Consider the following 143,654-nt stretch of genomic DNA (forward strand, 5'->3'; position numbering starts at 1 on the left):
AGACATTCGTTAAGATGTATTTAATGTATTTTATTTTTAATATTTAAACATTTTTATTGGTTAATAATAAATATATTATATTTTGAAATATTTATCAAGTAATAAAAATGTTTGGATGTTGAAAACTAAGGTGGTGTTCTCTTTGTGTTTCAATTTTGAGTTTTGATTTTTGAATTTATTTTGAGTTTTGTGTTTTGAGTGTCTGTTTTGAGATTTTTGAAAATGCGTTCTTTTTGTTATTCTGAAAAAATGTTTCTTAAAATAAAAAATTAGAAAACGCATTTACTTTGAAATTTTGAGAAAATTTATTTTAGAATATTTTATTTAATAAATTTGATTCCAAGTTATAAATATTTATTAATAAATTATAAATTTAATTCAAAAAATTTAAAATATAACATAATAATCTAACCATATATAATATATTAAAATTATAAATTATATTTAAAATTATGATCTAACCATAACTGATAGTCTGTTTTGAAATTATAAATTATTTTTTACCTTAATTTTGAGATTTAAATTACTCATAACATAAATATTAAAAATAATAATAAATCATAAAATAACAAAATGTTGATTTATTCAAAATTTTAAAAATATAATTAAAAAGAAAAATTTAAATAAAGAACTGAGAGTGGAGAAAGGGCGATGGCGGACGAAGAAATGGCTAAAGAAAGAAGGAAGAAATGGAAGGGCAGGAGGTGATGGCGGATCTAGGCATGGTGGGCGGCGGCAATGGCGGCGTGTAAGGCGGATCTGGAAGAGGAACAGTGCAGGCGAACGACGAGGCACAACAGATCTGGAAGGGATAATGGCGTAGGCGAACGACTTGCAACGGCGGCGTAGGCGGCGGTGGCAGGCGCTGCAATGGGCAATAAGGAAGAGATGGAGTCCGGAAGGGAAGAGGCGGTGACGGAGAAGATGGTTAGGGCAGCCGCAGTGTTTTGGCCGAGGCTTGAGAGAGAGAGTGTGAGAGAATGAGATGGGGTAATCGCAGTGCTGGGGGGTGGGGGCGACCGTTTTCCGTGTTTTTGTGTTTTTTGTGTGTTTTCACTGAATATACCCAAAACAACAAATGTTGTTTTGGGTTTCCTTTACAATTTTTTTCCTTGTTTTTGAAAATGCGTTTTTTAAAATAATAAAGAGAATACGTTTTCAATATTTTGAAAAACTAAAAACTCAAAATGGGTTGAAAACAGCAAAGAGAACAAGCCCTAAGTGTATTAAATACAACTCAAGGAATGTCTTGGAACAAAGGTTGAGTAATGGTTAAATATCAATAAATGCACATTATTTTTAGACAAAAGTGCATTTATTATATCTTATTTTTAATATCCTAACAATTCTATTAGTTGATGATAAATGTATTATGTTTTGAACTATTTAACCAACCAACAAATTATTTAAATATTTAAAAGATATTATAAATATATTTTAAATAAAATAAGGTATATTTAGAATAATAATTAGGTTATATTATATTAATATAGTTATATAATATATCAATGCAAAAGTGATAAAAGAAAAGGGCAAAATCTATATTTTTGTTTATGTACTTTCACATTTTTTTTTGTGGCAATCAAAATTTTTTGTTTTTTTTATTATACCCATGAACTTGATTTTTGAATCAATTCAATCTATTTACATTGACATTTTTTTATTGTGGTAATATGAATTTTTCATTATTTCGATTACACCCCTAAATTTAGAATTTCAAGTCAATTTAACTCTTGTACATTTATATATAAAAAAAGAAAATAAAATGAGATGACAAAATATACATCACATTTTGTTCATATCAAAATACACATGTTAAATTGTTTTAAAAATATAAATTTAAGAATATAATCAAAATAATAAACAATTCAAATTGTCATATGAAAAGAAATCAAAACAAAGATCTTAAATTAATTTAAAAATATAAATTTAAGAATATAATTAAAATAATAAAAAATTAAATACTTACGTTAAAAAAAGCCACATCTTTTGCTCTCCACAACCACCTTCTACAATTTCATAATTATTTTTCAAAAATATATTTGTATGCAACCATCCCATTTGCATCGCCTATCATCTTTGGCCATCATCGCACCCGACCATCATTATAGGCGATCGCGAGGAACATGACCGCCTATCATCGCACCTGTCAGCAGCCGCGATGAAGGAGGTCGCCCATCATCGCACTCACTGGCGATCGCCCCTCATCGCAAAGGTCCAACCGGTGACCGCATCCCCCATCACTGCAAAGCTCTCATCGACGATCGTATCACTTATCATCGTTGATGGCCATGAGAAATGTGACGACCATCATCACACTTGAACCCTAGGGTTCGGGGGCATTCAAACGCAACCAAACCGTGAGGAACGATGATAGGAGAGAGAGAGAGAGAAGTGGGTGCGATGATTGGTGGGATATGGGAGTTGATGGCGGCCGTAGACGATAATGAGTGGTTGTAAGTAAAGGTAAAAATGACTTTTTTCCTTTGGTGTTTTCCAATATAGGTGTAGAGAGCAAAAATGGTAGTTACATATAGAATTAAAAAAAAAAAAAGAAGTAAAAATACATGTGCAAAGATATAGGAGTCGCCTAGTCGATTCTAGAGAGAAAAATTTGCAAAAATAAGACTTTTGTCGACAGAATAATGAAATATATAACACTTTTTTGTTGTTGTTGCAAAACTAGGACTTTTGAAATAAACAAGGACAAAAATACCCTTGTCTCTTTCTTCCTCATCAATTCATCATTCTATTCAATTTTTAATCCTTATTCCTTCACCCCACCACCATTCATCACCGCATACGATGGAAGACGTCATTAGAGTCAATTTCTCTCAGAGACACAGAAAACTATGAGACCCAAATAGTTTCCATCGCTACTGGATCTTTGGTCCAAAACACGAACCTTTAATAAAGTGGGGATACTCGTTGTTCTTAATGTTGAGCCAATTTACTCATATTAATTAAGTTTTGATGATTAACAAAAATATTTTTATGATATAAATGTATTTTTTTCTTATATAAAAAAAATATTTTGAATTAAAAGTGAGTACAAAGAGTAAATTTATTTTGAATTAAAGGTTGTCTTTAGACATGTTTCCTACTTTTGATCATTTATGTCTCAAAAGTTTATGTTTGAATTTTCATTTATTGATAAATGTTTTTATTACTTATGCAAAAAGTATCTTTATTTTGAATTAAATGAAAATTACTTTTAGACACGTTTTCTCTTTCTCATACAAAAAGTAAATTTATTTTGAATTAAGGAGAATTGGTTTTAGACATGTTTTCTCTTACTCATGTAAAAAGTAAATTTATTTTAAATTAAAGTATATTACTTTTATACATGTTTTCTTATTTTAATCATTTATGTCTTAAAAGGTTATATTTGAATTTTCAAATCTTGATTTCTTATGCAAAAAGTAAATTTATTTTGAATTAAGGGTGAGACATGTTTTCTTATTATTTGATAAAGTCTAAACATTTTTTGAATTTTAAATTTCATATTAATCATTTATTTAGTAGCTAAAATGCTTATAAACACCCTTCAAACTTATTTTTTTAGTATCTATTGCACATATTGTACATTCAAAACTCTAAAAAACTCTCAAGTTGATTTTCAAGCATTCCAAGTCTCTCAAAGATTCATTGTTCATCCATCGAAGAGCCACAAGGCAAAAGGAGAAAAGTTATTCAAGTCTTCTACGACAAATCCAAACTTCTCCATTTGAGTTTACAAATTTATTTAAATATTATTGTCTTATATAATTTGTTCTTAATTACTTATTTATGTCCAAGTGTGGACAAATTATTTATAAACATTTAAATTATTATTGAGTATTGTATAGGTTTCCTAGATCCGTTAAAACTAGGTGAATCTAGTTTCCAATGTAAGTTAGGAAGAAAACCTTTGTGCAGTAGTTACCTAGAACTTATTGTAATTTATGTGTGTATCTAGTTTCCAATGTGAGCTAGTATGGAAATCTTGATGATTTTGATTTAGTGGAATGCCAAGGGTGGTTAGACCTTGGGAGAGTGGACTAGATGTATGTGAAGACACCGAACCACTATAAATTGTCTTGTACCTCATTGTATTTATTTTTGTTATATCTTGTGGCTTACATTTATTATTAATTTTAAATATAATTTTTTATATTTATCAAATATATTTTTTTTAATAAAATCATTATTCAAGAATATTTATTAAAATTAAGAAAAATTTTAATCACTCAATTCATCCCCTTCTTGAGTGGTCATACCCTAAGGGACCATCAGTTAATATATTTGGTCCATACATAACACTTAAAGTAGAGTGTCCCATAAAAGTGAAGAACAAATTATAGAAAATTAATGTTACTTGGTATATTTCATCCACTTTGTAATAGAAATCATTTCATGTTTCTGTGCAATTTTTGTTATTATTGATATTGTCGACGTTTAGAATTAGCCGATCGTGATTCATAGGTCCGCAATGAGTAAATAAGCCCAAATTTAAGGAGGATGAACGGAATAGAATGAACGCATGAGATTTTTATGTGGTTCGGCTAGAATGATGTCTACTCCACGATTGTTCTCTGGATATTCCGGCAGAGTAACAGTATGTTATTATGGTCATTTTCTCTCTACAATGGTGTTTCTGACCCTTATTTATAATGATGGGTGTTTACAATTACATATAATACAAAAGTGAAAGAATGACATCATGGGGACAAGATGTTTTTATCAATTCCATAAAATCAGGAGTGGGGCTTCGTGTTACCAGGGATCCGATTTGCATCAGATAAAGTAGATGGGTCACTGCCTCCGGTTATTCAACAGCAATGTTGTTATGCGAGCTGACTGGTGATTAGTGGTTAATTTTATAAAAATTTTGTTATAATTATATCCTTCTTTTGATCTTAAAAATAGTTTAAATTAGATATTAATATATATTTTATGGTTATATGCAAGTTTAAATTGAAAAATGAATGAAATGAAATTTTAAAGTAAAATTTAATAATAATAATAATAATATATAAAATTATATATAATACATATACATCATTATATGCATTCATGTAATATATATAATATAATATAATATATATATGTACCATGTGTAATACATATATATAATATATAATTTATTAATAATATTAAATTATTTTTATTTTTTTTTTTAGGCATGAAGAATTAAAGCCCATGAAGACTTAAAGTCCATGAAGAATTCAAGTCCATGAAGAAATCAAACCCATGGAGAAATCAAGCCCATGAAGAATTCAAGTCCATGAAGAAATCAAGCACATGAAAAATTAAAGTCCATGAAGAATTTAAGCCCATGAAGAATTAAGGCCCAATTTGAGCAACCCATGGAAAATATTATTTGGAGAAGGCCCAAGGATTATTTTTAATCCTAATGAAGATTAAAAATCAATTTATAGAAATCTATTTTTATTTTTTATGTGAGAGCTTTATTAGGTGTGTTTTTTAGCTAAAATCCACTTAACTATTAGGTGGATATTATAGCTAAAATCCATTTAACTTTATGAATGCTTTATTAGGTATGTATTTTAGCTAAAATCCATTTAATATTAGGTGTGTATTATAGCTAAAATCCATTTAACTTTAAGTGTGTGAGTGCCCATTAGATATAATTATGTCTAGTTGAATAATTGAAATTGTGTGGTTTGTATTGCATCTTGTGGCCTATAAATAGATCACTTGATTGCATTTGTAAGTGTGATTATTATTCTTGAATCAAAGTTTAGTTGTTTCCTTATAATTCTCTCTTTGAGAATTGTTCTTGTTCTTTCCCCTTTTCTTTAGTATTCTCTCTTGTGATCTTACTTCATTCCTTTCTTCTTTTAAATTCTTATGTCATTTATTATTACTTTATTATTCACCGCCTAAATGGCCGGTTAATTTGTGCCTTTAAATTTCTGCAATTTTCATTCTTGTCATTTAATTGTTCACCGCCTAAATGGACGGTTAGTTTCTTGCCTTTAAATTCTTGCAATTTTAATTCTTGTATTTTAATTATCTACCGCCTAAATGGCCGGTTAGTTTCTTCTATTTTAATTCCTGTCATTTAAATTCTGTTATTTAAATTATGTCATTTAAATTGTTGTCAATTAATTTAATAGAGATGAGTAGCTAAATCTAATCTTGGGTTAAGGCAAGGACAGTGTCTAACGTCAATGATTCCCAAAGAAAGCTACGCTTTAAATGAGTAACATTGGTTTAAACTTCAATGTGAGTGTGTTTTGATTATTGAAAAATCACTAGGTTTGGATTGGAGCGTAAGCCTAACTTAGAGCTTTCATGTCACGCATGAGAGTTACTAGAACTGGAAACGCTATCATACCCAAACCCGGATGATTAATTTAGTTGTTTTGTGTATTAATTGTAATTGAATTTATGGTAGTTTCTTAAATTAGAATCCCGCATATCATGTATGGGGATTGCTTAAACTAGAGCTATCATTATCTTTAATTGCATTTAATAACAAATCCTCATATCTGAAATTAAATTAATGTTGCTAATCTTTTATGCTAATATTTGGGAATCAACGGGTTGGCACTGAAATTGTCTTAACTCAAGTACTTTCCAATTTCATATTCTCACGTTTAGTATTTATTTCAACTTCTGTCTTGCTTTATTTTCTAGTATTTGTTATCTAAAAAAATCATGTTATCAATCCATCTAAATGCGTGTGCGTGTGTGTGACATTCTTTTTTTTCTTTTGCCATAAATAAATCTCTCAGTGGACGACCTGGACTTATCCAGAAAGTATAAATTTAAATTTGAACTACAACTGCACTCGTACACTGACGAGTATAAACCTCTCGCCTAAATAAATAAATAAAATATAAAATTTTTATTGTGTTTTGTTTTGTGTTTTAATTGCAGGGTGAGAGTGCAGTCAACTGGTTAGGCTAGCGAGCTTGAAGCATTACTGGGAGCTCGTTGAGTATATCGTTGAGAGTTCGTTGGAAGCGTTGTTGGGAGCTCGCTTAGTTTCGCGATCTGAGTTCGGATTTCAGCGATGTATGAGCTTGCCTGACGAGCTCAACTGAGCCTACTGGGTTCTAGGCGATTGGGCCGGCCTTTTGGACTAAGTCTAGCCTATAAGAAGTGGTGTGAAAAATATCTATAACACAGAAGCTGTGGCGGTGGTGCTGTAGCACCTGTTCTCAATCCAACATTGGTTGCCCAATGGGCAACCAGTGAGCTTATAAGTGGGGTAGGGCTCTTGTCATTTGGAGGGCCATCACTGATTTGTAGCTGTAGGCTGATGCTAATGCTTTGCATTAACATTTGGCGCCGTCTGTGGGAAACCCTAGGCCTTAAGCCTTGGCCGAACCACGCTTGTCACTCCTAAGATGGTCTTCGCCCAAGAACGCCACCACACTTAGGGGGAGGCTGTGGTGGTGGTGTTGTAGCACCGGTTCTTAATCCCACATCAATTACCCAATAGGCAACCACTGAGCTTATAAGTGCAGTGGGGTTCTTGTCATTTGGAGGACGAGCGCTGATCTGTGGCTGTAGGTTGATACTGATGCTTTGCATCAACAGATATATATTTAATCAATAGATATATTTGAATTGATATCTTTGCGCTAATATTTTTGAACATATATATTTGTATCGATATCTTTGAATTGATATCTATCAATAACTAATATCTACAACAAATATCTAGAATCAAAATCTAAAACTTATATATTTGGACAACATTTGTACTTGTTTGATGAAAAACTTGTAGAAAGTAAAAAAATAAAAAAATATAATAAAATAATAGTTTAGGTGGAGAAAGCAAGACGCACAGTCGTTATATATGACGGATTTTAGAAATATTCTCAGCAAGGAGAAAAAAATGCCATTGAAAAAAATAAAAGAGAGCTAATTAAAAAATAGGGGATTTTTTAAAAATTTAATACTAACAGTCATATTTTTTCAAATTTCCCTAGATGAAGAGAGAGAAAGAAATACTGAGTGAGAGAAATTGACCGCGAGTACGAATAAGACAAGTTACTATATCTAATATAATGGGGGCATTTTTGTTTAATAAAAATTTAAAAATCTTAATTTTGTAAAAATTTTCAAAGTCTTGTTTGTGCAAAGTTTAGTACCGAAAGTGTTATTTTTGCAAATTTCTCTTCTAGAGACAAGTCCATGTTCCGACACAATCCTGATAAGATAGCCATAACATGATTATGCTGTCGATCCTCGTGCAGCAATCACTTTCAAGATTCTCCCAAGAAATGTTAAAAAGTATCAAATGCGTGCCCGTTTGAGGTGGCATTTTCAGATTTTCCTTCTCATGAGGGGTTATGATTTGATGCCCGAACCCGAAGCTGAACTGTGTAATCAAGAAAAAGTTCTGCAAGAATGGAGTATTTGATTTCCATTGCCAGTCTGCCATTTGATTGTGCTTTACATAAAGTATGTGAAACGACAAAACTTGGAGTTACAGTAATGACGCATTCAAAATGGCGACAACAACAGTACGAAGCAGAGGCCAGAGGGGTTCCGCTGGCATCTTTATCTGTTTTCAACGTCAAGCACAAAAAACTCCCGCCATTACCGCGTTTTGTCGAGTCTTGAACCGGCAAATGTAGACCAGAGATGGACTGATGGACGAGCAAATCACAGAAGAGCTAGAGAGAGGAAGAACAGTTTAGTGGTTCTGAACTCTCTTTCTGTAACTGATATAAAAACCAAACAAAAACGAAAACTGATCGAGAGAATCAGGAAACTAAGCCCTTTTACATTGTTGATCAGGTCCGAATAGAACAATGAAATCCAGAGGGAAGCGTGTCTGGGGCCTCAAGTCCAAGCTAGGGTTTCCGGCCGTCCTCCTCCTCTGCTCCCTCTTCTTCCTCGCCGGGTTCTTTGTATCCCCTCTCTTCTTTCAGGTCTGCATGTGTATACGCGCGCGCGCGCGCGCACACATATGTATATTTCAATTTGTACGTGTTTAAATATTGCATGTGTGTTGAATTGTTCTTTTCAGGATGTGCCGATTGTTCGATCGGGCCCGAGATTGCTTGAATCAGTGGAGAACGAGGATTCGTTACCGCATGGAGAAACTGGGGAGTCTGGGGTTGCTGCTATTCCCTTCCAGGTGCTCTGCTTGGCGCTGTCTTCCTGTCCCGTTTCAATCCAGTTTGTGTTTACCTAATTCATATCTATTTTACTGTATGAGGTTTGGATATAGTGGCCATGCGGTTTATCGATTTTGATGATTTAGGAACTCGAATATTTTTGGTTCAAAATATAGTCAAATATGTGGTTACTTTGGATTGAATGCTTGCTTGAGGCCTAAAATTTCAGTTCAGTTTTCTTGATTTTGATCAGCGAACACAGCGTTAAGAAACAGTGCACCACTCAAGAAGAGTACTGACTACTGATCTTGATTGAAAATAAATTTGTCAATATCTGCAGCTGTGTTATTGGCCATAATGAACTTCTTTGTTCTTGTTTTTGTTGTGTTGGAATTGGATGAGATCATACAGTCGAACCTTTGCACTATTGAGCGCAGGTGTTAAGCTGGAAACCACGAGCACTCTTTTTTCCCAATTTTGCAACAGTAGAGCAGTGCCAAAGCATAATAGAAATGGCAAAGTCAAGGCTTAAACCATCAACGCTGGCTTTGCGGAAGGGAGAGACTGACGAGAGCACAAAGGGAATAAGAACAAGGTATCTTTTATTTGCATTCTAAGATTCTTGCTCTTCTCATTCGTTTTAGGTTCTTAATTGAAAGTGTGCCACTATTTGAAGATTTTTGGTTGATTACCTGTTCAATAGGTTATGGTACCTGCAAGAAGCAATGCAGTTAATTGCATTTGGTCCTGGCTCTTAAAACTTGCATTGAGTCAGTCTTATGTCTTCTGTTCCACTCTGTAATGAATCCATATTGGAAAGCAAGTCTATTGACAGTTTTTGTCTTTACATTTAAGCATGAATGTTATATTTTTGTACGTTTCGGAGCATAGCAATTTAAAGTCCATGTGATTGTGTATATTTATTGTTATCATTATTGTTTTCAGCCCTCACTAATTTATCCCTGCCTAAGCTTCCTAGTTATGGGGATTGGCTATCTATGTGTGTTGGAACGTAATCTTGTTGACTTCTCACATGGAAAATGCAACTTTTATGCTTTCTTAACAAGTCCATGTTCTTCCAGATTGTATTGCCATCATTTTCATGTTTGCCATCACCTGCTTGTGTACTCATCTTAAATCACCTGTTATCAATGTTGACAGATTTTTACTGTGTTTTAATCAACATCAGGGTTTTCTGTTATCTTACGAAAAAGTTGCTAATTTTTTCTGTTTTCTGCAAAATAAATCATAAAATTTGCAAAGTCCATATCTGGGACCATGACATGTAGCCATTGCCTTAAAGCAAGGTTGCTGTAGGGTCAGTTATGTCTTCTCCTTAATGCAGGCAGGTAAGATACAACTACATAATATTGAAGAAACTTAAAATATTTTTATGGTTTAGTATTTAGGTGGTTATCACGTATGGCTTTAGAGGTTCATTACAATATCTTGCACCTTCTGAACTAGGTCAGATATATATTACTAATGAAATTGAAGCCACCATGCTACAAGATTCATTTCAAAACCTTCTTCTGTTGTGATTTTTGCATAAATTCAAGAAAGTTTCTGCTTCAAGTCTTCTGTAAAGATATTTCATTTCATGAAATGCAGCAAGTAATGTAATTTATGCTTCTTCTTATTAAATTATTCATCTTGAAATCTATGATGCCAAGTTCGCTATGGTTTGAGTTGCAAATTGATAGCATTTGATCGATCTATTTATCAGCTTATTGCACCCAATACGCTTTTAAGTTCAAAAATAGACTACAATTTGGCAAGGAAATCTTGAGTAGAAATTTTTGAGTCACAGAAGTAATATGGTGATACTATAATGGCATCAGAAGACTGGTTTCAGTTTTTAAAGATAATTTTGTGCCATCAGAAGAAAAATTAAAAAATCTGATTATTCTAATATTATGATGGAACACGCATTTTGTGCTACAAACATCCTGTGTGAATGAAAAATCAACAAATATATCAAGCATGCCTTGTTCTCTTTTCCATCTTCACCTTTGGAATGAACCACTTGCTTCTTTTCTTTTCGTTTTTTTGTTTATTTGTGGAAAGACATTGTAATCTAAGTCTCCCTTCGGCTCTGATCTCACCTGTTAGATGACATCCTTTTTGGAGTTGTATCAAGTTTATTGACAACTTTTAGCTGGCATTTAGATTGATGGTATCATTTGTTTACATTTTACAGATTCTATAATTAAATATCTGGAGGTTAGTTTTTGAGCAGTAATATGGTTTTCTTGCACGCATCTAGTAGTTTCTATATCCAGCAGAATGTGTCTTTTACTTGTGAGTACTTTTGAGAAATAACCATTGGTGACTGATGAGTTGATTATTCTTAGCTCATAATTTGCTTGGCAACAGTTCTGGCACATTTATTAGTGCATCAGAGGACAGGACTGGAATTTTGGAAGTTGTTGAGCAGAAACTTGCAAGAGCGACAATGTTCCCTCGTAGATATGGGGAAGTATGATTCTGGTTGGCAACTTATTGTTTAACTACTTTTCTAATTTCAATAGAATTCGTACTTTTTTGTTGTAATGTCTTGGCTTTACTTTTCTAATTTCAATAGAATTCGTACTTTTTTGTTGTAATGTCTTGGCTTCACCTCCTTCAGTTTGTATTAGCTTCTCCTTGTAGGTTTTTTTCTAAATGGTCTGGATCTAGGAAGTATGGACCCCAATTTGGAACTGGTAATAATTGGATTGTGACTATCTTATTCAAACCTGATATGAAACAATCAGGAATCCAACCCATATGCCAACCCAAAATGATAAACATGTATTTTTTTTTTTTTTTTTTGAATTTTGTTATTTTAACTCATTAAAATATTTCTATCTTTAATTAACATTTTTCCTCTCTAAGTTCATAAAATAGAACCTAAATAAGATTAAAGAATACATTATACCCTAAGCAGAGATAAATAACGCTAACCCATATAAATACTATTGTAAACCTATATGTTTGAGTTATTTTATTTTATTTTATTTTAACTCATTTAAAAATTTTCAATCTTCGATTCTTTTTCTCTTTGAGTTCAAATCGAAATTAAACAAAATGAAAAACCAAATTATTTGCTAAGCAGCAAAGTTATACATTTAAAGGGCACCCTTTACATTTCACTAGTTTTGTTTTGGGTTCTAATTGATCAATGCACTTTCCTAATATTATTCATTGAAAAACAAAAGAACAATGTTGATTTCTGTTTGAAAAATAAAAAAACAGAGAACAAAACAGCTTTTTTGTGCTTTGTTTGGGGAGCTTTTATTTGTCCATTCTCTTTTCTTGTTGCCTTTTCTTTTCTATTTATCTTTCTTCCTAACATTTGAACATAACAAACTAAAATATAAAGTAAAAGAAATAGGATTGTCACATTCGCTCAACAACAACAATTCCAAGCCTTAATCCCCCTTGGTGAAGTCAGCCACTTGAATTCTAGACCTCCACATGTCTTCATGCATTGCCATATCCTCAAAATTACAAAAAATCAAATTGAGCCTACTGATCAAATTTGTTGAACTTGGATTGGATTAACCAGATCTAAGGAACAACTTGATCTTTTGACTTCAGATGCATTGAATATGTGGATTGGGTCTGAACAATGGATCCAGATTGGATTCGTGTCAGACACGATCCGTTTACAAGTCTGGTAGCAGGTTGAGTATTGGGGCCTTAGAAAGGGAAATAAGTAAACTTGCATTGGAGAAAAAGCTGCAAAAAGAAGAAACTTCCATTTTTATGCATGTCTGCATGGATGAATAATTCCATCTGGTAAACTTGCAGTGGTGGCTAAGACACAATTTAGATTCAGAATCTTTTAGATATTTTCTTTACCAGTCCTTTCCTCTTTTTCATGTTCATGTTTAGCTTATCATATGTTTCAACTTCTAACTTGCTTGAATAAATTTTATGTATTTTCCTTTACTAGGACAAGACTATACTTAAACCAAATGCATGCCCAAGTTTTGTTTCCCTGCATTAGAAATTTGAAATAGTTAATTTTCCATTACAGGTCCATTCTGAGATAGTGTGAGTAATGACAGAATGTCACCATATTGCAGGCATTCAATATTTTACGCTATGAGATTGGACAGAGATATGTTTCTCATTTTGATGCATTTGACCCAGTTGAGTATGGCCCACAACAGAGCCAAAGGGTACAATACTATCTGACCATCTTCATTATTGGCCAAGTAGGAAGCTAAGATTAATTTCCTTTAAACTTCTTGTTATTAGAGTGATTGAATATGGAAATTCTGCGCCTATGGCTGTTCTCTTTAACCATGATGTCCTGCATTCTATGCAACAGCCACAGCTTCTGCTGCTATCAGAAGAAACATGAGATGTTTTAATGTAAATCGCTCCAATTGCTCATTAATAGCAGTCGTCTGGCACCCATGATAAATTGGATGTGAAGATTTAATCTCCAGATCTCATATACATAAGACTTTTTTGCAAAAGATGAGAAGAGTAATTATTCAGACATGGGCTCTTTTTGATATTTTTGCTAAAGTCATTTATAATCTGCATGGCTTACAGAAGATATGGTAATGATTGGTGAGAGAGAATCCATGAAGCTGACCCCACCTAGCGGGAAATAAGTCTTGCTGTTTTAGTTTTTGTTGTTCTCCTTATGATCTTCAACTCATGAGGACATACTATTAAAGGCCTGTCAGATGTTGGTCTGTATAAGATATCCCTTGTGCTAATTTTCTTGTGGGCAGTGGTCTGTATTAAACCTTTCACAGTCCCAGAGTCATTGGATGATGTGTGATGAAATACTTGTGAGTGCAGCTTGCTTGCTTGTTATTGTGCAGATTATGAAGTCCATATTATTAGTGTATTGTCAGATGTTGGTCTATATCAGATAGGTGTCTTGCTAAATTTGTTGTGGATGCTGGTTTATACTAAACGTATCACTGCCTACGTATTACCATATGATGTTTGATTAGCTGTCATGCAGGTTGCTTCCTTCTTGTTGTATTTATCTGATGTGGAAGAAGGTGGAGAGACCATGTTCCCTTTTGAGGTAAGATCAGAGGATTTTTCACTTTTTTTCATTATTGGTTTCACCTGCCGGATAGCACAACCATTGGACTCTTCCGATCTTCAGAATGGCTCGAACACGGGAAAGGAATATGACTATGAAAAGTGCACTGGTTTGAAAGTGAAACCACAACGAGGAGCCGGGCTTCTGTTTTATTCATTGTTTCCAAATGGTACAATTGACAAGGTAGGTATATGTTTGGTTTCTGATATATCTAATTGGAACTCTACACATTTGTTATTTTTCCCGTTCTAGTAACTGGGAAATTAAAGTTATAACCACCGTGCCTCCCAAAAAATGGAATTGGTCTTTTGATTCATAGCTTGTAGTTTACACATTTCTGAGCTTGATGCTTCCTCAAAAGAATGCCTTGAAAATAAATCTAGAGGCTTGATTTCCAAAACACTGAGCTACATTAAATTCCTTGCTATTCATGTGATATTGCCAAGTTGGTACCGCAATGGGGAATGACAAGGTGAGCAAGTGAACGGCCTTCAGTTTCCCCTCAATTTCCAAATATCTCATCCTCAAATCCTCTTTGCTAAATCACCCGATAAAAATGTTTGTGTTTAAGGTGTTATTTCATTGCCAATATTAGCTAAATAATTATTAAGAATTTCGAATCTCCGTGCTGATACTAGCAGCAAAGCTTGGAATTATGCTCTACCATTCATGCTTGGAACTGTTGCTTTCTATGGGAAACTTTATTTGTTTTCACCCCAGCTTTAGGAGCATCTCGCTGGTTTTCTTTGCATTGTTGAACATCCATGCCCTCATCTCCCAGATTGTTTACTGTTCTTGCAGGCGTCTCTGCATGGAAGCTGTCCAGTTATTAAAGGGGAGAAATGGGTGGCCACAAAATGGATTAGAGATCAGGAGCAAGATGACTAATTTCTCCATCCTTTCCACATAGATAAGAGGAACAAGAACAAGAACAAGCTCTGGTCCAAATGGCGTGTCTTTTGGTCCTTAGTTCTTGCTTGTTTGCAACTTAAGAGGCTCGAGATTCAGAGTTTTAATCCCATAATTAAGTCTGTCATTATTTATAGAAACTCTTTTGAAGAGAGTTCAAATGGGACCTTGCAGATGCCATGGTTTCCTAAATTAAAGAGTGATTCCATTGGGAAATTCATGTGACTTGTAAATTACAGGATTTTATGCATTTAATTTGCATTTTTAAGTTTTGTGCCATTTTTAAGGACCATAATAATTAGAATTTATATCCCTAATAAGAGTTCATGTGACATAGAGATGTTTATTATATAAATATAAAAAATGTGAAAGTATTAATATATTATTAATAAGATTTTTTTAAAAAAATAAATGAAATAGGTATATGTTTTTAATAAAATGATAACTTTAAGGTCTTTTAACATGAAAAAATTAAATCTTTTTGCATTTTTATGATTTTATTCAAAATTTTTAATTTTGACAATAAAAATCCGATTGATTTGAAAAATTAGGTATAATTTTATCTCGTGATTAAAATTGAAATTAATTAAAGAAGTTTGTGGCTTTACTTAGATGGCAGTGTCAATTTGAGTAGGCTTCACGTTCTTTGTTGTTAAAAAAATAAAAAATAAAAATTAAATTAATTGGGTTAAGATCCATCTTCTCCTCCTTCTTCGGTTTGCTTTGCCTTTCCCTTCTTTCTCCAGTGTTGGTTGCCCTCCTTTTTCTACATCCTTCATTATCATGGTCGTGACCTTGCATCTTTCTCATGGTTGATGGTCGGTCAGTATCACCATGGTGGCGACCTTGCATTTTTTCCATAGTTGATAATTGATTGATCAAAGTGCACAATGACCATCGACGACGGTGGTTAACTCCTCATGGGTCGTGGCTTGTCGTCATGAATGCACCATAGCTGTGATTGTGACGATAGGTTATCATGACTACCTCTATCTCGACAATTCACTGTGACTGTAACCAAAACTAATGTCTGCCATGGCAAATGATTCGCATCTAGCCTTCGGTGTTAGCTTGCCATGGTTGTCTTCTTGTCGCCATGGTTTCTAATCTTCTTCCAAATTCATGGCCCTTTGTCTTCTCAGTTAGCCATTTTGTTTTGATTTGATTTTTTTATTTTTTTTTGAACAACAGTTAATATGGGATTCACTTATTTTGCTAAATAGCGTGTCACCTGACCAAAGTCACATGTCTCTCTAATCAATTTTGACCGTGGGATAAAATTGGACTCAATTTTTTAAATTGAGTTCTAATTGTTAAAATTGAAAATTTTAAATAAAATCATAAAAACGTAAAAATGTTTAATTTTTTCATGCTAAAAGGCCTAACTTTAATAGAAAGCTTTTAAATGTATAATATGATTTGTAATTATAATTTACATAACTAATTTTTTGAAATAAAATTAAGATATAATATCATTTCATTGTATATAATTATACATTGTCAAAGTGGATGTACAATCTTTTAGGGTTTAAAGTTTAAAATTTTAATTTCATTTATTTTCTTTCTAAAATTACGAATAAAGTAAAAAATTCATCTTGAAGTTTATTATTTATATTGTTTTGCTTACGTGGCAGAAGTATTACTGAACCTGACACGTCACCGCTTAAAATTAAATATTAAATTCCCAAACTTTTTCCGAGGATTGAGGCCCCACCTCCAGTTCCTAGTCCCAAAGTAACGTCCAAACCACGGCGAAGACTACGGAAGTTGGGGGGGCCCACTTTACACGCCTTCGGATCAACCACGAGTAATTATTCTCTGCTCTTGCCGTACATAAAAGGCCCATGAGGCTTCTAATATTAAAAGTTTAAACTTTTGGTTAGTATTTTATAAATGACTATTAAGATTTAACTTCTCAATTATTAAAACTAACACCACCGGAAAAGATTATAGTTTTTGAGCCTAATCTTATAATTAATTATATTCTAATATTTTAATATATTATACATTTATATTAATATAACATAAAATATAATAACAATATATTAATATATAAATATGATATAATATATTATTGATTCACGACCATAGCGTGGCTGCTTCGTCCCGCTGACCAGTAAACACTGTACAGCGCCAATGAACCAAAACCCAAATTGTTGACTATACTTCGACCCACCTTTCCCCTTCTCTGCACCGCCATCTTCTTCTTCTTCTTCTTCTCTCTGTATCTCTCTCTCTCTCTCTCTTCAATGGCTTCCCCCTCCCTCTTCCCCTTCCTCCTCTCTCTGCTCCTCTCTCTCTCCCCGGCCTTTTCTACCAACTCCGAAGGTAATACCCCCCCCCCCCCCCCCACACACACACACAAATATGTTTGTATAAACTCAGTCGTCTCCTTTTGCTTTCACGGGTCTTTGATCCGGCTCCTTTCCCTTGTCTTCTTCAATTTTTCTTTCAGGAAACGCCTTGCATGCTCTAAGGAGCAGGCTCTCGGACCCGGCCAACGTGCTGCAGAGCTGGGACCCGACCCTCGTCAATCCCTGCACCTGGTTCCATGTAACCTGCGACTCCGACAACCACGTGATTCGCTTGTAAGAACCTCGCAATCTCCGATGTCTCTTTAATGTTTTGGTTTTGGTTTTTTGTTTTTTTTGTTTTTGCGCAGTTCGATTTCGATTGATTCACTGTTGTCTTGCTGTTTCAGGGACTTGGGCAATTCTAACATTTCTGGGTCTTTGGGCCCGGAGCTGGCTGAGCTCAAGCATCTCCAATACTTGTATTGTTCTCACAACCCTTCGATTAGTTTAAATTTTTAGATTAAGATTCCCAACATTTTGTTTTGATGGGAAAGTTGGTTTTTTATGCTTCAATTCTTTTGGTTTTGGGCCTCAAAAGGATTTTTAGGGGAAAAGTTAGAAAAAAAAAAAAAGGATTTAGAATTTTGAAGCTTTCCTTTCCTCCAGACAGAGATCTGTATAAAGAAATTTCTTGATGAATTGCAGGGAGCTTTACAGCAATAACATAGGAGGGAAGATCCCAAAGGAATTGGGTAAACTGAAAAGACTTATTAGCATGGATTTGTATGCCAACAAGTTCGAAGGAGAGATCCCCAAATCGTTTGCGAAATTGAAATCTCTCAGATTCCTGTATGCATGTGATTTCTTTTTGACGCATTATTTTCGGACTTTTGATTAGTTGAATGGGTTTTTTACATGATTGAATCTGTAATTTGATGGTACAGACGGCTAAACAACAACAAGCTAACAGGTTCAATTCCGAGGAAGCTCGCAACTCTGACTAACCTCAAAGTTTTGTAAGTATAAGAGAAGATTACTTCTCACTTGAGTGTTTTGGTACTGGAATTACGTGGTTTTGGTTGTTGTTTATGCAATGATTTTGGGGGTTGAATGTTGCAGCGATGTTTCTAACAATGATCTATGTGGAACAATTCCCGTTGATGGCCCTTTTGGAAGTTTTCCACCAGAAAGGTATCCTAGCTACAATCCTTCTTCGTTATAGTCGCTCTTTCTTAATGTTAATCTATACTCGATAAGCCCTTTGAGAACTGGGTTTTGTAATTTAATTACGCCCCCCCCCCCCCCCCCAAAAAAAAAAAAAAGAAACAAAGATGGTTTTCATATTCAACAGTGTTAAATGTGTAGATACCCATCAAACTGTGTGTGTGTGTGTGTGTGTTTTGGGGTGGGGTGGGGGGGGGGGGGGGGGGGGGGGGAATTCTCAAGTGGTTACAACAGTAATAACAATCCCAAGCCTAAATCCTACTAGAGCTAGATGTTGGTTATATGAATTCTAGACCTCTAGCCAATTCTATCCATAGTTGTATTCTCTGTAAGGGCATTATATCTTATGTCACGTCTAAGGGTGAAATGCTAAATGGTTACAACAGCAGTATGACAAGTTTTAATCCTGCTAGATGGGATTGTCAACATGAATTTTAGTTCACCGCTCCTTTCTATCTATGGTCACAACTTCTGTAAGGCCCTTATCACTCATATCATGGCTAACAACCTCTCACCGAGTTTTTCTTGGTCTTCCTCGACCCTTGTTCCATTAAATCCACTAAAAATTGTTATTTTCCCAAAATGATATATTGCTTAAATAACAAAGCTTGAACCCAAAATTATTATTTGACTGATACCAGTATGAGACCTGGTTAAAAAGTTCAAAATTGTCCCTTGAAAGTTAATTTAACAATTTTTCAATTATTCAGTTCTCGGACATTTGCTGTAAGTAGTCCATAGATAGAGAGACATGATAGCCTGCTGATAATATCTGTGTGAATTTATTGCTAAATTAAAATCGTGGGTAGATGTGATTTATTTTGGGTTTCCCATTATGATTATACTTTACTTGAATTTCTTGTAAGCAAGAATAGAAGCGGTGTTATGCATGTATTTCATATGGTGTTTTCCACAATTAGTAACATGCAGCAATGAGTGGTTCGAGTTTGACCCTAATTCACATTACCAATCAGGCATTGGTTCATTAATGGTTGAGTTTGACACTAATTCAGATTGCCAAATCTGGCCTGGTTCTTATTGAACTAATGCCAATAAAGAGATCAATCCTCTCTAGCTATCCACCACAACTCTTGGATTGAATGGTATACTGAAAACACATACGAACATCTAAGCAGTGTTCTGTGAGTTAGTTAAACAGTGCTGTATTTGGAACTCAATAACTTTTGCATCATATCGACAACTGAGTTATTTGGGCTAATTTTGCATATTTGACTACCCAAGTTTTGGCAGAATTTGTTGGCTCGGAAACTTGTAGCATTTTTCTCCCATCAAATTGCGACTTAACTGCCAGTTTATGTAAGCAATTTAATCATCTGATTGACCACTGGTTTTTGTTTCAGTTTTGTGAACAATAGACTCAATGGACCAGAGCTCAAAGGACTTGTCTCCTATGACTTTGGATGCTGAAGAAGATTGGAAGCATTGGATCCTCTCCTTCACTTTGACAGTATATGTAGCAGTTTGTGTATGTTCAAGTTGTCTAAGGTAACAATGGAGCAAAGTTAAGTTGCAAAATGTAATGTGATTTATGCAATAAAAATGAGATCATTAAGCAAACATTCTTAAGACTTAGAATTTGCTCTCTCTCTCTCTCTCTCTCTCCACACATACACACACCCCATGGAACAAGTTGAGCCATTCTCTCTTGCTTGGCCAAAGTGTTTGTGAACTAATGAATGGCTCATGGTGCCTTCACTTGGCAACTCTCTGGGTTGTTGGGTCAGTAAACTTCCAAGTGGTGGAAAAAGACATCTTCATCATTATCATCACATATTTTCATTGTCATTGTCATCTTCTTTAACTCTGGATTGTTAGGTTAGTAAACTTCCAAGTGGTGGAAAAAGACATCTTCATCATTATCATCACACATTTTCATTGTCATTGTCATCTTCTTTTGAGCGTATACCCGCACAATCACACTAGGTGGCTGGCAGCTACATGAATTCTAACTCTCCAATTATCTATATGCATGACCATGTCTTCTATAAAGGTACTATTATGTTTTATGTTATATTTAAAGGTTTTTTTTATTAAGTTTTTATATATCTTCTACTTCTTTTAACTAACCGTTTCTTTTTTATTGATTTCTTTTCATATCTTCAAATCATTTTCATTATGTCTGTCTTTAACAGATAAAATAAAAAGTAATCAATATTAGCCTACTTGCCATTCTTGACCTACATGTTCTATGTTTTATAGGAGGAGCAATTTGAACACGCTACTTTACTTTGTGATTATAAAGATATATAATTTTAAGTTGTGTTGAGACTCAATATTGTTTAATAGTCTCATGTGATATGGTTTTATAGGTTTAAGTGAAGGAGTAATAGGAGAAAGTTTTTTATCGTTATTTTCTTTGGTTGAATAAAAATGGGTGTTCATTTTATATCGATATTGTTATTTTTTTTTGGACTGAATCGATAAAAAAAATGAGAAAAAATATTTTCTATTCATGCATTAACACATTCCTACTGAAAAAGTGTTAATCTTTCGAAAGTATTTAGATGAGAATCTATTTCTGTTATTTACTTGTTGTTAATTAGATATTTGAATTTCTTTCTCTAAACTTATTTAAAAAAAACTAATACTCTAATTATGGAATTAAATTTTATAAATGCCCATCTTATAACGGAGTCCGGATCTGCTGTCCAAGAGGCCCTCTCCATGGCTGTCTCAGCCAATTAAATTTTAACAACTCATCCAATTTTACATATCATCAATTTTTTATATGTTCAGCCAAACACAACTTAACAAGTATACAGCTTCTCTCTCTTTAACGGTTTAACCCAAACCCAATACCCAGCAAAAAAAAAAAACAATCGCGGGTGACCACCCATCGCCGACGACCACCCCACTGCCACCGACCACTTTGTCATTTATTCACCCAAACAAAAAACAATCAAACACCAACCAAAGCTCACGACTATTCACCTTCCCCCCCCCCCCCCCCCCCCCCCCAAACAACAGTCCCCCTTGCTTGAACAAGAACCAAAGAGATGGAAATTATGAAGAAAACAACAAGATTCTTCAAGAGAAGCTGCATTTCAACTTATAGCATAAATCATAGCGACGAAATCTGTGAAGAAATGGGATGGAGGTCATGGAGGAAGAACGACTGGATTGCTGAACTATTTAGCCGTACAACAGCCAAGATTACCAGGAGGAAATGAAAAATTAGAGCTGGAGTTGTGGTGGTGGGGCTGCCCGGCGAGGAATGGGGTTGGGGTGGTCTGTGGCGGCGGGTGGTCACCGGCGATTGTTTTTTTGCTGGGTATTGGGTTTAGGTTTGGGATAAAGAGAGAGAAGGTGTACATTGTTAAGTTGTGTTTGGCTGAATATACACAAAAAAAGAAAAGAAAAAGTGGTGATGTGTAAAATTGGATGAGTTGTTAAAATTTAATTGGCTGAGACAGCCTGTTGGAACAGCATCGTAACGGGTTCAAATTGTCATTCTTAAGTTATATTCCGCGGTGTATTAAGAAGGGTTAAAATGGGTGAGGAGTGTGGTCTTGAACCCTTTTATGACCATTCCCAGAGAAACAAAAAAAAACAATTTTAGATCAAATTTCAAGTGGTAAGCTTCGCCCATGGCAGGGGCATAAGAGACCAATGACGGCCAAATGTGGGTCATGAATGAAAAACATACAAATTTTGAGGTAGAAAATGAAATAGCTTAAAATAGGACGACCGACTCCTCTCATAAAACGGACACGATAGGCGCCACGTGTTGGGAGGTGGCTGGCAAAACTTTACACGTGGCACGACACTGATGGCATGCCCGAACTGCTGGAGAAAACTCAAAAATCTCGTTTGGCGTCCGCGTCAGGCATTGCATGCCCGTCGGCATCCGAGACTTCTGGAAAGGATGGACTCTGGGTCGGATCGGATCTGCGAAATCAGGTCGGGTTGAAACTGCGCGCGTGCTCTGCAATTTGCCTCCACCAATTTTGAATTACCTTTCAGTTTAAATTTATTTTTCTAATAATTTATAAAAAAAAATGATAGCTAGCAGTTCGAATATAAAAATAATTAAATTTATATCACAAATTAAATCAAATCGATCAAATAAATACAAAAATAAAAAAAATAAAATCAATAGAAAAATAAAAAAAATGATGGTATTTTTTATATTTTGATCATTTTAATTATTTTAATTTTTTTAATATTAAACCCAAATTTTACCTAAATAATTGAAATTACCAAATTTAAAAATAAAACCAAACCAGACCCTTGCTTGCTTGAACATAATTGAATCGATAATTTTGATTAAACTAAAATTTTGTCCATCTTTATTTAGAATATATGTTAAATGTACTTAATATATTTTATTTTTAACATTAAATATTTTTATTGATTGATAAAATATTTTAAAATACAAGACATTTAGCAAAATGCTGGAAACAAAGTTCATTTAACATTATTCAAATATTAAAAATATAATACATTAAATATACCTTAATGAATACTCGTAAGCAAAACCCATTTTTAAAAAAAATAATGTTAACGAGTATGCATCTTATTCTTTTAATCTTATTTTATTCTCGAACTCAAAATAAATTTAGGATAATACTAATATATCGCTTTGTATCTTGGTTAAGCAATTATAAATAAATTTAGGGTAATAAGTACTTAATACATTTATTGTATCTTATTTTAAATTATTTACTCAACTAATAAAAATATTTGGATTTAAAAAATAAGATGTACAAAATTAACCTCTTCTAAAAATATAATGTATTTATATTGCCTGACCATTATTCTTTCAACAATAATTAACATTACTCATATTTTTATGAATCGATAAAATATTTTAAAAAGTAATTTATTTATCATCAATCAATACTATTGTCTTGAGTAAATACAAAAATAAATTTATTAATTGAGAACGTTATTGTCAATTAAACTACTTTAACTCAGTAAAAAAGAAAAGAATGATCAGAGAGTGTAGAAAAATCTTCGTGTAAACAATTTGATATTTATATCATACGCTGAAAACCTGAATGTTATATTAAAGTCAGTATTAGAAACACACTTCTTTTTAAATAAGAGTTCATCTATTTATATATGAGCAGGTATTTTTTTAAATTTTTTTATAATTATAATTATTTTAAATAATATTTATGTTAATATTTTAAAATCTACTAAGATTAAGATTCTTATGAATAATATTTATTCTGATATTTCAGAATCTATTAGAATTATGATCTTCATGATAATATTTATCTTTTTGTTTATGGTTTGTTCATGAATCTCTTATTTAGGAAAAATTACATCTTTTTAATTTAAAAAATTATTTTGGACTTTTATATTTTTTTGATATTTTTTCACTTATGTATTAATTTATTATAATACATGTCATATCAACACAAATATTTAATATATTTGTATAAAATATCATAAAGATATCAAAATTAAATGTTAAAATAATATTTTCAATAAAATATATTTATTACAATTAAATATGAGTTTAAATAACTCGTTAAACTTAACTCTAAAATTATATATGAAATTACTAATTTCTAATTTTGTACAGGAAAAATAGAGGATAGAGCGGCGAGTACGGAAGCATTTGGTACTCGAGGGAGTGGAATTAACAGCCACGTGCTCTCCCTCTCTCTCATAACCGTACGTCTCTTCGCCTTCAAAACTCTCCCCCTCCGGGTGGACCTTTCTGTCGTCTCGTCCCTTCTTTTCCATCTCTCTTCTTCGACTGTAACGCGGTCAAAAACCTAAAATCTCGGAGACCGGAGAGAGGCTATCGGAGCCGGAGAAGATGATCGCCGGCGTCTTGAGAAGCAGAAGCCACATGTGGCAAATGCATTCGGCCGCCGCCGGCTCAATCGGAGCTCCGATCCTCCGGCGAAGCCTTCCGAAGCCGCACCAACAACGCCAATGCTATAATCGGTTTCCCCATTCTATTCAAAGGAAAACCAGGGAGCTCGAGGAATTGAGGTCTAGTTCGAATGTCCTGTCGTCGAAGATTGGATTGGTGAGTTGGTATTTGGGGATGGTGAAATCTCACCCCATTCTCACCAAAAGCGTCACTTGTGCTTTTATTTATGCGGCCGCTGATTTGTCCGCTCAGGTAAGAAGAAAAGAATAGAAACGGATTCTATTTCTCTCTCGTGGAAAATATTCTTGTTCTTGTTTTGTTCGTAAGATTTCTCTAGGTTTTATTGATATTGAAATGGAGTAAGTCGCTGAGATGTGATGGTTTTTGCCGAACTGAAGTGCTGAAAGTTCTTTTATTTTTTATGAACTCTTTGGCCATTGGAGTTGGCTGCGTGTTTGCTACAGAAGAACATGATGTTCAATTTTTTCCTGTAATATTTAATATGGACCATTGACAATTACCCAAGGTATAATTAAGCATAATTTCCAGAAATGGTCGCCTTGAATGGGTTCTAGTTTGCTGATCCTATAGTAATAATGTTTTTCTTTTGCATCCTGAGAATTCTGACTTGGTGAAGTATATGATATTCGTGTTTTTTTGCTCTCTATAACGAACTGGTTTTGTGCCAGTTTATGAAACTGGTCAACGATTTGCATACCTAACCAGCTGAGTTTTACTCGAGGAACTATTTCTAGTTCTTTAGTTTCTCTGTTTCTATTCTCCATGGATAATTGCATTAAGTGCCAAAAAAACTGTTGCTTGGTTAGTTATTGGATATTAAGATCTGGTCTCTCGATTCCGAGTTTTACATTTGAGTCCTGTGCTGGTTTTATTGTTTAATATCCCTGCACAAATCAATCTAGCAATCGTCTTCTTTACCCACTGTCGCTGGATCTGATTCTTGGCGAATCCTGTTTGCCAGCACTGCATCCTTCTGCTAATCAATACTGCTAGAAAATCAATTTCTTGTAATCTAGAAAAATCAAACTTTGATTACGATGCATGTCATATAGATCTGGCCTCTATGATTCAAACCTGCATGGTTGAATTGTACCTTGAACTTCTCGATTTCCCGCTCCGGCCCTTCTCTCTTCGTATCTTAGAGCATTCTTCTACTGTTAATTGCATTGCTATCAACCTTTTGTTATATTCAATATAATTTGAAGTTCAAAGGAAATTGATGAATTTTTTTTGTTCTTTTCCCACTATATTTGCTAATGGTATATTTGTGTCTCCACTGACCCTAACTTGGTTACAATCAATTGATGATGATGGTGTATCCGTGACTCCTCATTGTACTGTAGTGTATTTGAATGTGAAACTAATTTCTGTGCCAAATAGATTACACAAGGTGACACCATTTTCCTAGTTCATTACGATTCACTATTTCATCATATATTTCTCTGTGCATGAACCTTTTGCATGTAACTTTTAGTTGTTTTCCTCCCAGTAAATTTCTTGTAGGTGTTGTGTTTTCATTTAATTTTTTGTGGATTTGACACATTATCAGAACTTCCAGACGATTGTTGAGTCATCTTCAGTATCTTATGATTTTGTGAGGACGTTACGAATGGCTGGATATGGAATGCTAATCTTGGGACCATCTCTGCATTTTTGGTTCAACTTTGTGTCAAAAGTCCTTCCAAAGCGTGATCTGTTCACAACGTTGAAAAAAATTGTTATGGGCCAGACGTTATATGGACCTGTTATGACTGTTGTTTTCTTCACTACAAATGCAGCCCTACAAGGTAAACAAATTTCAAACTATTCTCCCATTGAAAGTAGTTGGGCCTTGCATCCTAATGTGCATGCCTAATATGCACTATACTTCGTTGGAGCTTGCCTTATGTTCAACGTATGTCTTGTGTGATCTTAAGATAAGAGGCATTTTCTCTAAGAATAAAAAATATCAAAATATCAAGAATTTTATTTTATATACATCAAGACTTCCAACATAAGCAGGCAAATAGACTAATGAGTAAAATGAGTTTCATTCATATAAGGAATTTCTTTTGAAATGCAAATAAGCCTGGGTGATAGCACACATTGTATAATTGATTGCCTGGTTATACTATGATAACATATTTACCAAAGAAGTTGGACACCTTGCTATGGTTATTGAATTTTAGTGTTGGATATTCTCCCTCAAATATTGCACGAAGAGATGGTTTGCTTGGTAAATGTGTTCATCTGCAGTTGATGTTTCTGCAATAAATTCATGGTATGTCATTTAAGATTTGACAATTTTTATGTTGGTTGTCAACTTTGTAACACAACTCTTGTTCTTGTCTGGGTTTGAGACTAGCTATGAATGAGAGGAACATTCCAACACTATGATGGTGTGGGGATCATTCAATTCATAGGCGGAGTCTATTTTGCACATACATACGTAAAACAAATATTGTGGGTGACATTTAGGATGTGCCAGTGCTTGCTTCCAAAAATAATACATAAGAAGAAAGCAAAATAAAATGAGTCTCCAATGCACAAGGCTCTTCATTTTGTGAGGGTCCATTTAAGTTGTTTTTGTATGTAATTTTACCTTTGCCTTACAAAGAGAGTATTTTCACAATTACCCAAGACCTCCTAGTCTCAAACGAGCAATCTTCCATTGCTGCCTAGCATGACGTCTTGAAAAGAAAACAAAATGAAAGAAAAAGAAAGAGCAGGAGAATCTTTAAAATAGTTATTTATCAGTTTTTTTGTTCATGTCCTATGAGAAACCTGACCTTTACTTTCTACTGGTTCATGTTTTGGTGCTTATGGACATGTCTTATGTGTGTTTGTATGTATATATAGGAAGTAAAAATTTGCATCATTCTTACTGTATCATTCTGGAGAAGACTTATTTGAATGATGAGACATGAACGTTTCTGTCCAGTCATGAGCAAATGACTCCTGCAACCATTTTTATGATGACCTTTTGTTCCCCGCCTCAGGTGAAAATGGTGCAGAAATAGTTGCTCGATTGAAACGAGACTTGCTTCCTACGATGATTAATGGTGTTATGTACTGGCCAATATGTGATTTCATAACATTCAAATTTATCCCTGTTCATTTACAGGTAAGAATGAGATGTCGGTTATGTGCCTGGATCCCTCTTATTAAGATTAAAATTGAAAAATATTTGCATCGACGATGTGGGATATTCTTGTTGCCTCACATCTTTGTTTGTTGTGTTTTATTTTGACAGCCTCTTGTGAGCAATTCATTTTCATATCTCTGGACTGTTTACATCACTTACATGGCAAGCTTAGAGAAAGCAACTAGCAGTTCATGAATAAATCATGATATTTCAGTTGATGGCCTTAACCCTATTGCCTCTGATTTCTTTGGATCATATTCGTTACAAAACCGACTAACTCGAGCATTCGTGGTTTAGCCATAGACGCTAACCTAAAGTGGCATATGCCGAAGATTTTGAAGTCTGAAGCGTAAGGATGTTTGAAGCTGAAGAGACTCCATATACGATACGAGAAGCAGTCATTCTGTTGTATTCTTTTATTGAGAACTCTAATGTTAGAACACCGTGTTACATGTTTTAGATTAGCTATAGCTGTTCATGTTTGTGAGTAGAAAACAGGTTGGTAAGAGCCAAATCAAATCTTCATAAATTAACTTCCTTTTATCTGCTTGTGTCTTGTGCCTAACGTTTCAAAATGGGGGGGATCAAGTGGAGTATCAAATCAGTGTGAAAACCCATAAAAGCAGAATAATCAAGAAGCCAAAAAGGTTGTTGCTTTGCCAACTGTTACGTATTCACAATCTAAATACATGATAACATATGATCGAGTCATATCACGACATTACATTACGGAGGAGAAATAACTTTACTGCTGGACCTCTAACCTAGACCATAGTCTGACTACATTTCAACTAAGATGTAAAGTTTCTTATGAGATTTCTCACTAGGATTCAATAATTTCAATACATGGTGTTGAACATAAATTGGACAACAAAGTCCAAGATTGCAATTATTTGAAAAATTTTGCTGTAATACTAAACAATCTACACGTACAAATGTAGTGAAGAGCACATTAGACAACTTTCGCTCTGGTCTCTAAACCGGTCGAGGCCTGTTGTGGCTCAGAAGATGGTCTGGTTGAAAGAAGGCTAACTGAAGCTTCGTCGACAACAGCTAATTGTTGCTGTGCCGACACAGTCGACTCCCCTTCAATATCATCATCATCAGCAGGGTCTGCTTGTTGCTCCATACTGATTTGGGTCGATTTGCTATCCTTTGCACGAACTATAGCAGGATACAAGACTATCCCAATAAGAATTACTGCGCCACTAATCAAATATGTCTTTGCGGATGCTAAACACATCACAAGAACAAGCAAAAGCGCGGGGGGAAGACAAAGCATCGTCGAGCCAAAGGTCTGTAATGGGACTTTGTATGGCCTAGCAAGATCCGGCTTCTCTATTCTCAACTTTATGAATGCTGCAAACTCAAGAAGCATTCCAATGGAGTAGAGGAAGTTGAGAAACTCCAAGATTTCTTGGAAACTCATCCAAGATAGCAAGATCACACCAGCTGCAGAGCACACTATGCTAATGGTTGGTGTGCCGTATTTGGATCTAGAAATGGAATTGGGAAATAAGTTAGATAGTTTCTCACAAATTGGAAGATAATATAACGAACGAGATTCAAGAATCCATGTTGTTGGGGGTTTATCTTGAAATTATCTCGAACTAATTGAATAACTTTCAGATCATTACCATGGCTTTTGTTTCATCAACAGAAGAAGAACATTTGGATATTGAAATTGGTTGAGATCTTATGAATAAATATGGAACAATTTCAAGAGAACCAACAAGAGAGAAGCAAAACCAGGCATTTTCAACTAACCTTGAAGCGAATATAGCTGGGAGCATTCCTATCTCGCTCATTCCAAGGAGTTGAAAGGCATCACTGCTCATTTCAGCTTCAAACAGCCCCATGTTAGACATTGCTGATGCAGCTTGGATCCACCATTTGAGCCAAGACCCTCCTATCAGCATCCCAACTTCAGCAAAGTATCCATCACTCCACTCGCTCGAGTTCGAGTCTAAAGCTCCAGTGCCAGCAAGAAGTGGAATCAAATACGAAGAAACCACCAAAAACACAGCCCCAAGGAGAGCCTTTGGGAATGTATGGCTCGGGTTTTCGATCTCCCCAGCAAGAGTACTTGCTTTGTCCCAGTAATTCAAATTCCAAAACATGCTATTGAAGTACCCTCTCCAGTCCACCTTCCCAAAATCCACAACCCCCCACCGGCGAGGCCTAATTCGAGGAATTGAGAGAATTCCCATGACAACAAATGGGGAGAGCGAGAAAATAGCAAGCAAAACTGCAGAAAACCCGACAATGTGCAGGCCGCGATAGTTCAAATAAGTCAGAGAAAGTGTGATTCCTAAAAGAGCTGGAATTCGAGCAGCGAGGCCATTGAAGATTGGAAATGAATGCTTCAAGTAATCAAGGAACAAGACAGGGTATAGGGCATTGTCCATGACCCCACTGAACCACTTCCAGAAGCCTTCTTGGAAGCCCCAAAACGGCCCAAAAGCAGCTGATATCCAAACAACATAACCCCCATTTTCAGGGAAGCTTGTGGCAAGCTCAGCTGTAATCAAAGCTTCTGGAATGCTCCAGAACAAGGGGAAAATCAGGAAACCAAGAAGAGAAAAAAGAGGGCCACCTCCAGCCCTCACTGAATCTTCCACACCAAATGGTCCACCAGAAACCTCATAAAAGATTAGAGCAATAAGAGGCAATAACTTGAGTTTGGGGTTTGATTTTCCTTCCGTATTCCCCACATTGCTTAACATTCCCTCTTCTCCAATCAACACGGAGAAGCAGATAGATAGATTGCTCAAGTTTGACCCGCCAAGCAATTACTGAAGAAAACAACGATTTGGGTTTTGTCACAAACCCATCTATCATCACAAGATTCACAGCCAACTACAGAATCTATAAACAAATGCATTCAGATGAAAAAAACTTAGAAGTTACCTATTGCTCTTGCTGGAACTTCCCAGTGGAGATCTTCAAGCCAAAGAATCCAATCAATTGGTAGGCTATTGGCTGTGTTTCATGTGGGAGATGTTCCCAAAGAACTGTGAATAATTCTGCCAGAAAAACAATCTCATCTCATCTCCTGCCAGACTTGAATTCTGGGCTTCTTGGTTTGACTATTCTATTGCTTTAGGCTGTCACCAACTCATAACTCAATAATAAGACGGGTTTTCTGCGCCTTGTTTCCTCTTGTTTAGGTAAATTGTACTTTAGTCAACTTTGTCTTCATAATAACAGCCTATCAAATTATATTTTAGACTTTTCTAGCTATTTTATCATGTGCTATTTGAAAATTATTTGTTTATTTTTAGAATTTTCCATGACTTAATTATTTAATAAAAAAATTAGGATAATTGAAATCTCGTCTATTCTGGTCATTTGACTCCTATATTTGTTAAATGTTAAAATTTGTCCAATTAATTTACTAATTTTTCAAAATTAGTCATGATGCTACTTAAACTTTGACTGATTCATAGTATCATGAATAGTTTTAAAAAGTTCAAGAGACATTCTGGTTGAAGAGCTAAAATTTTAAAAATATATAATTAATTTTTTACATTAAGAATTAAAAATCAAAATACATATTTGAAATAGATGCTTAGAGTCTTAACACACACCAAGTTCTTCATTTGATTTGTTGTAAGACAAAAAAACAAAGGAAGAGATCCCGAATTTTGCCTAGTTGTCAATGGTAAAATTTTATGATTAATTGGACTTAATTGGGATTATCGTCCCCGAGCCATTCATGATCTCAATTTTAACGAAAGAGATAAATCGTAGGTAAAGATTTTATCTCGTTGTGCATGATAAATAATCGAATTCACGATTTATGAATGCAAATTTCAGCTTATCATGCTTTAACTACTTGACCTATACCCTGAAGACAATAAGTTAAATGTATAATTAATTTGACTTAACTAGTCTTTGATAAGGGGTGAAAAAGCTTAATTTAAATACTTTGTTTTAAATTTTAAAAAAACATATATAATCTCAAATTATTGTATTATAGAGATTTAAGAAACACAAAATTTTTAAAAATTTGTCTTTTCCAATATTTGGTTTGAGATTTCCCACTATTATTAATCTTCAGGGCTATTTTTATTATTTCTGTCTTTTGTTCATAATTTTATAATAAAATAATTTTAAAAGTTCGAAACAAGACTGGATTAAAATCAACAAAAATGAGTTGTGTGTAAATAATAAATTTTAAGGATTCTTACCCAAACTTAAAAAACAAAAAATCCTTACATGAAATCAAAGTGGTTGTTATATAATCTATTTTCTCTTATTAACATTTTAATAACTTTATTCTTATATTTTTTATCAGAATTTTATTTTAATATTTAATATTAATCAAAATTTTACGTTAAGAGACATGCAACGAACGATTTTACAAACACTTTGAAAAAAGAGAGAGACTTTCCAACCAATCGAAGCGTCTCTGTGCAACAGAAGCTCATGTCTGAGACCAGCCCATTGCAAGCCATCTGCCAGACCTTCGAGAAAATCTCGCAGGGCGTTCAAACCCATCTATCGCAATTCGCTAGACTTTCAAATGATTCATTACCCACAAATCAACGGTCTCTGTTTCGGGTATCTTCATCACCATTCACAGGAAAAGCATTGAACCCAGAAGACAAGGATACTATTCCCCCATCGAAAGAGATCTCCAATGAGGTACCCAGTCCTCTTCTCGGTCTTCATTGCAGCTTCTTAGTTGGTAGATTTATTTGTGTAGGAGCGAGTACAGGCAAGTTCTCCTGTGGTCTGCGGGATGGAAGTTTCCCAATTGATGATGCCCGGCTCGTGCTCGACAAAAGTCCTAAATGGAGAGTTTAACATTATTTATTTGTTGTAATGCGTTGTGTTGGCTCTTTCTCGCTGGAAACATATCTTTGTTTCTTGTTGTTTTTCCGGTTGGAGTTGAAGTTTGATTGTGATACTTGAAGATGTATCATTTTCTCAGTGCCTAGTTCAAACCTAGTATGAGAGCTACTTTTGTTGCTCATCTTTGCTTTCCTTATGTTCACAGATATTGATCAACTGTCAAGTTGAGGTTTCAGAGGGAAAGAAAGCGAAATGACTTGGATAAAAATCGGAGAGAGAAGTACGAAAGGGAAACAAAATTATATTCAACTCATTTCCTTGAATTGAATATTTAGGAGAGGACATACGAGAGACAGAGCAATTTTGCGATTAAAGAACCAGATGAAGGATCAGTAACTGCTAACTCCTAGGTGTCAAAAGGAATAGTCCAGAATTCACTGGATCTATACTCGGTAGTAGAATTTCCAAATGTCTATTCATGGACTTCATTTTCCAACCCTCTGAAGAAGTAGGAAATTTATCTTTAATTATTTGATTTTCTTTTCCTATTCTTTTCCCTCTGCAAAAATTATAGTTCCAATGAATCCATAGTTTAGGTGAAACGTGAAAGGTTCACTTTCAAAGTCATTGACTGAACTAATTTTTCCTTAAGTTGCCAAAATCCTCCCACTTTCTGAAGGAAGCAATAAGTGGAACTGGATTGGTCATCCCTTCCCTCACCATTTTGGTACCGTCTCTATTAATGTTGAAAAGATATCCTGTTCCTCCACTTTCTTCAGTTTCTCCCCAGTTATGGTGGTTGATATCTAAACAGTGTCCTCCATGCTAATGGGAAGGGCGATGAGATTTGAAAGAGGACACTTCTCTAGGTAGCAGAAACAGTTTCCTTGTGGATCTTAAGCAAATTTCCAGTTATGTGCGACAGTTGATGGATTAGATCCTGGATTGCATTTAATTTAATGCATTTCAACAGGAGGAGATGGCAATGTGGTCAGGGTTCCTTTCCTAATGATGATATTGAATGAAATGGCATCTTATTGAGTTTGTCTGTGATTTTGTTGTTGCTAAAGCCTTATTATTAGCATGATTGATATAAGAAGAAGGAAACACAAAGAAATAACCTATAGTCACAAGGCAGTAATCGCAGTTAAGAATTGGAAAAAGAAACTATTACATTACACGTAGATTCCTAATCTTCTTATAGTGTGGAGATCAGGACAGAGCCCAATTATCTTTTTCACTTTCTGGAATTTAGTCTAGAAAAAATTGCTCAATGAATGCTTGTTATGGGGAAGGCTATTTGATATTTGGAGTTCTGCAAGTCTCTCATTCCATCATTACTACTTCTTTGTACGGAGGATCTTTAACTGTAATACCCTGAGGGCCCAGAGAAGTTAGAATATATCGAGGATAGTGTAAGAAAGGAAACAACACCAGCTGGATACCTTTTGGGCTGAATGTTGGCAAAGAACTCCCAAGTTAAGCGTGCTTGACCTGGGGTAATCCAGGGATGGGTGACCCCCCTGGGAAGTTCGTGTAGGCCCATCAGGGTAAGTTGTTCCGGTTCTTCCTATCGCTCGAGTGGAATGTTACAAATGGTATCAGAGCCGATCCTTGGTGAAGGCGGTCCGATGAGGGCGGGGAGTGGCGCCGGGGCTTGAGGGCCTGTACAAGGAGCGGCTTCTGGCAGGCTTCTAGGATGGCAGCCCCCAAGGGGAGAAGGTCTGGGACCAGTTGTAAGGTCGCATGACGAGGACGTCATGTGCTTAAGGGGGGGAGAATGTAATACCCCGAGGGCCCAGAGAAGTTAGAATATATCGAGGATAGTGTAAGAAAGGAAACAACACCAGCTGGATACCTTTTGGGCTGAATGTTGGCAAAGAACTCCCAAGTTAAGCGTGCTTGACCTGGGGTAATCCAGGGATGGGTGACCCCCCTAGGAAGTTCGTGTAGGCCCATCAGGGTAAGTTGTTCCGGTTCTTCCTATCGCTCGAGCGGGATGTTACATTAACTATAATTACAAGATCTACTACATTTATTCTGTGTGTCGCATATAACTTTGTCCCGGAAAGTGGCAAGTTCCATTGTTTTGCTTACATGTTTGCCTTTTCTTTAGGGAAAGTCTGCCGCACCTGTAACTAAAGAAGAGCTTGGCAGGGCCACCTGGACTTTTTTGCATACTCTTGCTGCTCAGGTATTTCCATACCATTCCTTGGATGGTCTTTTTACATCGTGGTCATTGATCTCAAGTCTATGTTCTCGGTATTAATTTCCCATATTTGATGGGTCGACAGAAATTTTGGATCTTTGTATAACATATTATATAGCAAATCCATTGAAAGTAGTCACATAACTGTTCATGTGTGCTTGTTTTCAGTATCCAGATAAGCCAACTAGACAGCAAAAGAAGGATGTGAAAGAACTGGTATGGGCACTCCACCTCTTTTACCTATACTTGTTATTCAATCTGAAATAGCTGATATTTAAAGAATCACCTTTTAGCCAGCATATAAAGAATCTAGCTACTCATGATCAGACCATGTCTCTGTAGGAATCTTGCTAAATCACCTTCCTTTTTGTTATTTGTTGTCTCAATTTTTATTTCTTTTAGTAAGCTGCACATTTCCCTGGACCAAGTGGAATTAAAATCCTGCATCATTTTCTTGAGCAACTTTATTTTATTTCTTTTTTTTTTTTTAAATTAGTCTTTCCAATCAGCATTAAGAGGCACTCCTTTTTCTGTGAAATTATGTGAAAAACCAAAATCAATTAAAATTACCTCTTTTAATATCACGGGATAATGTGTGTGACCAAAAGTTAAGCCATCTGAAATTCATGAGAGATTTTGACAGTCAAACTGGACAAGCAAATGGAAACTTGGCTCTACAGAAGCATGAAATTGGCCTCCAAGAGTTTGACGAGTTGTATCCATTTCTTGTATCCTACATGTTCCTTGCCAGATCAGAATACTGCTGCGAAGCATTTTCTATTTCCAACTAAGCTTTTCTTTAATGCCCGTTGTTCTGATGACATCAACCAAATTGGCATGCAGATGCAGATATTATCTCGGATTTATCCTTGCAAGGATTGCGCAGATCACTTTAAAGAAATCCTGAGGTTTGTATATGTACAAATATGCTAATGCATGATTTCTATTATTGCCATAAACTTAGATTGGATGCTGGATAACAAGATGAAGTTAAAATAAGTTGTTATGTCCAAATATTATTCCTTATCTTTCAGCCAGCCTCTTTATTAAGGCCATATGGTGAGCGACTGTTGCCTAGAAAATGCAACAAAATTCTCAAGTTCCAATTGCTGCTTGTCATTTATGCTTTTAGTGACTGCTCGGATTAGTCCCTGTTCTGGTAGCTGATAGAACATTTAGTTCTTCGATTGCCTTTCTACTATGAGGGCATGAATTGGCTGTTGTGTCATCCCTTTATGGTGCATGATTTGCACTTACCCATACGATCATTTCAAGTTTCCATGAAATGACAAAATCAACACATGACATAAAATTCTGAGTGCCATTTTCAAATAGAACTAGTCCCAACACTTAAAGTGTAATTGATGCAAAATTATTGGACTTAATACTGAAAAGACACCATGAAAGACATAAAATGAAATTGCTGCATCTTTAGTTTGTGCCTCATTTTCTTTTTCTTTTTCATGGATTTTCCTTCTCTTTTTGATTACAATTAGCATATATTTGATCATTTAATCATCTTAGGAAATGAGTTCTGGGTCTTGAAAGGTGTAGGCAAAAGCAGATGAAAAAGAAAATGCTGAGCACCAGCACCTAATCTCGATGTCCATAGGGTTGCCAGATTGTCTATGATAACTTCCCTAATTGATCATTAAGTCTACATGTTTGACAGGGCAAATCCTGTAGAAGCCGGATCTCAAGCTGAGTTCTCCCAATGGTTATGCCACGTGCACAATGTTGTTAACCGAAGGTAACATACATACGTGCTTATAAAATAAATTGTACAGATCCTCTTCTGTGTACATACTTGTGTGCTGCTTGTCACTACTTTATGATAATTGCTCATGGGGCCCCACTAAAAATCATGGGTAAATTTTACTCGAATCACCTGTTGCTTAGGCCATTTTCACGTAGACTCCTTGTAATTTACTTTTGTCATCAGTTATAGTCCTTCTGGTTTACTTTTTCTTGAAGACCCCCTTCTGTTGTGTCAAGAGCTTAAACAGGTTGTCTTTGATGTTGAATTTGAATTATAAAGAGACTTGAAATACCAAAAATAGAACCATAGACATCTTCTAAGGCCTCTTAACTTATGGGAGGCTTCGAAAAAAAAAAGAAGAAGTTATAGTGACCTCAAAATGCTGAAACTGAACCACAAGAGGATTATGTGAAAATAATCCAAATTACATGAGGCTTTAGTGAAATAATTCACCTAAAAAGCAACGATTAGTTGAATTAATCATGACCCCCCTGCCTATCTAACAATTAACTGAGACTAGTCAGATGGCATCCACGTGATGGAACGTGAATTGTTTAATATAAAAAAATGACCCTTTTTTGCCAAAGGCTGTCTCCATTGCCCGAAACTTCACTGCTTAAAGGTTGTCATATTTGCAAAATAAATTTTGTTTTTATGTTCTTTTAGTAAAGAGATTGTTTTGACAACTCAAATATGTCGTTACCGTAAACAGACAACGATTGTTTGTAGTAGGGTGCCTTTTAAATGGGACTATTTTTCATGCCAAAGTTGGTATTGTGAATGAGCTACTGATAGATTTGATTTGTGGTGGGATTGTTGTTGAGCTAAGCCTGGGGAAGGTGGCGTTCCCATGCGAGCGAGTCGATGCAAGGTGGGGCAAGTTGGAGTGCCAGCAGCCACAAGCTTGCGATCTACAAGGCGTCACCACTGCAATTGCTACTGCTACTACCAGTTGGCCTTTTGGAGACGAAATGCATTAGAAGCGGCAGCAGCAGCAGCAACAACCATTCATTCATCATTCATGTTTTATGTTTATAGTTTCAATACAAAAGGAAACTAAACGTGGGTTCTTGATGTTATCTAATAAATTAGTTGTTATATTTTAATTTATCCAAGGTTTAATCACTTGATTTATTCTGAATTTTTCATTAATTTTATTTTGAGAATTATTTCAATTTATGTCTAATATTTTAAGATTAATTGCAATTATATTCTAATTAATACTGAAGTGTGACTCTATTGACATGATGAGATGAATTGACATATTGATGTATTTTAATCCTGACTCATAAAGTTAACCCATTCAAAACTCTAAAATGGTGATGTTTGTAACAAATTTTAAAATATTAAGCATAAATTGAAGTAATTTTTAAAATAATATTAAATTAAAAATTAGTGAAAAGTTAGGTGATTAGACCTTTGTCTAATAATTTAAATTTTAGTTTTGTCAGGTAATCTCTGTGAGAAATTCTATCAAAATTTATGATTGGATTGATACATAAATTAAAAAAATAAAAATATCAATTGTTCGTCTCAATTACTATTATTTTATGTGAAAAAAGATAATAATTATTGTAAATAAAATATTTTTTTGAGAAGAAATATATATTTAAAAATTCTTGAAAGTATTTTTTTATTTTATTTTGGAATATTTTAAAATGCAAGCCAAGCATGAAGAAATAAATTAACGAGGGTAATTTGATTATTTATTAGTCAAGAGAATATGTTTTGGGATGGGTTGGTCTGGGCTGGGCTTGGGAAACTGGGCCGAGCCCAACAAAATTTTGTAAGAATATTAATGAATAAGAGGAGGGAGCACAAGGCGGCGGCCGACCCGTGCAACTTGGGATCTAGGGTTTTGCAATTCCTACTATAAAAACGACCCTTGCCTCCTCGCGAAGACCTAAACCACTCGAGGCTCGAGAGTTCTCTGCAATTAGGGTTTTCAGCTTTATTCAGCCGCTGTTGGGAGAGAAAGATTAAAGATGGGTCACTCGAACGTCTGGAACTCGCATCCAAAGAACTATGGTCCTGGTTCTCGCGCATGGTAATTTTCATCTTAATCCCTTTTGTACCATTTGTTTCAGTAAGAAGTTGATAATAATGGAACAAAGTAAAGTTTTTGAGTCGGTTTTTTCGCATTTATCGTCGTTTCAGCTTATGCATAAACAAAAACAATGTTTGCAGTATTGATCATTCATTATAAATATTTGTATTGTCTTTCGAATTGGTACTTTATTCAATGGGGATAATTAGGAGCACTTGTTGGTAAGGGTAAGGCTTCCAAGCGGTCTTATTGGATGATGATAAATGTTTCGTGCTTTGAAATATCTTAATAGTTTGTATCATGTTTTGAAATATTTAATCAACTAATAAGATTATTTGAAAGCTGAAAGCAATTGTCTGAAAATAAGTTACTCATCGCACCTTCATGGTTAGCATTACCCTATTGGTAAATAGAGAAACAAATTTAACAGATGGGAGGCTTTTTCTGTTTTTATTTTTTTGGTCTGATTCAGGCGATAGAATTAACATCTGTCTTCGGTCTGGTTCACCTGGAATGCTGTTTTACTCGTATATTTTTTTGTAAGATCTGGGTGGTATTTGAACCTATTTATCAACCCTACGTGATTTTCAACTTACTTTTTGGATTGAAGTGGTTTCGTGGAATCATGTTCTGGAAATATGGCCTTAGCCTGACTTCAATACACAGAAAGACCCACTTTGCCTCGGGGATTAAATTGAAAGCCTCCAGTTTAGCAGATAACTTGGCAAAGAACCTGATTTTGCTTGTACACCCTGCATTTGTTTCCACCTTGTTCATCCTGTCAATTTGATCCTGCCCGCATATGGGCTTATGCACATGGACACTGAGCTGATATTGTAAAGAGCTACATTGATTTGTTGAAAATGGATTTGTCACAATTCCTTCTTGGCCTTGCATGATTAAGAAAAAGAGAGAATTTATTGTCTTAAATTCTGACCGACATCAACACTGATCTTAAATTTATGATATTTAAGGTTGTATTTTTTGCTTGGATTGATTCTTATTTTTTATTCATTTTTCTTTCCTTTTCCAGTACATAAATATAGAACCCGGGGGGGTGGGGGGGTGGACAATTGATGCAGGATAGTTTGAATGAAAAAGTACATCAAGTGTTTTATGTGATAGCAAGATGAGTTAACAGAAATTTTTTATAAGACAGCTACTGATATAACATTTTGCTAATAATAAATACTTTGATATGGACCAATAACGAAGCTTTCTATGTCTTTGTTTGATACTCCAATACTGCAACTACCTATGAGCATAATCAAGGATTGCCTTGGGGTTTGTCTAGGAAAACTCTTTGATGCTTAAGTTATAGAGCATACAGTGAGAATAGTAATGAATGAGAGTACTCTAAAGAGAGAGAATAATAATTAATATGTTATCAAATAGGAGCCTTTCTCTATAGGATGGAATAGTAATTAATATGTTTTTCTTGGGGCATGAACTCTTATCAAGACTAAACCACCACTAGTATAAAAAGCCCATCCATGATAACTTATTAATTAATTCATTTATGCTTATGAGTGCTCTTGTTTCTTTTTATTCTGCCGTTAAAAGCTTACTTATTCTCCCCTGCATGCTCTTTGATTTGAGTATTGGAAAGGGCATTCCAGGGCAAACCTTGTGTAGGCTTGTCACTGGTTTGAATTTAAGTCAGGTTTACTCTAGATCCAAATTCGACAAGTAGTTGTTTGGTCTGGATTCATTTATGTTTGAATCAGATCTCATGGATCTAAATCTTGTCCAGATCCATTTTTTATTTTTTTTTCTTTTTATCCCAAATATATATGCATATATATATGTATATATATGTGTATATGTATAAACAAATGCATATACAAATGTGTGTGTGTGTGTGTTTGCATATATACAAGGTATGTATTATGTATAAATATGTTTAATTGTATGCATACATGCATTGTATGAATAAATATATACATTCATACATGTATATGTGTGTACAATTAAATGTATTTATATATAATATATACCTTGTATCTTATGCATGCATATATGTATATGTTACAAATATGTTATAATGCATATTGCATATCCAAATGCAGCAGCCTTGGCAAGTGTAATTCAACAATCAAATAAAATGCATACATCTTAGAATAATAAAGTACTAGAAATAGAGAAAAATAATAGCCAAAAAAAAAAAAGAAATAGTGAAAGGAAACTTACAAATCTGCCCTTTAATTAATTTGTAGTTGATGTATAAAAGCTTGATTTATGTGGAGAGATTTGTTAAACATTGAAAGGAAAGATTGCAATGATGTTTTTCAGGGATACAATGAGGAATTGCACCATCAAGTCTTAGATTGTCAGAGAGTTGCAATTGCCATCACTGTACTCACAACATAGTCAATGGACTGCCTTGAGCTTGTTGGGAAAAGTCTTTTGATTCTTGAGTTAGCATGGGGAAGAGTATGTAAAGCATTAGAGTTAAACAATGAATAAAATATATTAAAAGAAGAATAGAAACAAGATGTAGATAGGGGGGGGGGGGGTAGAGATACTCCTGTGTAGGTATCAATGTGTGTGTCCCTTTATACTACTTGGGGTCTACCCCTTTTATAGAGGGGGTGCCTTTTGGGGACCAGTACCTTGTAATGGATGTGCCAAGTGGCCATATCTTGTTGGTTTTATCAAAGGCTTCATGAAACTAAATATTTGCATAACTTCTTGTGGCCCAAGATTAGTTTCACCTTGGAATTTTCCTACCTTATTGTTTCAATTGCAATGCCCTTATTTGGCTAATTTATAAGTGAGGTAGCCAAAGGCATGATAGGCTTAAGCAATTGTAAAATTTGGAGGGGCAACCATTTAAATATATTTATCCGTATATGTATACTTGTATAATATATAATATTATGGGAAGATAAGGATTGGAAAGAGAGCAGCGGTGTGGAAGCCTTCTCCGACACAATAGTTGGCAAGGGAGCTGTTGATCGGTCGTGAAGAGTCACCCGTTCTCCTTTGGTTTGTCAACCGTTTTTTGCTAGACACATTTTTCTAAGCTACTTGCTATATAAAGCAATGAGGAATTATATGTGTTATGTTTGAAAAGTTAAAGTTAATATATTGTGTTATGTTGAAAAGTTAAGTAAAGGGGAAATTATGTGTGTGAAAAAGTCAAAGCAAAAAAAAGGAGTTGAAAAGTCAAGCCAAGGGGTTGCATTGGAGAGTTGAAAAGTCAAAAGCAAAAGGGTATTTTGAAAAGTCAAAATTTATAATAGTGGGTTAATTGTAAAGAAGCTACCGTGTGTGTATATATATATGTGTTATGTTATATTGGCAATTTGATAATATGGGTTATATATATATGTGTGTATATCTATATGTGGGTGAGTATATAGATTTGGGGCTTTTGGAGTATAATTTTTTGTTGTTATATTCGATTTTGAATCTGTTTGTTTCAGAAACTAGACATTGTAAGCTACAATTTAGGCATATTATTCGCGATATTTGACTAAGTTGTATACATATATAACTAACCCATATTATCAAATTGCTAATATAATATAAATACATACATAACGCACATATATACATGTCAGCTTCTTTACAATTACCCCACTATTATAAATTTTGACTTTTTAAAATTTCCTTTTTGTTTTTGACTTTTCAACTCTCCAATGCAACCTCTTGGAGTGACTTTTCAACTCCTCTTTTTTTTTTTTTTGCTTTTGACTTTTTCGCACGTAATTTCCTCTTTACTGACTTTTCAACATAACACAATATATTAATTTTGACTTTTCAAACATAACACTTATAATTCTTCATTGCTTTATATAGCGGGTAGCTTAGGAAAATGTGCCTAGCAGAAAATGGTCAACAGACCGAAGGAGAACGGGCGACTGGTTGACAGCTCCCTTGCCAATTGTCGATAGCTGTTGTGCTAGACAAGGCTTCCACGTCGCTGCTCTCTTTCCAATCTTCCCATAATATTATATATTATACATATATGGATAAATATATTTAAATGGTTGCCCTTCCAAATTTTTCAATTGCTTAAGCCCATCATGCTACCTCATTTCTAAATTATGTGATCGCAAGCAAGGAGGAGCGCATCACATCTCTTTTCTCTGGTTTCTTAATGCTTTGTCTATTGATGGGGGTGGATTATCTGAACAGGATTGAGCCTCTAATGAGGTTTCTTCAAGGCTAACATTTGTTGTTGGTGTTGTTTGTCGGGTGTAATAGTTGATTCCCACCCCCTGCTGTCTTGTTTTGTGACTTTGTTTGCCCACCATAAGCTTCAGTTTCTTTGATCCCTCAAATGGTTTGATGTTATAACTGAGAAAGATGTTGCCTAAGCTTGATAACAATTTTTAACAAAGGTTAACCTTGCAACCAAAGAAGAATTGCCTCGTGGCTTGCTGAGAAGGCATTCAAGTAACTCTGACATGAACTTGGTGACATAATCACATTCAAGTAGGACGACCATGAGGGCATAGGGATGTTACAAGTGGATGTTATAGTTGAACAATGTTGGCAAACTTCATGGTGAAACAAATCTTGGTTGACATTAGAAGTTTTGCCAGCATTTTTATTTCATGAAGCTTTCGAGGAACCCAACAATAAGTCTTGATATTTTAAAACTTAGTGTTTCATCGTTGGCATCAACAATTAAACAACATACCTGGAGGGGATGATCTTGCTCCCCTAATATGGCTATTTGCCATAAGATATGACCAACCTCTGTGTGATGTTATAAGGTTGGTCCCCCAAAAGGTACCCCCTCCACGAGAAGGTTACACCCCAAATAAAGGAGGCACTTACATTGATACCTGTACTAGAAAATTATCCCTATTCTTTCTCTCTCTCTCTCTCTCTACATTCTGTTTTTATTCGTCTAATTACATATTTTATTCACTGTTCATTTCTAATGCTATATATAATCTTCCCCATCAAACTAAGAATCGGAGGGCCTTTCTTGACAGGCCTTGAGGTAGTCTTTTGATTGTGTTGCTGGTAGGACTGAGTTAGTTGCTGAATTTGTTTGATTGAAATAGATGAGCAGTTAATTGATATTATCTTTGCAGTCGTGTGTGCGGTAACCCTCATGGCTTGATCCGGAAGTATGGGCTTATGTGCTGCAGGCAGTGCTTCCGCAGCAACGCCAAGGAAATTGGCTTCATTAAGGTAAACCATGTTTATATGAATCATTTTGTGTGACAACATAACACAGGCTCTCCCCTCCCAAAAGAAAGAAAGAAATCAATAAACAAATTCATTCTTCCCATTACTTACATGGTTATGCCTCCTGTCCTCAACTTGTAACTTTTTGCTTAATAGTTTCCGTTGACATTGAATCTTCTTTTTCCTATATATGATTTTGGTTCATTTACTGATCCTTCATTGGTAATTATTCTTGCCTTTGCAGTACCGCTAAAGGATTTTTCTTTTTCTTATGAGAGAAGAAGATGCTGAAGCAGAATGCTGCTACTGTTCTTCCCCCTCCCCCCCTCTCTCTCCCCCCCCATTAATAGAATTGAGTTAAGACAGTAATTTGATGACTGATCCTACTCTGGGTATCATTGCTTCTCTTGTTAAAGGGCAAGTTTCAGTACTAATGGTTTAAGTTTGTGTTTTTTGAGACAGAAATGTGTGTTAAAGACTACGTACAAGAATTGTCTTTCAATTGAAGTTTGCTTTAGTAGAGTATCCTGAGACAACCTTTTAGTCCTTGATTATTTTGTTGAGAGGCAAACACAACCCCCCCCCCCCCCCCCCCCCCCCCCCGGCTCTTAAGCGTATGCAGGCTCTCAATGGGGGCGTAGAAAAGTACGACTACCCGTCGGTTGGCATGTTACGGAGGCCAAGCTAGTTTACCAAATCAAAGCTAGGCAAGCTAGGCTTGGCTTATGAGCCCATGTAGAGCTGGCGGAGCTGAGCAAGCTCGTCGGGCTCCCGAGTCTGGTTTGAAGACTGCTGGGCTGATGCCTTTTTAAATAGTTTGAAAATGATTTTTCAAAAATATATTTATTTAATTCATTTTTAAGATAAGTATTTTTAAAACTAAATTTTTTATTAGTAAAATAAAAATGTAGAGTGCAGAAGTTAAAAAGTTTGAAAAGGGATATTTTTAATAATTTTAAATTTTACATTAAAAAATTAATAAATTTTGTAAATATTTAAAAGATATATATATTTTTAAATTTTACTTTAAAAAATTATTATATTATATTTTTAATATTTAAATAATTTAGTTAGTTGAGTTAAATGTTTTAAAATATGATATATTTATTTTTAACTAATTAAATTGTTTGAATGTTTAAAATAAGGGGTAATAAATTTAAAAATAATAAACATTTATTGTCCTTTAATCGTGAGTCAATTATTAATTTTAATTTTTGTAAACCTTATGAGTTGAGCCTACTGAAATGAGCCCCTCAGATAGGATAGGTCAGGATTTGTGTTTATAAATATTAAATTCTACTGTATGTATATAAATGACGAGACAAGGGGACTAATGAATGGACCACTTTTAACTTGTTTGACAATTGAAATTAGTTACTATGACACTGTTTGTACGTGGCCTTTGAATATTGTGTCATAAAAGTACTTTGCTCTTTGGTCCTTTGAGGAAATGCAATTTGTTTATGACAGCCATACTTTTGCAAATGTCCCGTGAAAATGGTTAACATAGATTTGAGTTTTTTCATATTTCGTTAAGACTTAGGGTTCATCTTGAATAATAAAATATCAAGAAATTTAATTTCAATAATGTATAATCTACGATTAGTTTTGTAATTTTGGGATTATTATATCATCGTAATTCTGTTATTACATCAAATGTTATATTTTTTTTCATTCTAATTATTTTACTTAAATTTTATTTTAATAAATATTGAAAACATTTTTCTGTTTTAATCATTTCAATTTAATTCAATGATCGGGAAAAATCATAATAATCTCAAATGAAAATATGATGAAGTGTTCCCTCCCATGAATAACCAATAGCTATATTCATAAAATAAATTATTTTTTTATTATATCTATTAGGAAATTGGATTGAAAATAAAGGGAACACAAAATTTTACATAAAAAATTTAAATAAAAAAAACTACGAACAAAAAGAATAAAATATTACTAAACAAATATTATTACAATAAAAATAATATTATTGTACTAATTTTAGTGACTTGCACATCTATTTATAAATTTAAAATAATTTATAAATGTACACAATAAATTATATGTTAATTAGAACACTATTCATGAGGATATTTGCTCATATGAGATAAATTTTACTTAAAATTGAAGTTGACAACATTTTAATCACAGCCAAATTTAAAGCAAATGGGTATCAACAAGGAGAGACCATTTCTTGGCTTGCATAGTTTATGTTGCACGGAAACGGAAAATGTTTCTGATAAAAACGGAAACGTGGAAACGAACGTTTTTCTAAAAAAATAGACATAAATAAAATTCGAAACGGGAAAAAGAAACGTTTCTGAAATGTTTCAAAAATGGAGAAAATATACCTATAAAGTGTTTTCGTGCAACATAATACACAGTTGTTAACCTTTTGGCAAGTCAACTTCAGCTAGCTTCCCACCCTGTGACCATCATTTTTTCACACGTATTCATAGTACTATACTTTAAAATAAATACAAAAAATATTCATTTAATTAGTGGCAGCCAATCATATGTCGACAAGGGCATCTTAATTGTATTAAAAAAATAAAATTGAGTATTGGGTTAATATAATTAATTAAGGATCAAACTCCAAACCAGATCAGGAAGCAAGGCGACTAATATAATAAGCCTCTCCCACCAACAGTTTCTTTTGCTCAAAGCTAATGTGAGAGAGGAGAGAGCACCGTTTAGTTGTCAATTTAAAGATCAATTTTCACTTTCAATACTGCCACGACAAAATACATGTTTTTGTCCTATGCAGTTATACGTTTTTTTATTATTTTAATTATATTTTTAAATTATGTAATTTTGAATCAATTATATATTTTGATAAGAATAAATTAAACATAATTTAGAAGTATAATTGAAATAATAAAATTTTAAAAGTGTAATTAATTTAAAATTATATAATTTTAATTGAAACGATACAAAACTTAAATATTTAAATAAAAAATATCTACAATTTATGGGGATTAAAATATATTTTATCTATTGCCACTCATTAGGTAGGGCTAGGGGTCCAGAGGGCCCCGGGCCGTTTTCAGTTGACCTATTAATGTCAATCATGAGACTAAGCTCCAAATGCCCAATGTGTTTTTTGGGAACCATTTTGCACAAAAAGTGTAGATATGGCAACTTTTCTTTTTTATAATTGGGAAGTAGGCCCATGACATTCTTTCCTTCTTTGAGTATAGACTTCCCCAACATTATGACTTTTGGTAATATAGATATGGGTTATGTTAATTATGGTTGATGATGCGATGTTTAAGTTTTGAAATAAAATTTTAAATTTATATAAACTCGAATTTAATTTAAGGGCTCAACAAGATGAGCTCTAAAGGGTAGGGTTGGGTTTACTTGAAAACTTAACATAAGTTTATCTAAATAAGGAGTATAAAAGAAAGTTCAAGCCCAAGCTCATATCCATTCTTGGCTCGCCCAATTCACTCAAATGATCAAATTTGACTATCCACATGACATCACTCTAATCTTTATTAACTCTTTAGTTGGTTTATATAAAAACATGATCTTCCAATAATTATGTGTGATTATTATTACGCATTAATTGTATTATTTTTAAATATACTGATTGACTTGAGTGTTGAAAAATTCATTAGAGAATTGAGCCTTGCTCTTCTTTTGCAATAAGAGCTCGTCAAAACAAGGTCTAGTTCGAGAATTGATGGAACTATCTTGAAATCAAGAATAACCAAAAATAACACATTTTATTTTTAACATCTAAATATATATTTTTTTAATAGAAGATAAATATATTGTATTTTGAACCATTTTTTAGATTAACATTATTCTCTTGTGATTTAAAAAGTATGAGTGTGAAATCTCTATAAGAGATTTATAATAAGGGTCACTTGTAATTGCCTAGAGAAGATGGTTAGGCAGATCCCACTTTCTCCGATCCATAATCCTTATTTAACTCTGTGCGTAATTACTTTTTATCATAATACTTTCAAATCTTCTAAATACATGGTATCATAGTTTTTTTTTCTTTTTTTTTTTAAGTAAAATGAGATGTTCTAATAGCAAGAGATATCAATAAATTATTGAGAGATTCGATAGTCTCTAAAACTATACAAAATAAAATAAGACTACTTATTAGAAGACTATAATTAAGACTTGAACACATCAACACTCTTAGCAACAAGGCTACCACCCCCAGGCACAGTCGAGTTGGCAAAGGCTGAGGTGGGGATAAATCTTACCAGGCTGATGGCTATCAGTGTGGGTTCGAACTTTGGGGGTAGCAAAGCTACCTTCTGGGGTTGAGCCTTGACAAGCGTTAGTGCGTGCAACACTTCGAATCCTAGTCGGTTCGGGCATATCTCGCAATTTACCTCCACAGTGTTGTTTTAGGGGCGGAATAACTACGAACGATAGTGATGGTGCAAAAACTAAAAAAAAACAAGGCTACCAGCCTGGTAGTACAAACACATCACTTTCATAGGCAGCATATGTACCATCTAAAGCTGCATATGTGGATGATAATTAAGTCTCAAATGTTGTCATGATGCAGGTGAATGATGAAATAAGAAGCAAAGGCAGGGCAGCAAAGTGGGGTGACAAAATCATTCAACTAAGATTGTAATCACTTTGAAAGGAGGCCATCTAATGCTTAGTTCTTTTCTAAACCAATTATTAAGTCCCAGCTGCCATCATCAATTTGTTAATAAAAACTATGGCTTAACTGATTGATGAATCCAATGAGGTGGGACTAGGCTTTTCTGGGTAGTTTGTGATTAGTGGGGTTTGTTATTTGGTCAATTTCATGGATTGGCAACACAATTTAATCACCATTCTTTAGTTGGTCACTATTAGTTTAGTATGATTTAGATTGAATTGGGTTAGGTTCACTTAAGAATTTCAAATTGGTTGATGTTCAAATATAAATTGAGCATTGAAATAAATTTTAGTAATTTTAAGATGGATCAATTTTTTAATTTAGACCAAAATTTAAACACTCATACTTAAAACCTCATTAAACTATAGTAGTTTTGGCATAATGATTATTAAAGGGTTACACATCTCCACATTATAAGCATGGCATCTTTTCAACAGTTAGGTGCATGCATTTACTCATTTTCATATCCCTGATATCTGACATAAAAAGTAAGAGCTAGAAAGGGTTATGTCATGATTGTACTTGTTGTGGAGCTGTCCATGACATAGGACTTGGCCTAAACAGAGAGAAGATATATTTAAATTAAAAAAAAAATATAATCTCCCTAGAGCTGAATTCCCCCTTGAATTTGTTCACATTTAATTGTCACGCATCATTTGTGACACATTGCACACATAACATCTTAAGCAAGACATATTAGCCAAAATTATAGTTTTGCTTTTGTGTTTTTACGCTTTTTTTGTGTGATGACATGAACTTTTTGTTATTTAGATTACGTGTTTGAACTTTATTTTAAGTTAATTTAATTCATATTTTTTAATATTTTTTATGTGATAGATTGAACTTTCTTTTATTTCGATTACAACTCTAAATTTTTATTTTTAAATTAATTTAATTTTTATACTTTTATATATAAAAAAAAGAGACAATGTGAGATGATAAAATACACAATACGTTTTGTTCACATTAAAGTACAATGATTAAATTGACTTGATAATGCAGATTCAATAGTCTAATCGAAATAATGAAAAATTTAATTTATCATACGAAAAAAAGTCAAAATATAAGGATTAAATTGACTTGAAAATTAAATTCAAAAGTATAATCGAAATAAGAAAAAATTAGAATTATCACAAAATATATATATATATAAAAATACAAAGACAAAAGTATAGGTTTGGCCAAGCGTATAACTATAATTGGCTTTTGTTTCTCCAATTCTTGATAAAGTTATAAGTTTACAAGTCGTTAAATCACATCTTAACAAAAGACATATATCACTCTCCTCTTTATACTGCTTTTAAGTAAAGGAAAATTATTCTTTGATTAGCATAAGATTTGATCTAACAAAACTTCAAAAAAGGGTTTAGAATCTTACCCTCTTATGTAACCCAACTTCTCATTTTCTTCAAAGTCACAGATATATATATGTTATATATACATATATGTTGCAGGAAAGGAAATTTGTTTGTACCTGTCTGTATGTATGTGTGTGCATTGATTATGACAATACAATGTAGGTTGACACAATGAACAATGTGTATTTCTTCTATGTGACAATATGGATTTTGGGTATGGAACAAAATCTGATGAGAATAGCCCTATGTGACATCATCTGCTCATTTGTCTCCACTCTAAATTATTTTATTTATACACTTTCAATGAAATGTTTGCAATATAATTTAAGGGTTCTTGTCCAAAATAAGAGTGATTATTTATTACACGACTAATTCGTATTACTTGAAAAATGAGATTCTCTTACTCAAATCGAGTTCCCTCGATCAAATGTGAGAATTTTATATAATTTTTTCATATGATGCAATTAAAGTTTAAGTATATTTTTTAAGAGATATTATCTTATTTAATTCAAGGGTTTTAACATTCACAGTCATAAGATAATAAATCCCGTTTTGATAATGGTGTGTTTGAAAATAAGATCAAGTTTTATTATGTATGTTTGGTTAAAACGATCAATACTTTGTATGGATTAAAAGCTATTAAAAATGGGTTTACTTGCTTGATTGAAATAAGTGCTAATCGAATTTATGATCTCTTAAAAGTGCATTTTTTTAAAAAAAATGAGAGAATTAATTAGTCACACAAAGGGGCATGGAGGCGGCGAGATAAACAAAGAGAAAGAGAAGGGTGAGAGCAATTAACTAGAAGAGGGGAATGCATTGAAAGCAAAGGACAGAATGCGACAGGGCATCCAATGTTATTTACACAATTAAATTTAATAGTTGTGATGGTATTTTATATTTATGTATTATAATTCATCGTATTAATATAAATATATAAAATATTAATAATACGGTAACATGTCTTAGGCAAAATCTCATTAAAAGACTAACAAAATTCAAAAGTCGAAAATAATTTTTTGGACAAAAAAAATATGAAAATTCCCCTTGATTTGGGGATCCTGAATCAAACACAAACATCATAATTTCAATATTTGGAAATTGCTCAAAAAATCTTATAAAAATGATAGATATTATTTATAAAAATCCTAATATTAGTTAATAACATAATATCAATATTATTATGCATAAAAATCCTAATTCTAGTAAATCTTAGAATATTAGGATATATAAACGTTATTTATAAGAAAATCAATATTGATGAAACTCAAAATATTAAGATAAACATTATTTGAAAGAACCTTTGTATTAGAGGATTTGAGAAAACTCTATATTCATTTATAAATAGATACTCTCGCTTCAAAAAAAGAACATATTTGATATTGACTTTAATATAACATTTAAATATTCAATATTTGACTTAAACATTGAAATCTTTGTGCGAAAATTTTTTTGCACCTTCTGATCATTCTCTTTCTCGCTGAGTCCAAGTGAGTTGACGATGACGTTTTCAGTCAATAAATTCATTATTGTATACGAGTGACAGTATAAGTGTCGATAAAAATGTCATATTTAAATAATACACAAATCCTAAACTAATAAACAAAAGAGATTAAAAACTCTAATATTAATTATTTATGAATGAATCTGATCATCACATCATGCTTAGCTTGCAAATATCACAAGGCAGGGCAAGGCATTTCTGTCCTTTCTCGATCGTTCCGTTCCAACCCCACCAAGTATATTAATTAAACTTTCCCACATTTTCTCGGCCGCCAATCACCCACTGTTCGCTCGAGAGCTCCCCTCTGCCTTTCTCCCATCATGCCCAGGTAAATTTTCTTTTCTATTTGCCAAGATTAATTTCTCCATTTTCTATGCTTAATCAGATGTCTCCAATTTAGTAATCTGGGTGCTTCTTCTGTAGCTTATGATTCCTGCCTCCCTTATTCTAACAATTTTTTTGTGGTTTGAATCAAATTCATCGGTTTAAGATTTAAAGTTTAGGGTTTATAGTCGATTAGATTAGTTGAAATTTAAATTAATTAAAAATAAGTAAAATTTCAAATAATTTTTCTCATAAATTGTGACAGGATAGGTGACAATTTTTTTTAATTTTTAATTTATATGTTCCATCTTGTTTTTCACTTACTTTCATTGTAAATTTGTGTTAATATTATTATATAATGCTTTAAATCTATTACATTTTATGTGATAATTTTATTTTTTTATATTATAATGTTAATTAATATATATTTATTTATTTCATAAAAATACATCTCCATCCGATCGCGGACATTGTTTGGTCCCTTTGTATTGACGCCTTATTTAGTTTATTTTTAATATATTCATGTTGTTATGATTTTTGTGTTTTTAATTAAAATTAGAGGGTGGCTCTAGGTATCAAAAAATTTAAAAATTAAATAAAAGTTCATTTCCTAGTAGTGTTTGATAATAGCAGTCTATTTCTTATTTGTTTTAAGCAAAATTAATTTCAAAAATATAAAAAGTAAAAAAAAAAATGAGAATAGTAAGAAACGCCAAATATATTGTTGTTGTTCGAGATATAGTAATTAAAAATTATCTGTATGAGAAAGCTCGAGAAGTTGGTAGAATTTGACGAATATATCGCCTCAGATGAATGCTCTCTCGAAGAGAAGTCTAAGTTTGGTCATAGATCTAAAAGTACAATGATTTATTTAATATTTTTAAAAATATTATAACTTAAATATTTATAAATTTAGAAATACAATAATTTATTTAACGTTCACTTAAATTGTACAAAAATATAAATGAGATATGATACGAAACAAAAACGGAGTAATGACATTTTTAAAAAAATAAAGAACTGAAATGTGAGAAAACATGTAAGTAAATTTTTTGGTTTGTAAATATATTTTTTAATATAAAAATTAATTTTAAAAAAACATAAATTTCATAATATATTTAAATAAATATCGAGAAAAAATGAAAATTTTCTTGTCTCTAAATGTAAATACGTTTTTGATATTTTTTAATATTATAAAAGAGTTTTGAAATGTTTTAAAAATGGATTGAAAATATTTTTTTTAATATTTTTAAAATATTAAAACAACGTTTTTCTGTACAGCACAGACGTTTATGGCGTAATTAGCGTCAGAAATTAAAAACCTAGAAAAGAGCAAAGATTTTAGTAATGGAATGGAAGGGTGGGGGCCACCTGACCTGAGCGTCACTCAACTCAAGAAAGAGAGAAATCCTTACCATTCAGAGAGAGAAATGTCATTCTAGAATAAAAAATAAATAAAAACAAATTCAGTAAAAGACAAATATCTGATTATTTGATTTTCCAATAAGAAATATTCAAGGCATTTCAAAATTTTCAATACTCCAATTATTATAAGGCTTTGTATAATTACAAATACAATTATAAGCCTACAGATTCTATACGCAAATAGTATTTTAGTTATAAATATATAAAAAATATTTATAATTTTTTAAAAATAATTAATAATTTATGATGAAGTGTTGTTAATTTATTTAAAAAATATTTATAATTATATAAAAATTAAAATTTAATTTACAAATAACAGCCAAGCTACGTTATCGTAAATATATATATATATATAATAACGGCCAAGGCTTTGTATATAGTGGACGTTGAATTATTTTTATTTATAGTTATTTAAATAATTTTACATTTCGTCTAGACGTCTTGAAAAATTAAGGAAAATAGTATTTTTTTTATTATAAATATATATTAATTAAAAGTTTGACAAATAAATAAACACGATTTGGCAAGGCGTAACGTCTCTCCAAAGATTCACAAGACTCCAAACGAGCACAAAGCTCACCTCTCTCTCTCTCTCCCTCTCCCTCTCTCTATAGAAGCATCGATTGCCCCCAATCTCACCCAACGGCACCGTCGTCTCTCTCGCCGGAGAGAAAGACTCGTCTCTCCAGCATCTGATCTTCGTTGCAGCATTGCTTAGATCTTCTTCACAATGTGGAATCATCGACAGACCCACACCGGGGCTTTGAATTTGAGCTCCACTGGCTTTTCTTGATTCTTTCTCTTTTTGCAGGGTTTTTGGGCCATGGAAGGCAATGTGAGGTGAAAAATTGAGAATCCTCGGAATCTGTTTCTGGATGCGTGTAGTGTGTATATAATGTGTGATGATGTTGGCTGCTGTTTCTGGTGCTGCTTCGCAAGGTGAGTCCACCGCTCAGCTGTATAATCCGACGGCAAGGCCGCCTTTGTTGCCTTCCGAGAGAGACAATGGCGTTTCTGTGGTCCCCAAAAGGCCCAAATCGAGGGCGGTTCCTTCCAGATACATGTCGCCTTCTCCTTCCGCTTCCAATTCCGCTGCTGCGCAATCTGTTTCTTCGAATTCTACTAGGTCGGCTTCGCCTCTAGTTTCCAGAAATTCGACTCCGACGCCGGCGAAGCGGTCGGTGTCGGTGGACCGGAGGCGGCCGGGGGCTTCGCGGCCGCTGCTGGCGGATCTTGAAGCGAAGGCGGGGAATGGCGGTGAAGTGTCGGCCGCCACGAGGTTACTGGTCACTTCTAGTCGGAGCTTGTCGGTCTCGTTTCAGGGAGAGGCGTTTTCGCTGCCGATTAGTAAGACTAAGGCGGCGCCTCAGACGCCTAATTTGATCGGTGGGAGGAAGGGCACGCCGGAAAGGAGGAGGACTAGTACTCCTTCGAGAGGAAAGGTTGATGGCGGTGGGAATCAGGCGGAAAATGCTAAGCCAATTGATCAGCATCGGTGGCCAGCAAGGGCGCGGCAATCGACTCCTTTGTCGAGGAGTTTGGATTGTAGTGAGGATAAGAAGAAGAAGCTCATTGGATCTGGGAATGTTGTTAGGGCATTGCAGCAATCTATGATTGATGAGGGTAGGAGGGCATCTTTTGATGGTAGATTAAGTCTTGATATGGGCAATGCTGATGTGTTGAAAGCAATTCAGCGAGGTTCAAATGGAAACTCGGTGAACAACGATTCATATGTGCCATCTGATGTCACTGCATCTGACACTGATAGCGTATCTTCTGGTAGTACTTCAGGAGTCCAGGAATGCGGTGGGACTGTCAGGGGCCAGAGTGGTCCTCGAGGAATTGCTGTTTCAGCAAGGTTTTGGCAAGAGACCAACAGTAGGTTGAGGAGATTGCAGGATCCAGGTTCGCCCTTGTCGACCAGTCCTGCAAAATTGGTAGGTCCACCGAAGTTTATTCAAACAAAAAAGTTGCCAACTGATGGCCCATTGTCATCTCCACGCACGATGTCTTCTCCTGTTAGGGGGGGAATGAGGCCTGCATCACCAAGTAAACTTATGCCATCCATGGGATCATCGCCCTCAAGGGGAATGCTTAGCCCATCTCGGGTCAGAAATTCAGTTTCTGGAACCGTTAGCAGTAATTTTGGTGAGACCTCATCAGTTCTCAGTTTTGCTGTTGATGTTCGGAGGGGTAAAGTCGGGGAGAATCGCATTGTTGATGCACACTTGTTAAGACTTTTGTATAATCGGCACTTGCAATGGCGGTTTGTAAATGCTAGGTCGGAAGCTGCTCTGTTGGTGCAGAAACATAATGCGGAGGTGAGGTATTCTGATTATGTTTCATTTTCTAAATATATCGAATATACGTTGCCTTTCTTAGTTTAATATATTGCTGGGTGTATATTGGTTGTCTAGTTCTGGTTCATTCTATGATATATGTTGCTTATATGCCATCTGTTAATTGGATAAAGTTACATAATCTATTTTAGTTCTTGGGGCCACCCTTATACTAAGAAAATGATGGGTCACAGTTAATTGGATGGTAAAAAATGTTACTTCTGCTGCATTCTTCAAACGAAGTAAGCTGTATAAAAACCTGGGAAATTTTGAAATTTTGCTTGAGTTCTTATATGAAATGCTGGAAATAAAAACGTGCAAGGTAAAAGAAACTTGCAAGACGGTGGCAAATGTTAAAGATTACTGAAATAGATCAGCTGACAAATTGGAGGGGTGGGTGGGTAAATTCATTGATGCAATTGCAAACATAAACAAGTTCAACGGGTTTTGAGTGTTGACAAATAGAAAAGCTATATCCAGAATGCATTTATGTCTGACTATGAATTAACTTCGGAATGAGGTTCTTTAAAGTTCCTTTTGGAGTGATAGGTGAATATATGCAACAATGTGTCAAATAGTTGCTAGTGTTAGGACTCGTTTTGCAGATGAGTTTGGCCTATTCTTAACCAAAAATGCTGCATTATTAGTACAAGTTATGCGTAGCTTTAGAATTGTATTTAAGAGTAAAAGTGCTAAAAGTTCTAAGAAATTTTATGAACTCATCTCCACTGTGCTAGAAAGGTAGGTAACTTCATAGCAAGGATTTCTTATTGGAAAGGGAAGACATTTAAACTTGTCTTAGCAGATTTGATATGGTGAGACAAGGGAATCAACCAGAATAAGACGGATGTCATAATTGTTATCATCACAACCCTTAATCTCACTAATTGGGGTGTGGTATGTAGATTCTAGGTTTCCGTAGAGAAGAATGAACAAGCAGAAAGAGAAGAACAGAGAGAAAGAAAAGGAAAAAAGAAAATAATAAAGAGAAGAAAGAAGAGAACCAAAGACTCAAATGAGAGAAGGGAATCAGAGAGAAGATAAGAGAGAGAATCATATAGTATCTAAAGAAATAAAATTCTAACTTTAGCCTCCTTTATTGTCTCCATCACTCTCTCTGTTGAGAAAAACTCTTCTTCAGAGTAGTTTGATGGAAGATGCTAGAGCAGCGTCTAAATACATATAAGAAGGGTTGATTTGGGATGTTTTGGATGAAGGAGGACCCTCCCTGGAGCTTTGTTAGGCTTAATTTATGTTTTATGTATCGGGGGTATTTTTGTCATTCTACTTAATGTCTCATAGAGTTTTTTTGGTAACTCTACTTATGTGTTTAGGTTTTATTTATGTTTTTTTTTAGTCTTATTATTAGTAGTAATTTTTGTTTAGTTTTCCTCATGGGAAAAGGATTTTCCTAAACCCAGTAGGAATAACATTACTACAACTCTATAAATGCTACTGTAATATTTTTTCTTAGTGGTGAATGGAATAATAAATAATTATCTATATTTTCTCTAAGCATGTTATGCTTTCTTGGAATTGTGATGCAATTCTAACCCCTAGGTGTGACACCTAGAAGCTATTTCTCCCTCTCTACTTAATCTTCGGTTTTAGATTATTATTTTTGTATCCTTGCTTCCATACCTCTTCTCAGCCCCCAAATTTGGAAAATTTAAGGTTATCAAAACACTCCTATCAGAATCATGATAAAAAGAGCAGTCCCAGCGGACAAAACGCCCGCCAATGGGTATCGGATAAGTTGGATTAAATTTAAACATATGGAACGTGAGTTATACAAATATATATATATAAATGTGAAGATTCAAGGCTAGATTAAACTGTAAGGTGGAGAACCGGAGAGAGAAAGATTGGAGGAGAAGAATGAAAGAAAGAGATAACAGCCAAATTCTGTGTTCAGTTAGTGTGCTGAAGCCTGACAATTACTTATTATGAAACAGTTTTGCATACTACCTAATGGCAACATACAATACAACAACAACAACAACAACATATCCAGCCTTTATCCCACTATGTGGGGTCGGCTACATGAATTCTAGACTTCCATGTATTTCTATCTTTTGTCATATCTTCATTGAGATCCATACACTTCATATCAAACTTTAATGTCTCCCTTAAAGTCTTCTTAGGTCTGCCTCTATCTCTTTTTTTGATTAATTGTTCCATTTCATCAACTCTCCTCACAGGAGCGTCTCTTGGTCTCTTTCTCACATGACCAAACCATCTTAGTCTAGTCTCTCTCATCTTCTCCTCTATTAGCACTACTCCTATCTTATTACGAATAACTTCATTTCTAATTTTATCTTTTCTTGTATGGCCGCACATCCATCTTAACATTCTCATCTCCGCTATAACAAAACTGGTCTTATAGCTGTCCTATAGAATTTTCTTTTCAATTTTAATGGGATTTTATCATCACATAGCACCCCCGATGCATTTCTCCATTTTAGCCAACCTGCCTTAATTTTATGTGTGACATCTTCGTGAATTTCTCCATCTTTTTGAATTACTGATCTCAAATATCGAAAATGGTCTTTTCTTTGTAAGATTTGGTCTTCTAATTTTATTATAACATCCTCCACTCTTGCATTCTTACTAAATTTACATTCCATATATTCTGTTTTCTTTCTGCTTAATTTAAATCCTTTAGATTCTAAATTGTTTCTCCATAACTCAAGCTTAGTGTTCACTCTTTCTTTTGTTTCATCCACCAACACTATGTCGTCTGCAAATAGCATACACCATGGCACCTCTGTCTGAATATCTTTAGTGAGTTCATCCATTACTAAAGCAAATAAGTATGGACTTAGTGTAGAACCTTGATCCAATCCTATTGTAATTTTAAACGGTTCAGTATCCCCTCTGCATGTTCTGACCCTCGTCTCTGCTCCATGATACATGTCCTTAAGGGCTTGTATATAGGCTATTCGGACTCCTTTCTTCTCTAAAACCCTCCATAATACTTCTCTAGGGACCCTATCATAGGCATTTTCTAGATCTATAAATACCATATGTAGGTCCTTCTGATGATCCCGATACCTTTTCATTAGGCGTCTCAGTAGGTATATAGCTTCCATTGTTGACCTACCGAGCATGAAACCAAACTGATTTTCTGAGACCTCTGTTTCTTTTCTGAGCCTCTGCTCTATTACTCTCTCCCAGAGTTTCATGGTATGGCTCATTAACTTAATTCCTCTGTAATTTTCACAGTTTTGAACATCTCCTTTGTTCTTATATATAGGGACCAAAGTACTCTTCCTCCACTCATCTGGCATCTTTTTTGATTTAAGAATCGCGTTAAATAATTTCGTTAGCCAGGAGATACCCTCTTCTCCTATGCATTTCCATGCTTCTATTGGTATATTATTCGGTCCCACCACCTTATGATTTTTCATCTTTTTTAATGCTTGCCTTATTTCATTTGGACTTATGTGTCGATAAAATGTATAGTTCACGTTCCCTTCGGAGTTACTAAGATGTTCCAACCTAACTCTTGTGTCGCCATCATCATTGAATAATTTTGTGAAATACTCATTCCATCTCTCCTTAATCACTCCCTCATTCACTAATACATTTTGATTTTCATCTTTTATGCATTTCACTTGATTTAAATTCCTTGTTTTTCTTTCTCTTACTTTAGCTAATTTATATATATCCCTTTCTCCATCTTTTATATCAAGTCGTTTATATAGATTCTCGTATGCTTTTGACCTTGCTTCACTAACAGCTTTTTTTGCTGCCTTTTTTGATTCTTTATAATTTTTTTGATTTTCTTCATTGTTGCACTGATATACAGCCTTATAGCAATTTTTCTTATCTTTAATTTTCAATTGCACTTCTTCATTCCACCACTAAGACTCCTTAAGGTTAGGGGCTCTACCATTTGTCTCTCCAAGCACTACCTTTGCTGTGTTTTTCAGGGCATTAGCCATTTCTCTCCACATTTGGTTTGTCTGTCCTTCTCCATTCCATTCTCTTCTACCCCTTAATTTTTCTTTGAAAATTAGTTGTTTCTCCCCTTTTAAATCCCACCACCTGATTCTTGGATTTTGTTTTATGTAATTTTTTCTTTTCCAATTTCTTACTTGGATGTCAAGTACTAGAAGTCTATGTTGAGTAGTCAAACACTCTCCCGGTATCACCTTACAATCCCTACAACATACCCGGTCCTCTTGTCTCATGAGGAAGTAATCTATTTGGATGCTTATTGTGACATTTTTATATGTGATTAAGTGTTCGTCCCGTTTTTTGAACCTAGTATTGGTTATGATGAGCCCATAATGACAACATACAATGGGGAAACAAAAAAATAGACATTCTAATTCTATCAAACTTCCTAAATTCCATGTCTTGCGATGACTAATATATCCAATAACAATAGCCACCTTAAATTTATATCTATGCAATCTCCATCAGTGAGGTGAGCAATCATGCTGCCTACAAGATGATGGTGACAATAGTTATAGAACTGAAGGTAGGATCTCTGACTGAATCATTCGAATGTATAGATGTTTGCTTAATATTGACATGTCATGTACCTGGGGTATACTGTAATAAATAAAATACTAGGGAGGAGATGATAAAAACAATTGTACAAGGGTAGTAGTGAGCTGTGAACTTAGGCGATCATCTTTGGCGAGAGATGTAGCTCGTGAGGAAGGCTATAAATAGTGGCCAGCCTTATTCTGTTGCACATGAATATTTTTGAATGAAATCTGAATTTCCCTCCCATTCTATCTCTCTAATTCTCTCCCTATTCTCCTAATTCTTCCCTCTCTTACGCGAGATCCTTCTCATTCTCTTTGTGGTCTCTCCCATTCGGAAGAGACCAGTCTTAGAACACTACTAGATCCTCGTGGATCTGACAATTTGGTATCAAAGCCACTTCTTGGGAATCATGAGCGAAGGAGTCATCTATGGCGGAAGGTACACAGATGAAAGGATTGGAGGCACAAGTGCAACAATGCAGATCCTCGATGACCGACTTGCAGGCAAGGGTAGATCAATTGGAGTTGGGATTGAACATGAATCATGAGGCGATCATCGCCATGGACAGGAAACTGGATGTTGCAGTAGCTCAGATCCGAGAGGAGGTACGAGGATTTATGGTGATGTTCGCCAGACAACGTCAGGTAAGTATTCTGTAACATCCTGCATCGAGCGATAGGAATGATCGGAACAACTTACCTTGATGGGCCTACACGAACTTCCCAGGGAGTCTCCCATCCTTGAGCTTCCCCAGCTCAAGCACGCTTAACTCGGGAGTTCTTTACCTACATTTAGCCCGAAAGGTATCAAGCTGATGTTATTTCCTTCCTTACACTATCCTCGATATATACTAACTTCTCTAGGCTCTCGAGGTATTACATTCTCCCCTCTTAAGCATATGACGTCCTCATCATGCGACCTTACGATAGGTCCCAGATTTCTCCCTTTTGGAGGCTGCCATCCTAGAAGCCTGCCAGAAGTCGCTCCTTGCTCAAGCCCTTGCACCTCGACACTACTCCCCGCCCTCATCAGACTGCTTTCACTAAGGGTAGGCTCTGATATCACCTGTAACATCCCGCATCGAGCGATAAGAAGGACCGGAACAACTTACCTTGATGGGCCTACGCGAACTTCCCAAAGGGTCATCCATCCTTGAGCTTCCCCAGCTCAAGCACACTTAACCCGGGAGTTCTTTGCCTACGTTCAGCCTAAAAGGTATCTAGCTGGTGTTATTTCCTTCCTTATACTATCCTCGATATATACTAACTTTTCTGGGCTCTCGGGGTATTACATTCCACCTGATTTTCCTCCACGAGAGAGGACAAATCCAATTATGACCGGACAAGGTAGAACGGATCCTATGATACCGGGGAGAAGAAGGAATTCGAGGACCACTAAGACATCGGTGGGGGAAGAAGATCAGGGTGAGCCAGGGGAAGCCGGATGGGAACGGCGACAGGAGGCACCGGTAAACCACAACCCGCATGGTTTACCCATGTTGAGGCTGGAAATTCCCTTGTTCGATGGGACTAACCCCCGTTGGTGGGTTAGGAGGTGCGACAAGGTGTTTGAATGGTATAGAGTAGCGGAGAGGCAAAAGGTAGCCATAGCTGTAGTGTATTTGAACTATGCAGGGGACGTTTGGTATCAAAGGTGGTCCAAGGTTTGAGAATTCTGTAGGTGGGAAGAATTTGTAGAAGAATTTTGCGAAAGGTTTGGAGATCGAGGACTCTCTGATGTGGTTGAAGAATTTAACAAAATCGAACAGGTTGGAATGGTGATGGAGTACCAACTTAGATTTGAGGAGTTGAAGGCTTTAATGCTCAACCACAACCCCTTCCTAACCAAGACTTATTTCGTTTCAAGCTTTATAAGCGACTTGAACGAGGAATTGAGACCCCTAGTGAAAGTGCTAAGACCATGTACTCTTAGGCATGCTGCCTTTAGTGCTAGGTTGCATGAGGTGGCGGTGGAAGCACTAATGAAGAAACAAAGGGCAACGAATAGGATTGTAGCTCCAATGAACTCACTGCTTGGTAGGAGCTTTACCAGGGAATGGGGAAGGGGATCTCAGGGGATGAAGAACTTAGCGCTATTAGCTCCCAACCCCCAAGGAGGGAAGACCATAGAACAGAGGAGGCAAGCGAACCTCTGTTTCTGATGTGGAGATAAGTACTATGTGGGACATCAATGTAGGAAACAACTCTTGTTGCTAGAAGGAGAAGAAGAGGATCCAGTAGAAGGGGAAGAAACAACACTCGTACCAAAAGAAGAAGAAGACGATGGTGAGATATCCTTACATGCCTTTAAGGGACTCACCAACAACAAGATAATTAAGGTGGAAGGGCAAGTGGAGGAGAGTAAGCTGATGATTCTAATTAATAGTGGGAGTACCTACAATTTCTTGGATGACAGCACAACTAAGAGGTTGAAATGCTCCCGATTCCAACTCAACCATTGACAGTAACAGTGGTTAATGGGAATAAGGTAATGAGCAAGTTTGCATGTGCAGGATTCTGTTGTGATATGCAGGGAGAGGGATTCGAGGCCGATTTGAGACTACTAAAATTAGGGGGATGTGATGTAGTACTGGGAGTCGATTGGATGAAGAATGTTAGTCCGATCTATTTTGACTTCAATAAAATGGAGGTGACATTCGAAAAGGAGGGAAGGAAGATGACACTTAGAGGCAGCAAGGAGATTGGGGTATGCAAGATGATTACAGGTAAAGGGCTGCAGAAGCTACTCAAACACAAGATGTGTCAAGTGGCTCAACTATTCTCTGTTCAGGCCACGGAGGAAGGAGAAGAGGAGCTAATTACAGAAGGAGGATTCATGTTAACCATCAATAGTTCACCGCCATTCCATTCTGAGGTACACCATTTTGATCTACTTAATATATTTCTAGTTGAATTTGAGAATTTATTTGTAGAGCCTCAATCTTTACCTCCAAACCGAACTGTTGACCACACTATTAACCTCAAACCCCACACAGAACCTGTTAACATCCGTGCATACTATTACCCTCCTAACCAGAAAACTGAGATAGAAAAATTGGTTAAGGAGATGCTCCACAAATCCCTCATAAGACCCAGTCACAGTCCTTTTGCATCACCTATGTTGCTAGTCAAAAAGAAAGATGGTTCCTGGCGGTTTTGCATTGATTACTGCCAGCTAAATGAGATAACCATCAAAAACAAATTTCCCATCCCACTCATTGATGACCTACTTGACGAACTTAAATAGGCCACTATCTTCTCTAAATTGGACCTAAGATCCGGATACCACCAAATCCGAATGAATCCAATGGACATTCCCAAAATCGCATTTAGAACACACCAGGGCCATTATGAGTTTCTTGTCATGCCCTTTGGGTTAACAAATGCCTCGGCCACTTTTCAATCCGTAATGAACCAGATCTTCGAGCCATACCTTAGAAATTTTATTCTTGTCTTCTTCGATGACATACTTATATACAACCCAACCTTTGAACTCCACCTACAACACTTGAGGACTACATTTGAAATTCTTAAGGTCAACTAGTTATATATTAAGAGATTAGAGTGTGCCTTTGCACAAAGCTAGGTGGAGTATTTGGGGTATATCATATCGGGCCGAGGAGTGAGTACGGATCCAAAAAAGTGGCTGCCATGACCAACTGACCAAGACCAAAGACTGTTAAGGCTCTGCACGGCTTTCTGGGGTTGACCAGTTATTATAAGAGGTTTGTGAAGGGGTATGGAAGCATCAGTAGGTCACTGACAGATTTACTAAAAAAGGATGGATTTGAGTGGGATCATAAGGCAGATATCGCTTTTGAGTCATTAAAGAGAGCTATGAGTGAGGCTCCTGTGCTCGGTCTACCCGATTTTAGCAAAACATTTGTGGTGGAGACGGATGTAAGTGGAATGGGCATAGGAGCAGTGCTCATGCAAGAGGGCAGACCCTTGGCATTCATCAGTCAGGCCCTAGCCCCAAAGCATATGGGCCTCAGTGTGTATGAAAAGGAGTTGCTAGCGATTATTTTTGTGGTGGAAAAATGAGGACATTATTTGGAGGGAAACCAATTCATCATAAAAACAGATCATGAGAGTTTGAAGTTTTTACTTCAACAGAAACTTCACACCCATTTGCAGAGAAAAGGGATGACTAAATTAATGGGCTTGAACTACACAATACAATACAAGAAGGGGAAGGAAAACATTGCAGCTGATGCTTTGTCTAGATGCCTTGAAGACGGGACAACTGCTGCTATCTCAACATTGGTTCCAGAATGGTGTCAAGAAGTGGCTAAGAGTTATGACGAATAGACCAAGAATCTTCTAGAACAATTGATAATTGCTCCTGCAAGTAAAGTGGGGTATACGCTGATGAATGGGGTGATAAGATTCAAAGGTAGGCTGGTGGTGGGAAACAACATGGAACTGAAGAGGAGGATACTGCAGGCCTTACACGAATCTCCTCTTGGTGGCCACTTCGGAGTCCAAAATACTTATCACAAGGTGAAGCAACTGTTTAGGTGGCCTAAGTTGAAAGAGGAGGTGATGAAGTTTGTACTAGCATGTGATGTGTGCAAGAGATGTAAATCGGAGACTGTGGCCTATCCAGGACTTTTACAACCACTGGTCATTCCCGGGCAAGCATGGGAGAGTGTTTCAATGGACTTCATTGAAGGCCTTCCACGGTCAGAAGGAAAGGACTGCATATTTGTGGTGGTAGACAAGTTCTCCAAATTTGCTTACTTTATGGCCCTTACTCACCCTTACACAGCACATGAAGTAGCTCGGGTTTTCTTAAATCAAGTGGTGAAAGTGCATGAGCTACCGAAAACTATAGTGTTAGACTGAGACAAGATTTTCACTAGCCTCCTATGGCAGTTGCTAGTGAAATCATTGGGAGCAAAGCTAAGCCTCTCTTCTGCCTATCACCCTCAAACGGATGGGCAGACCGAAATGGTGAATCAATGCCTCGAAATATACCTCAGGTGCCTTTGTTTTATGCACCCAAAAGGCTGGCATAAGTGGATCTCAATTGCACAATGGTGGTATAACTCCTCCTACCACAGTGCCATTAAAATGACACATTTCGAGGCCCTCTTTGGCTACCAACCCCCCTTATTACCAGCCCTTCTTGTATCTACCAGTGTGGCAGAGGTGGATGACCACCTGCAACAACGGCAACAGGTCCTTCAATAGCTAAAAAGGGACTTAGCCATGGCTCAGAATCGGATGAAACAAATAGCGGACAAAAGGAGGAGTGAGAGAACATTCCAGGTGGGCGAGACAGTCTACCTTAAGCTAAAAGGACCACACCTCAAAGCCTTAACCCCAGGCCCTATCTCTAAATTGAGTCCTAGATATTTTGGTCCCTTTCCCATTCTGGCTAAGATGGGAGATGTAGCCTATAAACTGCAACTACCGGAGGGAACTCACATCCATCCGGTATTTCATGTATCGCTATTGAAAAAGTCGGTGGAGAACCAACCAACCAGTGCCCATCTACCATAAGGAACACCCAACGCTGAATTGTCCCTACATCTCCCGCCAAGGGTAGTAGCTCGTGAGGAAGGCTATAAATAGTGGCCGGCCTTATTCTATTGCACATGAATATTTTTGAATGAAATCTGAATTTCCCTCCCATTCTATCTCTCTAATTCTCTCCCTATTCTCCTAATTCTTCCTTCTCTTACGCAAGATCCTTCTCATTCTCTTCGTGGTCTCTCCCATTTGGAAGAGATCAGTCTTAGAACACTGCCAGATCCTCACGGATCTGACATGACAGAATTAGAACAAAAATCTTTAGAACGACAAGATCCACAACAATGCTCTCAATACTTATTCAGAAGAATTCTGTTGATAAGCAATAACCATTAAAATGATGAGCATGGTTGTAATGTGGATCTTCAGATGAAATATGTGTTAAAACAGTAAAAGACTATTAAAAGTGAGCAATCTGTTAGCTGATAGAATTTTTAAGATGGCTGACTTTTGACCAATGAAAAACTAAAATCAGATTGTTGGAGTGATTTTTTCATGTTCAGGGTAATTACAGGGAAAACTAAAACAGACAAATAATTACATTGGGATGGCCCATTAAAAATTTGGTAGCATGTGGACTTATTGAAGTTATGAATCTCAATTGTATGAAACAATATACAATTTCTTTTTATTTTTTCTTTTATAAGGAATCCTTTCTTCTGTCCCCATGTGATCCAAATCAAACAAAGGAGCGAGCCAAAGGGATGACTTCCCATTTTGCTTGCTCAATTTACCTAGTTCCTTTTGCCAAACAATTTGGATCAACAAAAAATCAAATGCATAAACTTGAGAACTTTATTGAACCAACTTAGTTCATTTTGGTTCAGATTCATCACCAATTTGGTCATGGGTTTAGCTCAGGGGTTGCATTGTTAACTTGCATTAACTTGTGGCGTTAAATTAACTAGTAATGGTCCATCTTACACTAGTTTCCACCAACAGGGGAAAATGTCATAAATTAAAGTTTAAGGAGACCCAATTTTTGGTGTAACTGTAGAGGCTGTTATTTACCCTTTTCTGTACTATTTTAATAAAACAAAAATAGATTTATATCTGCAATACTTTTTTATTTTCTTTTGTACATATAAAATATACATTTATTGTGCGTTTTTCTTCTTAGCTTGTAATGTGATTACATTGCTTTGTTTTTCTACTTGTCAGAAAGTGTAGCATTAAATACTCATACTGACTTTATTACCTAAATGCTGTCCTTTGTTTATCAGAAAAATCTCTGGAATGCGTGGATAACAATCTCAGATCTACGGGACTCAGTCACCAAAAAAAGACACCGTTTGCAGTTGTTGAGGCAAAAGTTGAAGCTAGTTGCAATTCTCAAGGGACAAGTAAGATTTTTTTGACTATTCTTTTCTTGTAATACCAGATCCTGCTGGAACTCTTTGGTTGGGAGTCTCTGTTTGGCTTGGCTTTGTATTTGTTCTACATTCTTGTCAAAAGTGTGGATATGCATGTGTTGTCTGCCTCGCACACATGAATTCTATAATTACGTGTCACTTTTCTGAATTATTTTATATATGGAAACTGGAAAGACACTTGAAGATTCAAATTAGTATCAGCTGTGACCCAATTACATATATAAATTGTATATATGGAAAAACACTTGAAGATTCAAATTAGTATCAGTTGTGGCACAATTACATATAAAAATAACATCTTTTACTAAAGAAATAACGATTTTGCACATAAAGATATAGGGGTTGCACAGCACTTCCTTCACCAGACGAGTTTCTGAATAGGTAGTTAATTATTACCCAAAATATACATTGCAGCACACAACCTCTTCCTCCCCTCCCCCGCCGTCCATTGATGTATACAATTGGAGTACTCAACTTGCAGGTCCAAAATCGTAGTGTATAAACCATTGTCCACTATATAGATATTTTATAAGTTCTGTCATGACTTATAAGCTGCAAACAAAGTAGATCAGTCTGGGATAAGTTGTAACTGGTGTACATTCACCAGCTTAAAAAAATGAATTAATGTGTAGCCACCCTCGAGGTTTAGTTCCCAATTAGCAAATAGCTGAGAGTAATTCCTATTAAAACTGAGTGACACGTGGAAAACACATCTAAAAAATCACTTGACTCATTGTGTCATGACTTGTCATTCTCAAGATTTGGTCCCTGATCTTGGATTCTTGATTCAATCACACTTCCTTAGGGATTTTACCTCCTACTCTGTTTCTTATTTCCTTCTGTAGGAAATAAATCAAGAATTTTCTTGGAGGAAGAGTTGAAAGATGAATGGGTTTCACAAAGAAAGCATGTCAATTCTTTTTCCCAGAATTCTGGAAAATTGAAATAACCACCAACTGGAAGATTTCTATTATTTTGGGGCCTTTGTACCAAAATTACCATAATCATAGCAGAGAATTTCTTTAAATGGGCTGATGAACTTGAAGGTTCTTGGAATTTAAATAATATTTTTTAAAAATTGTGGCCATAAGCAAAGTTAGTGTTCCAAAATTTCTGGGTTATTTTATGTGTAGAAGAAAAAAAAAAAATTCCTCTCTATAAAAGTTGCCTTTACCTTGGAGCTTCTTTTCAAGTTAAATGAGGTGCTCCTTTCCTGCATATTTAATTATTCCTTTGTTTTTCCATCTCCATTCCCTTTTGGAGTGGTGCATCTCATCCAAACTCTCAACATTTTTTTTTTCTGAGCCTATTTTGCTTTGTTATTGTGATCCAGTTGGAAAATTTTAGTGGAATTACCGGTAGGGGAGAGGTGTAAAATGTTGAATACTATCAAACTTCTGCTAGATTGTCAGATATCCTAATTGGTATTAGAGATGATTGCTTGTGACCATATTTTTCTCAGATATTGATGTTTTTTCTTAGACACATGCTATAAGGGTATCTGAACTCTGAATTCATTTTATATTTAGATAACTTTTTTGGAAGATTGGGCTTCTTTAGATAAAGAATACTCTGTTTCTTTGCTTGGAGCAACTGAAGCTTTGAAAGCTAGCACTCTTCGCCTTCCAGTTGTTGGAGGAGCAATTGTACGTTTGTTGGGTTTTTTTACTCCTTTTTCTTTAATTCAGCAGTATCTTCACTCTCAAGAGCTCAAACTTTCTCTGTGGTGCTTAGCAAATTGTACCTTGTCTTTTATTTATCAGGTTGATGTGCAAAATGTCAAAGATGCTATCGGTTCAGCAGTTGATGTGATGCATACGATGGTGTCATCAATATGCTCGCTGTTGTCCAAGGTAAACATCATCATTTAATTTTCAGGGCCACATTTCACCTTGAATTCAGTTGATATTACTAAATGGAGTACGGTAAATTCATTGCAATTGATCTACTAATATGATTGGGTCCTGCCCTAGTTCAGATTAAGATTTTACTTTCTCAACAAGAGTTTCTGGGATATATGTGAGACAAGAATGTTGCATGTATATGACAGGAATCAGATATAGTTTATGTCATTGTTTTGCATTAAGAGATTACTACAAGTTTCAACAGCTATCAAAGAAGAGCTTCATAATTAACTCCCTGAACAGATTGCTACACCAAAATTTGTGTTTCATTATGTTCTTGAAAAATAACAAGATACTATGTAAGAAAAGCAAGTAGAGCAACTGTTCCTAGCAGTATCTGAGAAAAGAATTAAAGCTACCATATTGATAAGTCTCAGATCTGAGACTTATGCAGTTTGGGAAAATTAAGTAGTCGTAGAATTCAAATTGAAGGGAGAGAGAGAGAGAGAGAGATTTTGAAAGGAGGGGGGAGAATTGAGAGGAAAAGAGAGAGAGAGAGAGAATTTTGGAGGGAAAGAGTTATGCTCTATTCAATTGCATAAATCCCATCCTCGACGCCTCTTATCCTTTTATAGGCAGCCTTATGGTTGTAACCGCAAGGGGGTACAAGTTGTTAGAGCTGCAACCGTTCAATACAACTATGGCTTATTACAATACCAGGCTAATTATAGCCTTGCCCCCAAACTACTAATTACATTCATACCCCCAAACTACTAATTACATTCATGCCCTTGCGCGCCCTTTAGGGTCGTGACATTTTCCCTCCCCTTAGGATCTTTCTTGTCCCCAAGAAAGGACAATAGTTGGGCTGCTCAGGGGACTTCTTGATGGCACTATGGTAGCTTGAATTGTACCACCACTGTGCCATAGATAGCCATCTGCTCCAACTCTTGGGCTTGGCAAAACACAGACACCGTAGGTAGGACTTCAAGAATTGATTCACTCTCTCCGTTTGCTCATCCGTTTCCAGATGGTATGCTGTGGACGTATGTAGCCCTACTCCCAAGCCTTTAAACAGCTCCTGCCAAAAATGGCTTGTAAACATTTTATCCCTATCAGACACTATTGATCTTGGGACCCCATGAATCTTAACCATCGAGTCAAGGAACTGCATAGCCACCTCTTGGGCCGTGAATGGGTGGGTGAGACTTACAAAGTATGCGAATTTATTTAATCTGTCCACAATTACTAATATAGCATCCTTGCCCTCTGACCTGGGTAGTCCTTCAATAAAGTCCATAGACACCCCTTCCCAAGCTTGTTCTGGGATGGCCAATGGTTGGAGGAGTCCTAGTAAGGCCACATGCTCATGCTTGCACCTCTGACAAGTAGGGCAAGACAACACAAATTCCATTACTTCCTTCTTGAGTCCTATCTAAAAATACATTTGTCTTACCTTGTGGTAGGTAGCTCGAATTCCAAAATGGTCCCCTAAGGGGAAGTCATGCAAGGATTGCAAAATCCTTCGTTTGAGCCTCTGATCATTCCCAACCACTATTCTGCCACGATATCTTATCAGTCCTTGTGTCATGGTATACCCCCTGCTCCCTATAGGATCCACTGCCAACTGTTCTTGCAATTCCTTAAGCCACTCTCAGTATGCTCATAGCTCTCTGTGATCTCCTTTACCCAATCAGGGACGACAGCTATAATGGCACTGTAGCTGGCTTGTTCTTCTCTTATAGAAAGTGCATCGGTCACTTTATTCTCCTTCCTTTGCCTAAAGTGGATTGTATAATCCAAGCCTATCAGTTTAGATACCCCCTTCCTTTGGAGCTGGGTGTGTAGTCTCTGTTGCAACAAATGCCTCAAACTATCATGACCAGTCTTAATGATAAAAGGGCCTCCTTCCAGGTAGTGCCTCCACTTGTCCATTGTCACTAAGACTGCTAGTAGCTCCTTGTCGTATACACTTAGTCCCAAGTGCCTTGGGGCTAAGGCTTGACTAAGGTATGCTAACGGTCTGCCTTCTTGCATGAGCATTGCACCTACCCCCATATCACTAGCATCTGTCTCTACCGCAAAAGGTTTTGAGAAGTCAAGGAGAGCTAATACCAGGGCTCTTGTCATTGCCTCCTTGAGGGCTGTGAATGTCATTTCAACCTTGGGGTTCCACCGGAACTTATCCTTCTTTAGCAACTCGGTCAAGGGCTTACTAATTATCCCATAGTGTGGGACAAATCTCTGGTAGTACTCTATTAGTCCCAAGAACCCTCTCAATTTCTTCACAGTAGTAGGCTGTGACCATTTAGTCATAGCAGAGATCTTCCTTGGATCAGTATAACTCCTTTCCCCGATATTACATGCCCTAAATATTCAACCTCCTTTTGTGCAAACAAGCATTTGGACATCTTGGCATACAATTGATTGTGTTTAAGGATTTGGAATGCTGTCTGTAGGCGGGAAAGATGGAGTTTCAGGTTAGGGCTATATATTAGTATGTCATCAAAGAATACTAATATGAATTTTCTTAGGTAAGGGGCAAATAATTGGTTCATCAAGGCTTGAAAGGTAGCCGGGGCATTAGTGAACCCAAATGGCATAACAAGGAATTCATAAAGGCCTTGATGGGTTGGAAAGTCTGATTTTGGGATGTCTGCAAGGTGCATTCTAATATGATGGTACCCAGATCGCAAGTCTAGCTTAGAAAAAATGGTTGCCCCTTGTAATTCATCCATCAAATCTTCTATAATGGGAATAGGGAATTTATTCTTAATGGTTAGGGTGTTGAGCTGGCGATAATCCACACAAAATCGCCAGGTACCATATTTCTTTTTGACTAATAGGACAGGTGATGCAAATGGGCTTTGGCTGGGTTGTATAATTGAGGAGGAAAACATTTGTTTAACTTGTCTTTCGATTTTAGATTTCTGTATGGGCGGGTAATGGCAAGGCTTGATATTGATTGGTTCTGAATTGGGTTTCAAGGGAATGGTATGGTCCAAGGCTCGGTTTAAGGGGAGAGAGGTAGGTTTAGCAAACAATTTCTTAAACTCAATCAAAAGTTCATTGAGTGTGCCCAAGGGGGTTACCTCTTCTTGTGATGGTGTAGGTTCCACTATCTGCTTCTCATTGCCCCTTGTTCCCGTGCAGCCTTCTTCCTCCATTTCCACAGTTTGAATGGAGAATAGCTGGGAAATGTGGAACTTCCTCTTTTTAAGTAACTTCTGTAAATTCTTCCCTATAATTACTTTGCATTCCTCTGTCTTTAGGCTTCGCACCAATGTTAGCTTCTTGCCATCCACCTCAACTGTCACCTCTAGCTTATTGAAGTCAAATGTTAGAGGACTAATGGTTTTTGTCCAATCCACCCCTAACACTATATCACAACCCCCTAATTCCAGCACCTTTAGGTCCATCAAGAACTCCTGCCCTTGCATGAGCCACTTGAAATCTGTGCATTTGTAGTGGCTAAACATACGGTTATCATTGGCCATCATGATAGACAATGGTGTGGTGGCCACCAAGTCTCACTGTAGATCAGTGGTAGTAGCTTTACTGAGGAAGCTATGTGTACTGCCACTATCTATGAGGACCATCAATTTCCTCCTTTTGGCTTGCCCCTTGACTTTTATTATCTTTCCTATCGGCCCTCCTTCAATGCATGGAAAGATATCTCCCCTCCTTCATCTTCTACCTCTGCCTCCAGCACTCATCCCCTTCATGTTCACCCCCATAGGTTGTGGAGGGTTCACATTGCTCCTAAGCCCCGGCTTACCCCTCCCAGAGATGGCCTCTAACGTTAGTTCTTGAAGCTTGGCCTTCTCTGTGGCCTAACTTATAGTGGTAGGAACATCATTTTGACTATGGACTACAATTATCCTCTAAGGCCACTCACAAAATTCAATACAAAATACTACTCTGTCCGGTATGGTTGTGCATTCCACATAAGAGCTCTCAATTCTTTGAACTTGTCCAGGTAGTCAATCACCATTCCCGTTTGGTTCAACATCTTGAACTTCTCAATCACATCTGACGTGTTCTTCTCCCCGAACCTTACACACAGCTCTTTTGTAAACTCATTCCATCCAGCCTCCACCTCCCTCGCCTTGATCCACCCATGATACTAGGAGTAGATAATATCATTGAGATATGTTGTTGCCATAGTGAGCTTCTACACCAATGGATCCACCACGTCAGCTTGGATTCGTCAAACAAGGGAATCTCCAAACGAGGCATTGGGGTGGAGAAATTAGTGTGAGAATTCAGACCTCTTACCAGTGCTCTGATGTCCGTCTATGACGGCTCACTTGGTTCAATCAATCCGTCAGGTCGTGGGAGTATTTTGTGGCCAAAATGACTGGGATCCGTCGTCGATCGGGGTGGGAATTCAGGCGGCTACCTGAATTGTGGAAAGGCAGAGAGTATATTGAATATGCTATGAATTCTTTGTCCGTACTGATTGATGATTTCCCGATACTTCTCTAACTCCCGTTGCATCGCTTCTCTGGGAGCAGCTTGATCTTCCCTGCCTAGAGTGATAGCCTCATGAGTTTGGTTCATTCCAAACTCCAACACCTCTATGCGCGTCTCCAATTGCTTCATACATGTGCCTTCCACCACTGATTTTGCTCGAGTTGATATTGCCTTCAATCTCTGAGGATGTCCCGCTCTGATACCAAATGATAAGTCTCGGATTTGAGACTTATGTAGTTTGGAAAAATTAAGTAACCATAGAATTCAAATTGGAGGGAGAGAGAGAGAATTTGAAAGGAGGGAGAATTGAGAGGAAAAGAGAGAGAGAGAATTCTGGAGGGAAAGTGTGAGAAGTTAGAGGTAGAACTCCAACCTGAAAAGTCAATTTAACAGGTGGAGGGATCCTCCTCCTTATATATAGCCCAGGTCTCTCTTGTGGAGGCGATGTGGGATTCTCAACACTCTTCCCCACGCCAAAGTTTCTCCAGTAATTGATACATGCCCAGGTGATCGGGTAGGGTACTGGTCCATGACCACGACAGTCAAGGGTTAGCTCTGATATCATGTGAGAAGTTAGAGGTAGAACTCCAACCTGAAAAGTCAGCTTAATAGGTGGAGGGATCCTCCTTATATATAGCCCAGGTCTTTCTTATGAAGGCGATGTGGGATTCTCAACAGAAAGATTTATGTTATATTCAATTGCCTTAATGGTTGTAACAACAAGGGTACAAATTGTTAGAGATGCAACCGTTTAGTACAGCTATGGCATATTACAATACCAGGCTAATTACAGCCTTTCTCCCTAACTACTAATTACATTCATACCCTTGCCCGCCCTTTAGGGTTGTGACACATATTTATCGGTTGGCAAATCCAAATACACATGGAAATGAAAACTTATGTACTCCTTTTCCGCTTATCATGAAAATCCCTCATTGAGCCATGCCTTTCCCACCATGAACCCCTGGCCTGAACAAATCCATGTAACCACTTGCCAATTACTCAGACGAGCATGCATCGTTTCTTTTTGTCATCTCATACTTAGTCTCACTATCCTGTTTACACTTTTCAGCCCAAGGAATAGTCTTGGATGTTAACGTTGATGATTTGGTCTTCATACCTGGACTTTTTGGCACATCTAAAACCATCCTAGAGGGCCACTAGCTTCAGTAGCATCTCATTTCGATATTTCATATTGCAATGCAGTTAATGTTGCCAAATGGCTTCCTAAAGCCAATAGCACCAACATCCTAGGTAGGCTGCTTGGTCTTGACCTTGTATGCATAATATTCTGGCACTATACTAAGTAAAATAATACATTGATTAATACTTTCAGGGTGGGTATGGGCTAAGGGCCTAGTAGTCGTCCTCCTACTTATACCTATGTGGGTATTTTTTTCCCTTCTATACCCATCTCTTAAGATAAAATTTTAAGTCCATGTTGCATGCCCCCAAATAGATCGGATAGATCGGATTTGTTAGATACTTGTCTGGTAAAAATTGTCATCCCTAGAAAAAGATTAAAAAAATACTGCTCCATTTGTTCTGAAGTACAAATGTTTTTTGGGTAACAGGTGATACTTATTTTTTGATGTTTGGATAGCAAAAATTAGGAAAATACTTTTTACCTTAAAATCTATTTGAGACCAAAATTAAAACTTTACTATTTTAACAAAGAACCATATTTGTACACACAAAAGTTGTTAGATTTCCTAGTGTTTTGACTTTTTTTACATAAAATATTTTATGTCTAAACAAGATGGAGAAGATATAATTTTCACATATAATATTTTACATAGTATATCTCATAAACAGAAATATTTTTTTCCAAAAATAATACATAAATATATTGTTTTGATGTATATATACATTATAATACAGAAGCAAAATCAACATTTGTATGCATTTTAGATTTTTTTATTATTATTTTTAAATACAAGCCAAGTATCAGAAAATAGGATGAAAAATAATTTCTTGTTTAAAATATTTTTTTATAAAAATAATTTAGTTGGCTGAAAAAGAAACAAAAAACACAGTTAGTGAAACAAAATCAAAAGCTTATGAAATTTATGCCAACAAATTGGTATAAAAGACAAGAAAAAAAATATATATATATATATAAATTAGCTCAAGCAAAAGAAAAAAAAATGAGTTCAGTGAAATACATAAAAGGTGAAATAAAAAATACTAGTAAATGAGGAGGTTATCAAGGAGAAATGAAAGGAGTATTTCACGAAATTATTCAATAAAAATATGAAAATAAGTGGTTGAGGCATCTTGGTAACTCTAAAAAAATGAAAATTATATACTCTTTATATATTCTTAGGAAATAAAACAAGCATGGAAAAAGATGAAAAATAGTAAAGTGGTTGGACCAGATAACATCCCCATAGAACCATGAAAATGTATTGGAGAAGACGGTATTTTTTGGTTAACAAAATTATTTAAGATGATCCTTAAATGAAAAAGAATGCCAAATGAGGGTATTTTTGGGTTAACCATTATTTGTTGTGTTTTAATGTAAAATATGTTACATTTAAAACAAACAGAACCTAAGAGAAATGAGGATGTTAACATGGATGTGCAATCATACCAAAAAAAAATTAGAAATGAAGTTAGTTATAATAAAAGCTGAAATGTCTCTTATTGAAGATAAGATACGTGAGATATGGCTATGATGGTTTGGTCATTTGACAAGAAAACTAATTTAAGGAGAGTGGATGGAATAAAATAAGTATTTAGTAAAAGAAGTAGAGAGACTAAAAAAAGAAAAGAAAAAATGATAGGAGACTCTAAGATATGATATTAGTTACGAGGGCCTTACAATAAGTTATGGTTATAGAGGGGATGACTAGTAAGTTAGAATTCAGGTAGCTGTTTAATAATGAGATTAAGCCTTGATATGTTGTTGTGTTGGTAATATAAAATATTTTACATTGAAACAAATGGAGCCTAAGAGAGACGGCATGGGGGTGGGGGGCAAAAGAATTTATATGGAATGGCTTTTAGGTGTGTTCCACCTTGGTCCTTGTGGTGTTTGTGGAACATGGCAATGTAGATGTCTCATACAGGGTGTTCTAGCATTCTGGAAATCAAGTACCTTAATGCCGTTGCAGGTTTCATCTTCTGAAACATGTATTCTTGCGGTTTGGCAGAAAATTGATACATAAAGGAACCCATATTTTTCTCATTTCTTGATCACATGTTCGCATTCTGCAGTTCACGAGAAAATTCTTGTTTATTTAACCTACTTTTATATCATGTATAACTTCATTAATTTAAATATCAAATTTTGTGCCATGCCATAGACAAATGTTGAAGCAGACAGAGAGCTTTCAATGCAGAAAGGCTCAATGGTTACTACAATTTTGCTAATTTTAGCCAAATATACTTTGCTCCCTTCATCATTTTCAGGTGGAGGAAGTGAATTCTTTGCTGGCTGAACTCACAAGAGTGAGCGCGAAAGAGCTGGCTGGGCTCGACCAGTGCAAAGACTTATTTTCCATGTTAGCAGCCATGCAGGTAGATGCAGCCATCTTCTTCATCCTGGTCATAAAACTTCTTTTTCTGTCTCATCAGCTGATCACAAGTTCGATATCTCCATTTTCAGGTTAAGGACTGTAGCTTGAGAACGCATATACTACAACTTAATCGCTTACCAGCAGCCTGACAACACGCCCGTAGAACTGATCAGATCGTAATTGACCATCTACTACTCCAAGAAGCTAACATTATACCAACCGAAACCTTTCAACCTAGCCGGGGCGACACGAGGTAATAAGCTTACTAGTTTTAACATCTGCTGCTCATTTGAAGTATCTGAAAGCTGTTTTTAGGTCTCTCTCCTCCCTAGTATATTTCATGCATATCTTTGTATCCAAAAAGATCATAGAAAGTTCTATTGTCCTGCAAATGAGGCCCCCTTATACAAGTCTCCTCTTCTTTCTTCCTGGTAGTGGTAGAGGAAGCTTTCCCATCTGTATATATGTTATGAAATACTCGGATCATTGTTATTTAGCCATTTCTTTGAAAGTTATTTGTTGAAAAAGACATCCCTATTGACTATAATTGGACCCAATTGCTTAGTTTGGTCCAATTAAAAAGTAACAGCAATGCCAAACATAAACATGCCCTTAAAACTAGAGATGGCATTGAGAAAGTTTGATTGGGGATTTAGTTATTTATTTAGATAATATTTGTTAAAATTAGTAAAATAAAGTTTTTTAAGATAAGATTATAATATTTTTGGACTAAAATATGGAATGATGACGATAAGAGTTGGAAGCATTTTAAGATTTTTATCAAACAGTTTGCTAAAGTTTTTAAAATATATGTATTATTTTTTATTATCTGTAAGGTTTAAAATATGTTTATTTGAGAAAGATAAGAATATCTGTAAAATATCAGATAAGAAATTACGTAATTTTTTTTAAAAATTATTATATAAATTTAAGAAATATATTAAAAAAATATGGCATTAAATTAAAAATATTTTAAATTTAATTTTTTAAATATATTTCTTAATTAATAAATATTACCTTAATAATAATTATAAAGAAAAAGAGGGAGGGAGAGGTCAGGTGGAATGGTGTGACAGAGAGAGGAGCAGAAAAGTCAAAGTTTGTGAGGCTCCTCGGAACTCTCCATCTTCTGGGACTTGGGAGAGAAACGCTGAATCCATCTCCACTTGCCTGCCTTCTTTGCTTTTACCAAAAGAAACAAAAGCCTTTCAATGTGCTAAAAACTAAAAACTTCTCCTTTTTAATGTTATTATTATTATATAAAATACTACAAATAATTTTTATAAAATAATGTGACATATAAAGCATCTTTCTTTCACCTGGTAATGGTATCATTAAAAGTTTCCAGAAAAGGGCCAAAGATGTAATTTCGCTGCCAAGTTGAGTCCAAGGAGGGGGAGCAATCCTTTTGGCTTTTCTTTCTTTATTTTCCCCCGTTGGCCGCTGCAGCGACAACGTGCAATGGAATAAGACGTGCCTTTAATTCCCAGCCTCCTTTCGTTGGCCAGGGTGGGGCCCCTGTTGACGTGGGAAAAGGTTCCCTGGGGTCCACACCGCAGATGCATACGCCGCGACGCACAGCAGTTTTTTTTTTTAGGGCTGCGCTGCGCTGCGCCGAAGCATTTGAGTGGGCCCCGCTTCACTCGACGCTGATATGGTGCATTGCACCTCCAGCTGGCCCCCACCCTTTCCCACCAATCAGCTCAACGCGCGGTGCGCAGTGGGACCCACCGACCCATTGGATTGCCTCTATGATGGGGCTCAGAAGCCGGTGGATATTTCCCCCGTCTCTGCAAATCCTCACCTTCTTCGCTCTTCCTTCCTTCCATCATTTTCTTCACAATTTATTTTCCCTATTTATAAAAATAAAAATAAAAGATACCCTCAAATTTTATAGATTTATAATGATATTAACATTTTATATTATATATCATATTAATTTAAATATATAAAACATCAATATTAAATTTGAATGCCCAAATGGCATCTTCTCAATAAAAATAATTCCTATTGTCTTAGTTTTAAATTGCCGTAAAATATACTGTTAAGTTTTTTAACATTGAAGTCTTTATTAATACTTTAATTTCTGCCAGAAAATGAAAGAGAAAAGAAAAGCTTTGTCCGAGTACGCTATTAGGTATTCCAAACGTTTGGTTTTGGTTTGAAGCATCATGTTGAGATTGGATGGCAACTCTCTTGTTTGTATTTGTAAAATGACCATTCTATCCTTTGACATTAGCCAAGAGTCATCATTCGCAGCCACAGTTCATTAATGTCGAATATAAGTAAACTAAGGGCAATACAGGTAATTCCCTCTTAATTTATATAAAAAAAAAAGGAAAATAAAAAAACCTAAAGGTGGGACCGGTTACTATCATCTTCCTGACTCCACAGGGAGAGAGAAATCCAGTGCGTTTCGGACCACCAAACTCCCAACAAAAAATTCCCGGTTACCGGGAAATACCTGTAGTCGGTAAATTATATATGTTTAGGAAAAATCCATTACACGTAAGCTGCCGTGGACGTGGAATCCGGTGGCCGGTAAATTATTGTGGAGATGGCGGTTCCGGCTTCAGTTTCAGTCTCAGAAGAAGAGTCTGAGAAGCTTTGCTTCGTTGGAGGCTTGGGGATAAGCCGAGCCGCTCTCCAGCGTCGTCGTTTCCGATTCGTCGGAGTTCAGCGACGGCGTCTCCGCCCGCCGCTTCACCCGGCCGCCCGCGGTCATCCTCGGCGGGCACATATTCAGATCGGCGCCGGCCGGCTGCTGCTGCTGCTGCTGCTGCTGCCTCGCTTGGAAGTCGTAGCCGTGCTTGATCTTGCGAGCTGAGTGGAGAAGGTCTCGGGATCCGAATAAGTCGATGCTGTTCGTGTTTGACGCGTCGTCAGCCTCGTCGGCCGGGACTTCGCCGGAGAGCTCCGGAATCGGCCTCAGGACGCCGCCGCGGAGCACCGTCTCGACTGCCGATTGGCACACGTGCCAGTTCCCCGTCCACAGCAGCCCTACCGCTCCCGTCACCGGATTCACCGTACGGCCGCAGGCCTCAAACAGGAGAGACTGAAACAAAGCTGCACACGAAGCAAGCACCAAAGCCTCATCAACATCAGAACTAAAGCATCACAGACGAATAAAGATCGGAAGTGGAGAAAAGGAATAGAAGATTAGATTACCAGGACGGTGAGAGTGGGGGACGGAGGAGAGGAAGGACATGAGGCCGGCGCGCCCGAAGAACTTGGCGACGAAGACGGTGGCGTGAGCCTGAGCCTGGGGGCTCTCAATCCCCTGGAGAGACTGCCTGAGTATGCAATTCTCATTGCAACCCTTTCGAAGAACTCGACAGCCGTTGCAGCTCATCCCCTAGCAAGTCAACAGTCCGATTGTCCAAAGCATGAAACAGCCGATAAGAACAGAGCCAAACACAGAAGCAGATAGAAAGAAAGAAGGAATTGTGTTCCAAGGGGGGGGGAGGGAAATAGAAATATATAGAGATAAAGAGAGAGAGAGAGAGAAGGTGGGTGGGGATGTGGAGAAAAGTTGGGAGGGAACTGAACCAGAGTTAAGGAAATTAGGGTTAGGATTTGGGTTAAGGAAAAAGAAAGATTCTAGATGACTGGTGGAGAGAGAGAGAGAGAGAGAGAGAGAGATGGGTTCCAAAGGTGTTGGGGGGGGGGGGGGGGGGGGGGGAGGAAAGAGGAGGAGAGCGGCTCCGTGTCTCCGCGAACGGCCGCTTTGGTTCAGATTCCTCTCCATCCGCGGACGCCGCCCACTTGTCCCCACCCAGTCTCTTCTTCCTGCGAGCGCGTCAACTTCAACCGCATTCAATTATTATTTCAACCTTTTCTTGGATTGGCGGATGATGGCGGTAACCCTACTAAACCCCCCCCCCTCTTTCATTTTTTTTTTTTCTCTTTTATGGGTTAAATGTTCTTTATATTGAAAATATCGCATTCTATCCAATCTAATCTGATCTGATCACTTCTCTTGACGTACTCGACTTGTCTTATTCATCCTCTCAATTGAATTTCAGCCGTATATTGTTGTCGTGAAGGCCATTTTTTTTTTTTTTTTTTTTTGAAGATAATTTTATGATTTTTTATCTAATTAATACAAACCGAAAAATCACAGAAACATTTTTATTTTTATTTTTATTTTTTTAAAAAAAAAATAGTACCTTTTTTTTTTTTTTGGTCTTCTTATATACCTTACCACCAAATAAACTCCAAGAGAGTCAAATCCCCAACTTCAAACTGGGAAGCTCATGTACCTAAAACGCATTGAAACTAACTATTGCGTCTGTGAGTTGAATTTCATTGATATTGGTCTCGGTTGGTTGGTGTTCAAGTGAACTTTATATGATGGCCATGAATGAAGACTTGTCTTCTTCATGGCCAGTGGCACCACCATTATCTTCTTGGTCTTATCTGTGACTCTGGGGGAGTGATATCATAATCGAGTAGACTTCTTTGCTTTTTTTATCTGCCAAATCCATGAATCCTTACTTCCTTCCTTTAAGCCATGCATGTCATCTCATTACATGAAAACTTAATAATAAATGCTCATTGATACTGTTTTAGATTCTGCATCAGTAATATGTAAATGATCATATTATATTATATCTTAAATCAATTGACGTAGAAAAATTCCTTACACATAGGGCCAAGTCTCATTTAGGCTAGCTAGCTAGCCATTAAAACCCATCCAGCCTGTTAAGAAATAAAAGCCAATCCTAACAATCTTGGCCTCAACACTTTACAAGCATTCTATGAGTACTAAAATGTGAGGTATTTGGTTTTTTTTTATGTACTAGAATTTAATCACTTCTTTATATTCTCTTCTCTAACTAAAGTATCAAAAAACTCTATCAATGACACTTTTCCAATAGATACACTTTTTGAATGAATGATCATTCTATCTATGATTATGAGTTAATAATGATGGTCAACTATAACTAGTGTGGGGTCCAACTCTCATCACTACCGACTCAAGTCATAGGCCACTAATACTTATGCCTAGGGTCCCCAAAAACTGACAAGAGCTTGCAAGTAAGGAAAAATAGATTTAATTTCGTAGAAGTTGTATCAAATAATGTATTTCTCATATTAATTTGATTTGATTTAACGCAAAATACGACCTAACTAATCTAGAATAATATAAAAATTGAAAGTGAGGGTGAATAGCCATAATCATTTATAGTGTGAACAATCTAAATTAATAAATAAATTTGAAATTATAATTAGACAAATTATTATTATGTTACACTTATAAGTTAAATTTATTATAATCTGTTTTCTCTCCTTGAAGGCTGGATAAGATAAAGATATTCAGTTTTCGACGAATTTCAATTTAAATACTTCATCCGTCAGACGATAAGTCTAATTTGACTTCTAATACAAATAAATTGAATGTATCCATAGATCTGAACCTATTGTTCATGTAACATTCAATCTCGTTAAAATGTTTTCATAATTTAAAAAAAATTAATCTTAAATTTTTTCTAAAATATTACATGTTTTCTTATATTGATGGTTTAGATTTATTTTTAGAATTACAAATTTTAAAAGAAATTATAACCATAAAAATACAAACACTACTTGTGTTACTAAATTTTATAAAAAAAATATAAATTATTTTTTTTTAAATACATGGATAGCTTATAGAATACTATTAACCATTCTCGTTATTGTAACTTTATCAAAAAAAAGTTTTTTAAAATTAAAATTAATAAAATTTTATTTACGCTCAATTATATCATAAAAAGATTAAATAATTTAGCTATATTGTCAATTAAAAAAGATTTATTTTCTAAACTTGAATATAAAAAATAATTTTTTAATAATTTTTATTATTTATTTATATTAATAATTAAAGAGTCATTAAAATAATTATTATTGCCTAAGAGCCCCACCTAATCCTAAGCCGGCCCTAACATCCATCAAGCTGTTATGCAACAATTGTCTTTGTTGTATCATATATCATCCTAAAGTAAAAATTGATTATCAAAATCAAATCAGAGTCCAATAACTGCTGGTGTAAAATTAAATAAATCAGCAAAAAAATTATCAAATCTGGAAGCCTTTTGTTGAGCTAATGATGCATAGGAGGAACTCCACTTGACTTCACAACACCACCCTCATATTGCAAATGAGGGGCAGTGAGACCCAAAAGCTAGAATGAAATTGAGAAGTGGTTTCTATTCTTTTTATCGTGATTTTTAATTATTCTTCTTCGTCCTCTGGCGAGAGCATCCATGCAAATACATACATACATATTCTCTCATTTCATAACAGAGAGAGACTTTGGGGCGAGATTCCTGAGCCCCCTTTTGTGCTGGGTGACGCCATCACATGACTGACTCACTCTTTCACCACATTATGGAAAAAAAAAAAGCCGCCCCCACACCCACTCCCACTCCCACTCCCACTTCATCATCTTTAGACAACCCTATAAAGCTCTCAATAATTGTCATTCTGATTCAACAATGCCAACCCACAATACAAACCAGATGTTTACTAAAATAATGTGACAGTGATACGTTTGTAAATGCAAGTTGTTTTCAGGATATGTAATATATATATATATATATTGTTTAGGGCTTAATGTAGGGTGAGAGCGCGTGATATATGCTCTAGGATTAGGATGAAGACAAATTAAGAAGAAGAGATGATGATGATGTTGAAAATTCCTTGAAATTTACAGTCTTGATTAGCAAGTATTGTGTGTCCTTCCATGAGGCAGAGGGACAAGTGATGTTTGGGTCTGGCGGGAGAGCCACAAGAATATTTTCCTTTTGTTTTAGTGAAGTGAGGTCAGCACCCTTCATTTACTACACTGCTGATTAATTAAAAATAATGATGCATCCATCCATCCATCCATTACTCCAAAACAAAACTAATATTGGAACAGTGGCAAACTCCAAAACTGATTTGGAATCCCCTTTCGTGTCCAACTTCTATTCACCCACTGTTCCCCACAATTTTCTTTCTACTTAATTTTATTCATCAAAAAACATACAACTTCATATAAAATTAATTAAAAATATTAAAAAATAAATAAAATTGGGGGTCCTTGTAAACTATTTTGAGAACTTTCTTTATTGTTTGAATATATTGACTCATCACATTATTGAACTTGTAACTAAAGCTTGTGTTGATTGATTGATTGACAATATATTAAGGGGCTAGAATAGATCAATATGCACTTCTTTTACTATTTTAAGTTTAAATCCCTCTAAGTTGAAGTTTATTTACAATTTTTTGTATATTTATTATTGATTTAGTAGATTTATTTAGTGCACACAAGAAATGGTAGTGATCGTTAGATCTCAAATAAATTTGGGTAATCATTCCAAAAGAAAATATATATCTAGGACTTCGAACACTGGGCAGTAATAAAATGCTATCCTGTGGTGTGGTGTGGTGTGGGGATAATCGATCCATAGACAGACAGACAGACAGACAGAAGGATTAACTGCTCATACGTGTCTGTGTATACACAAGATCAGACCCAAATCTCATTGAGATAAACGCAGCCATGGAAGAATCCAAAAAACTTAAAGAGAGAGAGAGAGAGAGAGAGAGAGAGTTTTAACAGTGAAAACTACTCCCACGTTGTTGTTTGGGGTTTGTGTAGCATTGTAACCCTTCATTACTTTACTAATAAACCGTGGTTAACCCTTAGCCGCGGCGCAATTATGCGGCCTAATCAGCCATAATGATCTCTCTCCACTCCTCCCATTAAAAAACAGGTTGAAGGGAGAAGAAAGTTTGAACAGATGGGCGTTATTAATTCTTAATTAAGAGGGGAACAAAGTGTGGGCAATAGTTTACAACTACAATGATGCCGCTGTGATATCATTCCAGTGACAAATTTTGTCAATATTATATATATATAACAATTCTACTAAAATAGTATTATTATTATGCTTATTACCCATCAGGTATGCGGGTACCGGCGGGTGTAGACCAATACGTATATGACGGTTTCTTCTAAGTTATGAATTTGGACTAAATATCCAGATTCATTGTTGTTTTCAAGCTTGCTGGGGCTTAATTCCAAGCAGAATTGAGTTAGTTATTGGGGTACACATACATAATGAAGATAACTTTTTAAACTATGTACATAATACATAAAAGTTTGATGTGCTACATGACTCCTTAAATCCGAAACTAGATTGACTCAGTTTTAAGAAAACAAAACGAAGCTAAATAGAAATGGAAAATGGCATAAGGAATAAAAATGCCCCCTCAACTTCAAGTTGAACCCGTTGTGCACCTCAACTTTTAATTTTGAACCTATTATATCCCTTAACTTCTAATTTTGTAACAATCACACACCTGGCTCCAGCGAACATAACGCGTGAAACACACACGCAGTCTAACATGGGCCTCGCATTGACCAGATCAATGAGAAGGCGCCACGTGTCTTGATGCTGCAAGAGAGGAGGTGCGGCCAGCAGCAAAGGTTGGAGCTAGCAACCCTAACTCTGGCCTTGCAGAGGTCGATGTCACTGTCAATTCACAAACACAAACTGGACTGAACCGTCGTAGATTCAGCGATAGCGGTTGGAGAGAGGTTGGTCGGCGAAAGAAAAGGCAAGGGGTCAATCGACGGAGGGAAAACAAGAGGTTAGTGGTTAGCAATGAAAAAGGCGAGAGGTCCCGGCATTGAGAATGAGGAAGAAGAAGAAGAAGATGGGTGTTGAGCGGTCGACAACAGCGAGAAAGAAGGAATACAAGAGGTTGTCAATGCTAAGAATGAGGAAGAAGAAGAAAAGGATAGGTGTTAATTTCACGCACCTCAATTGCACATGTAACTCAATCGCGGTGCTAGCTAGACACGAGGTGCATGATCAGTCCAAAATTAAAACTTGAGGGGCACAATAGATTCTCTTTCAAGTTGATGGGCACAAACATTTGAAAGCCCCAAATTGAGAGACTCATTTGTGCCTTATGCCAATGGAAAATCAAATTCACGGAGAAAGACAAACTTTCTTCCAGGTGAAAATAGGAGAACTTGATAGAGTATTTAATCAATATGCTCTCAATACAGGTTTTGAGCGACCATACTTTAATATATAATTTTTAAAGTGCATGATATAATTGTTAAAAGTGACTAACTATCTAGAGTTGTAATGATTGCGAGAGTTTATAGCTTTATTCATCAAAAAACTGCCGTAATAGGTTTATAGCCTTTTTTTTTTTTTTTTTTCAAGAGTTACACACAATTAATGGAGTAAAATTTTCTGGAAGTATGGGATTGTGTGCATAAGTATGTTAGAGAATAAACCATATTACATTTTTGTGTCTTTTGTTTTAATACTATATATGTGATTCAATCCTAACACTAGGAATTTTTTAATCTAAGTCACAAAGAAGGCTATTTTAACATTTTTGTCAATCTTGGGAGGCCCATTTATTATATTTTGACTCACCAACTTGCTATATAGTCATTTTTTTTTTTTTTTTTGAAAAAAATGGTACAGTTATCTTAAATGAGATTCAGACTTGGTTGGTCAGGATGCATGAATCTCGGAACAGTATTATTCCAAACAAAATGAATAAATAAATAAAAAGTCGGTGATATTATGTCAATCTTTACAAACAACAATGTTTCCTAGACCATGGTTGCTTGGATTAAATACTGGAGATGTGCTGCATCTGTCAACTTCCCATATAGGTTTTATGTTTGCTTGGATCTTCAACTGTCAAAAGAGAAAGGAAAATGAAAATGTTACTCACCTTTTTCCCTAGTAACTATATATGCAGAAAAGAAATTTAAAATATCATAATTTACTTCCCCTTTTCCTATATTATTTTAGGTTGAAATGTTTACATGGGTTATGATATACCAACATAAAATCAATATAGATTCATTGTCATCGCCATCCAAACTTTAATCCCATTAAGAAAGGTCAATTATATGAATTTAGCTCTCCAAATCATCCCTATCAATAGTCATCTCTTCTTTAAAGTTATTATATCTTGTATCTTGTTTACATGTAATCTCTCAATAATTTTGGTATTGAAAGTACTCATTTTGTTATAGTATGTCCAAAATCTAAATAAAGATATTGCGTGAGCTTGTCAATAATATGCATACAAATTGTCAGATCTTTTTATCACAACTTCTAAACAAGTCATGCATTTAAAAGAATGTGTTTTACAATGAATTATAATTACTGTTTTTACAATAATATGAGTTAAAAGGGAAAGGAGTAGAGATCCAAATTATAAGGTGGACCACACACCATGAAGCATCATGTGATCCATATAATCTTTTAGGAGCATTGGCGTAATCCCTTGGGTCATCATAAATCCATTTGCTTTAAACAAATGCTTCATTACTAATGAAGCAAGAAGCCTGTCGCAAACATTCAGTTGAAGAAACTGGAATCTGATTCTCTGAAAAATAAAAAAAATTGGGTTCAATAATTGTCACAATGAGAAATGAGAATCTTCAGATATAGGTTGAGGAGTAGCTGACTAAACTAGTCACTGCAGCTACTCCCCCCCCCCCCCCCCCCCCCCCCCCGGGGGGTGATCATTCATAGGTCATTGCAGAACAATCCACGAAAACAGTACTCTTATGTTGCTTCCTCCAAATCTAGCTATGCCTGCTATGTTATAGTATATGATACTGCTTCTTGCAGACACTTTTACAAGTCTTGAGACTTTTCATGTTCAAGTCTGCCATTCAAACCTTAATCCCACCAGCTGCTTCATATCTGTGGCATCTACACGGAATTTAACCTCGTAAATTCAGTCTTGACATTCTCGCCCACCTATCCTGTTGACACTCTCGTCGAGGCTTTGTCTTTCTAGTCTCTGAAACGTCAAGATGTGACGCAATGCTTCTTACTTGCACTTTTGAAGGTCATGGCGTTTCATGTTAAAGATGCCGCTGTCATCATCATCCCAGGCTTTAATTCTACTAGATGAAGTTGAACAACGTGAATTCTATTCTAACTTCCCAATCATCTCTATCCACAGTCAACTTATCATGTTGGTATGGCATCCTGCCTGAGTTGAAAGAGCTAAAGAAAAGTTGTGTCTGTTTGTTACATCAAGGCACCCTTAAGTTCTCCAGTGTTGTGAAATCTATCTCATAAACTTTGTTCGTGTCATATGCTTGAATGATCTAATTCCATTGGCATTTTAACTTGTGGCATGGGATTGGGAAGACTGATCAAATATATTAGCAACAGGAACATTGTATTCGCCAGCATTATTGCGGCAAATGACACGGATTAAGTACTTGTTTGAGGCTATGATTTACTAATCAAACCCCTAGATACATTTTTATCAATAGTCATGAGATTGTTGATTTTCGCTGCAAATTCTATTCAAATTCCTCATCCAAACTATTTGCTTCAATTCTTTCTCTCCCAGATGAAAGATTCTCTCTACTTCTGAGCTTCCAGAATCATGTCAATGCAAGAACAACACCCCAGGAAAATCCACCAAGAATACATATTCATTCAACTTCTAGTTTCTGAACTACCTTATAACTAGGACACTGAATGCCTCCGGTTTCTCATAGGTGTAGATTTAACTTCCTCTGGATTGGCAGAACCGTGACTCTCTGAGGAATCAGAGCCACTGTTGTCCCCTTGCGCAGCCTTACTCGACCAGATCTTAGAAAATATCCTCTTTGACATGAGCAATCCTTTCATTTTGGTAATGGCAGCCTTGTCGCCTCGGGTGTCTGTGCCATTTCTATCACCTCCCAGCCTTAGAGCGGCTACCTCCGCTTTCAAGGCGTTGAGCTCCTCGGCTGTGGCCATGGCATCCCAATCTTCATCAGGGTTGGTTGTTGCTGACCTCGAGCTCCCATGGGAACAGCTGTTTAATTCCTTGATGCTTCTAGGAAGGTCAGGGGTGCTGCAGCCCGAAGAGGCTGCAGCCCGGACCTGCTCAAAAAAGAGGACCTGCACAACCACGCGCAATGGCAGCCTCTCATTTTGCACTGCGTGCATACATGCGTCTACAGATAGCTTCTTGCAGTCCATCAGCCTGCATATCCTTTTCCTCTCGCTCTTGCTAATCCCAGGATGCTCCTGCAGAAGACCAACCACATGACAAATTTAAGAAAAGTAAGCGACAAAGTTCCAAGCCATACACAAGTCCTACTAATCGAACAGTGCATCTAGAAAGATCTTTCTTTCTTTACCTTGAAACCAAAACTTTGTACATTCTAAACCACTACAATTAGATTACGTATAATTTTGTATGGTTAAGAGGGAAAATGTGAGCTATAACATATTTAGCATCCATTCTTAAGTCTCAAAGTTGCAGCAAATCATGTCAAAAGATACGAAGAAGACCAACTCAATAAATTTCTTACAATGTGAGCAGAGAGTAGAGTTTTAGAAAATCTCTTACCTTGAGATATGTGTCGATGGCTCGATAAAGGCCATCGTGAGCAGGTCGAGAAAAACCAGACACCATCTCAGCAAGGTTAACAAATGTCAATAAAGGCAGATCAGGATCCTTTGCGATCTCTGCAAGATACCCATCAACAAGCTTTGCCACCATAAGCTTTGAAGCTTCTGTCAAAATACTCGGCTTTCTTGTCTCATGTATCTCATCGCCCTCTGCTAATCTAGTACTTTCAGCATCCTCATCTTGCATCATAAATTCCTCGAGCATTCGACCCACGATCTCAACATCATACCTCACAGTTTTGCCTTCTGGGGTTGGTATAAGAAGATCACTCACGGAAGCTTCCTCCAGTTGCTGCCCTGTTCTCCTTGTGAGTTCCCTCTTAACCATTTCCCCTGAACAAACCAAAAGAGATGCTTTTAGCAACTTAAGCAAGAAACTACAAGACACACTTCCCCTCTCTGCAGGCAATAACATCACAAGCACATCAACCATGGCTTGGGCCTTCAACATATCGCCACAATGGATCGTACCCTTGCCAAATCCCGGCAGCCTTCTCAAAGCATATGCTTTCAATGCCTCCCCTACTACTTCACTAGGAACCATCCCCATGTTTTTTATGTTAGTTACAACCCTCTTGTACATGTCAACTTCAAGCTCACACAAATCCTCAATCCACCAATCCCTGGGCACGGTTCGATGTCTAATCTCATTCCAGTTGGGATCATTCCCATTTTCCTCCGGGAGCTTCTTCCTGTTGTAAGTATACGACCAATTGACCTTGGAAACATCGACAGAGGCCCTGGAAGCTATAGCATCGATGCAGTGAGTTACCAACTTCAGTTCTTCCGACCAAGGTAGCAGAGACTTGGTAGTCTGAAGAACAATTATCGAATCCTTCCAGCTGCGAAAAATGCTAGAGTTCAGGAAGACATCAACTTTGTAGATGAGGTTCCCCTTCTCCATTGTCTCGTGCATTTCCAGGTACTCAGCTGCGCAGCGAGCTGCAACGACATTGTAAGCGTTGAGGGTGACCGTCATGCCATAGCAGAACTTGGCGCACACTTCAAAAGCAACCGGTCCACCAGGAATGTCATGAATCTGGACTTCATCACCATTCTGCTCGTTGGAGGATGCCACCAACTTCTGCAACCGGGCACTCTTGGACAAAAGAGGAAACTGCAATACAATTTTGTAAGTAGATCAGTTTCTCAAGAAGGAGAAGAATCGCGAATGTAACAGTTATATAGAACAAAATGCTACAGATTGGTAGGGAATTATTGAACTGCATGTGCAAAATATTACTTACTGTTTAAGTAGCTACCGACCATATTCAATTACATTTTCTATATTGTCAATTGTTTAGGTATCAAAACAATTGTATGCTTATCAGCTAGTATGCATTTCTAGTTTATGTCAAGTTAGCTCACAGTGTTCATAGTTATGCTGTAACAATACCTTGTGTAGGTAAAACTTCACTTCTCCTATACTGATAACAATGTCAGTTGCCAATTCAGAAGCTACATACCTGCAAATCATAATGTTCTGGTGAAGTGTTACAAATGAAGCTTCAAATACAAATGGATTTACAAAAAAGCTAGATAACAGGAGGAGGAGTCACAGGTGGAAGTGTTTTCCAGCGCGATTAGTCTATATTTCTTTTAGATAAGGCGATCAGTTTATATTGAGACTTCACTTAGCGGTTAGAGTGGTGTTCATGGACATTATAATCCATGGCAGACCAGTGTAAGTACCATCTTCTTCTTGTTTATTTGAAGGATGAAAAACTTATAGCAATTGCAACCCCAAATCACCACCAAAATCCATGAGAGATGAGAGAGTCCCTGTTCTCTCTATGAAACTAGAAGCAAAAAGTATTTCTAAGAACAGGGGCATTTTTTGTTAGAACTGCTAGATCAAATAAGACCAGAATGCAAAGCAATTAGAAGTGTCTTAAATTTTTCTGGGGAAAAAGGTTTCCTAGTCTTTGAAGATTAATAGGAATTTCCAAGAGAAAAAGACAATTGCAGTGGGCAGGTCTCCCATTCTCAGACAATAGTGGGATTATGTTACAACAAAGAGATCCAAACTCTTTCTTAATCACATAATTTCTCAAAAATTTGGCCCCACTAATGTTGAGACGAAAACAAAATAGAAGACGACAGCAGGTCAATAATCAAAGAGCAGAAAATGATTAATCATTGAATGAGAAACCACAAGCAGGAGGGGACATTTGGTGGTTGAAAAAGCAAAGTTTTCATGTACAATCTTTAAGGAAACTGTGCTGGCAAAGCTCCAAAAGATTAATTAACCATCAAACGGCACTTGAAAGAGAAATAGCTTTTTTAAGACATTACCCACAAAGAGAACAAGTAGAAGAACATGGATGCCAAATTAATAGTCTCTTCAAGGAAGGAAAAACTAACCAAGTTATGGAAGATCTCACCTGACATTGTTCCCATCAGTGTGGAAGCAATCCGGCTTCGATCCCAGCTTCATGAACTTCATCTTTGCCAGCAAAAGATTCTACTTAAAACCAAGTTACAGAACCAATCCTTGCTCACCACTCAACAGATTACTACTACTAGATTAGTGAGACCTTCAGACATTCCCAATGCCCAAACATAGCCGGGATCGAAGAGAAAACTTCTGGAAGGGAAATCAATCCAGAGGTGGAGGAAGGGGGGGGGGGGGGGGGGGGGGCGCGGGCGGGGGGAGGAGGAATTTGCAGGACGACTTGAAGAGTAGGAAAATGGGAACTCAAATAGAGGAAGGATATATGCTGCAGCACTAAAATGATAGAATCTTGACAGCAAAAATACAGCAATCTAGGCAGAAGGCATCTGATTGAGAGAGACTGAGAAGATGGGTCTTACAAATTGTTCTTTTTTTTTTTTTTTTTTTTTGTTGCTCTCTACTGGTGTTTCTTTGGTTAAAGGATGCCAGGGGACATAGCCAACAGAGAAATAATTTACAAAACAGAGAAAACCCAGAAGAACAAATCTTGACTTGACAATCCCACTTCCCTCTGTTATCTTCCTCTGCTCTCCCTGTTTCTTTGCCTTTTCTTTTTTATATAATATATAAACTTATAAAGAGTACAGATTCATATAAATTAGACACCCAAGTGGTCTCCAAAGCTTCAAGTTCTAAACCCTATACAGATACCAGATACACATGCAATTTCTATATTCTTATTTTACCGTTGAAGTTTGGAAAAAACCTGCAGCCGAAAACAGCATCTTGGTATCAGTTGAAGGAACCACCAAAACGCCAGACAAGAAGCATCTTCCTTTATATCTATGCTCAAGTAAAGGAATAAATGAGAAGATTACGAAGATAATGTTGTAGAGATCTTGTTTAATGAGTGATCAAACATCAGCTACTAACAAAATCTGAGGAACCCAGAAGAATCTTCTCAGAGAAATCTACAAAATCCAGTTTAAAATTGAGAACCCACGATCTTCAATCACATTTGGGTTATATGAGAAAGAGATCACCTAAAAGCTTGGTGAGAGAGAGAAGAAGAAGAAGAAGACAATGACCCATTTCATTCCCAATTGCATGAGCTTTATTTCGAGTGTTTTGGGCTGAATACAATGCCATAGATTTGGCACATAAAGCACCAAACCAAACCAGAGACTAGTTGAGTCTCTGATGCTTCCTATTTTCTGCAGTAAAGCCAAGCACAATCCAGCCCACCCGCCAAGAGTTCTCTTTTCCTTTTTGCATAGAGGGAAAGGCAAAAATATGTTAGAAGATTGTTTCCAAATTTTCATAGAAAAACATAATAAGAGAAACCCATTGATTGAACTTGCTTCTTCTGTTTTTCTTTTGTTTTTTTAAGTGGGTTTTCTTTCTTTTTTTTCTCTTTGATTTTCCTGAGAAAATGGAATCACCTTGTGCTCAGTCTGAGATTCAGTTTGAGAGCACTAGGATTGTTTAAGCACGCCATGACTGACAGTGATCAGCTTTCTTGCCCCCTCTTTAAAGTGGACTCCTTTTGGGCATATGGTGAAATGACCCCTGGCTTTGTGAGCCTCAGCCCTCACTTCCCATCTAGCATGTACCATAAAAGGCCTTGTCTATCAACTCAATTCTCTCTCCTCTTTTTCTCCATTTTCTAATCATAGTCCTTCCCCCTTGCATTGGTTTTTCATTGTAACTTTGAGAGAAAATAAGATGATAACTTTACATGTTAAGATAGGAGCATAATCCAATTAGCTTAAACAATCCTCCGATTTCACCATTCATCAACTAGCTTGACTAGTTTGACAACCCTACATGCCTCATTGGCCAATCAGATCCTACCCCACCAAATCAAAAATACACATAAAATAACATGATTCAATTATAAATTCACCTGGTTTTTGTGATATTCTAATGTAAACACATCCCCATAATAGTGCTTCCCCTTTCTTTTCAAGTATAAAAACCCATCACTTCCCCCACATTTTAAGGGCACCCATTCTCTCCTTCCCCACGGAAGGGCATCTAAGAACTTGCACACATTCACACACATGTTGCTGACTGTGTCACTATAAATACAGCTACAAGTCCTACGCAAAGAATGGACAATTTTGATTGATTCCTTAAGAAATGTTTTTGATTCCCTTCTGCCTTAAGCTAGTTGGTCTGTGTAGACTTCAAAATAGTTTTCTAAGTAGAGTTTGTCAAAGAGAAAGTCAGTGAATGGTGGGGAGTTTTAGACATGAGATGGTCAAATGGCCTAGTTGGCCTACATCTCTTGGTCCTTCAGGTGGACTATTTAGAATCTCTTGAAAAGGCATCAAACCCGGTTAGTGTGGAGATGGGCACTCCTTTCTCAACTTTGACCCACCACATAGAATAATAATTATCTCATCATACTCGTGACATAATTTAATTTCAAGAAATTTATACTATTTCACAATAAGAACGAAAAATTTTACTCAATTAATTAAGATAGAGCTTTTTTAATAAATCAAAAGCTCTCATACCTAAATATTGTCACTCACTCACTCACTTACTTAGATGCACTCTATATAATTTCTTAAATTATTTATATATTATCACTCAACAATTATATTAGGTGACGTATTTATAAATGACACCTCTTATGAAATTCAAACTTTTATTTATATTTCTATTTTTATTTAAATATCAAATTATAGAGAAATTTCTTCTTTATTAAATTAAATATCTAAATTTCATTTTAAGACCCAATTGCTCTATTTACCCTAAGATAAACAAAGGACAACTCAAGGGAGACTATAAGACGATTCTAGACTAGGATGATCCTAAAACTAAAAATGGTTAAAAGATTCAAGATCTTGTGTGATTTTGAGACCGGAAGCTTAACTACCAATTGATGCCCTTTGCTCTCTCTCGCTCTCTCTCTCACACGTCTTATGCACATGGCCACCGATGCCACATACATTGCCTTTGCTTAATTAATCATCCAAGTAATTTGCCAAGGACAGATACCCTAATCATAACAACCATTGGCTCCGATTCTCCGACACGTAGTTAAGGCTTTGGCCACATAGTGTATGGCTAAATAAATAATACTATATGGACAGAATTTTTATGACGTTATTTTAATAAACAATAAAACCCCTAAAATTAATTTAATTAATAGTATTTATGGGTAATGAATGGACTTAAAAAATATATATTTATATGCTTAAGTAGGCGAGTTGTATAGATAGATCTATACACTCCTTGGTTATTATGTCCTCACTTCATCTAACAATTTAAATTCTTCTCAGTGTTCTTAGGAGGGGAAACTAAGAATGCCACACAATGTATCTCTTATGGGTATTTCTCATATTACTTTTTATGAGTTGCGCATGATTCATTGGACCGACTCAATCGTCCAAAACCCAATAGACCCAAGGTCGAACTCATCATAACAAGATCACACCTCGCTGAAACCCGAGTTCAGGGCGCGGAACCAGGCAAGTTCCAGCGAGCTCTCAGGCCCAACCAAATGAGTTCTCAGCGATGCTTCCAACTTGTTGGCCTAATCATTCAGTTCGCACAACAACATCGTTGCTGAATAACAAGAGACAGGGACCTACCTACTTTATCTAAAGCAAACCAAATCCCCGATAATCCAGAGCTTCACTCCTGATTTTATGGAATTGATAAAGACATCTTGTCTCCACGATGTTATTCTTTTACTTTTGGATCTTATGCAATTGTAAACACCCCTCACTATAAATAGGGGTAAAAATATCGTTGTAAGCGAGACAATGAGAATACAATACTATTACTCTTTCGGAATACCCAGAGAACAATCATGGAGTAAGTATCATTCTGGCCGAACCACGTAAAAAACCCTCATGTGTATTGTCTAATCTTTCATTTGCCTTCATTTGTTCTTCCTTTCTACATTTGTGTACTAATTTTTCATCGCGGGCCTACGAATCACGGTCAGCTAATTCTAAACGTCGACATTTTGGCGCTAGAGGAAGGGGTCGCTTTGATTGTTAGTCATGGCAAGAGAAAGGAACACACGAAACTCTGATACGGTAGCTAATTTTCTGGAGAATCATCACTATCAATCGCATGATGTTTCGTTAGCCGTTGAACTACTTGTTATTGCGACGGGTGCCCCTATCCCGCCGCCGGCTGGAGTTACCGCTGGCATGCCCCTGCGAGCTCATGTTCAACCTATCGTTCCGATCGTCAGAATGGAGACAATCCAAACTTGGCAGCAACGCTAAGAGGCATCAGAGAATATAGTTATCCAGCTCGTTGACGCGGTCAGGGTCCTGGCACAAGCTCAGGCGTAAGCTATCTAGAGGCCACTGGAAATTCCCTCACCCCGAAGGAATCTCCAGCCGCGTGAGGAGAGACCCCTGTCAGGTAAGGAGGATATCGGAGATAACTATCCACCTCCAAATCGCGCATTCTCCAGAGTGGGAGAGAAGCAGGCGATTGCAAGCCCAGCGATCTGCAAATCCGGACTCGACCGTTAAGGAGTTGTTTCAAAGAATCCGACAATTGGAGGTGCAACAAGGGGTTCGTGACCAAAATAACGGTTGTGGAGAAATAATGTCATTCACTAGGGAAGTTGAGTTCGAACCTCTCCCTCGTAGATTTAAAGTCCCGAGTATGCAGCACTATAATGGGGACACTGACCCCTATGACCACCTGGACGCATTCAATGTCCAAACAGATTTGCAAAAAACCAGCTCGCTGGTCAAGTGCCGCATGTTTCTAGCAACCTTGGGCAATATTCCCCGAGCTTGGTTCATGAGCATTCCACCCCGCAGCATTGGCAGTTGGGAAGAGTGTTAGCGGAGGTTTCTTAATCAGTATAGGGCGTTGAGAAGGCAGTTCGTCCCACCGTGTCACCTCGCCACGGTGTTCCAAAGGACAAATGAGCTCTTGAAGGACTACATTACCAGGTTCAGGTGCGATATGAGCAATATTGAATATCCTTTCAATGAAAGCGTCTTGACTGCAATCTCCACAGGCCTTCGCAAAGATGGGAAGCTCTATGAAAGTATCTATAGGACCCTTGTCAAAGATTTGGATGAATTATATGAACAAGCTGCCAAGAAGATCCGATGGGAAGAGGCCTTTGGCTCGAAGAAGCTCGCCGAGCAGAAAGAGGAGGCTGGAGGCTCCAACCAGAACAAAAAAAGGAATAACGGAAACAATGGAAGGGAAGCTCAAGGAGATCGCTCGAATAATCAAGACTCCAAGCGAGCTCGCAAGGCGGAGAGGGAAGAACGATCTTCGCGATTAGGTTGCTTCAACAGCTATAGTGCCTTATCTAATCCCCAAGAGAGGATCTTCGCCATGGAGAGAAACATGGAAGAGTTCGGGAAACCCAACCAGATAAGAACTCCCAACAAATTCAGAAACAAGAAAAAATTATGTGCATACCATAACGAGACAGGTCATAACACCTCAGAATACTGGGCTTTAAGGGATGCCACTGAGGACCTGATCAGAAAAGATCAATTGAGGGACTATGTGGTGTGACCGACCAACCAACTGTCCCAGCCACCAGCACAGCAACGACCTCCCTCTGATGATGAGCATGCGCTGGCGGTGCGAACGATCTACACAATTCATGGTGGACCTCACCTCGCTGGGACTTCCCATAGATCCCATGAAAGGTACGTATGTGAAGCCAACCATGTCTTGTTGACAGGATCAGGTGGGCAGGCTGGACCCTCAAAGCGAGCTAGGGTGATGGTGGAAGAAATAACTTTCTCAGAAGAAGATGCCAGTGATATACAATGGCCGCACAACGATGCCCTTATTATTCGTACCCAGATCAGTAATGCAGAAGTCCAAAGAATAATGGTAGATATGGGCAGCTCGGTGAATGTGATGTTCAGATCTTGCTTTAACCAGATGGGGTTGGGACCAGAACAATTGAGCTTATCCCCAAAGTCATTCTATGGGTTCACAGGAGATGAGGTGGTCCCCGTTGGGCAAATTAGTCTTCATTTTTCCATTGGAGATGCAGATCGCCAGGCCACCACACTGACGGAATTCCTTATAGTGGACTGCCCTCAGCATATAACGTCGTGTTGGGGAGGCCAACAATGAATGATCTAGATCTGGTCACCTTGACCAAGTTGCTGACTGTCAAGTTCCCAACCTCTAATAGAATGGGGCGTGTATGAGGCGAGCAGCATCTTGCAAGGCATTGTTACGAAGACATTATAAAAATGAGGGCCAAAGGGAAGAAGGTGAATGTTGTCGCGGGCAGTGACCCACGACTTGCCAGCTAAAGAGGTGTCAGTTACGATCTGGACCCCCGCGAGGTGGACTATTACAAGGCCACCGATCCAGTCGAAGAGCTCGAGGACATCTTATTCAGCGAAGTGGATTGAGAGACGGAACTCCCGAGTGCAAGTCCCCATCTCGTGGAACTTGGCTTTGGAAGGGTATATCTTAAAAACCTCGCGTCCCTCACTTCCTTCAGCGATCTGCTCGCTGACAGTCAAATCAGTTTCGGAAGTCATCACTTCCACAACCTCCCTAGCTCGCTAACTCGACCCTTCGATGTTATACATTTCTATCACGAGACAGTCTTTAGAGTTTGAGGTATCGTCTTCTCCTATGATATGGTTGCAGTGCTTTTGACCCGAGTTCCCTTGAACAATATCGGGCATCTACAAAAAAAGAAAGAATAGTCAGGTTGTGGACCAAACCTCTAAGAAACAAGAAAACCCTAAAAAGAACTCCCTACTCAAAAGGTCAATACGTTTTGCAATAGGGCGCCGCCTAAGGCGGGGGGGCTAAGACTACGAGCCCGGTACTCCATGGAAGACTAATCCTAAGGTTGTTAAGCCCGAAGGCTCAGTGAATGCCTAACAAACTGATTCAAATCGGTGCACTAAAAAATGAAGGAGACGCCGACATGATCGAGAAGACCAAAAGACCATTGACGGATAACCGACGATGGATGGCCTGATAAAAGAAAAAGATGAAGGTCGAGAAGAACCTACATACTGGAGAACTTCTTGCTAATGACGAAACCTTGATCAAGCCTCAAATAGTAGTCGGCGCCTAAACGATTGAAGTCAGAAGAGTTCCAATGGAAATCTGGGGAGTAGAAAGAAAGCAAAAGCAAAGATGAAATTTCAAAGAAGCGTGAAAAGGGAAATGGAATGATCAAGCAAGCTCCCAGCGATACTTCCAACTCGCTGGTCTAACCATTTAGTTCACACAACAACATCGCTATTGAATAACCGGAGGCAGTGACCTACATAATTTATCTAAAGCAAACCAAATCCTCGATAATCTGGAGCCCCACTCCCGATTTTATGGAATTGATAAAGACATCTTGTCTCCACGATGTTATTCTCCTACTTTTGGATCTTATGCAATTGTAAACATCACTCACTATAAATAAGGATAAAAATATCGTTGTAAGCGGGGCAATGAGAATACAATATTGTTACTCTGTCGGAATATCCAGAGAACAGTAGTAGAGTAGACATCGTTCTGTCCAAACCACGTAAAAAACCCTCATGTGTACTATCTGATCTTTCATTCGCCTTGATCTATTCTTCTTCTCTGCATTTGTGTGTTAATTTCTCATTACGGGCCTACGAATCACGGTCGGTTAATTCTGAACGTCAACAGTATCAATAAGTTTCGACAATCAAGTCAATACCCAAAATTTAAAAACGAATAATAGAATAGACCAACAAGAAAATTAGCATTGTAAGCTTATTTAGCTTTGTGAAAGATTGATGCTTATATAATCCAACTTAGGACCTAAGAAGCATCAAGCGTGATTTTTGAGAAGATCTCCTCCGTGATTTGTGAGAACAATTTTAGACAATCCCCAATTTGCGGATTATCCAAGAAAAGCCATTATGTTGACAATCAAGGCGATTGACACCTTTTAACAACATATCAACAACTTGTCAAATCTTTTATATCTAAATCAAGTTTTTATTGAACTTATTAGAAAAATAGATAATTTTCACGTAACACTTATAAGATTTGTTTAGAAATGATAAAAAAAAAAAAAAAAAACTAAAAATTAAGGTGAATGGAAGATTCAAGAAAATTGGGTAAAAGTGGAACAAGTATGGGATTGAGGGAGAATATTCCAAGCTCTAGAGATTCCCCTCATGATCTGAAAAGAACTGCTAACCCTTTAAGCAACTAATTTGTTTTTTAGTAGTTGGCTTAGGACACTTCCGTGCCCTTTTAAAGTGTGTGTGTGGCCCAAAAGCCTTGGACTTCGGCTTTCTTTTGCTTTCTTTCTAGTGACTTGCAGCTCTCTCAGAGCCCAGAGGATGCTAGCTAGGACGGGAATCTCATCCCCTACACCTCTCTCTCTCTCTCTCTCTCTCTCTCTCTTAAATTATTTTTTTATATAACAAAAATATTATTACTTTATAGATATCAAATTGGAGTCTCCTATTTCATATAGAACTTGAGTGGTTGATTGGATCTCTTAATAGAGTTTAACTATCTGTATATATGGTATGTTAGAATCGCAATATGAATATGATCTCGTGAAAATTATCTTTATGACAAAGCAAACACTTAATAAAATTCTGTATAAGATTTTTTGTCGTTAACTTAATCGTTTTAGTTTTAAAAAAAAAAAAAAGTACTATTAATTATTATGAGTTTTTTATTTCGTAATAAGATTTTCATCCTAAATTTTATGTAAAATGATGGGTTTTTTAAAGAAAATTGTATATAAAAGTTTCCTTGTGAAAATGGATAATGTAATACAATTAAAACTTTTATATTATCATCGAATGAAATTAATGAGTTATTTACAAAATTTACATTTTCTCTTGTTTATTTATTTTATGTATGAAGTTTTTTTTTTATGTTTTTTTTTTTTAAGATAGGTATTCGGGTTGATTAATTCTCATATACTCATGTAAACTTATTTCATTCACAGGAGTTAAGCAAAACTCTATCGTGTGATAGGTAGAGTCCTAAAAAAAGTATAACGAATCTACACAAATTCGATCACATAGCATAATAGGTGGAGCGCTACATCAATCACGCTTAGCATGCAAGACCACACATCCCACCATGCATCGTGGCATACTTAGTCCCCCATGATTCCAGTTAAAAGAAGTTGTTTCATGTTACAAATAAAACTCAAACATATATCACGTAATCCCAAAATCACGATAAAAAATAGTGTTTGACTTGATAAAATGACAATTTTGCTCTTATATTAGTGATGAGGTTGTACATTAAGATTTAAAAGTTTGTTTTCATATAAATCGAAAAGGATGGCTTTGTTAAACTTCTTTACATTTTTGAGGATGAAAACAAAAACTGAAAATAGGGGAGAATAGCAAACCAAATTTATACAATTGACCATAAACTAGAAATGGCAGTAAAATCTAAAGGGCCTAGCAAATGGGCTGAAGGGCTCAATTGGACGGAGAGACTATGGCAAAGCCCAAGCGGCCAAACCCACAGCAAGAAATTATGGTTCAAACCAGTTAATTGGGCTGGGTTGGGCCTATCAACTAACTGGCTTTTCATGATCATGGGCCCGTGGGCTGGTCCAAAGCAGTAAAGACCCAACACCATTATCGAGAACGGACTATTATATAGATTTCACAGGAAAAAAAAAAAAAAAAAGCAAGAATTTTGTCCACTGATCTCAAGTAGTTTGGCTATGATTAAATTTGAATATTATTATCATTAATGGGTAATTACTCAAAAAGTAATAATCTAGAGAAGGTTCTGTATCCTAAGGCCATCATCTCTAACCCACCCCCAAATTCAGGGTAAGGTGAAATGCCCTCCAACCCACCCCAAATTCGGGATAATCTAACGTGTTTATTCTCATTTTCTCCTTTCATTTTAATTATAACAAATTTTTAATTTTTTTATCCTTTATTTATATATTTTTACATCTTTTTATTTACTTATTATTAGTATTAATAATATTTAAATAATATAATCAATTAATTATTATTAATTAAAAAATTTTAGTTAATTGCATAATTTTTAAGTTATAATTTAAGTTGATATATAATAAGTAAGTAAATAATTTTAGAAATAAAATAAATTTTAATAATAACAAATATAAAGAAAAAAAGAAAATACTTGGGGCAATGATATAAGTTTTACCCTAAATTTGGAACAAAGGGTTGAAGATGCCCTGATCATCTATTAAGGAGGTGGATAATTATAAATATAGTTACTCTCAAAAAAAAAATTTAGCCACATCCTATATTTTTGTTTTTATATTTTTATATTTTTTTTTGTGATCATTTAAATTTTTTATTATTTCAGATCTACATTTTTGAATCAATTTAATTCATGTACTTTGATTCTTTCTTTTTTTTGTAACACCAAAATTTTTTGTTATTTCAATTACACTTATCTATCTGTATTTTCAAGACAATCTAACTCTTATGCTATGAAATCTAAAATAAGATGATCAACACTTATTTAATCATGTCCAAATAATCATAATATGTCTGGTAAAGAAAGTAAAAGAGTATGAAAATAAACAAAGATAGTTGTTGGCAATGTTTTCAACTTGACAAATCAATCAAAGTTCTCACCCAAAACGCTAACTTATTTCACTTTATCATTTTTTTTACACATCAAAATACATGAATTAAATTCACTAAAAAAAGCAAGTACAATGATGTAATTAAGATAATAAAAAAATTCAAGTTGTCACATAAACAAAAAAAATATAAATATTAAATTAACTAAAAAATATATATACATAGGTATAATTGAAATAACTAAAAATTTAAGTCACTACATGAAAAAAAAGCGAAATTATAGAAACAAACATATGGGTTTGGCCAAAAAATTTCATCTGAGTTCTTTTAAATTCAATATAACATGAGAAAAGTTCAAAGAAAATCATTACAAAAATACTATTATATCAAATTATTTTGCCAATTACTTATGTAAGGATTTTGTTAGGGTTGTTTAATTCAACTTTTATTTTTTATTTATTGATGTTAATATTTATGACTGATCACCACATTTGTACATTAATATGACCACCTATCAAAAAATGGCGAGTTTGGTTTTCTAATATAACTTAATGCTTAAATTAGTAAAATAAATATATAGTAAACCCTGAGTCGATCGATTTATATGTGCAATTTTATTTTTTATATAGGCAAAATAAGTGGGGATAGTCGAAATTGTATCCAAGATTCTCTTACTTGACTATCTCGGTTGGTGAAGAATTTTTTAGATCGAATAGACTTAGATATATTGGCTGGGCAGTGATCAAATCATATAGAGATGGTTTTAAGCTTAACCGATAGAAATTGAATTTTTTAGAGGTGAGGTGGATTAAGATATTTGAAGTTAAATTTCCAATGCCCCTCTTGCTTGGATATCTTAGACTAGCAGCATGAGTTAGTGTTTTTGAAGTTCCCTTCAAAGTTCTCGACTTCATTTGTATTGGTTATGTTGATAAGGGTCAAAGTTCTCGACTTCATTTGTATTGGTTATGTTGATAAGGGTCAAAGTTCTCGACTTCATTTGTATTGGTTATGTTGATAAGGGTCAAGTTCTTGAGATGAAGATTTAAGAATTAGATTTTGTTAATTTATTCTTTAAATCTAAATTAGATGAGAAAACACATATTAGCCACTTCTTACTTGTCAATAAAAATATACAATAAGATGAGATAAATTAACTAATCTAACAACATATGGGCTTAAAAACAAATGCTAATAGTATTATCAAACAATATGCTTAATTCATATTTTTATTAAAAAATAAAAAAAACAAAATTAAATCAACAACTTAAATACGTCATAAGAATATATATATATATATATATCATTTTCTTTTTGAGTAATATGAATCCTAGTTTGAACTTTTCAATTTTCTCATCTCACAAGGCAAGTATTCGAGTCAATGGTTATGCCAAATGTAATTAAAGGCAGTTCAAGTGATTACGTGGCGGTGACATCCAAACCACCTCATCTACCAGCACAAGCCTTTGGGTTGCTTATTTTAAATAAATGCTAATACTCATAAATAAATTTAATAAATAATTTTTATAAATTAATATGACACATATAAAATAATTTTACATTAATTTATAATAATTTTATTTAAATTCATAACACTTTTACTTTAAAATTAACAATAGATCTATTCATTACTATAAATTATTGATAATTATAGATAGAACTATTATAAATTTAGGTAAAATTATTTCGAATTTATGTGTATCATATCAATTTGCGAGAGTTGTTTGTAGGCCAAATTCATATTTTTGCCTAGTATTTTCACATTTTTTCTATATGGTCACTTGAATTTTTTATTATTTTGATTTATCTCGGTATCTGTATTTTCGAGTTTATTTTATATTTTTTTTATACATCAAAATACAATGATTAAATTGACTAAAAAAATGCCTGAGACAACAAAAAATCTGGGTTGACATATAAAAAAAATGTCAAAGTATAATGGTTAAATTGATTCAAATAAATATAAAATTAAACATGTAATTAAAATAATCAAAAGCATCATCTAAGTCACATAATTAGTTCTTTACCCCTTTTTTGGCTCTTTTACAAAAAGGAAAAAATTGAGTTATAAGAGTCATCTAGGTCAGATAATTAGTTATTTTAACTTTTAAATTTGTGAATTTATAATAATGGATCACTCAAAACTAGGGACGGAGTCAAAATTTTGATTCAATAAGAGCGAATTTAAACACGACAAATATAATTTTAAAAATAAGATAATAATGATAATATTAAAATATAATTTTTTTTTATAATTATTCTCTATGACTTTTCATAATTTGATAATGTCGTGTAATGATTCTTCACAATATTTATTACAAAAAATACTCTTTCAATTATAACAGTAACAATTGAAAGAAAAAAAATTTAGTGAGAATTGGGAAAGAAAGTAAAAGATAGGATAAATTTATAAAAGAAATGGATTAGGAATTAGGAGTCGGTGAATTTGGACTAAGTTTTAATATAATAATTTTAGATTAATTTTAAAAGTTATATTTAAATTAAATATAATAATATAAAAAAATTAAGATCTGACCCAGTGAGGGCAACTGCGCCCGCGCCCACTGGGCCTCACTTGACCCCTCCCTTCCTCAAAACAACCATTAAACACTATACTTTTGACCTTCGAATCATCCCGCGGTTACCACTTGACCAAACCACAGACAATTAATTGGATATAGCTACTTTGAATGAGCAGATGACCAGTTGACAAGTCCAACCACCATTTTTACAAATTGAATTGGCTTCTTCTCAACTTGGGCTATGCGTTCGGGTCGTTGACTAGTAGAAAATAAGAAGCCAATTTGAGGGTGGTCTCGAGTTCGAGTTTGGATTCGCCAAAATTTATTATTTTGTTTAAATTTATTTTTTTATTTTGTTTTATTATATATACATTTATCATATTATGTTAAATAATTAAATTAATGATATTATTTTAATAATTTATAATTTGATAATTTTACGTTAATAATATATTTATAAAATTATAAATATTTTTATAAACGAGTTTGTTCATGAATTATTTGTAAACTTTTAATCGAATATGTTTACGAGTGTCTAATTGAGTCTATTAATATTTAGGAGATTCTAATTGAATATGTTGGTGAGTTTTAACAAATTAATTTTTATTGAGTTCAAATTCAATTTGTTTACAAATCAAATTTTAAAATTAAACTCAAGTTTGATTTATTTCATTCAATAAACAAACTCGAACAAATTTTTATCAACCCAAACAATAATTCGCTCGTGAACGATTTGACTTATTTGTGATTTTATTTCTTAATCACTATCTCTCGCCAAATTGCAACAATTTAAGTTTAAAATGGATGAAAAGTAAAGAGGTACCTACTTACCATTATTTCTCTATAAAATTTTTAATTATTTGTTTTGAATTAATTTCTCTTTTCCATTTAAGTGTTACAAAATATTGACATCTTTTGTGAATCCTAAAGTCATTAGTTAGTGTTCCTTTCTTTATGGAGAAAGTTAAAATAGCATTCAGAAACCATCAAGACAAGTTAAATTGTAATTAAACTGGTGGCAATGAGAAAGTTCAACTATCATTCACACCACAAAAAAACATATATTAGTTTACTTTCAAATTGGTGAAATATTTTTGAATTTTGACTCTTCATAGTTTCTTTCCAAGTTCTATATGTTAAAATGATTAAGGTAAAATTATATTAGATAAAATTAAAATATTTTTTGAATTAAAATATAAAATGATTAAGGTACGATTGTGAAATATCTTAAAATTTTTATCAAACAATTTATTAATTTTTTTGAAATACATTGAAATATATATGTTTCATTTTTTTCTTATTTGTAAGGTCTAAAATATGATTGTCTAGATGAGAGAGAGATAAGTATATCTAGAAAATGTCAGATAAGAAGTCACTTATTTTTTTTTTAAAAGTTATAAGATAAATTTAACAAACACATTAGAAATTACAAAAAATCTATAATATTTTTCTTATTTTATTTTTTATAATTTATATATTAATTAACAAACACTATTTACGTCAAATAAAAAAATAGAGCACGATCATTAGAATATGTAATACTTATTTTCAAGCACGATCAAGATTGAAGAGTCTTCTATCATTAGAAAATGTTTAATTTAAACCATAATTATTGTCAAAAAGATAGAATCCGTCACGATAATTCTATCATAGTACATAAAATCAAGTTTTATATTCACTATTCTCTTTAGCGTTATTGGTAACTCTCAACAATTTTATAAGGTAGAGCAATAAGTGTAATACTTATTTTTTAGCACAATCATGATTAAAGAGTTTTTATCATTAGAAAATATCAATTTAAACTATAGTTATTGTTGATAAGATGAACGTCACCTAACTCTATCATAACGCATAAAGTTAAGCCTTACGTGTATTATTTTTTTAGGGGCCATTGGCAACTCTTAATGATTCTATAAAGTGGTGCAAATATGTGTTTAAAGAAATTAAAAAAAAAAACCGTCCAAAATAGTGTTCAAAATTGCGTTAATGGGAGGCAACACCCCTTAATTAGCAATTGACCTAAGAACAATATATTATTTCTTATTGTGAATATAATTTAAATTCACATAAAAAAATTTATACACTTAAACTGGGGTGGGTGCACGATGGTGTGACATCAGTGGGTTTTTACACAGTTTTATAAAAAGCAGAAACGTACTAAGGAAATGTGATTAAAAACAACCCTCCTAGGAATATCTTGTATTTTAATCAGGAAAATACCAGCAATTCACGCAATTTAAGAATGGTATATCTGTTACCTTAATTTGCTTCTTTTGATTTGTTTCTTGTTTTTTGCAACATAATACTAGTACTATAGTAATTAAAAACAATGCTTTGCTTGCCTGAGGTTTTATTTACTTAATTTTCAATCAAGTGTGACACTAATATATTGATATATTATACTAAATATATAATAATAATATATAACACAATATACAATAATATATTTAACAAAGCCTTGTCATTCTTATCTGGCAAGTGGCGTGTGAACCATGGTTTGGTTTGGTTTGGTCCATTAATTATAGACATCTTCAAACTCCGTGCTTTAACTTGCAAATCGAACAGGATGACAAATTGATAGATTAAATGAAGCAATCGAACAAGGAAGAGAGATTGAAGTTATCAAATCAATGATGATTAATTAAGCCTTAATCAGGCAATGAATAAATGAATTCTGAACAAAAGATATATATATCCAACCAAACCCCCAGAAAATTAAGCAAAGCAAATTAATTTACATGAAGAATTCAATTCCCAACTAAATTGAATTAAATTATTTTATGATAATTCCAAATCCGAGAGGAGCGATAAACGGGGTTTCTTCGTGGGTAGAGGGCTTTCCACTTCTTGGTCGCCGGGAAGTTGACTTTTTCTCGACAAGTCAACGCCGAGACCGAGGGAGAGTTCGGGCAAGGCTGGGATGTTCAGGTCAAAGCCCCGGTGGTGGCTCTGGCTCTGGCTCGACCCGGCGCCTTCCGAAGAGGTGAAGGGGCTGCTGCCGTTGACTTTGTTATTGCCGCCTTCATAGTGGCGACGCTTGTGGCCACCAAGGGCTTGGCCGGTGGGGAAGGACTTGTGGCAGATGGAGCACTCGTGGGTTCGGCCGCTAGGGTCGAGGGTGGCGCCGGAGGCCGTGGTGGCGGAGGTAGAAGGGTGGTCCTCCGCGGCGGCTGCGGCGGCGGCGAGCTTCCGGTGGCTGGCTTTGTGGCCGCCGAGCGCTTGGTACGACGGGAAGGCCTTGTCGCAGACGCTGCACTTGTAGGCCGGTGCCGCCGCCGACGCCGACGGCCGAGACTCCGTGTTTTCGTCCTCTGACGCGGTGGCTGGAGAGGCGGCGCCTCCTCGAGCGAGCATGAGAAGGCAAAGCGCCAAGTACTCCTCTTCCGTCGGCGAATCCTCGCTACGCGGCCTCTTCGAACGCTTCCTCTTCTTCCATGGCTCGAGCCCGTGGATGTCCATGTCGACGGCGACGTCCTCCATGCGAAGCGCCGCCGTAGCTGGCGTCGGAGACTTGAGAGCTTCAAGAGCCATAATTAGAGATCTCCAATCAAGCGACTGATAAATATACAGAGAAAGAGAGAGAGAGAGAGAGATACTGATACTTTCAGAGAGAGAGAGAGAGATAATTTGTTGGGATGGTTCCAGTGAAGAAGAAGTGAGGTTTCTATATATAAATGGAAAATAGCCAAGGATGGCGGTGCCGCGCGCGTTGCGTTAACTTCGTATCATATCATATCAAATCATATAATAAACAAATAACATATATTACTTAATTTTCAGTTATATCCCTCCATATCACTTAATTAAAACCCTTCACGCTTTCATCCTAATCTTTAGTACGTATATATATACGGTACATTAATTAAATATTTTAATTAATTATAAGCCTTATCACTCACTTAAATAACTAATTAAAATGCTTCATGGGTTAATACTATTTTTTATAACGCCCAATTAAAATGATATCATAATTAATTATAATTCGTTGTAAGAATTTAAATTCATAAGATTATCATGAAGTGATTATCTGTACTTCAATTATCTTTAAAAATTACAATAATTTTCATGAAAGTTTATCTAAAATAAGATTGGAAATTCGAATTTAACAAAAGGGAAAAATAGTGAAGTGAAGTCGGCCAAGGACTAGGAGAGTGGTGGTGGGGGGAAGTAATAGTAGCATTATTACGACACTGAGTTGGGTTGGGCGGGGGAGGGGGCGCTGGCCAACGACTTGACCAAAAGAACAAGCGTATGAAACCCACAAAGGTACAACGTTTGACTTGGCCCCAGATCAGCCGCGTGTACACGTGTTACCCTGCTCCATAAAACGTTCCCAGTAGCCGTGAATTTTCCGAACTCATCTGGGCTTATTAATTTTTAATATTTATTTATTTAAAGTTTGAAAATTGTTGAATTTCTTTTTATTTTTCATAAATATATGTCAATAAGAAGGTAAAAGAAAAGAATAGAACTACTTCCACTAACCGCTATTGTTCGGATGGGAAGGGAAGGGAAGTGACAAGGTTCTTTTATTCCAATCTTCGTCGTGGCCATAACAAGTCAGTCTGTCTCTTGCGTTACGTGTCGTCGGCGGATTGGTCCGATGCTATCCAAAAGTTGCGTTTGGACTTGGCCCTTTCTTGATTTGAACAATTCCAAGTTGTAAAGACACCTAATTTCTTCCCCAAACAGCTACCCCCTTCTACTCCACGTGTTCCAATTATTGACCATGACTATCTCCTTCTCCGAAATTACCGTCAGCCCCTCGCTTTCGTATTCCCCATCCTCACTTTCTCCGAGGGCATTCTTGCCAATTCAAGTAAAGTAGTGCCACTGGTGGCGGCCAAGGGAGTGTTATTATTTATTAATAAGTTCACCGGTGGGCGAGGCTTCCGGCTCACGACACGCAAAGGCGCTGCGCATCTGGGTCGTCGACACGTAACTCTTTCCGTTTGGCAGCGCTACGTGGCGGCCGGACGAGGGTTTGGCTGCTTTCGGGATGGTTGAGGACAAGTAAAAGAGAAAGCCGTCTCTCCGTGACGATCCGCCTATAGCCGCCAAGTGATGCCACGTAGCACTCTTACTTGGCACTTCACTCTGCTGACAGCTTGTCCGTTTGCTGTTAATCTCTATTTCTCACATCCTTTTTGAAAATTAGCTTAGAAGAATCTAATCCACCACTGACTGCAGACTGCAGTTATATAATTTTTGTTAAATGAATTTTAGTAATAGTCCCCACTCATCTAATTATGAATAATTTTATTCTTAAATTTATTTTTGTATGACATTCCCATCTATTTTAAGTTTATATTTTACACTTCCTGATATTATTGATGATAAAATTTTCAATTTTTGATAACAAAATTATAAACTCGTAGTAATTCAAATTATTAGATGAGACCTAGAGATTGAGTACATTCGAAAATTTAGTCCAAATTATCATAATAAGGAATACTAAGGAAAGTTCACACCCAAGCTCATGTCTATAATTGACCTGTTTAGTTCATTTAGAAAATCAGATTCGACCATTCATGTGATATCATTTTAACATCGTTAGATATGACATATATTAGCGTCAATTTTGAGTACATGAACTTACTTTAAAGGTGTATTTGATAGCATTGGGATGGAAAGAAAAATATTTTTCAACTTACATGAAAAACAAAAATTATCTCCCTCTTAGATGGAATTTTTCATGAAAAAGAGATAAAAACATGCTTTAATGATTGTACTATGAAATTGAATTCTATAAAAAATATAGTGTGTCAAACACCAAAGATGAAATTTAATTTCTTTGATGAGACCTTTTTATGCTATAAAATGTGTGTTTGATTGCATTACCTATAATTTAATTTTAGGTAATATTGCCTAGAAAACAAAGACCATCTCATCTCCTTGGAAAATGAATTTCATGAAAATAAACTTTAAATGGTTGTATCATACATATTTTTTCATAAAAAAATTAAGAGTGTTTGATTGTTTTTCATAGAAAATGTGTAATAATTACATATTTTTCATGAAAAATGTGTGCAATCAAACACACTCTAAATGTGTGTTTGATTGCATTACCTAGAATTTAATTCTAGGTAATATTGCCTAGAAAACAAAAATCATCTCACCTCCTTGGAAAATGAATTTCATGGAAAGAAATTTTAAATGGTTGTACCATATATATTTTTTCATGAAAAAATTAAGAATGTTTGATTATTTTTCATACAAAATGTGTAATAATTACATATTTTTCATAAAAAATGTGTGCAATCAAACACATTCTAAGTATCAAAAAAATTTATTAAAAGACCAAGCCATGTTTTTTTTTTATAAGAAAAATCAGTTCACACAAACTTGGATTCAAAGATTGCTAAGATTACCTTAAACTTAAAAGGAACTAAAAAAAAAGATAAAAATACAACTAACACACGAATCAAATTGTGATGACCCCTCATTAATTATGTACCATATAACCAAGCATGGCTCTTCTTAATTACAATAATTGAAACTAGTGAAGCAGTTGGAAGTGAGTAGAAAAATAGCAAGATTCGGGCGATGAGGCCTGCCATGAACATGCATCATTGACATTGCAAAATGCAAACTCCACGTTGTGGGGCTCTAGGTCGTGCAGCTCACCATACCAAAGGCACAGAAGCTCTAGTGAATGATTGATGGCTCTCCTTCAATAGGGGCAGCATCCTGGCATGCACATTCATGTCAATGATTCATTCTCCTCCTAACGGCACCATAATTTGTACCTTTTCTTGGGGGGATTTTCCAAGACGTGTGGCCCCCTCCCGTCTTCTTCCAAACTCGGAGCCATTTAATATATAACTTGTCATTATTATTGTTTGACGATGTAACATATCGTTAATAATATTCACAAGTTGATTTGGCACCATCTTAAAATTTATACATCTTCATCTTAGGGATGATAAGCATTGTCTCCCCTTACTTAGCTTAGGAATGAGATTACATTTGAGCTACGTGAGAGTGTTAGCCATCTCTATTAACCGTCGAATTGTCATCTATAAATAATTGGGTTCCTTAGTATAAGTAGATTACTTAATAATTTGTGAGGTCTATTGAAATTACATTTGTCCTCCATCGTGTGTTGAAATTGCATTTGCCCTACATCGTTAAATTATTGGGTTGTTATGCTATTTATATGTGATTTAAACACGCTCCTCCTCTAAACTAATTTTTAGGAGTGAGTTTTATCCATACCCATTTGACATAATATCAAAGCAAGTTTTTATTTGTCGTGTTGAATTTGGACTCTACTTATATGTATTTGCATGTTACACATAAAGAAGGGTATTGAAGTTGTATTTGTCCCACATCATCAATTTATTGAGTTGTTATATTATTTATACGTGATTTGTGCATCCTATCTTCTTATGTAGCTTTTAAGAGTGAATTCTACCTATGTTAATTTGACAATATCTAATAACTAAATACTTGTGTTTGTGTGCATTGAGAGGGAGTCATAGTTAGATAATTAGCGTCATGGACAAGTGATTGCATAATTATTTGATTTAAAGAGCAAAAGATTGAATCATGCTAAATTTGTTATATTTTATTTTTATTTTTTGCAAATAGTGTGTACAATTCAATCTAAACTAAAAAATTAAAAAAAATATTAAAATTATGTCTTACCAAGTCCATATACTCTTGACACATAAACACGTTAGATACATACACTAAGATTGAATCATGCTAAATTTTTGTCACGGCGTCTAGTATTATGAAGTTATTTTTATTTTAATTATTATATTTTTATTTAGTTATTATTTATAATTATGTTATAAAAATAGTTAAATAACAGATATAGAGTAGTAGGAAGATAGTGAAAATCATTTAATGACAATTACTATTTGTAGAAGACTGATAACTACCTTGTAGAATTTGTGGATAATTTATATATAAAACTAAACCTACACTGTCGATGAATTATGTATGAATTGTCAAGAAGATTATTGAACTCTCTCTATTTTTCCTCAATTTTGTCTATTTATCCCTAATATCTTTTCGGGTTCTCCCTACTTTCTCTTATATCCCCCTCTTATTTTTGTCTATTTTCTTACATTTATGTCAGTTTCCTCCTTTAATTCCAATTATATTCTCAAAGTAACATAAAGTTAAGGTTAGGGTCATGGCCATTTATTATATTTTATTTTTACTTTTTGTGGGTGATGTGTTCGATTCAATTTTAACAAAATATATATATATATATTAAAATTATCTCTTGCCAAGTCCATATAAAAACACATTAGAAGTCTTTGTGTAGGGAAATAGGAAAGTGAATAGCGTCAAAGAATGGCACAGAGTGCACTACAAGCAAGGAAGACTGGAAGAGTAAGATTCTCTCTTCCTCGGCTGTAAGGGGAGTGGAAGAAGGTGCAAGGCAAAGCAAGGCTTGTGAAGTCATCCCTTGCATTATCATTTTCCCTTTCTCCGCCTTTCTCCCTGCCCTCTAAGTAATGCCAGCTGCAGCTGCAGCTTTCCTTTCTTGCAAACTTTCTCGGCTTCCAAACAGAAAAGTTTTATACTTGGCATCTCAAGGGAGACGGATTGACGGCTTTGATTGTGGACATCACTTGCCGTGGGGCCCACGACAATCCTTGTCAATCTAGCTCGGAGTTTTTATTTCTAATGTAAGTTCTAACCCTCTAATCCATATCGAACAAAATAAGAAGGAAGAAATGAGTAAATGAGCATCAATCGTTAAAAATTTGAGATTTTTATAGTATGCACAAAGGATGATTCTAGCATAATTTTCACTTTAGGCCTTATATGAAATATGACCACATATGACTACGACGTGACATAAAGGGCTCAAGTCATGTTAGTTAAGTTATACTCATTAATGATTCGAACACTAGATATTGTTATGTGTTATGTGACAAACTCAAATGTCTTTTAAGTGGCACTTAGGTCAGCTCATCAAAATCGTATACTCTAAGATTGATCCATATGTCTCATTTGATATTGATCCACGTGATACTCTAAAATTAATACGACAAATTAATTATTTCTCTCTATCAAATTATTTAAAATCTCAATCACCTGTATTGCTAATTTGAGATTTGTATATAACTCGATGTAACTAATTAATTTTGTGTATTTGTTCTTAATTACCATATTGCGATGAAATATATCACTTATTGTTGTATTATATTTTTAACTTCAAAATACTTTTTTTGATTGGCAATAAATATATTATAAATCAAAACATTTTATTAAGAGTGTTAAAAGTTAAAAATAAAATATAATAAATACATACCGTATAAAAACCAGATGTGCCCTAATAAATAGGTTTAGGTCTCCTTTTAACGTGTTAAAGCGATGATATTTTATTTTAATGCTAATCTTTCATGGCAGCCCAGCCTATTAATGCTAATATTTTAAACCCATTTTGAAGCCCACTAATGTGTGTTTTGTCGATTTAAACTGGGCCGAGCCCAAACCAACTTTTACCGGGCCATCTTCAGCAGATCAAAGGAATTTTTAGATAAACGAGCCATCAGATAATTTTTTTTGGATTGAAGCCCAGTGACCAAATCTATATTTTTATCTTTCTTTTTTATATATTTTTTTTGGTGTAATTATCTAATTTTTTTGTTATTTTAATTACATCTTCAAACCTAATTTTTGAAATAATTGAACTGCTATACTTTAACATTTTTTTCTTATAATAACTTGAACTTTTTATTATTTTAATTATATATTTGAACTTATATTTTTAAATTAATTTATTTTTTTATTTTTATATGTAAAAAAATTAAAATAAAATGATAAAGCACCTATTACACTTTATTTACGTCAAAATATAAAAAATTAAATTGATTTGAAAATGTAGATGTTATAATTAAAATAATAAAAAATTCGAATTGTCACCCCAAAAAATGTCAAATTGTATAAATTAAATTAATTTAAAAATATAAATTTAGAGATATAATCAAAATAATAAAAAATTTAAATAATTATAAAAAATATAAAATTATAGAAGTAAAAATATAAGTTTGGCCATCAAACTTGATAATCCATATGTGTGGAGTTATTAATTTAATTAATTCTTAAAAAATTGAACTTTTTGAGTGAAAATGTCTTAAAAAGATATTTTTAATAAAGCATTAATTTCATTTATCTCATATATTTAAATTATTGGATTTTTTTTAATTATAATACGAGTAATTGAGTAAATGCAAATAAATATTAATTTACAAAAAAAATATAAAAGATATTTAATTCCATTAAATGAGAGTTGTGTAACTGATTAGTAGGCATTTTTCATAATTACTTTTGCATAAAGCTAACGGAACTTCTTTATTATTTTCGAATAATTTTTATAAGATATTTTAAAACGGGACAGCCTTGCGTTCCTGTTCTCCCCGGGTCAAAACCGGTAGCCGGAGCTCCGAAACTCGAATCGGGCTTTGTCATTGCGCAGGAACAAATCCCAGATCCCAAATCCCAAATCCCAAATACGGAAGAACGTCTGATGAAAACGTTGGATTCTCACATTGCAAGAAATCACGCAGAAACAAAGCAGGCCCAAGGGACTGACTGATCTCTGCTCGCTACAGATCTCTCGCTCATCGGTTGGTGATTCACCTGAAAACCCTAGAAATTACGACAAATCCGTCCTCGTTTCGTCTCCAATCTGAATCGCGGAGCGGAGTTCCCAAATTTCCCTAATCTCGACCTCATCAATTGTGAACACGCCAATCACTTGCGATGGTGGTCTGCAAATGCCGCAAGGTATGCCGCCTCCCTCCTGAATATATAGTTGTAGATCACTTGACGATTACCATTTCGTTAAAGTTTGGGCATATCGTTGATGGCAATTGCACTCGCTGCTGATGTTGAGCCGGGAAATTTTCTGTTTGCATTATGAGTAGGATTCGGATCGAATCGAGCTCGCCATTTGAAATCCGAGGGAGAATTTTGCGATCTGGTAGCTTGTTAAGTATTTATATATAGTCATTAATCCAGTGGATTAGTTTGAATGAATCATAAAAAGAGAGAGAAAATCAAGCTTTGTATTTCCGAAACATAATAAGTAGTTGATATTCATTTTCTTCCTACTGCTTGTAGAACCTACTACGCTCCTTGGTTTTGTAATTGACATTTCTGAGCTGATAATACATACGAGACGGGCCTGGTTTTGTGCTTTTGTTGAGTCATTCTGAAGACTGATGTACAATGATCATTTTATCTCAGGCAACTAAACTGTACTGTTTCGTACACAAGGTTCCTGTTTGCGGAGAATGCATATGTTTCTCGGAGCACCAAATATGTGTGGTATGATTATAGTTATCTCCATTCTCCATATAATTTACCTTAGCTCTTGTATGCTGGTTACTAGGAAATCAATTTCTGCTTTATATATTATGTTGTGGTTAATGAGTTGGTGGATTTCATCCATAAGCACATGCTTTTTTTTTTTCTCTCTCTCTTCTTTTTGGTTCTTTGGAGTGTTCACTCCCCCTTTGGCACTCAATGTGTACTTATTCTTGTATTCTTATTACATCACATGTCTAATGTAAGATGATCGTCACAGTTTTTGGGTACTAACAAGAAAAGTCCGAAGTAAAGGGAGGGAAACAGAAACAAATGTTCAAGTGCTCCATGGGGAGAGATGATATAGCAAGAGACATACACATGTAGTGTATCTATTGATATTGAATTTCACAAATGAATTTAGCTAGAGTAAAAATCTTGAGATGGATGAGTTCTATTAGAAGAATAGATAAAAGGAACCAATCCACTAAGAAAAAAAGTGGAGTGTCAACAATTGGAGATAAATTGGAGATGTAAGGAGGTTTATTTTGATATGTGCTGAGGTGGTAAAAGAAATAGAGGGAGGAGAAGGAGAACATGGTTTAGGGAAATAGAAAATATATGAATATGATTACCTTAACATTCAACCGAGGATGTAATCTAATATATACAATAGGAGGAAATGGATCTATGTAGTCAACCCCGAGTCATTGGTACATAGGTAGCTCAGATGCATTGAGCTGAGCATGGCTTCATTTGCTCTCTAATTTGGTCCTATACATAATTACAATTTGACCTCTTGTACAAAATCTTTTATTCTGAATCAAGAAGCATGTAGTCTGTCAAACTTGACAGTTGACATGAAAATTTGGTACAAACAAATAATTGGAGGATGGAAATTGAGTGATGGATGAGAATTGGGAGTGGTGTGAATTCCTTCCGTAATAATTTAAGGTGGAAAAGCCTTTCCTCCTCCAGGTGATGCAGGACAAGCAAGGAAATTTTATGGAAATATTATTCTAGGACAAAATATAGAAAATAAGAAACCATATATTTGCTTTAGTATATCTAATTACCTTCTTTGTTTATTTCTTTCCTAAGTAGTTTTAGGGAGATTATATTTCCAATCTAGTTAGGATACAATTTTGGTCTATGATGTGCTTCCTAATTTGGGAGGATTTATAGTCTATATAAATCCTTTAGAGGTGTACTGTTAAGCAGACTTTGATTATTGATATTGAAACTAAGAATTGATTTGAGTAATTGGGTTTACTCATGTTTTTATTTGGGGTTCTACATCACCAGGCCTACACGTCCCATCCTCCGAAATATAGTTTAGCTTTGACATCTTACAAAATTGTAGATGTTAAGTATTATATTAATGATGTTGATATGGGTTAACGGAGCCCAATAGAGAAAAAGGATTCATGTAGTTGACTCTATCTAGTTGAGAAAAGGCTCAGTTCAGTAGAGTTGATATGAGTTAATGGAGTTTTGGCATACTTACCACTGAATTGCAAGGTTCTTGTTTGATCTTCTTTTAAACTTCGTTTTGCTGTGGTTCTCATTCTCAAAAGTTTGAAAAGTGAAGTCCTTGAACATTCTGAGAATGCTGGAAAAGTATTGATTTTGGATTACCAATGATTTTAATCTACAGAAAACTTGGTATCTGGTTTCTATGGTCCAAGATTTTGCTTGAAACACTTCAATCAGTCAGTTAGATTTTGTTTCTGAAAATATTCTCAGCAACAAAGCCAGACGCACCTTTGGAAAAACTGTGGCATTCTCATTATATATCTAGGTAGCTCAGGTCACTGAGACTGTTTTACTTTTTCTGTTTACTTGGACTGCTACAAGTTTCTCCAACAACTGAATGATCTTTATTTAGCTGCTCATGTTATCATGTGATTGCAGCTGTCTATTTTGATTTCACCAAGGAGGGAGCAATATTTTTTTTGCAGTTTCTTTCTTCTTCTTTGGGCTTATGCTATGCTTTTTTGTCCCTGTGCAGGTCCGAACTTACTCAGAATGGGTAATAGATGGAGAGTATGATTGGCCCCCCAAATGCTGCCTATGTCAGGCTGTGATTGAAGAGGGGACCGATCCTCAAACTACTCGATTGGGTTGCTTGCGTATGTGATATTGTGTAAACTGTCAAATCTTATTTGTGCCAAGCTGGCTAAACTTAATGACTTACTGGCTTACATGTTTTCTTTTTCATGTTTTGTTGATTTAAGATATTATACATACAAATTGCTTGGTCTCGCATATTAAAGGTTTTCCTCCTCACACTGCTCCGGCTGGATATCTCTGTCCTGCCTGTTCCATCCCGGTATGATTTAATTAAGATGTTGATTTAAGTATTATGTATTTTCACAAGTTTTTCTCATTTTCTCTAACTGATCATAGCTAAAGGTGTTAATGCTTGCTGTGTTCCATATTATTGCAAACAGTATCAAGAAAATATTTGTGTTTACATATTTCTGTTTGCAAATGGATACTGATTTTTTATATGTGCTAACATAGTCGTCAAAGGTGTGAGGCACAGCTCTATGCACTTCATCACCACTGAGGCATAGTGCCATGCTTGAGGTGCTGCCTAGGTGCACGAGGCGCATGCCTCATGCAAGGGCACAAGGCGCATTAGGTGCATGCCTTGTATATGTAAGTGTATTGAAACACTATTTCTTGTCCATTTGTTGTCTTAGATCTTCTTTCTTGTTAATTTGGTTGCATATTCCTGTATATCAATGAGAGGTGAACCTAGTGGTGTAAGCTGGAGGTCTGTCGGATCTCTTACTCACCGCCAGGATCCTTTGTTAGTGATGTTCACTGTTATTCTAGGACTATGCGGAATGACCCTTGGATGATATATGCCTCTCTCAACACTCTCAAAATCCACCCAGCAATTATAGGAATTGAAAACAGAAAACATAAGAACAAGAAACAGAAAGCAAACCACACAACGCAAAGATTTATCCTGGTTCGGTTTCCTTTGAGGAAACCTATATCCAGCCTTCAAAGAGCCCTCTTAGCAGTCTTTATTTCCAGAAAGAAGATCAGTACATCACAGCCCTCATAGCCCACAAACCCGAGTACAATACCACACTGTTTCCCCAAGAAAATAAACCCAAGACTTGCAGATAGTCTTCCTTTCTTGAACAATGCCTTGCACTCATAATACAAAGGACTAGAGCACTCATAGAATAGTTCTCTCTCAGCAGGCGCCTTGCCCCCTTATTTATAGAGGAGGCAGACACACTTAGGCAACTAACTAACTTAGGGAAATTACATATTAACCCCAACAAAATGTACTAATTACACTTTAACCCCTAGCTGCCTAATTTCTTCAGCCGAGACTACTCCTTCAACTCCTTTCCGGTTCTGCTATCTTCTAGGACAAAACTCGAGGCAAACTTCAACATTCACCTGCTGGAGAACTACTCATGCCGGTGTTCTACTTCATTTTTTTTTTCCCTTTTTTCTAATTTCTTTTGTAATTTAGAAGAAACTAAGGTGGTGTTCTCTTTGTGTTTCAGTTTTGAGTTTTGAATTCATTTTTAGTTTTGTGTTTTGAGTGTCTGTTTTGAGATTTTTGAAAACGCATTCTTTTTATCATTCTGAAAAACTATTTCTCAAAATATAAAATTAGAAAACGCATTTGCTTTGAAATTTTGAAAACGGTTTCTTTTTTGTTATTATGATATTTTATTCAATGAATTTGATTTAAAGTAAATTGTAAACATTTATTAGTAAATTGTAAATTTGATTCAAAGACTTTAAACTATAATACAAGAGATGACTGATAATCTAATCGTATGTAATACATTAAAATTGCAAAGTGCTTTCTAAAACAATTTTTGATTTGGTTCAACTATTAATTTTATGATAAATTTATTTTTGACCGATGTTAATTTTGAGATTTAGATAACCCACAACATGAGACACTGAAGAAAGTAATTATAAATTATAAAATAACAGAACATTAGTTTGTCATAGATAGAATCCAAAATCTTAGAAATATCATTAAAAAAAATTAATACAAAAAAATCATATTACATATTCAATTTAATATTTAAATAAAAAAACAAATCATAGAAGGGGAGGGGAAGCCGCAACAATCAGGAAAAAACCATCGGTGAAGGGGAGGCGATGCTCGGTCGTTCGGCTGTTGACGGTGGTGGGCGTGATGCTGGGGTTGTCGGTCAACGGTGGTGGCGGGCCAGAATAGAAGAGAGGAGAAAGGAGACAAGGGGCGATCGACAGCAGGGGGTTGTGATGTCGGACGCGATGCAAGGGTTTGCGACGGGGTGCGGTCGATGGCGGTGGCGAAAGCAGTCGACAACCAGAAGAGAGGAGAGAATGTGGGTCTGCGCAGTGGGGTGGGGGGGAAGGCTGCGTTTTCCGTGTTTTGGGTGAGTTTTCATTGAAAACACCCAAATGTTGTTTTGTGTTTCCTTTACAAAAATTTTCCTTGTTTTCGAAAATGCGTTTTTGAAAATAGCAAAGTGAATGCATTTTTAGTGTTTTGAAAAACTGAAAACTCAAAACAGGCTAAAAATAGTAAAGAGAACGCAGCCTAATTATTTGTTGTAATTGTTTTTTGTTGTGTTCTACTCTAGTTTTTTTCCTTTCTTCTAATTTCTGTTGCAATTCACAAGAAACAAAATGCTAAGAAACAAATGTTTTCATTGTGTGCTTTACTAATTTTTTTTCTCTTCTAATTTCTTTTGCAATTTAAAAGAAACTATTTTTTTTTTGTAACTATTTTTTCTGTGTGTTCTGGTGTAATTTTTTTCTTTCTTCTAATTGCAAGAGAAATTAGAAGAAATTTAATTGTTTTCTTGTAATTATTTTTTTACAGTGGATTCTGCTATAATTTTTTCTATCCTCTAATTTCTTTGTAGTTAGAAGAAACTAATTGTTTTTTCTGCAATAATATTAGTTTAGAGTTGGTTATTTGTCATTTATGATTTTATGAGTTTGCATCTATCTCCTTATAGGTACATATTGAAAAAAATAATGTACAAGTATTTTTTAAACATTTTGAATAAATGTGCACCTCATGTGCCTAAGGCTCGCGGTTCGCCTTGTAGAAGGAAATAATGTTGTTTGGTCTGTTGTGTGTTTCTTATATTGTTTGATAGTTGCAATTAGTTGTAAGTTGTTACGATTTCTATTATACGGTTATGAGCAAGTGTTAGATCAATTAGTTGGTTATGATTGTTGTTGCAAGTTGCAACTATTTGTTACAAAAGGATAGCTGAGTACAAGTACTCGTCTATGCCTCTATTTCTGTATTATTCATTTTCAGTAAAGTTTCTTTCAATGAGAATTCTTTTCTTTTTTCTTCTCTTGTGTATTTTCTTTATGTTTTACTTTCAAGCTCTTGCTTCATGGTATCAGAGCCAAAGATAAACGTCGATGGCTTTCAATCAAGAGTTCAACTCCCTCCTCCTTGCCTCGCTCCTCCTCTCCTCTGTCGTCGACCTCACAGTTCGACTTCTCGACGGTGGTTAAGGCTTTCAATTTCATACCTATCAAGGTGGATACCAGGCGCAGATCTTAGCGACAATTAGGGCGTTGGATCTTCTTCTGTTCATCAACAAATCTCAGCCATCAGTGAAGTATATCTCTGATCCGGTCTCCTTTGAATCCGAATCTTAGGTTGTCAATCCCAACTATCTCAATTGGATCAGGTCGGATCAATTATTACTTGATTGGTTGTTTTCCACAATAGAAAAAGAGATTCTCACACAGGTGATTCATTGCGAATCATTTGCAGATGCATGGATTACTCTTGAAAATCTTTACTCTCAAGAAACAATAGCTAAGTTTTTCCAATTAAAGCAACAATTGAGGTTAATCAGAAGGATTCTCTTTCTGTGAATGATTATATTTTGAAGATTAAAACTACAGGACATACTCTTGCTACCATTGGTGAACCTCTAAATGACAAGGATTTATTGCTAGCCATTCTTAATGGTCCAAATAATGACTATGAGACTGTGGTTAGTATCATCACTTATCAAATGAACGACATAAATTTAGAGAAGGTTCATTATCTTTTCTTGATGCATGAACAAAGGCTAGCTACTAAGAATGCTTCGATTTCTTCTGCTCTTAATTTCGATATTGCTGCATCATCGTCCATGCATGTTAATGTTGCTTCTTATTGGCCTAAAAATGGAAATGGATCTGCACATAATAGAGGTGGTTTTGTTTCAAGAGGAGGTGGTTATATGAATAGAGGAGGAAGAGGTCGTGGAAGGTCTAATGCTAGGAGAGTTTACTGTCAATTGTGTGGAAAACCTGGTTACTTTGTTGATAAGTGCTACTGTATGTTTGATAGAAATTTTCAAAGGACTCCTAGCCAAAATTTTGGAAGGCCTAGTGCTGTGACACAGTCAGATCCAAGAGCATATATAGCTGTCGCTAGTGATTCTAATGAGGTCTTTTTGAATGAAGAAGGTTTTGTTCAAGGGGCTCACTATGGTAATTTACCTTAGCCTTCAGAAACTCTATCCCAGCCCTCTTTGCCTGCTTATCATGGAGAACCCTCGTGGTTTGTTGATTCTGGAGCAACAAACCATATCACTTCCAGCCTAAATAACCTATCTCTGCATTCTCCATACAATGGTGTTGATAAGGTTGTCGTTGAAAATGGTAAGAGACTTCCTATTTCTAATATTGGCCTTAGTCAATTATATACTCAAACAAATCCTACCTCTATCATTTCTTTGCCTAATGTTCTTCATGTTTCTCATATGAAGAAAAATCTTATTTGTGTTTCTCAGCTTACAAGAGATAATAATGTTGTTGCTGAATTTCATTCTGATTTTTGTTTGGTTAAGGACAAGGATCCAAGGCTGGTGTTACTTCAAGGACACCTTAAAGATGAACTTTATCAGCTGGCTCCAACATTTGTTTATGCTGTTAATAGCAACTATGTTCTATCCGTCAAGCCTAAAGTGTTTACCAATAGGGTTACTTCTCTGAATAATTGTAAACAATAGAATTCATTTTGTCATGAACTGTCTCCTACTGTAAATGTAGCCCAAAATAACAATGTATGTCAGCAATGGCATGCAAGATTGGGGCATCCTTCGTTTAATATACTGCAGTTGGTTTTGAATAAGATTCACATTCCCTATTCACGTTCTGTCTTTTCATTCTATGACTCTTGCAAGATTGGAAAGTTACATCAGCTTCCTTTTGCTAATTGTGAAATCACCTCAAAGAAACCATTAGAATTGGTGTATTATGATTTGTGGGGTCCATCTCTTGTTGTCTCCACTAAAGGGTATAGATATTATATCATTTTTGTTGATGCCTATACTAGATATACATGGCTATATCCATTGATACTAAAATCTGATGCATTGACCGCCTTTATTGTTGAATTATAGTACCCGACCAAACTTAAGGCTATATAAACTGATAATGGGGGAGAGTTTAAAGCCTTTTTGCCCTACCTTCATAGTTATGGCATTCGGCCTCGATTTACATGCCCTCGTACACACCAATATAATGGTGTAGCTAAAAGAAAGTATAGACATATATCTGAGATGGGTCTTACATTATTAGCCCATGCTCACATGCCTTTGAAGTTTTGGGTAGAAGCATTTCAAACTATTGTCTACACAATAAATTTGTTACCAGCCTCTCCTCTCAAGTTTCACTCTCCTTTTGAATTACTTTACCATAAACAACTTAATTATCTGCTGCTTCAACCTTTTGGTTGTGTTTGTTTTCCTTACTTTAGACCTTATACCTAACACAAATTTGATTTTCATTCTACCAATTGTGTGTTTCTTGGATATAGCCATGCTCACATTGGTTACAAATGTTTACATCCATTAGGAAAAGTCTATGTTTCTAGACATGTGCAATTTAATCCTGATTAGTATCCCTTTCCTGTTCTGTTTTCATCTTCTTCTTGCTCCTCATCTCAATATCAGTCAGCTTCTAATGGTTCTTCTACTTTGTTTCTTCAGTCTCTTCCTTCATTTTCCTCTAATTCTTTGTTTCCTCGCGTAGCGTTGTCCTCTATTCCTACCTTATCAATGCCTTCTCCTGCCCAACAGTCTATTTAGCCTCTTCTACCCAAACCTAAAGCTGATCCAGCTCCCTCTATTCATCCAATGGTCACCAGGTCTAAATCCAAACAGCTAGTTGCCACCTCTCCTCATGCTTTAGTGAGTACCCTAGAACCTACTTCAGTTCATGAGGCTCTCCTAGATTCTCAATGGGTTAGAGCTATGGAAGAAGAATTTACTGCATTGCAGCGTAACAACACATGGGAGCTTGTTCCCTTCTCCCCTGATATAAATCTTATTGGCTACCAGTGGGTGTTTAGAGTTAAAATATAATCTTGATGGATTTGTTCTCAAGTATAAAGTTAGGTTAGTGACTAAGGGTTTCCTTTAAACTCCTAGAATTGACTATGCTGAAACCTTTAGTCCTATAATTAAGGCTCCTACTATTCGGGTTTTGTTCTCTTTGGCTATTACTTTTGATTGGGATATTCAACAAGTAGATGTCAACAATGCTTTTCTCAATGGGGATTTAACTGAAGTGGTTTATATATGTTTCAACCGAAAGGTTTTGGGGATTTAAAAGGGTTGTTTCTGATGCTTCTCTTTTTATCAAAAAGACTTCTCAATATGTCTTGTTCATTCTAGTCTATGTGGATGATATTCTTGTTATGGGCTTGGATTCTGCAGCTCTTCAATCTTGTATTCGAGATTTGGACACTCACTTTACTCTTAAAACACTAGGATCAATAAATTACTTCCTAGGATTTGAAGCTTATAGAGATAACATTGGCATATATCTCACTCAATCCAAGTACACCTTAGATCTGTTGAAAAAGGCAGCAATGCAAGATTGCAAGTCCTATGTTACACCTGTAAATTCGAGAGTTTCATTGACTGATGAGGGAGACCCATTTTCTGTTCCATCCCTCTATAGAACCATCATTGGTTCTCTACAATATTTGACATACACTAGAGTGGATATTGCTTGTGGTGAATAAATTGAGTCAATTTCTGTCTTCTCCAAAAATGCAGCATTGGTTAGCTTGTAAAGGATTGCTTTGGTATCTTATGATGAGAATCTTGGAGGGCCGACTAACAATGATGCAATTCGACAAGTCAACCTCGTCAGCCATGTCGGAATTGGATGATTGACAAGATTTGTGCATAAGAAGGAATGGTTATTGATTGACTGGTTGATTGCAAGATTTGGGCACATGATTGATTGATTGATTGGTTAATTGATTGACAAGATTTGAGAGCATAAAAAGGAATTGATGATTGATTGATTGCCTGATTGAAAAGATCTGGGAATATGAAAGGAATGATTGATTGATTGATTGACCAGATCTAGTTATTTATTTATTTTCTATGTAATTTAGGATTTTTATTAGTTTCCATGTAGAATTAGGATTTAATTATTTGCCCATTTAAAGGCTTTTCCATTGTAAACATTAGACAGAGATTATTATGAATTTTTGAATTTGAGAGATTTTATCTCTTCTATCTTATTCTTCAATGAACAAAACTTCGAACTTATCAAAGGAATGATTCCTTTGTGGCGTTCAAAACCCGAACTTATCAAAGATCTGGGCAGTGTTTGTGGCGTTCAACAATTCTTGGTTCTTGTTTCCGCATAATCAACGGGTTTAGATTTTAATATAGTCTAGGTTCTTGGTTCGTGAATCAACGGGTCAGGAATTCTTTGCCTTCTATCCGATTTTGGCTTTTTTGGGGTTCGTTTCAATCTTTTGTGGGTTCCTTTGGCCCTATCCCATCGCGGGTTCACATCAGTTGGTATCAGAGCTTTGGCTCTAAAATCGGGTATTTATCTATCCTTTTTTTTTTTTTTCATTCTTATATCATTTAAAAACACAAAAAAAATATTCACATCCTAAGGTTTTGTTCTGTCTTTTGATTCTACGTCACATTATCTTGTGTCTTGTTATTCGAAATTCCTAGAGTCATCCGTATTAGAAAGTTAAAAAAAAGAGATTTTTTTTTTCTTTTAGTATTTGGTTCCGTTCTTTTCATTATTCCTTACATTTCGTTCTTGAGTCATTTTGTTTGATATTTCTTAGAATCATACCAAAAAAAAATAAAATTGCTTGAAAGTTTGCAGGCTTTCAGGGATGTGACTATTTGTGACTATTTGCCTACAAGCTGATCCTTCCAGTTCACGATTCGAGGACGAATCGTCTTGTAGAGAGAGGGAATGATGAGAATCATGGAGGGCCGACTAACAATGATGCAATTCGACAAGTCAACCTCGTCAGCCATGTCGGAATTGGATGATTGACAAGATTTGCACATAAGAAGGAATGGTTATTGATTGACTGGTTGATTGCAAGATTTGGGCACATGATTGATTGATTGATTGGTTAATTGATTGACAAGATTTGAGAGCATAAAAAGGAATGGATGATTGATTGATTGCCTGATTGAAAAGATCTGGGAATATGAAAGGAATGATTGATTGATTGATCAGGTCTAGTTATTTATTTATTTTCTATGTAATTTAGGATTTTTATTAGTTTCCATGTAGAATTAGGATTTAATTATTTGCCTATTTAAAAGCTTTTCCATTGTAAACATTAGACAGAGATTATTATGAAGTTTTGAATTTGAGAGATTTTATCTCTTCTATCTTGTTCTTTAATGAACAAACTCCGAACTTATCAAAGGAATGATTCCTTTGTGGCGTTCAAAACCCGAACTTATCAAAGATCTGGGCAGTGTTTGTGGCGTTCAACAATTCTTGGTTCTTGTTTCCGTATAATCAACGGGTCTAGATTTTAATATAGTCTAGGTTCTTAGTTCGTGAATCAACTGGTCGGGAATTCTTTGCCTTCTATCCGATTTTGGCTTTTTTGGGGTTCGTTTCAATCTTTTGTGGGTTCCTTTGGCCCTATCCCATCGTGGGTTCACATCATCTTAAGGGAACAATTGGTCTGGGCCTGTTCTTTTCTCCTTCTCCTGGTGATTTATCCTTAACAGTTTACACAGATGCGGATCATGTGGGCTGTAAAGTCACTAGGAGGTCTACCAGTAGGTTATGTGTGTTCCTTGCTACGAATTTGTTGGTTTGGGACTCGAGGAAACAGTCTGTAGTAGCTAGATTGGTTGGAGAAGCTAAATATAGAGTTGTTGCACAGGGTGTTCGTGGCTAAAGTAACTGTTTTCTGAATTAGGTTATCCATGTGTTAAAACTTCGATTATATGGAGTGATAATCTAGCAGCCAAGAGTATAGCTGAAAATCTTGTATTTCATTCTCGTACTAAGTATATTGAGATTGACGTGCATTTTGTTCGAGAGAAGGTGGAGAATGGTGAAGTTGAAATCAGATATGGTCCTATTTTTCTCATGTGGCTTACATTTTCACTAAGGGATTACCAAGGGATAGGTTTCTGTTCTTATGTGACAAACTTGACCTTAAGTTGTCACCTGTGCATCATAATCCTACAGCCACTCCAGACTAGCTCAAGCTCAAGTCTTCTTCTGTCATGGAGTCTGATTTGGGGGGGAATGTAGAAGGAAATAATGTTGTTTAGTCTGTTGTGTGTTTCTTATATTGTATGACAGTTGCAAGTAGTTTTAAGTTGTTATGGTTTCTGTTGTACGGTTATGAGCAGGTGTTAGATCAGTTAGTTGGTTATGATTGTTGTTGCAAGTTACAACTATTTGTTACAAAAGGATAGCTGAGTATAAGTACTCGTCTATGCCTTTATTTCTGTATTATTCATTTTCAGTAAAGTTTCTTTCAGTGAGAATTCTTTTCTTCTTTTTTCTCTCGCATATTTTCTTTCTGTTTTACCTTGAAGCTTGAAGCTCTTGCTTCAAGTTAATTTGTGCCTTAGTGTGCCTTTGACAACTATGTATGCTAATGAAACCTCAATGTAAAGAACTTGGAAATCAACATTAACATGTGTCTGGGAAGTAATATAATGTTAAAGTGCAACTTAGACACTGCAGAAGATGTGATCTGTTCACAAATTCAGGTGGGCATTATAATAATTTCTTCAAGCAAGGAATGTTATAGATTGCATAAATGGCAAAATCCTTGAAGCTGTCTTTTGGTTTTGTGGGGAGAAGATGTTGCATTGATGGTTGAATGTTGGATGTCTCATTCCTGTTTTTCCAGAATTGATAGAAGAACTGACACATCACCCCACTCTCCTCGCGTGTTACTAAACCAAAAACTGGAGGAATTTTTTTTTAAATAAAATAATTAGTTCAACTTATATTTTTAAAATTAATTCCTTCCCCCTTGGCTCGTCTAGTGAATCTGTTAACCCATTTTCATTTGGTTAAACAAGTTCATACCATTGATCACTAGAGAGCCTTACCCATAATCCATTTAAAAATACAACCATTTATTCTAAAATCATGATTAAGGGTGATAATTAGAGTTTCAACACATCTAATGTGTTTAGATTGAACCTTAGTGATATTACCAATTTATACTCTTTTTGAGTCATCTTTAGCCCACCCTTAGGCTCAAGAAACACCTAGAGTTTGTCTTTGATATGGTTGCTATTCAACATTCCATTAAAATCAAATATTTAAAATACCCAAATAATCATCAAAGTTCATGAAAATTTCACAACTTGAACGCTCATAAGATGACTGTAATACCCTGAGAACCCAGGAGACTCTAGAGGTCTAAGAAGGGACTTTAGAGAAACTAGTACATATATCGAGGATAGTAAGGAAGGAAACAACACCAACTGGATACCTTTTGGCAGTGAACTAAAATGTGGCCTAGGCGGCCGCCGCGATTATGGCCAAATCGGCCACCTTAGGCGTCGACCCAGCTAATCGATACCGGGCGGCGCCTAGGCGGCCAAGACGGACGCCTAGCCGTGTGAACCGCCTGCCCGATTATGGCCTAATCGGCCGCCTAGTTCGCGTGAATCGATTTAGTATAAATTTATTAGGGTTTTTGTTTCCCCTTACCCGTTACCTCTTCTCTCTCGTTAATTTCCCCTTCTCTCTCGCGCGCACCGCCACCGACAATCTATTGTAGAGTTGCCGTCGCCGTCGCCTCTCTCATGCTCGCATGCCTCCACCGTCTCTTGCAGTTGTAGAGTTGCCTCCGGTTCTTGCAGTTGTAGAGTCGCCTCTCTCGTGCTCGCGCACTGCCTCCGATTTCCCCTTCTCTCTCGTGCTCACGCACTAGTTGCAGAGTCGCCTCCGTTGTTGCTGCTTGCTGTTGCGTGTTGCCTCTTTTTGTTTTGTTTTTGTTTTTTTGTTATTTAATTTAGGATTTATGTTAATATTTGATTATTTGTTATTCACTTATTTGAATATTTATTAATTATTATTATTAATGTTTTAACTTTGATTATTTGTTATTCACTTATTTGTTTTTTTGTTGTATTATTGGTTTATGTTGCATTATTGATGCTTTTCAACTTTGATTTAATTGAAAATAACATCAAATTACATCACAAAGTTAAAAAATAAAAAAAAATTGCAGTTTTCCTAGGCCCCAGCCTGGCGCCCGACTAGCGCGTAGCGCCTTTTAGAACACTGCCTTTTGGGCTGAATGTTAATAAAGAACTCCCAAGTTGAGTGTGCTTGAGGTAGGGTAACTCAAGGATGGGTGACTTCTGAGAAGTTCTCGTAGGCCCATCAAGGTAAGTTGATCCAGTCATTCCTATTGCTCGATGCGGGATATTACAAGTGGTATTAGAGTCGACCCTTGGAGAAGGCGGTTCGATGAGGGCGGGGTGTGGCGCCGGGGCGCGAGGGCTTGAACAAGGAGCAGCTCCTGATAGGCTTCTAGGATGGTAGCCCCTCAAAGGGGAGAAGATCTGGGACCAGTTGTAAAGTCACATGACAAGGACGTCATGTGCTCAATGGGGGGAGAATGTAATATCCCGAGAGCCCAGGGTCTAGTTCAAAAAGGGACTCTAGAGAAGCTAGTACATATATCAAGGATAGTAAAGAATGAAACAACACCAGTTGGATATCTTTTGGGTTGAATGTGGATAAAGAACTCCCGGGTTAAGCGTGCTTGAGCTAAGATAGCTTAAGGATGGGTGACCCCTAGGAAGTTCGCGTAGGGCCATCAGGGTAAGTTGATGTGGTCCTTTCTATTGCTTGATGCGGGATGTTATAGGAGAAGAAGAAGGAGAAAAAAGAAAAGAAAAAGGAAAAAGAAAATGTGGAAAAATAGGGAAAAGTTTTTGGAAAATTCCAGAAAATTCTAGGAATTAATTTGGGGCTAGAGGAGGATGCCCAAGCCAGGAAATTATCCAAGCACGCGTTTTGAGGTTAAGACACGCATATCGAGGAAGGCCGTGAGGCTTAGTTAAGGTGCGTGGTTCGTTCCAACACTTGATTTTAGTTTATTATAAATGTTTTGGTGTCTCATGGTTGGTTAATGAGTGGTTTTACCCTCCAAACTTGTGGTTCATGGTTGGTTAGTAAGCAGTTTTACCCTCCAAACCTTGAATTATGCCTTGTGAGTGCTTTGCCAAATTTATTGATTCAACAACATATTGAGCATATTATATTCTGTACATAATGCATCAATTGAGTATGTTTCATAAAAACGCATAGTGTGTGGTTTTCATGGCATTGATATGTTGGGACTGTGTCATTGTCATAATATTCGGTGAAATGGGATGGGGTCTTCCTGAGGATATCGCTACGTTAATCCCGAGGGAGCTGTGGAATAGGTTTCCACAGGTGGCCACCGATATGCACCCCGGGAATTGAGTATGCTGGGGTGTTTTCTATAGGCAAGGACGACAACATGGCCAGATGAGGGCCGATAGAGGACGAGCGAGATAATCTCTAATTTTTAGTTTGAAGTCATGTAATTCTTATTTGTTTTGGGAGAACAAAATGTATGAACGATTGTGGTAATTTATGATATCTAGTCTTGTTATTTCCACTACATATGATATGGCTTACTTGGCTTTTAAGTCTATTGAACTTGTTAGTTAGGTAGGCAAGACTGGGTTCTAGGATTTTCGTAAGCATGTGAAGATTGTTCTTTGAGACACCGCGTGTGTTGAACTTAATGTATGGCGGGAAAAAAAAAAAAAATCCCGATAAATCCCTTATAGTGGCACGCCCGGCGAGGTAGGGTGTTACAATTGGTATCAGAGCCGACTCTTGGAGAAGGCGGTGAGTGGCATCGGGGCGCGAGGGCCTGAATAAAGAGCGGCTCTTGGCAGGCTTCTAGGGTGGCAGTCCCTAAAGGGGAGAAAATCTAGGACCAGTTGTAAGGTCACATGATGAGGACGTCATATGCACAAGAGAGGGATAATGTAATACCACGAGAGCTCAGGGTCAAGTCCAAGAAAGGACTCTAGAGGTCTAAGAAGGGATTCTAGAGAAGCTAGTATATATATCAAGAATAGTAAGGAAAGAAATAACACTAGCTGGATACCTTTTGGACTGAATGTGAATAAAGAACTCTCGGTTTGAGCGTGCTTGAGCTAGGGTAGCTCAAGAATGGGTGACCCTTGGGAAGTTTGCGTAGGCCATCAGGGTAAGTTGATACGGTCCTTCCTATCGCTCGATGCGGGATGACCCATTGTGTAAAAATATCAACTTCAAAGGACATCATTTGGCCTTTAGAAAAATTATATAAAGTTGATTGTTCACAGTTTCACTTTTGTTGTGACACTTTTGTATTTCGGGTATTTGACTAACTACATCTCCACCTTTTCATGAGATCCATACGTCGTTAGGAAGCTCACTCGATAGGCTAAAACATATCCAAAAATCTTTGATTTTATTAATGTTTGAATTTCTCAAATTTGACTCTAAGCCAGTTTAACCTAGTGACTGCACTGCATAGCCATTATCAACTTGAACATCTTTTTCCACAAAAATCAAACGAATGTGAAACAAAGTTTGATAGAAACTGGATTTCCTTAACCATCATATGGAATTTTCTTGTAATTTAATACAATGCCTACCATTCCCAGGAAGCCAACAAATTGAACTGATTCACACTAGTGTTCTGTTTTAGACCATTCAGGCAGGTTTCACAGGAGAAATCATAACTAAATGTAAAAAAATCTTTTTCAATGATTCTTGTGTTGAAAGTTCAAAAAACACATCCTAGTTTTTGCGAAAAATATAGTTAAGGACATGACCATACAATAGGAACTTCATTTTAAGCCAAAAGAGTAAGGGTTACTAACACAGGCATGTGTCAATTTCTCATTCCAATATTTGTAACAGAGTTACCTTACATCTCAACCTTTCAATGGTCTGCATATTACTACATAGGGATTTATTTTCATACAAAATCCTACAAAATGAAACCTATGTAATTTCAAACCCACAAGAACTTTGACTTGCAATATATAACCAAAACTACTTAAATTATTCATCCACGCCTCATATTCAAAGGCCATATTTCTTCTTTCAACAATCTTCTATTTGCTGTTGGAAGATCTTCTCCCACATCTACATATATATACTTTGTAGAAGTATATTTTGGGGTGAGCTATATATTTATCAAGCATTGCATAGCATTTGACATGTATTGCATTATCAACAAACTTCAAATGCATCAAAACCTTCACATATAGCATGCATTTTCTAAAGAATAGTGATAGGCCCCCGGTCCATTGGACCTACTGAAGGCGGCCCAAGGGGCAGGGGCAAGGAGGTAAAATGGGTGGAGGATAGTAGGGGAAATAGCTGGTTTGTTGTAACAAACCAGCATGTGCTGCCAGAGGCAGTTATGCTGAGTAGGAGGGGGGTATAAATAAGAGAAAGAGAGTGAGAGAGAGGTGTGGAATTTTGTAGAAGGTTGTTGGAGAGTTGGGGCCTCTTGAATGCCCTATTGTTCTTCTTTTTTTTTAGCAAGCTGTGTAAAAACTCCAATTGGAATTGAGGAATTGAATAGAAATTCAGAGCATTTGTTTGGAATCCCAACAAATACCTAACACTCATATCATAGCCATTTTCAACATTTTTCGTAAGGTATTCAAAATATTTTATAAAATCGTATCTTCATGTCAAATGATGTAAGAAAAGTTTGCTCATATCCCATACCTTGATAGTGTGCTTGAGGAAGACTTGTTTTTGCTCCTAGGCTTTTCCTTTTAGCCAAGGCCTTCCTCTCCTTAGCTAAAGCTTCTTCTCAGAAGCTCACCCTTGAACCTCTTAAACAAAAAGAGGGGGAGGGGGCGGGTGGGAAGACCACCATTATTCCTGCTCTTTATAGACTTCAAAACATTGCTTCCCACTCTTCTACTTGAATTACCCACCTACTAAAGGGGTAATCAATTTAAAATTTTTGTATATGGTGTCATCCTATTTTGATGAAAACTACCCCACAGAGAGCCGGTTCTATAGTTAAAGAGCTTAAGTCAACGAAACCTTAAATTAGAAATTTGAAAAAAAAAAAAAAAAAAAAGGTGTGAACCTATGATGTTAGCTTTGGTGTATAGAATTCCTTTCTTTCTTTCTTTCTTTTTTTTTTTACAAGTAAATCAAGCTCTATTATCTCATTGTGAAGACTCAGGTCAAGGTGGGGTTTGGTTCTGTTTTGCTTAATCTACACTTGACTTTAGGTGTACAATGTTAGTGTTGACTTTCTCTAATTCATTTTGAGGTGAGGGTATTTCTTTAACTGAGCCAAGCTAATAACAAAAAACTCAATCATACAGAGGCATATATATACATATGTATGGATAACAAACTCAAAACAACCAAAATGCTGCTGGGGGTGAACCCTCTACAAGAAAATCATTGAGAAAGTTAACTATTCTGAATACATTCTATTATTAAGAAGTTCAAAAGGCACTAACTTGTCAAAAGGTTTTATACATGTGATCTTTGTTAACACATTTCTATTTTAAATAGTAAGCCTGGCTTTTTGCATATCATTTTATGTGGTTTTGGATTTAGGGTTTACAGTTTAGGGTATTGATGTGGGAGACAGCCAGAAGATTGAAGAGGAAGAAGACTAGAGGAGAGAAGATGGAGAATTAGAGAGGGAAAGAACGAACTCTGCAAGGAAGAAATCTCAATATTATTCTCAATCAATCCCCACTGATTACACTAATAAGGCGATACTTATAGGCTAAAGACAAATCATACTAAAAGTAAAACCTCAAAACCTTAGAAGAAAATAAAAATAGAAAAAACTGAAAATCTGAATTCTAAGTCAAAATTGAAACGCATCAAAAATCAAAATCATGTTTCTTATCAAACATGTTAGTTTTCTTTCCAACGGGGTACAACATGAAAGGATAGTGCAGCACTCCCTCTTGGAGATTCAAATTATCAAAGCTGCATATGAAAAATAGGTCATATCATATTGCCTTGGGAGGAAGCCTTTTCTTCCATTTCCTTCATTTATTGTTGATACTTGATAGGTGGGTTGGACCATTATTAGTTGCCACATTGGCTGTTTTCTTGTTTTAATGGTCTCCTATTCCATATGCATGGTTGATGAAGACTGATTAAGTTAACTAAAACTTTATAAATGTTCTATTTTGGATTAAGCTGAACCGAATATTTTTTGGTTTGCTTTACTGATTGGTTTGCTTTAAATTTGAAAGCTATTCTCTTTCATTTCCTTTTTTGTTTTTTGGGCATCCTAGATCATGAGTTGATAAAATTTTGTAATCAAATTCTTCTAGTACTGCACAAAGATCAAAAAGGGACAAGCCTAAACTCTAGTTTATTCAAAATTTCATCTAGCTTTTTTCTATTTTCAATAGTGCCTTAATTCTTAGTTATCACAAATTATTTATTTTATTTCCCTAATCATTTGCTTATATAAATGATTATATGGACTCCCCCCCCCCCAAAAAAAAAAAAATAAATAAATAAATAAATAAATCTAGATTAAATGTTTCTGAAGTTAGTACTGGTATGTTACAATTTAAAACTAGTGTTAGATTGAATTGTGGATTTGCTAATGTTAATGAAGAAAGTCCTTAGCATATATTAATGTGAGCACTGAATAGAATTTGATGGGGATCTCTGTTCCTGGATATATGTAAATCAAAAAACTTGTTCAGGATTGTGGTTTTGTTATGACTACTCTTTCTAGCTGTGTTATTTCAGAACATGGTTCATTACCTGTTGTGCTTCATTGTTGCAGATATGGCCTCCAAAAATTATAAAAGATTCTGGATCTCGCCTTCATTCAAAGCTAAAGGAAGCAATTATGCAGGTAATGCTTTATTTAAGACTTTTTGAATTTTGAGTAATCACATGGGATGGGTACTTCCTGACTACTTGATGGGTAGTCCGGCACTAGTTTTCTGTTTCCTTGTCGTAATGGCGACAATAAAGTGTTGTAACATCGATATGGTTAATCTGGATGTCATCATTTTCTGTTGGCTGCTTGGTCATGACCTTCGTTAATCTTAACAGTTGTTGTCTTGAACTTGTTTATTTATGGGTAATGCTAACCTTTACCCTTAGGGCAATGGCGAAGCACAATAAATTCACCTTGCTTTAAGAAAAGATGCATTGTTTCTGGTTGCAAAATAATTTTATTGATTAATAAAATGTTACAAAACACAATGCATTTATCATTAACTAATAAAAGTGTTTTTGGGCTGAAAACAATATGCAATAAATACACCTTATTTGAAAACAAGGTGTATTTATTGAAACTTAATCCTTGCCCTAAGGGCAATGTTTAGCATTATCCTTTATTTATTTATTGGCTTAGGGCAAGTTTTGTTTTCCATGTACTATTTCTTTTCTTTAGTTTTATTAAGTGCTGATTCTCAAAGTGCAGTAGAGGCTGCTTGGTGGAGCAAATTCTTACAATTTCAGGGTTTAGCAGTTCAGATTTAGGGATTAGCTTTTGACTTTGACTTGAAAAATAGAAATCAAATGTACTTGGCCAAGACAAGGAAAAAGAAAGAAAGAAATGAAATACTAAGGGCTGCCTGTTTGAAAATGCTGTGAGTTTTTCTATGTTCATTTTCTTTATTGGTTTTCATTCCATCTGTGTTGCGTCCAGTTGAGTTCAAAATATGGAAATTGAACCTGACAATTGATATTGCTGTATATTGTCAAAAAATGAAAAGGAAAATTGAAAATGGCATTCGGTTTTTCTAATATGTATTCAATTTTTTTTCCAGAAATATGATAGAATTAAATTCAACATTTTGTTAATATGTTCTTAAATCCAGAAAACTCAGAAAAAAAATAAAATTGAGCAAAAATTCAGAAAATACAACTCTTCAAAAATTCAGCATATTAGATTCAGCAAAAATGCAGAATATTTCAAAAAGGTTCTGAAAATTCTAGTTTGATGTGCAAAATTTCCAGCGTATCTTCATATGTAAATTTTCAGCTAAGATTTCCAAAATTCAGAAAAATCTAACTCTTCTTCTTATCAGTTCACTGCACACACACACATATATATGGAAAGAGAGAAACCCAATCTGGGGTGGCTGACCGCATATGTGAGGTTGTTTATCCCAGATCTGGGCTCAGCTTTGGTTTCTGAACCCAGGCAGTATATATACATATATAACGAGAGAGAGAGAGAGAGAGAGAGAGAGGGAGGGAGGGAGGGAGGGAGGGAGAGAGAGAGAGATGAAACCCTTGGGGTTGATGATGATGGTGAGCTTAGGTTTCATTTTCGACGATAATGGTGAGATTTGGGGTTGACGACGATGCAGGTAATGTTTAATGGGTTTCATTTCTGTTAGCTAAAGTGGAATGGAATGGACACGGAAAGGGTTTAGGGTTGTGTTGAGAATTTTGGAATTTTTGGAAGCTGATTTTAATTTTCTGAAATGGCAAATGATTTTGCCATTTTTTCCATTCCATAAAAGAATGGGAAAAAAAAGATAACTGAAGTGTTTTTAAACACGCAAGGAAAGCTTTTTGGATGCATTCAGGGGGGAGAGATACTCTTTCCAATGTCTAGGTGTGTGTTTTCCACTCATTGGTATTGGTAAGAAACATGCTTGTTCAAGTATGATTGAAAACTATATCTCCCTCTTTCCAATGTCTAGGTGTGTGTTTTCCACTCATTGCTTCCCTTAAATTTTCTTGCAGAAGCAAAGAATGAAACTTCTTCAGTTGGGATCTCTCAGATTTCTTTGAACTTACCATGATGATATGGAATTTAGTTGTTATTTGAGATTATCTGATATCAAAATGTGATCTTGACTCAATTAGCATAGGAAGGACTAATTGCATTATTTCATGCAAGTGAGAAAATGGTGTGTAGCTTAGTTACGAAGGATTATTACTGCTAAAGGTTTGGGTATCTATCCACCCAGAATATGCTTTAAATATAAGTTTTTGTTAAGAATATGCTGTCAGATGCTCTAATTTCTCTCCTTTTGTGTTTCAAGAATGTTGCATAGGGGGACTGGTATCTTACTGTTTTTTTGGTCTTTCAAGGGCCTTGGGGAATTAACCAAGCAGGAGCATAAGCATAAGCATAGCTATAATCCAATTTTACTTGTAATAACATTCATAACTTTTTTTTAAAGTACAATCAAATCACAAACACAATTAAGAATTACTATGATTGATGGCAACCAGAAGAAAGTTTGATGCGTCAAGTATTTAAATCCGTTGGAATCACTCCATCCACATCTCTCAACCTACTCTGGGGCCTGCAGGAGGCCCATAGCAACATGCACACACAAAACTCAATTATCCTGTTCAAACACCTAAAATCCGGCTGGAGGGGAGTGAAAAGACCAAAGTAGATGCGACATACCAGTATGGAAAAGTACTTATTTTTATGGTTTCTTGCTGGAGTGAACTGCTGAGATTGCTTCCCTTTCTTTGTATGTGGAACCTTACTGTAAGGTTTTATAATATTTTGGACTATATGAGTAAAAGTACTGAAATATAGATGGACCCTTTCATGCATTATAATGTACATTGAAGGACATGAAACCCATGGATTTATGTTTTGGTGTTTGCTGAGCTCTTTGAAGCAAGCTACAATTTCATACTTAAGATCTACACCACATCATTAGATTATAAACCATCTTGTTTCCTTGATGCATATATATCTTTTGGAGAAATTAAGATCTTGAAGGCCAAGTAAACTTGCTCTTTTTTTTTTGTGCCAAGAACTTGCTCAAGTTTTTTACTTCTTTAATTATCAGGCACAAGAACTTACCATCCTTTTGGGATTGGTTTTATTCATGTGCATTAGAGGTTTAGTTACTACTCTCTCGCTTTCTCTCTCTCTCTACCCTGTAAGAAGTGGAAATAAAAATTTGCCTCTCTTTCCTTGATTTATGTTAGTAGTTTCCTGCTACCTTGCAGTATGAGGAATGCGTGTATATATATATATATATATATTTGATAAGTAAAATATGGATAACAAGTGACGTTATGATTTCGCACGTTTTCTACTCGAGGGATTTTCCATAATTTTTGGTAGTTTATATTGTCCAAATAGGCTGGAACATGGTGTGCTAATTTGGTTTGATGCATGGCATTATTTGCAAATCATGTGTATTGAGGTGTAATTTTATTTAGCGTATCATATTGAACAGTGAGACACTCATACTAGATATGTAGATGGTTGTTATATGACCAATGATATACAGATTAACAATGCCTGTGCAAGTGATTGAATGTTGTCAAAGTTAATTTTTTGGGTAGACTTTTGTTTGACATAGGGTTGAAAAATGCATTGGAATGTTGAACTATAAAAGGGACTTGACTTTTGCTGGGTCTAATTGGTGATAACTTCTTGAAGTTATCTTGATGCTAATTTAGCCCCACCTATTTTACTTGATGTTAATCACAAGTCAAATTTTGTCTATACACCTAACAACTAGGTAATAAACAAAGATGATTAATTTATGTCTTTACCAAAAATATGGCCCCAGAGAGAGTGGCATACCAAATGATGAATAATCAATCATATGGAAGGCTCTGAACTTTTAAGGCAGAGGATCTGATGAATTAAGGTATTTATGCATGTTTTGAAGTTGTCAGAATGGACCAGATGTCTGCACCTAACATAAAAGTGAAATTTTACATTCATCTTATGATAAATCATGCAGTATTAGCGTCGTGTTCATTGATTTTTACATGAATAATTTATAATCTACTAATCTTTTGGTTTTGATTACTCTACTGTTATGCAGACTGGTCTTGAAAAGAATCTGTTTGGAAGTCATCCAGTTTCCTTGCCAACAGAATTCCGTACTCCTCCTCCTGCTTTTGCATCAGATCCACTGATGGATGTCTCTGCCACTGGCAATAGCTCAGCCATAGTGGGAAAAGATACAGAAGGATTCTCAGCTGCAACTGGAACAGGCACAAATGATATTGTGGAGATAGAAGGCCCTAGTTCAATGAATTCCTCTCTATCTAATCAGCACTCCAGTTTTATGAAAAGTGCAAGTCCTGCTGGTGTAAGAGATTTCTCTTCACTATGCACATAAATCAGAATATGTTAGTCAAATAGTTTGTTGTCTTATTGCATATCCTGCTTATTCTTCATGATGTGTGCTGTTGTATTTTCCCCTATTAACTATCTTAAATAACTTTGGTGACATTGCAACAAAACATAGCCTGGTGCTACAACCCGAAAGAGTGCTGTCCAAGTTGATAGACAAAACTCTGAAATTTCGTATTATGCTGATGATGATGAAGATGGGAATCAGAAGAAGTACACAAGGAGGGGTTAGTATATTTTCTTCTTCTTGAGTTGCTATTTTGTGGTTAAATGGCCTTGTCCATTGCAATATCTGAATTTCATTTTCCAAAGGATGAGATATTCAGACTCTCACCCTTGATAACCCTAGTATGTCTTCCTGTTTTAGGCTTATGGCTTTATTGCGGTAATTTAAAGCCCCTTATTCACCAAAGTGTTAAAAACCTTTTCTTTCTTTTTTTCTTAATGATTGTGGTCTAATTCATGGATCATTTTTCGACGAGCACTTTGGAATTAAAATTTTTTATGCTGTTTATTGTAGGTTCTTTCCGCCATAAGTTTTTTAGGTCGTTGCTACCTTTCTGGTCGAGTGCATTACCAACACTACCAGTAACTGTACCTCCACGGAAAGATTCGTCAAATGCAGATGATATCCCAGAGGGCCGAGTGCGCCACCAAAGATCTTCAAGGATGGATCCAAGAAAAATTCTTCTCATCATAGCCATCATGTAACACTGCTCATCCTATTCTTTAATTTCACTTTGCTGTCTACATCCTTGTTTTTCCCTTTTAAAGTAAAGCTATGTTAGGAAATAGGACTTCTTTGACAGAATGGAAAATGAAAAGAAAATGACAACCCATGCACATATTTTTACATGTACACATGAACATTCTTTTTCCTTTTCCGTTTCTTCCACAAGTCCTAGTTCCAAACATGGCATAATGGAAAATGCAGGGGAAAAAAAGAAAAATAAATATGACAACGAACAGGAGTTAAAATTGCAAATGAGTGCCTGACAGCTGAATGAGAATGCATTCTAGTTTAAGTATTAGTCCGTCTGGCTTTCTTCTAATGCCAGTGTCAGTGTATTTCATCTGTCCTAGTGTTGAGACGTTACGTGAATGAAAATCCAACCCTTGTCATTTACGGACTGTCTGCGTGCATGCTTGATCCACATTTTGGGACTCCAGGTCCAACCTTTTGCACTGCATTAATCTTGTGCTGCTTACTTGTGAAACACATGGCCATAATCTTGTGCCGCTTGGACATCTAGCCATTTCTTATTTCTAGAAGCATGCATATTTTGAGAAACACAGTGGCCAAGTTTCTTTTTTGAGAAACACAGAGACCATAAATAACATGCATGTTTGTCCAGTAGATCATGGACAGCTATATCTATTGGTGCCGCTGGAGCATATACAGACTCACCGTTTAGATGCGAATGGCAGTAGTGGTATCTCTTGGTCTTTGCCCCGTTCCATTGCTCTGGATTTCATACCAATAAATAGACTGTTAAGTCAGTAGGTTAGATTATCAAAAATGAGAATTTTGCATTGTACTTTTTGAGATGAAGTGGCATCTGATTTTCTTTAATAAAATGCAGGGCATGCATGGCTACAATGGGCATTCTGTACTACAGACTTGCGCAGCGTGGTTTTGGCGAGGAGTTGCTGGATGATGAGCAGCAGCAGCAGAAGCAGCAGTGATCCAAAGTTTTTGTACTTAAAAAAAGAAGAGAGGCCATTACAATGGCCTGAATGAAGCTGTGTATGGATCGGATTTCCTCCTCCTATTGCAAATGTGTCTGTTACTTCTTCTGCTTGGTGAGGTCCCTTTCTGTGAAAATATTCGCTTTATTCATAGTGCAGCTGCCGCATGAAAAATTGATTGATCCTCTGCTACTGTAAGGAATTTTCATTTCTGTTTGTGTTGTAGTATTCTTCCTTTAGCAAAACTGACATCGTTGATCTTTTCTTTTCTTTTCTTTTCTTTTTTTGTTGGATGGCAAAGCCAGATGAGGATAAAATTATTTCTTTAAAATGATTTATTTGCAAGTATATTAGTTATCCATTCCAGCTAATAATAATATATATACCTGGAACCTGGTGGATTAAAATGTGTTTGAAATCCTGCATTAGGATATAGGATGATGCGTGGAATTCTGTTCACGTTTGAAAATCCTCATTTCCAAAGTAGCTTACCAAAGCAAATGGTGACTCCTTGATAATTAGGATGGAATAGCTTGTTTTACTATTGGCCAGAGTCAAGAGTCAGAGCCAGAGGAAATTCAGTTGAGATGTCAAAACAGGTCGACCCATGAGCAGGCTCGCCGAGCCTTGATGCTGGGACAGTGTCAGGCCATGGGCCCAATACCTTCAGCCCAGCATATGACAATCTCTAGTCCAAGTCGGGCATATGTTGTTGAGCTTGTACCAAGACAAAAGGTGAAATGAATAAATCATTTGTGTATATTAGATCTCTTCTCACAAAAAGAATAACAATTAAAATGTTAAAAAAGTGTTGGCTCAACCCCAACTCTTCGAGAGTTCATTTTTCCCGCACTTTGCGAACATGAACAAACAGTTTTCTGACTCCTCCATGGCCCCGCCCCAAAGGAGGTCTATGGCTCTGCATTAATTGTATTTTGTCTAATAAAACAAGTTTATTAGTTAAATAAACAAAACAATAATAGGTTCCTTTTGATATTAACCACAAATGAAGAATGAAGCAAAACTTGTTCGGTTTCATTTTCCTGTTTTTTCCTCTCTTTCCACTTTCATTTTGCTCTCTAGAAAGTCGAGGTCAGCGACTATGTATGTCCATAACAGTATTATTATGGTGGTAACATCAACTCTTAAACATCTGTCCTGAATTTTTAATTTATTTTATTATCAAAAACAAATATATAAACATAATTATTTAGATCCCTACAAATCCCCAAGACCCAGACCCAGACCATCTCGGTGAAACGAAACAATGTACATGACTAATGATCTACTTACAAATATACAATCTCTGGGAAACTCTAATTAAACTACTGTTCAGTGGCAGTGTTGTAGGTAGGATGGTGATCAATAACATATGTGATAAATTATATAAATATATATATATATTTTTTGTACATGAGCATCGACCATTATGAAGCTTTTATTATATAGTTTGTTTTTAAAAGAAGATTGTGTACCTGCAAATGGCCTGCTGGCTGCCGCATCATCAGAATCATAAATCTTACGTGTTGGATCGTGCTCTTTCACTCTTATATATATATATATATATATGTGCATAAATTTATTTTAATTAGTTTACAATCGAATCATCATTTTTATTTTATCCAAATGCTATCTACACATTTAATATTGATAATTGAAAAAACTAACAGTGATTATATCTCTGACTGAATAATATTTTTTTAATTATTACAATAAAATATCAAAAATCCACTTTTTAATAAATAGCATTATTATTGTTTTTAATGTCTGGCAGATAAGATAATACTATTGAATAGTAGAGCACATGCACAGGCACAGGCACAGGCACAGGCACAGGGTTACACATTTATGGTAAAGCTGAATCTAACTGAATTAAATAGAATGTAAATTATTTTTTCTTCATTTAAGAGAGTATAACATGAAAAAAAATTTATAAAAACGATGGAAATAGATTAAATAAAAGGGTACTTAATAACAAAAAATTATCATTAATACCATTTTAAATTTTTAAAAATTATGAATGTTAACATTGTAAAAATATTGACCACCCAGATCTGATGTGACCCTATTCATCTGATGTTAACAAATAACCATTAATACCATTTTGCATTCTATTCCCTCACCCTAACTCATCTATAGCCAAAAGAAACATAAACCCAGATCTGATGTGAGTATTCTATTCTCACACATCACCTATTTGGAGCTAGAACAATTTTTGAAGAAAAATATTGAACATTTCCACATTAAATGGTTATTATATTATAAAAATTATTAAGAAATAGAAGCTAATGTAATTGCAATTGGACATCAGAACTGTCAATTAGACTCCCAGTTTCCCCTAATATTCTAATTGGCCACACGAGGAAGCCACTTCTTTCTACTTTGTAAACTTGATCTGATCTATGATTGGTCATGCAACGTCACCACATGCTATACTAATAGCTTATTCAAAAAAAAAAAAAAAAAGCCATAATGCATTGACTTGTGGCTAATCATGACCAAATAATCTATAGAGATTTCTAGTGCTATACTGTCATGAACAGTAATTTATAACATCACATCCGCAATACTGTAGCTCTTCTGCTAGTGACTGATAATGAGCATTTAGGATCTAAATAAGATTTCTTGATCATATCAATATCTACATTATTTGATTTGTAAGCATGGAGGAAAATGTAAAAAGAAAGAGTGGGTGATAAATAGAGACAGAAATAACAAGCAAAGATAAAAAGGAGAAGGAAACAAAATGAAATGAAAAGAAGAGAGATGTTAAAGTTTCGTTAAGTATTTTGAGACTACGGCCAGCGCATTTTAGACTGCTGACAGGGAAGTGTACAACAGCCTGAAGCAATCTAGGTGTTGTGTACAATGTTTAACTTCCTTTAGCAGCATCCTGATAGGCTCCAGATATGGACTTACCCTGAACTTAATTTCCTGGAGAAATTATAAAGGAGAAACTAAAATGGCAAAAGCAAGTAACCTTAGGATCCACAG

The 143,654-nt window shown here is 35.8% G+C and overlaps 11 protein-coding genes across 14 annotated transcripts; 7 read left to right on the forward strand and 4 right to left on the reverse strand.

Moving 5' to 3' along the window:
* The first annotated feature begins 8,268 nt into the window (after positions 1–8,268).
* Positions 8,269–15,336, forward strand: LOC127801536 (probable prolyl 4-hydroxylase 9). The gene is made up of 9 exons (XM_052336760.1): positions 8,269–8,657; positions 8,764–8,897; positions 8,996–9,106; positions 9,524–9,681; positions 11,463–11,565; positions 13,160–13,255; positions 14,062–14,127; positions 14,212–14,331; positions 14,950–15,336. The coding sequence occupies exons 2-9, from the start codon at positions 8,778–8,780 to the stop codon at positions 15,034–15,036; spliced, it is 861 nt and encodes a 286-aa protein (XP_052192720.1). The 5' UTR covers positions 8,269–8,657; positions 8,764–8,777; the 3' UTR covers positions 15,037–15,336.
* A 1,834-nt stretch (positions 15,337–17,170) lies between these two features.
* Positions 17,171–20,162, forward strand: LOC127801538 (leucine-rich repeat protein 1-like). The gene is made up of 7 exons (XM_052336763.1): positions 17,171–17,385; positions 17,513–17,645; positions 17,759–17,830; positions 18,057–18,200; positions 18,296–18,367; positions 18,471–18,542; positions 19,937–20,162. The coding sequence occupies exons 1-7, from the start codon at positions 17,307–17,309 to the stop codon at positions 20,001–20,003; spliced, it is 639 nt and encodes a 212-aa protein (XP_052192723.1). The 5' UTR covers positions 17,171–17,306; the 3' UTR covers positions 20,004–20,162.
* A 4,067-nt stretch (positions 20,163–24,229) lies between these two features.
* LOC127801537 (uncharacterized) lies at positions 24,230–28,117 on the forward strand. Of its 2 annotated transcripts, none has more exons than XM_052336762.1 (4): positions 24,230–24,681; positions 26,009–26,237; positions 27,429–27,553; positions 27,683–28,117. In XM_052336762.1, the coding sequence occupies exons 1-4, from the start codon at positions 24,370–24,372 to the stop codon at positions 27,767–27,769; spliced, it is 753 nt and encodes a 250-aa protein (XP_052192722.1). In that variant the 5' UTR covers positions 24,230–24,369; the 3' UTR covers positions 27,770–28,117. The 2 variants fall into 2 exon arrangements, with proteins under 2 accessions (XP_052192722.1, XP_052192721.1); XM_052336761.1 differs by having other exon boundaries at positions 24,239–24,681; positions 26,000–26,237.
* A 249-nt stretch (positions 28,118–28,366) lies between these two features.
* Positions 28,367–30,713, reverse strand: LOC127801530 (probable polyamine transporter At3g19553). Of its 2 annotated transcripts, none has more exons than XM_052336753.1 (3): positions 30,485–30,713; positions 29,342–30,408; positions 28,367–29,070 (listed from the first exon to the last, which is right to left on the reverse strand). In XM_052336753.1, exons 2-3 carry the CDS (start codon positions 30,298–30,300, stop codon positions 28,527–28,529), a joined length of 1,503 nt encoding a protein of 500 aa, XP_052192713.1. In that variant the 5' UTR covers positions 30,301–30,408; positions 30,485–30,713; the 3' UTR covers positions 28,367–28,526. The 2 variants fall into 2 exon arrangements, with proteins under 2 accessions (XP_052192713.1, XP_052192712.1); XM_052336752.1 differs by having other exon boundaries at positions 29,342–30,369; positions 30,485–30,712.
* A 1,227-nt stretch (positions 30,714–31,940) lies between these two features.
* LOC127801226 (FAD-linked sulfhydryl oxidase ERV1) lies at positions 31,941–37,452 on the forward strand. The gene is made up of 6 exons (XM_052336154.1): positions 31,941–32,224; positions 34,491–34,568; positions 34,752–34,799; positions 35,427–35,491; positions 36,256–36,333; positions 37,172–37,452. Exons 1-6 carry the CDS (start codon positions 32,006–32,008, stop codon positions 37,320–37,322), a joined length of 639 nt encoding a protein of 212 aa, XP_052192114.1. The 5' UTR covers positions 31,941–32,005; the 3' UTR covers positions 37,323–37,452.
* A 773-nt stretch (positions 37,453–38,225) lies between these two features.
* LOC127802734 (40S ribosomal protein S29) lies at positions 38,226–44,065 on the forward strand. Its single transcript, XM_052338737.1, has 3 exons — positions 38,226–38,389; positions 43,444–43,543; positions 43,785–44,065. The coding sequence occupies exons 1-3, from the start codon at positions 38,328–38,330 to the stop codon at positions 43,791–43,793; spliced, it is 171 nt and encodes a 56-aa protein (XP_052194697.1). The 5' UTR covers positions 38,226–38,327; the 3' UTR covers positions 43,794–44,065.
* Positions 44,066–53,339: 9,274 nt separating this feature from the next.
* LOC127802625 (QWRF motif-containing protein 2-like) lies at positions 53,340–76,894 on the forward strand. The gene is made up of 6 exons (XM_052338541.1): positions 53,340–55,111; positions 66,393–66,512; positions 68,072–68,188; positions 68,306–68,395; positions 76,277–76,384; positions 76,473–76,894. The coding sequence occupies exons 1-6, from the start codon at positions 53,693–53,695 to the stop codon at positions 76,530–76,532; spliced, it is 1,914 nt and encodes a 637-aa protein (XP_052194501.1). The 5' UTR covers positions 53,340–53,692; the 3' UTR covers positions 76,533–76,894.
* Positions 76,895–78,632: 1,738 nt separating this feature from the next.
* Positions 78,633–79,982, reverse strand: LOC127801096 (LOB domain-containing protein 37-like). The gene is made up of 2 exons (XM_052335949.1): positions 79,552–79,982; positions 78,633–79,449 (listed from the first exon to the last, which is right to left on the reverse strand). Exons 1-2 carry the CDS (start codon positions 79,733–79,735, stop codon positions 78,968–78,970), a joined length of 666 nt encoding a protein of 221 aa, XP_052191909.1. The 5' UTR covers positions 79,736–79,982; the 3' UTR covers positions 78,633–78,967.
* A 6,945-nt stretch (positions 79,983–86,927) lies between these two features.
* Positions 86,928–92,798, reverse strand: LOC127802710 (BTB/POZ domain-containing protein NPY2-like). 2 transcript variants are annotated; one of them, XM_052338696.1, is made up of 5 exons: positions 92,661–92,798; positions 91,208–92,483; positions 90,220–90,289; positions 88,762–89,940; positions 86,928–88,436 (listed from the first exon to the last, which is right to left on the reverse strand). In XM_052338696.1, exons 2-5 carry the CDS (start codon positions 91,267–91,269, stop codon positions 87,888–87,890), a joined length of 1,860 nt encoding a protein of 619 aa, XP_052194656.1. In that variant the 5' UTR covers positions 91,270–92,483; positions 92,661–92,798; the 3' UTR covers positions 86,928–87,887. The 2 variants fall into 2 exon arrangements, with proteins under 2 accessions (XP_052194656.1, XP_052194657.1); XM_052338697.1 differs by lacking the exon at positions 92,661–92,798 and having other exon boundaries at positions 91,208–91,984; positions 92,097–92,654.
* A 14,078-nt stretch (positions 92,799–106,876) lies between these two features.
* On the reverse strand, positions 106,877–107,910 carry LOC127801234 (zinc finger protein ZAT10-like). The gene has a single exon (XM_052336163.1). The coding sequence runs from the start codon at positions 107,786–107,788 to the stop codon at positions 107,036–107,038; it is 753 nt and encodes a 250-aa protein (XP_052192123.1). The 5' UTR covers positions 107,789–107,910; the 3' UTR covers positions 106,877–107,035.
* A 6,731-nt stretch (positions 107,911–114,641) lies between these two features.
* On the forward strand, positions 114,642–141,019 carry LOC127802411 (uncharacterized). Its single transcript, XM_052338203.1, has 9 exons — positions 114,642–115,012; positions 115,475–115,555; positions 117,546–117,666; positions 117,772–117,866; positions 134,664–134,735; positions 138,658–138,927; positions 139,087–139,198; positions 139,492–139,678; positions 140,555–141,019. Exons 1-9 carry the CDS (start codon positions 114,989–114,991, stop codon positions 140,655–140,657), a joined length of 1,065 nt encoding a protein of 354 aa, XP_052194163.1. The 5' UTR covers positions 114,642–114,988; the 3' UTR covers positions 140,658–141,019.
* The last annotated feature ends 2,635 nt before the right edge of the window (positions 141,020–143,654 follow it).

This window comes from Diospyros lotus, chromosome 5 (genome assembly GCF_014633365.1).
Source record: "Diospyros lotus cultivar Yz01 chromosome 5, ASM1463336v1, whole genome shotgun sequence".
Taxonomy (NCBI): Eukaryota; Viridiplantae; Streptophyta; class Magnoliopsida; order Ericales; family Ebenaceae; genus Diospyros; species Diospyros lotus.

Excerpts from the sequence above, each read along its gene's own strand:
- LOC127801536 (XM_052336760.1), top strand. The coding sequence starts at position 8,778 with ATGAAATCCAGAGGGAAGCGTGTCTGGGGCCTCAAGTCCAAGCTAGGG. Across the intron at positions 8,898-8,995 it reads TATCCCCTCTCTTCTTTCAG|GATGTGCCGATTGTTCGATC; the intron begins GTCTGCATGTGT and ends TGTTCTTTTCAG. Across the intron at positions 13,256-14,061 it reads GCCCACAACAGAGCCAAAGG|GTTGCTTCCTTCTTGTTGTA; the intron begins GTACAATACTAT and ends GCTGTCATGCAG.
- LOC127801538 (XM_052336763.1), top strand. The coding sequence starts at position 17,307 with ATGGCTTCCCCCTCCCTCTTCCCCTTCCTCCTCTCTCTGCTCCTCTCT. Across the intron at positions 17,646-17,758 it reads GACAACCACGTGATTCGCTT|GGACTTGGGCAATTCTAACA; the intron begins GTAAGAACCTCG and ends TTGCTGTTTCAG. Across the intron at positions 17,831-18,056 it reads CTCAAGCATCTCCAATACTT|GGAGCTTTACAGCAATAACA; the intron begins GTATTGTTCTCA and ends GATGAATTGCAG.
- LOC127801537 (XM_052336761.1), top strand. The coding sequence starts at position 24,370 with ATGATCGCCGGCGTCTTGAGAAGCAGAAGCCACATGTGGCAAATGCAT. Across the intron at positions 24,682-25,999 it reads CCGCTGATTTGTCCGCTCAG|AACTTCCAGACGATTGTTGA; the intron begins GTAAGAAGAAAA and ends ACACATTATCAG. Across the intron at positions 26,238-27,428 it reads TACAAATGCAGCCCTACAAG|GTGAAAATGGTGCAGAAATA; the intron begins GTAAACAAATTT and ends TCCCCGCCTCAG.
- LOC127801530 (XM_052336753.1), bottom strand. The coding sequence starts at position 30,300 with ATGTTAAGCAATGTGGGGAATACGGAAGGAAAATCAAACCCCAAACTC. Across the intron at positions 29,071-29,341 it reads CCAGCTATATTCGCTTCAAG|ATCCAAATACGGCACACCAA; the intron begins GTTAGTTGAAAA and ends TTCCATTTCTAG.
- LOC127801226 (XM_052336154.1), top strand. The coding sequence starts at position 32,006 with ATGTCTGAGACCAGCCCATTGCAAGCCATCTGCCAGACCTTCGAGAAA. Across the intron at positions 34,800-35,426 it reads AGAAGGATGTGAAAGAACTG|ATGCAGATATTATCTCGGAT; the intron begins GTATGGGCACTC and ends ATTGGCATGCAG. Across the intron at positions 35,492-36,255 it reads CACTTTAAAGAAATCCTGAG|GGCAAATCCTGTAGAAGCCG; the intron begins GTTTGTATATGT and ends CATGTTTGACAG.
- LOC127802734 (XM_052338737.1), top strand. The coding sequence starts at position 38,328 with ATGGGTCACTCGAACGTCTGGAACTCGCATCCAAAGAACTATGGTCCT. Across the intron at positions 38,390-43,443 it reads GGTCCTGGTTCTCGCGCATG|TCGTGTGTGCGGTAACCCTC; the intron begins GTAATTTTCATC and ends TTATCTTTGCAG.
- LOC127802625 (XM_052338541.1), top strand. The coding sequence starts at position 53,693 with ATGATGTTGGCTGCTGTTTCTGGTGCTGCTTCGCAAGGTGAGTCCACC. Across the intron at positions 68,189-68,305 it reads CAGTTGTTGGAGGAGCAATT|GTTGATGTGCAAAATGTCAA; the intron begins GTACGTTTGTTG and ends TTTATTTATCAG. Across the intron at positions 76,385-76,472 it reads CCATGTTAGCAGCCATGCAG|GTTAAGGACTGTAGCTTGAG; the intron begins GTAGATGCAGCC and ends CTCCATTTTCAG.
- LOC127801096 (XM_052335949.1), bottom strand. The coding sequence starts at position 79,735 with ATGAGCTGCAACGGCTGTCGAGTTCTTCGAAAGGGTTGCAATGAGAAT. Across the intron at positions 79,450-79,551 it reads CCCCCACTCTCACCGTCCTG|CTTTGTTTCAGTCTCTCCTG; the intron begins GTAATCTAATCT and ends CTTCGTGTGCAG.
- LOC127802710 (XM_052338696.1), bottom strand. The coding sequence starts at position 91,269 with ATGAAGTTCATGAAGCTGGGATCGAAGCCGGATTGCTTCCACACTGAT. Across the intron at positions 89,941-90,219 it reads TGAAGTTTTACCTACACAAG|TTTCCTCTTTTGTCCAAGAG; the intron begins GTATTGTTACAG and ends ATTGTATTGCAG. Across the intron at positions 88,437-88,761 it reads CCATCGACACATATCTCAAG|GAGCATCCTGGGATTAGCAA; the intron begins GTAAGAGATTTT and ends GGTCTTCTGCAG.
- LOC127801234 (XM_052336163.1), bottom strand. The coding sequence starts at position 107,788 with ATGGCTCTTGAAGCTCTCAAGTCTCCGACGCCAGCTACGGCGGCGCTT.
- LOC127802411 (XM_052338203.1), top strand. The coding sequence starts at position 114,989 with ATGGTGGTCTGCAAATGCCGCAAG. Across the intron at positions 115,013-115,474 it reads TGGTCTGCAAATGCCGCAAG|GCAACTAAACTGTACTGTTT; the intron begins GTATGCCGCCTC and ends ATTTTATCTCAG. Across the intron at positions 134,736-138,657 it reads TAAAGGAAGCAATTATGCAG|ACTGGTCTTGAAAAGAATCT; the intron begins GTAATGCTTTAT and ends ACTGTTATGCAG.